The following is a 144,179-nucleotide window of genomic DNA, read 5'->3' as shown; positions in this document are numbered from 1 at the left end:
GACCTTGAGATCAGGCTGAGTCCTTGGTCTTAGTGGAGGAGTGCAGGAGGCAGGAGAGACACCAGGAGGATGGTTGAAGATGGAATGTCTCTATTTCCAGTCCTCTCAGCCCTTAAATACCTCACTATAATTACATCATTACACCATACTAAGTATGTGTGAACTAGAGAACCATTACATCACCACACCAAGTAGTAAGTACTAGAGAACCATCATCTCATTAATCACACTGAGTTAACTCCCTGTTGTATTTTTGCTTCAAGTATACTTTTCTCAGAGTTCCCCAATGTCTGCGGTCCTCTACAATATGAGATTACGTGACTGAATGTGGAGATCATGGAATTATGTTTCATTTGTGTATCCACTTATATACCTATACATCCAGGGTTGGGTAAAAAAATTCTTGGGGGAAAAGGGAGTTGTGAGTGAAAAGTTTAAGAAGCTCTTGTCTAAGATAGTGATGCATGCTGGGAGTGAATAATGGATTTCTACTGGAAAGATATTGACAATAAACCTCAACATGTATGAGTCTTACCTCTTTGTTGCAGTATCTTTTGAAGAAGTAGTATAAGGTTCATGGACCTAAGAAGGTTGTTGGAATATTTGAATTACCAGAAAGAATTATTTTCCTCTGTCCTGTTCTACAAAGTTGGGCAAGTGAGGAATATACAACCATAAGAAGGGAGGGTATCTAAATTTCAGCAAACTTACAATTCTTTCCCTTGATGGCCAAACATAGAATAGACCATACAGGCTCTAAGAGGGCAGGGTTTTCTTTATCCTCTGTATTATAGAGTGTATAACCTTGTATCCTTCTTTTGTATACTTCACTAAAAAAATAAAATATGCTCTAAGACTGATGCTTTGTCTGCATTAGGTTTCATAAACAAATGGTGAAGGCCATTGAGGAAGGAACATTTACTAATATTCCTGGGTCCTTGTACATAGGGAGGAAATGCGTTACAACAGGGATAGCTGTAAGCTGATGCCTGCGTCCTCAAGAAGAAGTAGTACATATTACTGATGTACCCAAATATCATCTGGGTAGAGAAAATAAGCCAGAAATTTGTGGGAGTGCTCCAAAGTGCACCTAGTCTCTTTGACTCAAGAAAGATGTTCTATCTCTTCAAAATCCCATTGTTTTTGGTACAATGAAAACTATTTTGTTCAAAGATCTAATGAAGTATCAGTAGATTTAAAACAGGGAAACATTTACATACTAAATAAAATGCAATAAAAAGTATTTTCTAATGATCTAGAAGATATTATGTAAAATGTTTCTAAATAAAATATTTCCCTGAACTTCTGCAATGCTCTTTTATTATTTTTCTAGTAGATTTATATATTTATTTTAATTTTATTTGTTTACTTATTTTTTGCTGAGGCAATTGGGATTAAATAGCTCACCTAGGGTCACACAGTTAATGGAAGTGTTAAGTGTCTGAGGTCAGATTGGAACTCAGGTCCTACTGACTTCAGGATTGGTGCTCTATCCACTGTGCCACTTAAGTGCTCCAAATTTGTTGATTTTTTTTAATATGCATGGTTTTATTAATCATGTGGGGAGAGAAAAATCAGAGCAAAAGGAAAAAACAAACATGGAACATTAAAAAAAAAAAGTGGACATAGAATGTGTTGATTTACATATATTCTCCTTAGTTCTTTTTCTGGATGTAGTTGACATTTTCTGTCCAAAGTTTATTGGGATTGCTTTGGATCATTGAACCACTGAGAAGAATCAAGTCTTTCATAGATCAATGTATTCCTGCTGTTATTGTGTCCAATATATTTCTGGTTCTGCTTGTTTCGCTCAGCATCAGTTTGTGTAAATCATAGGGTCATTTTAGTGATTGCTTAGGAACCCTGAAACCCCTACCTGAAATCAACAGTAACATAAAAGAGACTGATCTATTAAAGTTTGAAGGAAAAAAACTTATTCTGTCAGTTCCATGTTTAGTCAGTCTATTGAAATTGTCCATAATAGGTATGCACTACAGATGGATCTGAACATAGAAGTGAATAAATTTGAAGCTCAGGATATTGTTCATTGCTTACAATTAGGCTTTTAAAATCCCTTCTCAAACACTGCTTTTTAAATATCGATTTCTAAAGCCTATGCTGTTCTTGAAATATGATGTCAGAAGAAAAAAAGAAAGTAAAGGTACACAATGAACATCAGTAATCTATAACAAGGTAATGAGGACAATTTGCATTTGTCACATAAAGCATTTAGGGGCATATCCAAAAGGAAATGGAGATAGGCTAGTCTTTCAAGGAAGATGTCGATAGATGATAAATTAGTATAATATATGTATGTGTATCCATGTAGGTCACCGATGTCCATGTGGTTTGTTTAAATGCAGCTCATAGGATAGATATTATATTATATTATGGACCACCACTGAGGAAAGCAAAAGATGCAACATGAAGACTGGGAATGAAGGACATAGGGAGGAGGCATAGACAAACATTTGGAGAAATGTCAACATATCAGGTTCTTTCCTCAAGTTTGAATGGAAAAATTGTATTAGAATTCCATCTCTATATCTGTGTATGTATCTATATTTACATAGATTTGCATCTATTTTTCCCCTAAATATTGCTGATTGTGTATGTATGTATGTTTGTGTCTATCTATCATTCTATTTTCCCCTAAATATTGCCGATTTAGGGAATCTTAAAAGGAGTTAGTTGAAATTGGCTTGATGACTGAAAACAAACTGGTTGTACAAAAGATCATTAGTAGCAAATATCAAGCACTCATTTATTGAAGCAAATAACTATGAAAATTAGAGAAATTACACTGATAAAAATATGCTGAAAAATCCATATTTATTATTAAATACCTACTATACATCAGGTACTGGTTTAAGTGCTGGGGATAGAGAAAATAGCAAAATATTACCTTTAATCTGAAAAGGGTCACCATCTAACTTGATATACAAAATCAATAAGCATTGTAGATGGGAGTCAGATGAAATTTCATCTCAGTCAAGAGAAAGGCTCCAATTTCATAAAAGAGGAAATGAGTAAAAATCTCTATGTATAAATAGAGCCAGTTTCATCTGCCTATCTGTTATTTCCAAAGTCTGTATCTTTTTACATGCCTGAATCTAGTCCCCAATAGAATTTGCAACCATGTGTGTCTCTTGAGGAGGAAAAGCAGTGGAATTTTTTCAAAGTTCATATCAACTTCATCCCTCATAAAAACACACTTTCCATCAGCATTCTCCATACTAATCAAATCATCTTTAAATATCAGTATACAATATGTTTCACAGTCAATTGGAAATCTGAAATTTTTTATAATAATCAAAATAGTAAAAGTTTTTATAGCATATTAAATCAATATGCTATTAATGATTAAATCAATGCTGTAAGGAAAATTTATGAAAACAAACTAATATGAATAAGAATCTTAAAAATAGAAATGAATTCTTAATACTACATTTACTGCTACTATTATTGACTGCTACTACTAACTAGTACTACTTCAATTAATCAACCAGATGATTTAAATTATATTGCTTATAATATAGTCATATAATCAGGCGATATAATGGTGAAATTAAATAAAGATTTAAAAAATTCCCTTGTGTATTTGACACTTTCCATTCAGAGTGGTTCACATGGCTTTACTTCTCAAGAAAGAAATTAACAAAGAATGGTGAATAATCTCTCTAGAGGTCCTAGAGATGAGAGCCTTGGAGTCACATGGCATGGATTTCAATCTTAGCCCTGCTAAATTCTTATCTGTAAAATGAAGGGGTGGGCCAAAATGAACTCTAGTCCTTTCTAGTTCTAAATATTGTGTCCTACATGAAGGCTTAGAGGAATTATAATCAGCATTAACAGAAGGTTTACTTATTCTCATGAAACTGTGCATTCGATGAAGTTCCAACAACACAATGACAGTGATCTTAACAATTTAAGCATTTTCTCTCCCTGCTCTAAATAATGTATCCCTTCTATATCTAGGAGTCACAACAATAATTCTTTCTGAATTTCAATTGACATCTGAAATACTTTAGGTTAGGAAAAATATTACATTCACAACACATTTGACCAATTTTATTCTTTCCTGTAAACAGCCACTTTTTTTTCCTTTTAAAAAATACTGATGAAAGAAACTATTTACTTTAGATAATTGTATCATGAAAACCATGTATAATGCAACTAAATATTCAATATAAAAAGAGGCCATGAAAATTTATGTGAAATTTTGTGAAGATATTATATTTAATGATAGCATATATGTAAATGTGATGAGAACAAGAATTCTCTTTTTCCAACTATGTGACACATAAACCATCCTTAGTATTTTTTTCAGCTATTAGAGATTATTTATTTTAAAATGCTTCATTTAAAAGCTGATGTACCAGAGCACTGAAAGATTAAAAAGAATCATTCTAAGAACCATTAAAAATCATTGTTTCAAACAATATGTAATTTCAGTCCACCTTCAGCTTTTTTATGATCTTTTCATTTTGATCCTAAATAGTCCTGTATAGTTAAGGTATGCAATTTAAATTTTGATTTATCATAATGAATAAACATTTCCTCTAACTCATGGAAGGTTCTCTTTGGTGACCAGCTATAAGGCTGACATCCCTTTTAGATACATTATTATCAGTATTTGTGCTACAATTCTTGTTTATGTTCTCTTAGATGAGTTTCCTAGAACATCATTGACACTACCCAGAATTGTAAAATTCCAACATAAGAGCTCAATAACTAGATGTTGACTGATTAAATCAACTATAAGAAAAAGGATATCATATCGAAAGCTTGGATATACATTAGATAAATAGTCTTCATTCTCTTTTCAGATAAAGAAATAGAGTTCAGGCTAATTATCCAAGATCATATAGGTAGTAAATAGCAGAGTTAGAATTTTAACTGGATCTTATAACCAGTGCGATTTTACTCAGTTTCCCTGAACTGTTGTTGTGTAAGGAATGTAATCACAGTAGTTTCCTCAAGAATAAAATGAGAGAATTAGACTGAATAATCTGTGAAGTCTAAATTTCTGATACTTCTCTGACTGATTTTCACTGGAGAGAGTCTTTCATTTTATCAGGTGGAGAGAATGAAGACTTTAGCTCCATTTCAGTATCAAGTTCAGACTCCCTGATAGATCAGTGCACAAGAACCATGAGTTGAAGGCACAGTAAAAGCAAGGTAGAATTGAAGTTTTGAGCTTCTATAGTCTTAAATGGAGCTAAAAATGTAATTTCAGAACTGCTATTGTCTTCTTTTAGCGATTTATTCTTAATGAATACATATAAAGAGCTCTTTTACTATATAAAAAAGCCAGGAATATTGTAGAAAAGTTCTTTTAGCTGTATTTTATAGGGTTTGGAATAAAAACTGGGTCAGGTAAGGCTAATGACATATATTTAATATTACTCTTCACAGTTAAGAGATAAGTTGGCTTGGAGTGGAAATTAGAATATAAAGTGGAGTCATAGAATGAGTTTTGAGATCAAATTCAAGGACAACATCTAAGATCTCAAACTAAACCACATTGAAAAGCATCATTCATGTTCTGAAGAGATAAGTCCAATTACGTCTCCAAAATTTCCAGACCAGATGGATATAGGACCTAATCATAGAGTCTTCATACCCAGTAAAGTCTTGGAGTCTAGGGTCTAAATACTGGAAGAGCGAACCAGCACAGAACAGGGTCTAAAAGATGAGACTAGGAAGTTCACCAGTGTCCACTACAAGAAGGAAAGTTCACACTTTAGCACTATTGGTATGGCTAATGTTTCTGCAACAGGAGCCCTCTGCTCTACAGATAAGCACTATTCTTGTTAACGGAAGATAAAGGGATGATAATGTAGAATGCTTCTCAGAGAAAGGAAGCAAAAAATATTTGGGGTCCCTGGGTTTAGGAACTGTGAGAATGAATCTTCAGGAAAATTACATAAATCCTTAGCAAATTGATAAAAACGTTTGCATCTGAAAGACTGCCTCCATCTTTAAATCTATACTCTGAAAATAGAATTTTTTTTTTCTGGGCAAGAAAGAGGAAAAAATCTTTAATAATATATTCTGACTGTTCTCTAGTGTTCTTAGTAAAATATAAGAATATAAGACTTTTTTTTCTTTTTCTTTTTTTTTTTTTATTTAATAGCCTTTTATTTACAGGATATATACATGGGTAACTTTACAGCATTAACAATTGCCATACCTCTTGTTCCAATTTTTCACCTCTTATCCCCCCACCCCCTCCCCTAGATGGCAGGATGACCAGTAGATGTTAAATATATTAAAATATAAATTAGATACACAATAAGTATACCTGACCAAAACGTTATTTTGCTGTACAAAAAGAATCAGACTCTGAAATATTGTACTATTAGCTTGTGAAGGAAATCAAAAATGCAGGTGTGCATAAATATAGGGATTGGGAAGAATATAAGACTTGAATATAAGACAATATCATTATACCAATGAAGAAAATTATGGCAATTGATCAAGTACCAACTGAAGAAAATATTTCATGAGTATTGGTAAGAGGAACCTCTTTCTATAAAGGCAGTTGGCTAGTGATGTTCTATCTCATTCCTTGACATATGGAAGACTAATGGATTCATATTGCATAAAGAGATTTTTTATAATATGATTTTTGAACATAATGAATGTACTAGAAGTATTTCAAGATAAAATAGATAGAAGGCAAACCATCCTTTTCAAATAATCATTTTAAATGATTTCCAGGCAATAATTATTGAAAAATCACTTCCAGGAGATATTTCTGTTCTATGCCCAAGTCTAATTATCCTTTTTAGAGTTCATAAAATGTTGGCATTTAGCCAACTTACTAAAATAATTCTATAATATTTTTCTTTGTTTCTTTCTATAAAAAGAACTTAAAATAATCTCATTTTTCTTAGGAAATAATTTCAATTTAATTTATTAAGCTGTCTCAAAAGTCACTACTATAACTAAATTTGGAAACTTAATTTTAAATTGCTTGCTAAGAAAAATGATATGATTAGCAAAACATGAAATTAGTAAATGTTGCAATATTGGTATTGTCTATGCCTAGATATTTTATATTTCCATTTAAATTAAGGTTTGTATTTCTATGAATAATGGAAAGAAGTACACAATGAAATTTAAATTCAGTGTTACCAAGAGTAAAATGAATCTTCTCCAATTCATTAGATAAGTGATGTCTTCCTTGTTCTTTTCATGGGCGATTATACATCTATGTAACACAAGAATCAATCTTTCAGGTAAAAACCATATTTGTCCATAATACTATATGACTATCATAGTTTTCACAATTATTCAAATTAACTATTTTAGATGAAAGATATTGTAGTGCCTTATAATCACCAAGACATCTTTCTATCCTGCCTTTGGCAATTATTAGGGGTATAGCCACCAATTTGAACTCCTAGTAATCCAAAGCTCTATGACTTTAAATTAGAAATGTATGTCTGTAAGCATAAAGAAAACTTTTGCACTGAGAGTTTCTTGAATAGATCTGATTATAGATTCAGACTAAAAGTACTAGAAAACAAAATAAGATGACATTGATCTGAGGATTATGTTATGAGGATTATAAAAGAAAACACTGAGTAGGAAAATTTCAATTTATTGTTGGTGACCATTCCAAGATGATATATAAGTACAGATATCACTTTCCCCTGCCCTTGTACTCTGAAGAAATAGGACTATATGTGTTTTAGGCAAATGGTTTGATTTATTTGTAATAAATACCATAAATAAATAATTTATTTCAAAGATATTTTAAGCATATCGAAATTTCTTTAAGGACCATTTATTCTTTTTCAATATAGTGAAATGCAATAGTAAAATATGGTCTTCTCTCTACATTATTATTGATTCATGATGAAATGTAAATAAAATATTTAGAATAAAACTATTTTTGTTTATGCAATTTAAAACAGAGGTGAAAACTATCATACTTTTATCATTACTCAATTCAAGCTCCCATGCTTTCAATAGAGGTTTACATCTCTAAGTAGATGGTGTAATGATTTGCTATAGTGAAAAAAAAAAAAGAAATAATACAATGACCAATTAAGAGTTATCATTCTGATTAATGAGCCAACATTGCAACCAGTGATTATTTTAGTTTAGCAAAGGAAAAATAAAGTTTTTCATAATTTTTGTAAGTCTCTGTTTTTCTTTCAAATTAGAGAAATAACTTGTTCAGGAGAAAATTGAATTCTTGAAATAGATAGAAATATATATGGACCTTGAATGGAATGAGACTAGATGAAACATAGCATATATAGTGCTTCGATAACTCCAGTAGGGTTGGAGGAATTTCTTAAGAATGCAAAAAAAAAAAAAAACCCTCTAATTTCTTCTTGCTACTAATTCATGTTTTTTTCCTCTTTACTACATTTGTTAGATCTTCACCTGAAGTCTTCTGCAGATACTTATTTTCTGAGTTTTTTTTTTTTGCAGATTAAAAACAACAACAACAACAAAAAAAGCAAAGCAAACAAAAATAACTGCATTTAGAATTTTTAGAGACCCGTTTCCCCTAGTTTTTGCCATCATCCAAACTGCTACTATGCATATTTTGTTATATATGGAACTTTCTTTTTTCATTGAACCCTTCTGGTAATAGTAATATTAATGGATATATATATATATATATATATATATATATATATATATATATATATACATATACATATATATATGTGTGTGTATATATATGTAAATTTTACAATATGTTAGGCATGTACATACAGACATGTACTAACCGGCTCTTATATCTATCTCTGTCTGTATCTCTTTCACTGTGTTCCTCTGTATATATGTCTCTAAATCTATCTCTTTCTTTGACTGTCTCTGTGTTGCTGTCTCTATCTTTCTCTGTATAATGGCATCTCATTTCATTTTTACATCAATTAAATAAGTTGAATGTCACTATTATCACTACCAATTATAGAAGAGAGAAAAAACAAGAATTAAGAAAGTTATCGTTTGTGCATGGGCACAAAACTAGCAACCATTAGAGTTAAAATGAAAAAATATTACAACCTATGTCTTTCCAACAACAGGACCATCCACTATGTGGCCCCTTAGCAATAGGGTTTCTGAGTAATAGCTTAGTGATTTTTTTTTTAATACAAGTATGTAGAGAAACATGGGGAGAGTTTTATGAACTGATGCAATATGAAGTACATAGAATTAAAACAAAGTACCCAATGGCTTGAATAATGTAAATAAAAACAATATATGGAAGAAGTCAATCTCTGAATAAGTATAAAGGCCAATTTTATCCTTTAAGAAATGATGATGAAATCTTTTTTCTTCCTCTTCCTTTTGGCAGAAAGAACAGGCGTATTTATGGAAATGAAATGTAAAGACTGTCAGATACTAAAAATGTCTTGATTTTTTTTTTCTTGCGAGAAAGTTTTCAATGCGGAAATACATATGAAGAAATCAAACAAGGATTATGATATAAAATGAAATAAATCAATAACACAAAATATACCTTTTCAATGTTCCATTATTGATAAGGTAGTAGGCAAAGTCATATTTAAAAACTGGTTTTAACCCAACTTATTCAAGCCCCGTACATATTCTTTGTGAAATTTTCTATGACTGAAATAAATGATACATTTCAGAAAAATGATCTGTTGAATATGAAAGTAGCTTATGAGATTTTACTTTATCACTTGGAGGTGGATCAGTCAAATCACAGAAAAGCAAAGTCATTCCCAAGTCAGATCTAAAAACTCAATCAATGATTAAGAAAAAATGGCACTACTGTTATACTTCATTTAATATTTCTATTAAATTAACAAATCAACACTTATTAAGTATCAACTATATGGCTGAAATTTTGTTAGCAACTACATTATGCTAAGAATGAAAATAATTTTAAAAGGCATCGTACTGTGATGATTTTGAGTGATGACTTAGAGAATAGAAGTTGCCTATCATCTTCAGGGTGAAAAGGGCTGGTCCGAGATAAATTTTGGGAATCTCTTGACCTGTAACCACTTGTAATGTTTTTTTTTTCTTTCTTAAAAACTATAAACAATCACCTGCACCGAGTAACCGTAAGTCTACTCCCGGTTATCTGGTCATTGATTCAATAGCTTACTTACTCTGCCAAGAAAAGAGGAAATTTCTTCTCCATACCATGGTCTCTGGTTTTATAAGCCTAGATATTTCCTCTTTATAGGGCTCAATTCCCAGAGTCTGGAGCAGGACTAAACTTACAATTGGGAAGTAAAAAGAAAAAAAAAAAAAAAAACTATGGATGAAGGAATGAAATGGCAGAAAATCCACCTAATTGTCAAAAGTATAAAACAATAGAATGACGCAAGTTATTTGGAGTCTATAGAGCTGGTGTTTTTATTTTAATCTACGATGTATCATTTCTGATTTACTTTTTCCTTTAATAAAGTTATAAGTGCTGTAGTAAGATAAATATTAGTAGTAATAAACATTTCTACTAATAAATTTAAAAAGTTATCTAAAAATATAAAACCATAAATTTCAGTTGATTATTATATATACACCAATTAAAAAGTTATATGAAATTAGAAAAATGAATGCAATGTGTAAAATGGAAGGATGTTTAAAGCTATAAGGATCCATTATTTGTGATGATATAATATTGTGCTGTGTGGCAACATCAAGTATTGCACTTTCTTTTATGAGTATAACAAAGATGGAATTCATTATTAAAAATGAATTAATAAATCTTTAAAATGATAGATCCATTTTCAGGTGAAATAGAAATTTCTAATTAAACAAGGGAAGTCAGTTTTCCAGTTCTAGATAATTTGTTCCTCAAGAGAACAATTTCTCTGCAGCCACACATAGGCAGATGGGCACGAGCATATTCCCAGGCACTTGCAAGAAGACATATATTAGTTACTCTAATGCTCTATATGATAACAACATACAGAAATGGATGAGTTCCTCAAGAATTGAGGCTGTGTTTAAAAGTCAATGAGGCAAAAAGCATACTTAAAATGCATTTTGAAGAGTCTAGTCCAAAAATAATTTTGAATTCAAAATATATTCTTCCCCCCCAGCGGTAAAAATTTGAAGAATAGAAAAACCATTTTTATTTAGTAATGTTTATTAGAAAAGAAGGAAAACCAAATCAAAGGGCAATGATTTCTAAATACAATTTCAGAGGCCATATATTGAAAATCACTATTCATTAATTTGGGGGATTTATATTCAAGTTAAAGTTGCCTGTGGGCTGAGCTAATCTACAGTGATAGAAGCTACAATAAAGATAGGGGAAGACACACAGACATTAACCAGTGCAACAATGAAAAATGTTGTTTTCTAACAAATAAACTGTTAAACTGTAATGTTCAAATGTGTCTCCAGTGATTTAGTTACACAGAACTTCCTTCAGGCATCTATTTCTTTTGCTTCTATCCCACTCTGAATGAATGTATATTCATTAAGGATGCTTGAATTCATCGAAAAAAAGTAATTCCCCGTGAACTTTTAACACATCAAGAGAATCAAATGAAACTGAAAATGTTCTTTGGGGTTCTGAAATATTCAGTGAAATGCAAGTTCCATAAACGTATATTCAAATTCAGGATTAAACATAGAAATAAAGAACTAGTGTGCAAGCAGAATAGATGACACAACAGTGAGGAGACTGTGAGGTGGTTAGGAAGATCATGAAATATAGTTTCATTCTTTAAGAGCATAAATGATTTTCAAGGATCACAGTAAAATCTGCAGAACTCACTCAAATGTTTATAACAATGCTTTCAGAATGTGTCTCAATATATCTAAATTTTCGCAAAATTTTAGCAGACATAGCCATTAGCATAAAGAGTATAAGCTGCTGTTTTCAGCAGCAGGCAAGGAGACAGGATAGTGACAGGCTGGCAAAGCACAGGAAGCAGAAGGAGCAACAACTTGAAATCTTGAGTTCTTGTTCATATTACAATTATTTTTCAGCTCTCTAGAATTTTGATTAGTTCAGTTCTGTAATCTGTATCACACTTATGTTCCTCTGATAGAACCAGAATTAAGAATTTTTGTCTATTTTCTTATTCAATGGCAAAGGATGAAGTACTCTCCAAGTTTTACTAAGGATCTTGTCCTTGATTCTTTTATTATTATTATTATTATTATTATTATTATTATTATTATTATTATTATTATTATTTTGCTGAGGCAATTGGGGTTAAATGACTTGCCCAAGGTCACACAGCTAGTAAGTGTTAAGTATCTGAGGTCAGATTTGAACTCAAGTCCTCATGACTTCAGGGCTGGTGCTCTATCCATTGTGCAACTTGCCCATCTTTGATTCTTTAACTGAGACATTTCATTTTTCCTAAGTCAATGAATGAAATCAAAAACTAATATGGTTAACTATGGAGTCTGAAGACTAGTTGTTTAAATGTATCATTTCCACTATACTCATGCCCCCAAGATTAAAGTAATCCATTGGAGTTAAATAGAGTAATTATGGGGCAGGTAGGTTGCTCAGTGGATTGAGCACCAGCCTTGAATTCAGGAGGACCTCAGTTCAAATCTGGGTCTCAGGCACCTAACACTTCCTAGCTGTGTGACCCTGGGCAAGTCACTTAACCCCAATTGCCTTAGCAAATAAACAAATAAATAAATAAAAACAGAAGACTTATGATAACTAATCAACTTAGGGGGAAAAAAAGCCCCCACTAGACGACTTACTGAGCAGAACATATGAACAGAATGGCAAATTTTGGTGAACATGTATACGAAATAAAATAATTTCGAAGTTTGACTGGAACAGGGATCATCTACCCCAATTGCATAAAAATTACTACCATTTCTTAAAACTTTCAACAATAATGAACAAAATGTTTCTTTCAATACTCTGTTACACTGCTGGATATTTCTAGTTGCTAGGAAGGTTTCTCCTGGTATCTAGCCTTTTTCCAAGTACTGTAAGCCATGACAGTCACCATAGTCACATGATTTGACCCAGCAATTCTCCTCTTCTCTAAGAGAAACATTTCCAGTTCTTTCAATGGATCCTCAAATAGCATAAATCAAGACCTTTTGCCATTTTGATTGCCCTCTCAAGATGATCTTCAATTTAATAAAGCACTTCCTAAAATGTGATTCCCATATCAGTATACGATATTTTAGTTTGGTCTGACCAGGTCAAAGAATAATAGAACTAAGACCTTCATAATCCAAGACACTATGACACTCTCAACGTAGCATAGAATCACATTGACTTTCTCATATTACAAAATAGTACTGAGTCCATTGTCCAATAAGACTCCAAGTGTCTTTCTTTTTCTTCACATAACAAGCTGTCTAGTTAAAGCTTCCAAATCTTTCATTTAAAAAGTTGTCTTTTACATGCAAGGGTAGAACTTGGATTCATTTCTCTTTAGTTTTATATGAATAGATTTGGTGTAGTCTTCTAATTTTTCAATATCTTTCTGAGTCCTACCTATGAAATAATGTTATTTTAATCTATTTTCTTATCTGAAAATTTAGATGATCATAGCTTTTATGACTTTATTCCTAATTACTGATAAATAAAGAAAGAAACTGTACAGGGTCAACTATGACATCAAAGAGTAACTAAGGCACACAAATCAATGGAAGATTATGGCTTGAAACTATTCCATCTTTGGGAATAGTGGCACAGATTGGGAGTAGCACAGATTGGGAGTATCATTTTAAGACTTGTATGGACAGTAGGACATTGTAGGATCTTATTTTCTTTTGATTTCCAGGCTTGCATGAGATGTTTGAGATTTATTTTTATAAAAATAACTTCCTGTTATACTGTGGTGAACATGCTTACAAAATTGCTCCAACATGCTTAAATGTCAGAGGAGGGAAATATAGAACTAAATTTTTTATTTTTGCATTGTAGCCTGAAAAAAAATAAAATAATCCCAAGTCTGCTGTGATATGGGTAGTACTTAATAGTTTCATTTTTTCTTTGAAATGGGACAAAAAGCTCTATCCACAAAGCAACAAAACAATTAGAAACTGAAAGGTTAAAAAAAATGCATTCATAGGCCATTCACAATAGCCTTTTCCCCATCAGAAGAGACTATTATGAAACAAAGAAATCAGATTAACACGAGTCAAATTCAACTTGCTATTTTAAACAAGGCCCATAGAAAGAATTATAGAAAATATATGAAAAAAAACACCTTTCCCCTATTCTATCATCAGCATATTCTTTTCCTTTGTTGTTTATGTGTATTTGTAACAATAAAAATCTTCATATCCTAGGACTTAGAGGATGGTGGAATTATTTTCCATCCTTTATATTGTACCCTATTCATTTTTTATCTCATATTCCATAGTAAATGGAATCTATGCACACAAGCATACACAAACAAGTACACACACACACACACACACACACACACACACACACATATATATAAAAATTATGAGGGAAGAAGGGGGGGGAATTCTTTTTTGCCTGCTTTCCTATTCTCTCCATTCCTCTGAGAGATCAATGACTCCTGAATGGCATCTGATATTATCCTAGATGAGCTTAAGTATGAAGACAAAGAAGTTCCTGCTACTATAGTGGAAAGTGTGTCATGTATGACCAACCAAGCGATTCCTACCCATTCCTCTCTGATGTTTCATTTAGTAAGCTCTGTGCCTCCCTGCTCTACTGCAGAGCAAGTAATCCAACCTCAATCACCAGTAGAATTCTTGTACAATCCCCAAACTGAGTCTGATGCTCAATTTTAATCTCTATGAGACGAGGCTGCATCAGCATTGTGATAACAGACCTAGCACCTACTTCAGTGCTTGGCACATAGCACAACCTGATTGGTGTTGAATTGAATAGAACACCACATTAAATCACATTACCATTTATTCTCACAAAGCAGTTACTCAATGGATGGCCACAATATCCCTCAGTATATACTTCATTATTACCAGTTAACAACATTAAATGCATTTGGATAAATGTAAAGTTATCTTTCTCCCGGGCCACTTGAGAATTCTATTCAAAAATTTCTTCCTGCTTTTTTTTTTCTTTTTGACAAGTTATGGCAAGTAAAGTTAAACACTAGAGAACAATAGACAAGATTTGAGTCAGCAAGCACTTGGGTAATTTTAGCTTGAAAAAGGTAATTCACCAAATCTTAAAATCATCAGATACATTTTATTCAGTGTTTTTTCCCCTTAACACAAATTGTATCCTCAAAATAAAAGATAAAAATCTGATTGAACCCCTAAATTCTTATATTATGTTATTATCAATAATGGAATTATTGATGCCAATGAAACTTTGCATATATGTGTTAATTGGAGTTAAATGACTTGTCTACCTACTACCACTAAGTATTAAATGTCTGAGATTGGGTTTGGACTCAGGTCCTCCTGGCTTCAGGGCAGGTATTCTATCCACTGTACCATCTAGCTGTACCAATACAAAGATATTTTAACATTTAATTGATTTCATTGTGGTTTTTTTTGGGGGGGGGATTTCATTTCTGTTACTTGATTTAGGGAAATAAAAGTCCAAAATTTCCATCCCAGGTGCAGTCAAGCTACTTGTTTAGATCTTGTTGACTTAGAGTTTATTGGGGTCACTGGAGCTTATGTGTCAGATGTTTCAGAAATATAAGCTTTGTGACTTGAAGATCATTACTTTAATTATTATTTAATGCTGTTTTGTATATGTTAATGTATAGCACATGAAATAGCTATTCTTTAATTCATGAGATAATTTTTATACCTAAAGATGAGGGAAAATAACTTGAATTGCATGTAAAAATATTTGTAACCCTTTTTGTAGTGACAAAGAACTGGAAACTGAGTGGATGCCCATCAGTTGGGGAATGGCTGAATAATTTATGATATGTAAATGCTATAGAATATTATTGTTCCATAAGAAATGATCAGTAGAATAACTTCAGAGATGCCTGGAGAGACTTACATGAAGTGATGCTGAGTGAAGTGAACAGAAACAAGAAAACATTGTACAAAGCAAAAATATTATGCAATGATCAACTCTGATGACCTGGCTCTTTTCAAAAATGAGGCGATTCAAGCCATTTCCAATAGACTTGTGATATAGACACAGAGAGGATGGCGAGTACTGTATATGAATCAGAACATTGTGATTTTTATTGCTTTTTGCTTGCTTTTTTCTTTCTCATTTTTTTTTCTATTTTGATCCGATTTTTTTCTTGAGCAGCATGGTAATTTTGGAAACATGTTCAGAAGAATTACCCATATTTAACATACATTAAATTATTTGCTGTCTAGGGGAAGAGATAGGGAAAATGGAGGGAGAAAAATTTGGAACACAAGGTTTTGCAAGGATAAATCTTGAAAACTCTCTTTGCATATATTTGGAAACTAAAAATGTTATTTTAAAAAAATCTGCATGTATTAAAATTGTATCAATATTCCCAAGATCCACTAAAATTTGTAATGTCTTCCCCCAATAAAACAATTTGGCAAAGTTTTTCCTTTGTACATATGGATGCAATTCTACATAGTTGAAAACTATTTTTATATCAAAGAACTGAATAAAAAGCATAATTATTCATACACTCCTTTTAAGCCTTCTATTTTCCTTTACATATGATTTCAACAAAGGAACTTTCCAGGCAAAATCCACGTTAATAGATTAATCATGGCACAATCCATTCTCTACTTAAAGCCCTATACTATCATCATGACATAGACCTATCTCGTTCTTTTGAAAAGTAAAACTCCAGCAAGTATTTACCATTACAGAAAAGCTTCAAGTAATTGCCTAGCAATAAACACTCTATTTTTTGAGAACCAGCCTAGACAAGTGTAGAGAGCATCACTACTAGAGTGTCAATTTTTTGATGAATTTTTTGGCCATAACAAATAATGAAGCAAAGAAAAATACAAAATGATATGCAGTCCAGAAAAGTTTCATTTTACTTCCGTAGGGGAAATTGAGACAGAGATAGATTAATAAGGATCACATAAGGTTTTAGATTATTTGTAAACTTTAACTTGCCTGTTGGTACTCTAAATATGAATTTTTTATCTAGTAACTTAACAAAACTCTCCAAAAGAGAAATTGTACTCTAAAAATAAAGATAGTTCCATGGTCTAGTTTACACCAAATATAAGGAAAGTAAAACAAAACAAAATAATAATAGCAAACAAAACAAAATAATAATAGCAAATAAAACAAAACAGAAACTTATACTCTGTGAATTCAATCAGCACTCCTCCTCTGCTGTCAATTCTACTAGTAGTAAGGCTGCACTAGCAGCTCCCAGAATAAGACATTTGGTATGCCACCTCTCTACATCCTCACCCTACCTTTCTTACTAGTGCCTCACAGTTCCAGTTTTAGGCTGTAATTTTTTTTGACTGCTATAGTCACTTTTGCCACAGCCCTTCAAAAGTTAAAATTTGCTAGGCTCTGAAACCTTAGAAAACCAACACAGGTTTCATGGAAACCAACTTCTGCCAAGAGAAGACACTACTGTTGTTAAGGAAAACAGACTCTGCCTTTGCCATGAAAAACAGATTCTGCATAGATGGGACCAGTATACTCTGAACTTGTAATGCTGGGCCAAAGAACTAACCAAAAGAACAATCTTGATAGTTAATGAGGACAGATACTTATGTGTCTAAGCAATGTGAAGCACATAACCAAACCTGAGAGAAGAGCAGAGCATCCATCTGGGGCCAATTCTGACTATGGGGAGGTCATTTGGGCCAGAAACCTAATGAACTACTGTTGTAGGAGGAAGCTTAAATGATTTGAGAGACAGTTCTCAAGGAAACCACAATCAGAAGGGAGGAATCTGAAGTGAGCAATAAAGAAAATAAAGAGAAGGGGGGGAAAGACCAACTGTACTAAAGATTCCAGGAAGATGAAATAATAACAGAAGGAAATACAGCTTTTAAAATGAGTAAATAAATTTAGACATCTATGCATAAATACTGGAAATTGATGGAAAATAATTCAACACTTGACAAGACAGAGGACCCTGTCCTCTGGCAATGTGAAACTACATTATCTTCCTGGATAGTTTTAAAGAGGAATGAGAATTTATGTCCCAAATAGTAAAAATAATGAACAGAATAGGAAAAAAAATGAAAAAAAAAAAAACCTTTAATCTGCAATGGCTAGCTTCACCAAAGAAACAAAGAAGAGAATAATACATTGGAAATATAAATACACAGAAGTGAAAAATAAATCCTAGAAGTGAACCAAAATACAGGAACATTAAAAAAATGTGCTCATTAAATAAACAAAACATATGGATCTTTAAGACAGGATATGTAGAAACAACCCATCACAGGGCTCCTACAAAAACAGAACAATGCTGTTGTAATATGGGAGCTACCTGCCAATGGCTGCTGGAGATTTAACTCAGACCTGTAGAATGGATCTCTTCATGTGAGAGAATGATGATTTATGATTGATGATGATGATTGATATTGATAATTGATATTGATGATGATGATTGATACTGATGATGATCATTGATGATGAAACAAGGAGACTGAGAGACAGTTGCATCCTCTGGACTGAGAGGCAATTGTGTCATCTGACCTCTTTCTTCTTGCCTCCAATTTATAGCATTCCCCATCCACAAGGAACACCTGTGAAGGTTGCTTTGCAGTGCCTTCAAATTTATGATTCATAGCTGTGGAGGCTCTCAGAGAATTGATCTTTCCCTTCATCTGGGCATGGTCCTTAACACAACTGCTCTATACTTCTCTGAACATGGAAAATTAAATTTCAAATGAAAGAATTGACAAATGGACTTCAGGAAAAAAAAATCCAAGATTGCAAACTCTGAAACATATACTAGTGAAATTAAATAGTACAATCCAGAAACAATAAATTCTTGAAGATATCAGGAGAAATTCCTTGAAATTTGAATAACATAAGACTCTTAACACCTACAAAAGAAAAAAGGAAAGGATGAAAGAATGTTTTTTACAGAATGAAATTCCCATGCCTGAATACAATAGTCTTTCCAATAATGCTTAATAATGATTTTTTTCTCTTTACTTATCTCCCATTTATCTTCTTTATATAGTATTTGTACATAGTGCTTGGGATGCTACCTCCCTAACTAAATCATAGGCTCTTTGAAACTAGCCAGTGTTTTGTTTTTAATTTTATTTTTAATTTATGAAATAAAACAAGCTTTTCCATAAAATAGAATAAAAAAATAAATATAATTATACACTAAACTGGAAAACTATCATGTACAAATTGCTATTCCTATTAAATATATAATAAAATTATGATGTAATTGTCTTTTTTGTTCTTTTTTTCTTCCTTCCATACCCTCCAAGGATGTTTATCATTGGACACAAATAGGTGTGTGTGTCTACACATACATACCCACACATGTAAAATAATTCAATATATGCTTCTACTTATCAATTCTGTCGCTTGATGTAATAGAATCTTCTTTCAGACATCCTTCATAGTTAATTTGGATGTTTACAATAGTCAAAATAACTTATTCTGTCAAAGTTGTCCTTTTTAAAAAGATGTTACTGTATACAATATTCTCTTGGTTCTGTTTGCTTTTGTCTTTGCTATTTTATTCATGTCTTTCCATATTTTTCTAAAATCCTTATTTTTTGAATTTCTTATAGTGCAGTAGAATTCTAAGAATATCATTCAGCACAATTTATTCAGTCATTCTGTTATTTAGGGTACTACCATAATTTCCAGTTATTTGACATCACAAATAAAATTGCTGTAAATATTTTTGAATAGATAGGTTATTTTCCTCTTTTTCTAATCATCTCTGGAAACAGATTTACTGTGGGTATTGCCAGATTAAAATGTATAGGAAATTTAATAATTCTTTGAACATCATTTCAGATTATTTTCCAAAATGTTTGGATCAGTTTAGTTCCACCAACAGTAAATTAGTGTCCTCATTTTACTGTATACTCTCCAACATTTGTCATTTTCCCCTTCAAACATTTTAGCCAATATGATAGGTATAAAAAGACATATCAAAGTTGTTTTAATTTGTATTTTTCTGAACAACAATGATTTAAAGCATTTTTATATAACTATAAATATTTTTGATTTATTCATTGAAAAACTGCCTATTAATTTCATTTGACCATTTACCAATTTAGTAATGAATAATATATTATTAATTTGATAAAGTTGTTTATAAATTTGAGGTTTGAGACCTTTATTTGAGAAATTGTTTTAAAATTCCTCCCCCCACCCCCAATTTCTGTTTTTCTTCTAATTCTGGCTACCTTTGTTTGTGGTCTCTCTTTTGTTATTCATAATTTTGCCCTATTCATAAGTCAGGTAATATGTTCAATATTCTTTTTTTTTTTTTTTTTGTATTATCTCTCTGTATAGTTAGGGCATATTACTATTCTTTTAATGAAATCATTGATTGTTTCCATGATTTTTTTCTTTCACTGACTCATTCTTTAAGATTAGATTATTTAATTTCCACTTTATTTTAAATTTATGTTTCCCTGGTCCTTATTAAATAAATTTATTAGTATTATCATATAAAAAGAATACTTTTAATATTTCTGCTTTTTACTATAATAAATTTAAGTCCTAATGTATGGTTAATCTTTATAAAGGTACACTATCCCACTGAGATAAAGATGTATTTCTTTCTATTCCTATTCATTTGTCTCCAGAAAGCTATCACATCCAACTTATTTAAAATTCTATTGACTTCCTTATTCGTGTAGTATTTATTTCTTGGTTTAGTTTTGTCTAGTTCTTCAAGAGGAAAATTAAAGTTCCCCCCTATTAGAGTATTAATATCACCATCTATAATTTATTTAACTTTCTTTAAAAAGTTTAGATGCTATAGTATTAGGAGTTTAAAGGTTTGGTATTGATATTGTTTCCTTGGCTATGGTACCTTTTACCAAAACATTTATTCTGTTTATTTCATTTAATTAAAACTATTTTAATCTTGACTTTTCAATTATAATCATGGTTGTTACCCTTGTCTTTTTTCATCAGATGAAGCTTAACAATTTCTACTCCACCTCCCCATTTTATCTTCCTCTGTATAGTCTTTTCTTAAATGTATTTCTTTTAAAAAACACATTTTGAGGATTCTGATTTTTAATCCACTTTTATTGCCTATTACCATTTTATGAGTGCATTTATCTCATTCATATAAAAAGTTATAATTACTATGTGTAAATTTTCCAACAATCTATTTTTTACTCTGTATTATCCTCCTTAGCCTCTCTTTTTACCTTATTCCTATTCCTTATTCTATCAATCCATTCAACATTTTTTTTTCTCTTATCTTCTCCACCCTCCTAAATCCTAATATACACATCCTTCTAAAAATACCTCCTTTATCCTTTGTCCCAGTCCTCTTATTTCTTCATAAATTTAACAGACTTTTACACACACACACACACACACACACACACATACAATTTTTCTTCTTTAATCCTGAGCAGATGAGAATAAAGTATCTATATTATCTCCTCTCAAGCCCTAGTTGATTTCTCTGTATGTGTTCTTCCTTTGACATTCCATTTGTATGATATAATTGCTCCTATTTACCTTTTCCTACCCAGTTTTATTTTGTAAAATCATGCTATCATACTCACTTTAATCCCAACCTCTTTTTTTAAACTACCCTAATAATGACAAGTTTTTTTTAAGAATACTGAAAATTTTATATTTAAAATTTTAAAAAATGACCTTAATGAGTCTTTTACAATTACTCTATTTTCCTTTTAATTCTTCTGGATCTTAAGATATCAAACTTCCCATTGACTTTTGCTCTTTTTGTCACCAAGACCTGCAAGTCTTTCAGTTTGTTAAATGTCTTCTTTTTCTCCTCTCCTCTATTGTCTTCTCTCCTCATCTCCCTTTCTTTCTTTCTTTTTCTTTTTCTTCTTTCTTTCTTTTTTTCTTTCTTTCTTTCTTTCTTTCTTTTCTTTCTTTCTTTCTTTCTTTCTTTCTTTCTTTCTTTCTTTCTTTCTTTCTTTCTTTCTTTCTTTCTCTTTCTTCTTTTCTTCCTTCCTTCCTTTCTTTCTTTCTCTCTTTTGTTCTCTATCTCATCCTCTCTTTTGTTCTCTGTCTCATCCTCTTTCTTCCTTCCTTTCTTTCTTTCCTTCCTTCCTTCCTTCATTCATTCCTTTCTCCCTCCCTCCCTACCTACTCCCATCTCTCTTCTTTTCTTTCTGCCTCTATTTACTTTTCCTGGATTCCCTTCAAGAATATGCTCAAATACTATCTTGTTATAAAGGTCTTTCCTACTAACCACCCACCTTCTCATCTCTAACCCCATTTCAGTTATTAATGTTTTTCTTGCTGGTTAATCATTATTGTATCTAGAACACTTTTGTCCATTTAAATGTTTATTTCTTAAAGATGTGGATTGTGGTATTTGTTTTGCTTTATTTTGTTATGTTTTGATTTTTGTGGCTTATTTGTTGAGTTTGTGTGTTTTGTTTGACTTTCTTCATAATGCCTATAATTAAGTGCTTTCTATTAAGTAAGTACTTAGTAAATACTTGATTGACTAATTATTTTATGCTTGAATGTAAGTTCTCTAAGGAAAAAAAATTGTCTTATTTTCTTATATTTGTATAGAGGGAGAAAGAAAAGGAGAAACATGGAACTCAAAATCTAGTAAAAATGAATGCTAAATTTTTTTGACATGTAAGTTATGACAATATAAAATATTAAACAAAAGATTCCCCTTCCCAAAGTAGCAGCTACTCATACCTACCTACCTCCTCACACACAAAATATGTACATACAATGCATATATGTGTGTTTCTGTATGTATATGTGTTTGTGTGTGTGTGATATTCTCTTCTTTGGCATGATCTATGAATTAAAGCTTTAATTTTCCTCTTAAATTCGTATTCATGGTTTTTCCCTATGAGCCTAGATAGAATAAGCAAATTCCCTCTTCTACTTTTAAAATACTCAATAAATAAATTGAACTTTGTTACTCAGTATCATATCTTGTACTGAACTAGTATTAAGACCATATTTGATGCATGAAAAAATGAATGATTTGGAACAACCTAGACTTGTAAATATCAGTAAGAATGAAGTCTAGACAAAGAAATAAATAGCAAATAGATGGAGAATTGCTATTATTCTAGAATCATACCCTAAAATAATTAGGATGTTGGGATGAAGCTATAAAATCCTTTTCCTAGGGTCTCCCTTTCTTTTCTTGTCCCCTCTTCCAAAGATGGTAGGTAACTTTTTATAGTTTATATATGTGCTATCATGTCATGTTAGACATTTCCATGTTGGTCACAGTTGTTAAAAAAAAAAGAGAGAGAGAGAAACATAAGAGAAAAAATACATAATAAAGAATAAATTAAAAAAATATGCTTTGATCTATATTCACAGTCCCTCATTTTTTTTTTTAATCTGGATGTGGTTGCCATGTACTTTGTACTTATCTGGGATCATTATGATCCCCAAAGAAGAATTAAGTAACTCTTAGTTGATCATCACACAATTTTTCTGATACAGCACACAAAGTTTGCCTGGTTTTACTGATTTTACTTTGCATAAGTTCAAGCAAGTCCTTCCAGGTATTTCTAAATTCTGCCTATTTATCATTTCTTATTGCACAATACTGTTGAGGGGGATATTTTTAAAGCAGAAGTTGGATAACCACTTGTCATTTTTGCCATATCACAGACTCCTTTTTTGGTTTTTATTATTTTGTATAATTTGACTATCCCTTTTGATTCTATAATAAATGATTCTTTTTTTTCTGTGAATTTTACATTGATAGTTCCAAAGATTTCAATGCTAGTAATTTTTTTTAAATTATCATTAAAGATGGAACTTATTGGAATGTGCTAGGGCAGGAGGCAAAACTGGCATTTTGTACTTTGTGATCAATAAGCCATTGGTCAATTATAACATCTGACTTTTATTATGGCTTACTTTAATAATCTTGATTTTCTATACTGATTATGTGGGCTTTTTTGTAAAGAGTGCTCAAATTTAAATTGTTTCCTTTTTGTGCCTCTATCTAAGCCTCCTTTTTTCTTCTATGCAATGACTACATTGGCTATTGTTATAATTTATGTCTCAGCATCATAATGCAAACTTTTTGACAAGTTAGATCCCAATAGGAGTTTTAAAATAAAACAGGTTATTGACCTGATTGCCTAATACCCCAAAGATTTCTTTTTCTAGGGCTTAGTTCCCACATTATCTTTTGATGTTGCTGCAGAATAGGTGAGCATTTGCTACACCAGCCGCCTAATTAGGAACAATAATGTCACTGGGGATATCTCAGACCTTCTGCATACTGAATCACTGTGTCCTGAAATATAAAGGGTGGGGTAATGCATCTTATAAATGCCAATTTAGTTAGGTTCTAATCACAGATACTTCATCAACTGACAAAAGAAAAACCTCAGTAGGTGCACCACTTCAAAATCTGGGACAACTTACATGTAATTTCAGGAATCAGCAGGGACACACAGCTGGAGAAAAATAAAAAGCTTGCTGTAATTGAAAATTGCCTTGAAGCTTGTTTGTGATTAAAATGAAGTTCAGTTCCTTGAAATCTTGTTTAGCAATTAAATCTGTTTTACTTAGGCAATGAAATATTGTCTATTGTCCGGGAATGATAAAACTAGTACAGACATGCTTTAGTATTTGATGCTAATTGAACATGTGCAGTCAAGGCAAAAAAATAAACAAATAAATAAATTAAAAATTAAAAAAAAATGTCACAGAATCTATAGCCAGAAAGTTGATGGCTTTCCTTCAAAGGAATGATGGGATTGTCTCAATGAAACTATGCAACTCTTTTTAAAGTTCAGAATATACAGACTCATTAATTTACCAAGGAAAATTAACAAAAAACATCTCAGGATTGTATATTTGGAAATATAAACTTCCTGGACCTTCTGATCTATATATACTATTCTCTTTTTCAATAATCCCCCAACTGGGGTTATTATGCCCATGCATTCAAATAAATCTATGGTTAATAAAATATATTATTTTCAACTATCTTTGAAATTTCATTGTTCCATATCTGCTAGAAAGAAGAGCAAAATGAAAGCAATGTGAACCATACCAAGTCTCTGTTTCTTTCTTTTATAAAAACATTTCAAACTCAACAAATAAATATCAAAATGAAATGCAGGTGGTTCACTTTGAAGCTCTGGGAACTATCACTTAACTACTAACTTTTGAGTGCCATGCTTTTTGACATTTTGTTTTAGTTCATCATTGTCATTGTTTTAAGTTTTGTACATTTTCCCTCTATTTTAATGAGTAGAGTTTGTAATAGATTCCATTATTACCTGTTATTACCAAATATTTCTAACCCATTGACATATTTTGTGCTAAAGTTGTTCTAACAGATCTTCAATTTAGCTCATCTTTTTATTATATTTTATCATTATATTCAGTTATATATAAGACAAAATAAATGTTTAACAAATTTCTGCTCTTCTGCACAAATCTTTGTTCAATGAATTTAAACCCAACAATTCTGTACTTCAGAAAAGAAAATTAGACACAGATATTAATGTTCTCCTTACAAAATTGTACTAAGGTTAAGATAAAAATTTCCCCACACACACCTTTCACTTCCAAAAAGGAGAGATTTCCAGCTGATAACAACTGATTACCCTGGCTGATATGTGTGTGATTTTTCTAATCAAGACCATAAGGGTCAATTGCCATTCCTTTTGAATTGTAGCTATCTCTTATATATGGATAATGGGTATGGCTAGCCTTCAAATGCCTAGTCCTTTAATGACCAAGACAAAAATGAGGACATTATGAGACAGGCATTCAGGAATATTTGTTGGTCCTTATGAAATTTGTAAGAATAAAATTACATGAATTTAGAAGTATTTAATTTGAGAGTGAAGAAAACATGTTTTGGAGAGATCCACATTAGACATGAGTAAACTGCAACATATTCAAGATTAAATATAGCTCAAAAAATTGCATAGCCATGATGTATAATGAGAAAGAAAGTGTAATCATCCTAGGCAGCTCATGTCCTTTATTAGAAACCATATAACATCAAGAGAATATATGTATATGATCGTGTGTATGTATGTTCACCGTTCAATGGCAAGAATTAGCAAGATTTTGCAATTGGCTGAGAAGGCAACAATGAGATGAAATATGCATTGTTGAAAGAACTACACATTATTGAGGACATAAATCCATAGAATAACTGCAAAGTTTAAAGCATTATAAAATGGCAATTTTTATATATTATTTTTAAATGCATAGAAAATCAACACTAAAGAACTCAAGGAAAATATTATAGACATTGTGATTCTTAGCACTCTTACACTAAAATATTGACAAAGCAAAAAAGTGAATATTTTGGACATCAGAAAGGAATTTTATATGAATCTGAATGCCTAGGAGAGTAGCAAATTTCCTTATAACAATGTTCCTCCTCCTCTCCCCAACCATTCCATCAAACTAACAAAACACAAATGATTATATAATAGTGTCATCATACCTAATATTCCTACATCCTTCTGGATATGATTTTACAGATGGGTTTACATTCTAAGTTGCTTTTGATTTCTTTCTCATTTTGTCAATATGTCATATGTCTGCTCTCTGAGGTAACAATTTTGTTCTCATGGCTATGACAAATGATATATTTTATTCAAACTTCCATATCAATCATTAGAATTTGTTTCAGTGTCATATCATTTGTATGTTGTTCATTTTCATGATCAATAACATGTTTAATTAGGTGAAGATTGAGTTGTCTTAACTGGAGTATGTATGTTTTCATAACATTCTTTCTTATAAATATACATTCATTCTGATCTTCGTTTTAAAAAGATACTGACATGATTATTTACAGAAAGATAATTCAGATTACCTACATAAAGTAATGAAACTTTTCCTTTAGAAAACAGTGAATAATTGTTTTGGAACTCCTTATTTGTCATTTTTAATATTTAAAGACAACAACTGTGAGTTTAATCATTATGATTGTATATAAGAAGCTTATATAGTGTATTTATCCCTTTTTATTACTAATTATTCATGTATATATTTCTCAATAGTCTCACTTATCCCAACTTTTCATTTAAGTAAAAGTGAATAAATAAATGAAAGAAAAATGTGCTTAATATGTGTAAATTCCCTAAGAAATGGGAGACACAAATAGAAAATAAAGGCAGTTATGCTTCCAGGAAGCTAATGTTCAAATGAAAGAGATAAATATGGAAGGATTCATTTGAAAATTAAATGTTCTTTATACTACAATAGCAATGTGGATGATTATGCTTCTTATTTCATGTTATTTCCACTTGTAAAAATTCATCATTTTCAAATGCTAAAAGTACTTGATAGACTCAAATATTCTGGTGACAATAACATCCTTTCCTGAATCTTCAGTGGTTGTGACTGCAGCAACTGACAGAGCAACTGATAGACTGCTTTTCTATAGGGAATATTTCCCAGTATTATGGCAATGGACCCCACAGAGCATTGTTATTTCAAAAGATCAGGAGCTTTCTCCACCCACCAGGTTCTGAGAAGTAGAGTTTATGGTTTGAGTTATTTAACATCTGTAGTTTGTTCTTTCTCAAAATACCCCACTATTTAAGGTAGGGCTAAAAATCCCAAGTGAGATAATTTGATTTGCAGGATTATATTCCATTCTTAATATAACTTCTCTACTCTTCATTTCTGTAATCTATGTTATTACAAATATTATTGTTATTACTAAATCTGCAAACACATTTGTAGTATTTTTATAAATACCTAACATAAGCCCAGTAGTCAACAATGACAAAATGTCATTTTTGACATTAAAATGTTTTTACTTGCTGCCTTTGAGCATAAATTAAGACCAACTCTGCCAGTGTCTGCCTTTGCTTTTCCAAGTTGCAAATCAGTCTTCCACTTATCTTTAACATATTTCATTATGAATCAATAATGGATATCCCAATATTAGTACCATCAGCTTCTCTAATAGTATATCTATTCATTGGTCATTAGAACAATGAATTTAAGAGTTTCAAGAGCACAATAAGGGTTACAGATAGTCTTAACATAGTGATTCATGGTACTTATATATGAAAACACTGACGTTGCAATAAGCAAGCATTTTAGAGGTATGAGTTGAAATCAAAATAAGTATAAACGCCTAGGAAGACAACTGATAATTTTTTTGAGAATTGTTTTGCACTGTTACCTTCAACCTATCCATTATTTTTTTTTAATCCCCCAAATGCTAAGCATTAAGTGCTATATCTTTGGACTAATATTTAGATACTGCATTTTGATATTCTGTAAAAGGATTCTGTGAAAATATTTAGTAATAGAAAGAAAATAGATAAGTAGTTCTTTATAATGAGATTCTGAGAACAAATTCAAATGTAATTATATGTTGGAAGTGGTTTGTACTTTGTAGGGCTATAACCATGACTAATTAATTTCATTAACAAAAGAATGGTGCTAGTGAAGTCAAAGTCATGAGTTCAGTCCTTATTTAGACCACTTATTGGGCTTCTATTCCATCTTAAAAATGTCTTGCAGATTCATAATCTTGGTCACAAAAAGGATGGCTTAGTTCAAATCTTTCAAAGACATGGGAGATATATTTTGAATGACTTATTCTGCTCATGTGGCGTCAGGATTATCATCTTGATTTATAAAGGGCAAAACCCTATTCTACATATGAAAATAAGTTCATTGCCAATGAAATGCTTCTTCATAATTCGTACTTTTCAGTACAAAGGTTGGTCAGTAAAAGAGAATTATGCAAAATAGTAGAACTTTTAAATGGAAAGGTTAGCCAAGCAATGGATTTTCTTTTTGTATAGCACTAATGCAGCGGGAGGGGAAATAAAGCCACTGATGGTGAGTAATGCTCCATAATTCAAGTCTTTATTGAAAAAGAGTTTCCAGTAACATAGTTTTTTTTTAAATAGGGAAATATGGAGGAATTTAATAATTTAAAGGATGGTTAAAGTCTTTGAATTGAAAAAGCGAAAGTGAATAATAGTGTATAATAAAAGTGTATAATAGGATAGAATAGGAGTGAAAGAACAATAGGAGAAAACAATACACATAGTTTTGGTGTGGCTTTCTTATTTTTTTATCTTAAGAGGAAAAAAAAGAAGAAAATGGTGTTATGTTTAAAAAATAAGTAAAACTGAAACATGTAATTCTGAATATGTTTAATTTATGATAAGGCTGGCAATTAACAATGAATGGGGTCTCTTGATTACTCTTTCATCTAAAAAAGCATAAGGTGTAGTTTAAAAACATTTATACTTTTTGGAAGTACAAAGAATAGCATCATGTGTGGAAAATATCATCATTGGATATAAAGTCTGACTTATAGATGATGGAAAACAATATGATTGGCTAGTTCTTGAGGACTAGCAACAACCCTTCCATTCAGCTACCAGGAAAAAAAAAATTGATTTAAAGAATCCATTTGCCCATACTTCTTGACCCCTACCACTGACATTCTATAAAGCTTGTTAGTAAGACAAGAGGTTTTCCTTACTTGTACATGGGTATGCAAGGTTGTATAGAAATAACATATCTTCAAATTCAGGTGATTTCTAGGAAAACTGTATTTTAAACTAACTCAGAAAGGAAAAACTGAACTTCTGGACTAATGAGCTTATTAACCTAACTCAGAGTCAAAAAAACATGAATTAGAGACTTACAAAATAGAATCAATTATAGAATGGACTCAAATATAAATTACAAAATCCATATTTGATTTTTTTCAATGGCATATGCTAGTGAAGAAGTAAGTAAGGTGACAGTTCAACTTGATATTCTAAATAACTGTAATATATAAGAAAAAAGCATATGCAAACATGAAGAAAATGCTATAAATAGCAGATAAAAGACATATATGGTTTGTGCTAGAAAACATTGTTATCGATATGAAATCATTTGCAGTAGGAAGAAAAAACTCAATCTGAGTTGAGTAGGGATTAGTAACAAGTAAAATTATCTACCTTCAGTGGGGAAATCATGAGGAAGATAATCATAAAACAGAAAAAAGCACAAGAACTTGTTATTGAATATTTGGTAGGGGAACATAAAGAGTAGTAATGCGTAAAATTTAGGCTACTTGTGTTGAGTATTTTGGGTAGAGCTCTATACCTAGATTCAACAAGATTTGAGTTTTAAAATTACCCAAAATCATTTTTAAGTAATTATTATTTCTTAGCATCATTTTCTTAATCCAAAAACAAAGAAAACAATTGTATCTATGGCATAGGGTTGTTTTGAAAAAAAAATGCAATAGCACATGCAAGGCACTTTGTGAACTTTGAATTGCTACACTTTGGAAGCCTTGACTTGCTATATAAAAGTTAGATATTGTTATTATCCTTTGTATAAAGGAAAATAAAGGACAAAGCTGGGGGAAAGGATAAAAGAACAGGATGGAAAGAAACACAAAATTTGCAATAATAACTGTGAACCTGAATAAGATGAATTCACACATAAAATGGTACACAGAGTAGAATGTTAGTAAATATAAACCAAAAGTACACTGTTTCTAGTAAAATGTACTTGAAACAAACAACAACAAAAATCACAGAAACTTTTAGAGGTGGTGTTAAATACATTATACTTCCTATTAACTCTAAGAAAAGAGAAAGCAATAATGAAAAAGACTTCATTAAAAGAAAAAAATAAAACATTGGGCTTAAAGTCATCATAGTTAATATCAAAACTATACACATACACAATCACATATACATATATGCATATATACACCTACTCATGCACACATATACACATATACACATACATGCATATACATGTGGGTCTCTGTGTGCGTGTGTGTGTGTGTGTGTGTGTGTAAAATTTAACTCTAGGTCTTCCACATCTACGTGTCTATCCTTCATCAATAAGTATAAATGTCATATGGAGACGTCCTTGGAAGAGCTAAATAGCTTTGAGAACAAATCTCCACATTCTATAGTGAACATATAAAGTCGAAACTAGATATGCGATCTAAATTTCTTAGTCTTATACTCAATATTTTTTACAAGAAGGAACAGCTCATTAGTACCAAAATTACATTGTTCCCCTGCTTATGCACTATGTTGCCATCAAACTATACTACTTATCATATAGTATGCTACACAATATTTCCAAGATTTTTCAATTTTCATTATATTTTCTTTATCTGATGTGCCTCTCCTTCCCTTAATGCCTCTTGGAATGTTAGTTTCCTCAAGATTAAAATTAAATACCACCTCTTCTTTGAAAACTTCCAAAATTCTCCTAGTCTGAAATTATCCTTTAATAGCATTTTACAACTATATTAGATTCCTTATATTATATTTTGCTGTTTTTGTGTTTATCACATATACTTGCATTATCTAATGAATATCTATTGAACATATCAATGAGTAAATAAATTAAAAAGAAATAATCTATTGCTTAGATTCAGTATTTTTATTGTTTTTATTTAGTTGCTTGTTTGGTTATTCATTTATTGAATTGCCCACTTCACATAATGTTTTAGCTCTTATTGTAGATAGTATGATAAGGTTTTAAAAATGTACTTGGGGACAAAATATCTCGATAAAATCACTATGCTTTTTTTCATGTGAACATGGGCTCTTTAACGAAAATATACTGTATGAGTATATACAATATGCATGACATTTGTATGTCACATCACCTCCTTGCTCCAAAGGTTTTTAAAACTGTTAATATCTAGGTACTTTTCCACACTGCTTTTAAGTAGCATAAACTCTCTTCCTTTCTGTTCCCTTGCAAGCTTTACTTTTCAAAAAATAAATTTTTTTTTAATCTAAGATTGGACTATGTCTCATTTAAGTTTTATTTTGGGGACCGAGGTCTTCCTTTTACAATCATAATAACTATTATCAAACAATTTCAACTTAATCAGTTCAACTGCTTTCTTCCCTTGGAACATACTTTCTTCTCATCTTTATCTCACAGAATCTCTCTCATAATTTTGTGGGCTTTTCTGATCCCTCCCAGCTTCTAGTAGTGGCCCCTTCCTTCATATACCATATAATTTAAATTCTTTTCAAAATAAGTGTTCTATATGCTTTCACATATAAAGCTTGTCTTCTTTCATAGAAAATAATTTCCTTGAGAGAAAGGTCTGCTTCATTTATTTGTTTATTTTTCTGTTAATATATCTGATTTATACCACAGTGTCTGACATAGTAGACATTTAATAAAATGTTTCTTGACTGGCTGTTTAAAACATAAGTATATAGGATCTGAAAGTTGGAAAAACACTCGTCTTAGGAGCAGCTAACTGCCCAGTGAAGAAATCTCAAACAAAACATCATTAAATTGAATTTATGAAGATTTAAACTTTGTCAGCAGGAGGAGGGAGGGAGGGAAGGAAATGGTAGTTGTGGTTGTAAGGGATACAAATGGACTTTCTAATTTAGAACTTAAATTGTGATGAATGGTATTTATAATTATTATAATTGAAATGATAGAAAAGAAGATCCCATCTATTTAATTACAATTTGCATTGGTTTCCTTCTTAAAGAGCAAAAATCTGGCTTTCAGCATGGGCATGATATAGCTTTCTGTGTAGTTATTTTAGATGTTCAATAGTGGTGATTTTTGCAGGAAGTTAAAAGCCCCGAAACAAGAAAGCAGATCAATTTGCTTTAATGATTTCACTGATGACAGTTTTATAGGGCCAAAAAGTATCACTTTTTTTTTCATTCTTTAAGAAAAAACAAGAATGAATGACTTTATCACTGAATGTTAAATATTAAAAACACCTGTTTTGTTTAAAGAAATAACACGTGATGTAAGTACATAATATCAATGTCATTTATCCCAGAATCTCAAGTAGTTTAGAATGATTTTTTAAAATTAATATAACATTTAATTTCAGTAGCAAAGAATATATTTCATTTTTGATATTTAGAATAAAGTCATATTTTCTAATATCATAGCTTTCTTTAGGAAGAAAAAATATTTTGAATCAAATCAGTCTCTTAACTGTTCTGGATTTTTCTACAAATCTAGATATCAATCATCTATTAAAATACATTGCTTGTCATTTAAAGTTAGATTAAAATTGTTTAAATGGAAAGAGCCTTAAATTTAGAAGCTGTAGATTCAAGTATGAGTTCTTATACATACCAGCTTTATAATTAATAATTCCTTGAATTAATAAATTATACACATACATGTGTATATATACAAGTCAGATCACACTTTATATGTGTTTATATTTCTTTATATATATATGTGTGTGTATGTAAAATTTATATGCACTATACCTTACAAGTGTTTTGAGGATTGAATGAAAAGTGTAATTATTAATGGCAAACTTTATGATTTAGCTCTTCATTTGTGTAGCCCATTAGGCAGGCAATCATAATGACCATAAACTGTCTCTATTTTGATTTCTAAATGTTGGAACAATAAGCCACTTTAAAGCAAAACATAGATGCTCCTATGTAATCCATTATAAACAACATTCAAAAGAGTAGAGCACCCCATTAAAGAGGAAAGGAAGGCTATCAGCCAATATATCACCTGGAAGCTCCACAAAATTCTCAAAATGTGTAGTATTTTCCTTAGCCATCTTTATTCAAATCGCAGACACACTTGACACAATTAAGAGTTATAAGGTAAGATTTACTAAACTTTCAAGGATACAATTGTTGAACAGAAGATCAAGCATCCCTTCTGTTAGGCCTGCTGAGTTCCAGCCTTCCCATAATTTCTCCATTCTTTCTCAGAGGAGTAGCTGGTACAGCCCTTGTGTTATGGGGTATGTCATATTGTCAGATCTCAATAGACAAACTCACACTTTGCAAGTGTTTATATATTCATAGGACTACTGAACATTATGTCAATTATTATGAAAAGCTTTCCTGTATTCCTGAAAGTAATGCTAAAGTAGCAGAAATTATTGGGTGATCACATTATTCAATTTCTCATTTTTATGTTCAAAGAGTAAATGTCAAGGAAAGGGTTGAGGAAATGAGAAGTCAGAGCTTTTGGTGAGTTTACAAGTTTTAAAATAGCCACTATAAGAAATGTAATAGGAGTCAATGAGATAAAAATACAAAGAAAAGTGGAAGGAAAAAAAAAAAAAAAACATAGATTGATGATGATGATTACCAAAGGAACTCTATTGTAAAGGAAGGTGACGTGTCAGAAATTAAGATGACTTGAAGCTGTTCAAGATTAGAGAAAATATTACTTTGTTATTCTTTTTCTTGCTATTTTCCTTCCTCCCTCCCTTCCTCTCTTCCTGAGGAAATGCTGTAAACTGAGGCCTTTATAAGAAGATATCTTCACAGAAGGGACATTCCAAGTTTAAGATCTTAGGAGGAGCACAGGTGAACATTAGTAAGAAGTTGCCTGTTTAAAGTATAACTGAAGGATTGTGTGTATATGACATGGCTTATACAGGCATATATTATGTAATATGTAATATATAAATACATATGTGCATTATATTTTAATAGGTTTTTATTTGATGAATTCTCTGTGATATTTACCTAAGGAAAAAATATAAACTCTCACATATTATTTCACACTTGAAAGAGATTATATATCTTTTGAAATCTAAAGCTTAGCCTAAGTTATTCATGAGAAAAATACTATTGTTTCCGTCAATTATTTTATTCTCTTTTAAGTTTGCAAGTGATGTGCTTAATATAAGGTTTTTCACCAAAAGAATTCATAAAGAATAAAGCCACACACCTCAGATTACAATTAATGTTGATGTATTTTAGCTCCATTACAGTAGTATAATGTACTCAGAGTATTTATCCAACATTTCCATTGAGTATCTGAAAGTGTCTTAACAATCATTTTCACATGCTGTTTTCTTATTTGTCAAAGTGCTGAACAGGCAGAGAATAAATTATACAAGGCCTGTAGGGAAACCGAATTTCTTAATGACTGTGCCATATCAATTTAGGGCATTTCATGGGAAGAAATCAGATTTAATGGAAGAGACTTAGCTCTGCTCTGTGTACCTGTATTCTATACTGTCTTTTTGTCAGTTCTGTAGAAATGCTTTTGTCACAGCTTCATTATTAGTGCCATACCCTTGGGCGATATAAACTCATGTAGCTATTTATGGAAAGGCAGTTAAGCTACACCTTTAATAATTGAATACTCAAAGACTCTTTCCCTGACCACCTTAGCTTGGAATGTCTTTGGGATGACATACATCGCTACCTGTCTTAGAGGATATTATTTTTCTTCATTATCCCAAATCTGCTGTCTAATAAATAAAATCACAATATTCCCCCAAAAATGGTTATAAGAATTTTCCTTTGGATACTCTCCCTACCCAATTATGTATCTGTATTTGGATATTAGGATATCTAATCACTTTATAACTTAATATCTTATCATCTAGAAAGAATAAATGAGATAGATGCAAATTTTATCCATTTCAGCTCTACATTTATGATCACAATGTTATGATTCATATGAAAAATAAAATGGAAAAGAATTAAATATTAGCCTGATAAATGCCATTATTATAATTCTATATGAGCTCACATTCAAAGGACTTTTGAGATGGATGGGAAAGAGACTTTTAATACCATGTTTATGTTATGTAATTCAGAGGTACCTGTGTCTCCATTATATATATATATATATATATATATATATATATATATATATACACACACATGTATATGTATATAAACACATCCATGTATACATATATACATGTGTTTTATGTATATGTGTGTGTTCCTAGGAAATGAAGAACCAGACATGTGATTTTAACAGTATAGAAAATTCCCACTATGAAATTCCCTAGTTTCTATACCAATTCAGAGCGGAAATGCTTTCTGAAAGCACGAGAAAGTTAAGCACCTTCTCTGCAGAAACATAGCTTATATATGGCAGAAACTGCACTTGAACTGTGGTTTTTTTGTACTCCTAGGTCAATTTTTTATCTATTTATATTGAATACTGCCTGATTTATTTATTCATTTATCTAGCTATTTAATCTATCTAACTATTCGTCTTTAATTGTGTTGATATAAGCAAATAAATACACATTACAATGTATACTTCCTTTAATCATTCATTTTTTTAAATAAATTAACAAATACACAAACAAATTAAATACCAAAGAAATGACTACCAAGGGATAATTAAACAAACTTTATTAAAAATACTAAGCAGTACCAGAAAAATGAGTTTTAAGACATTAATCTAAGAACCAGAAAGAAACTTACATTTAATCTATTTCAAATCTATGTACTAAAAAGTTCAGAACTTCCCTTGCCCAAAGCTTCCTTAGGTAGTGAAAATAAAATTTTATTAATATTTATTTACATTTGGTTGTGGCTAATGTATAAAAATTCACCCCCCCCCAATACTGATTTTAAGATATTGAAACTAAATGGACTGACAACTTTTATTTAGCAAAAAAAAATAAATGACTAAAAATTATGTATATGTAATGTGCCGACCAATCTTGATTATATCTAAAGGACAGGAGAGGAGAAATAAGAGAATCTAAATGTAAATCCTACATCCCATATCAATTTCCTTATAATGTGGCTTTTCCCTGTTATTCTCAGAGTCTTTCACCTATTGCTTTTCTATCTCTTTTCTGGTTTATTTTTCTTTCTTCTCTCTATCACTTTTATTCATTTATCTTCATTTTCTGTTTTCTCCCATTTCACTTTTCAATTATTTATGCAGTCACATCAAAGAGATTTTTTAATTGTGGAGATGGGAAATATGAATACAGTATCCCATAGAAAGAATATTTAAATGGCAACTAGGTTTTTGATTATCCTATGGAAGTCTCTTTGTTCATTATGATAACCATCAAGGATGTCCCATTTTGCCATATAATAAAATATAGATTATTTAACTTTTTTGCAAACACAATTTATTATCTGATTTAGCATATTCCCAATCTTCTCTAACCATCTCTTATAGTCATACCTATAAAAGATTACCCCATTCAATGTTGGTTTTGATGACATTTTTAATATATTTTAATCAAAGTCTATATTAAAGTTTTGAAAGTGTTATAGCATTGTTTATTCTTTTCTTTAGAGAATTTTTATTTATCTTTCCTTTCCCTATTAATAAGTTATTTGTGCCATTTTCACCATTTAGCCTATTGTGTTTCTTTAAATATTATTTTCTTCAGTTGTGCTTCCTATCAATCTGTTGACTCTTCCTTCCCTTCATGATTTTCTTGTATCATTGCCTCCAATTTTTTTCTCTACCTCTCTTACTTAATTTTCAAAATCCTTTTTCAGTTCATTTATATCATTTGACCAATTCTTATATATACATATATCTATATCTATCTATATATGTCACAGATATATATAGATAGATATAGATATATGTATATGTGATATCTATATATATATATATATATCTGATTGTATGTTTTGATCTTCCTTATCACCACAGTAGCTTTTATAGTCAGAATTTTTTTCTGTTGTTTACTCAGCTTTCCAGCCTATTGACTTACCTTCTTTGATAAAGTGGGGCTCTGCTCCAGAGTATAGGGTAAAGTGTTTCACACTTCAGGAGTTTTGTGCAGCTGTTTTCAGAGATAATTCTAGGCAGTAGCAAATTTTCATTTCTTTCAATGTGATATGGTCTAAGAAGAAGTGTTTACTGCTCTCTTTGACTCTCTCAAAGATTTTGATTGACCACAAGTCTTATTTTTTTTTTTGTTCTGAAATTGTGACCAGAGTCTCTCTTTCCCTACATCCAAAAGCTTTCCAATATAATTGGTTTTCCTCACTCTGGGATATTAGCAAAGCAAATGAACAGTTTTTTGACTCCATATTTGTGAGTGGAGAGCTCTAAAACCGCTGGCTGCTGCTGCTGACTGAACATTTTCTGATGTCTGCTCCTAGTTTCCTAGGGCCAATCTCTGCTGATGTGAACACACTCACCCAGTTATAATACACCTTTCTTGCCCACTTGCTAAGTTGTCTGGGGCTGAACAAAATATTTCACATTGTCCTTTTTGTAGATGCTGCTGCTCCAGGTATTGTGTAATTACATTATTTAAAAGTGTTCAGAGGAGTTTGGCAGAGAGTTCAGGTGAGTCTTTTCCACTATCATATTGGACCTACTGCTGATATAACATTGTTTGCCCTATCATTGCTAGGCAACATTTATGACATCCCTATCATGGAATAAGCTGTTCTGTGGATCATACTCAAGTATTGTATTTTTGTTGTTGTTTCTTTATAGTGGCGGGCTTTTTCTTTCATTTTTCATGGAACATGTTGAGGTTATTACATATATTATACATACCTACTATATTCTACATACTAATAAAACAGGACTATTTAGTTATTTTTATTTTCCTGATGTTATCCTGGACTTAAGGATCTTAGCATCCTATGTGGAAAATTTATTCTCCTCTTTTTTCTCTCCCAAATCTGTCTATTAACATTTTTTCCACCCTTTATGGCTGACTAATGAAGGAGCCATCTTACATAAAACTTACCTTGTTTCTCTTAACTAGAAGTGATGTTTTCCTCTTCATTCTTTTTTTCCCTTTGTATCTCTCCTACACACTTGTCACATTTTACCATGCTTAATAGTTATTTATATACCATATTAGATTGTAAGTTCCATAGGGGAAAAAGCTTATTTATTCATCATCTTTTTATCTTTTTACAGAAAAGACCTATGTCATTGTTTTATTGTGCAATGCAAATGCCCCTAGAGATTAATGAAACTGACAGTTTTTCCCATGCAGTAAATACTTTAAGAATGATCCTAAGGATCATACTATGGTAATTTTCAGAATATAGATAAATACCCTTTGCCTACATGATAGCAGAAATTTCACCAGATGGATGTCTTATAGTCCATTTCATTGTCATGACTATTAATATCTGTGTCTCAGTTCACCACTTGGACTATCAGACTAGGAAAGAACGAATCAAGAGGCCTGTATTTTATTCTTGGCTTTGCCATTTTCTAACCCTGATTAAGTAACTTCTCTCTGCCCAGTTTCATCTTTTATAAAATTAGATGATTTATATGGTTCCTTCTAATTAAAAAGTTCTGAAACATACCTATGATTTGCATTGGATGCAGACACATCTTACCTGTATATTTGCATCAAATTGTTAATATTCCTCCATTAATATTTAATTAGAGATGTAGCTGCTGTCTTCTAATTATTAATAACTAGGACATGTTTCCAAAGAACACGACATCAAAAATGCCATCATTACTTTAAAAAAAAAAGTAACTTCACAGCACACACATAGACATAGTTGAAGATTTCCTATTGCTAAAATAATTTGTGTCTTATGTCATTAGAGGATTATATTATCTAAAAGTTACTGATCTAGTAGCAATTATTTTACCAAGGTTATGACTCCAACTTGTTTCCTAATAATGTATTGGGAAGACTGGGAAGATAGAAAGTAATATAAACATTTGAGAAATAACAGTACCATAGACCCATACATCACATATATTTATTTGGAATAGATAATAACTTGCCTTGACTGGGAATGGAGAAATCAATGGGTTTGAAGTTATTTGAAGTTTGGAAAACTGGATTTTTTTTTTGCAGACGGATTAATCATAAGGTTAATATACATCAGTCCAATGTTCCCATGTGTATTGGCTACATTTCTTAAGTAAAAAAGGAAAGAGAAGGTTTCTTTCTGTGCTGTCAGTAATATTTTCTACCATTTTCAAGAAATGCACTATTACTAATTTGTATGATCTGTGAAACAAAAGACCTATGTAGTCCTATGAGCCCACTGTTGTATAACATCTTCCTTGCAACTCAATACCTTTCAGTTTTTGCTGATAATACAACTTGAAAACAGGATAGAAGTAATTTTCTAGATCTGTGACAAAAATATATTGAAAAAGCAGGACATAATTGTAATTATATAAAAGTTGAGAATTCTTATTAAGGAAGATTCTTATTATATTTTTATGCCTGGGAAGAATAGAAATATGTAGATGCTTTTCATTGTGAAAGGGAAAATAAATCTAATTTTGTAACATTAATTTGTGATTACTTGTATGTTTTTTTCCATTGTCATTATTTCAGGCATGTTGACCACAGTTTACTTTTCATTTACTTCAATTTACATTTATGTCTTTTGTGGATTCTCTATATTTGTGATTTTTGGCATTTCTAACAACATCATGATATTTCCTTACATTAATATGCCAAAATTGGTTGCACTATTCTAAATCAATGGACATCTACTTTATTTCTAGTTCCTTACCACCACTGTAAAAACCACTAAAAATATTTTACTGTACTGTAGGGAACCTTTTTTTTTTCATTACTCTTATTGGGAGGTATGCCTATCTAACAGTTTAGCCGTCTCACTTGCACAATCCCAATTGTTTTCTTGAATAGCTTTATTAATCCATTGCTCCATCAACGATGTAACAGTAATTCCATAAAAAAAGTATTAAAGCAAATTTTCTTATTCTCCTATTTATGAGAAAATTGGTATTCATAAAACCCAGTCACACAGCTAGTTACATGTCAGAGGTGGGATTTCTATCCTTGTCTTCCTGGCTTCGTGTCTTACATCCTAGACCATTACTTTTTAACCAGTCAGAAATATTTAAGATTTTAATTGTATACTTTGGAATAAGATAAAACTGTCAGAGAAATATAAGTTATACTTCATATAGTAATTTTCAAAGAGCTAACTTTTGGTTCTTTCTTTGGGGGGAAAGTGATCTTTCTTGGAAAGTGGGATGGTGAATCTCCCTAGGCTACCTCCTATCACAAAGTTCCAAGAAATTCTACTTTCTAATATTCTGTCGGGGGTGGGAGGGATATTTCTCTGCCAGGTACTTTGGTATTAAAATGTTTATTTTGTTTTACAGAAATTCTTCTTGAGCTGATCTGTGTCAACAACTTAGTAAGAGTGTTCTATCAAATTTCACACTTGAGTAGATGTGACTCCTTAAAAAAAAAAAAAAAGTTTGATTAAAAATAACATAGGTAATGCAAGAAAAAAAGAATAAATTACAAAGTCCAGGAAAAATAAAAGATCAAAGAAGAGGTATTGATAAAAAATATTTGATTTAACTACTTTTCACTCTTTATAAAGTTTTCAATAATGTATTTGACTTCTTTTTCTTTTCCCATTTCTTCTTCCTTTTCTTCTTGATTTTCTATTCATTTCTATTGAATCTTAAATTAGTTTGGTCAATAAGCATATATTAAGGGCGTATCACAGTGATAATAAATTCTGGGTATATAAAGAAAGGCAAATATTATATTTCAAGAGTTAGTCATTCATATAAGTTGATTTTAGGGGAAAAAATGGACAGATTTGCGTGAATTTATGAAGAGTGAAATAAGCACAACCCAGAGAACTTTGTATAGACAGCAATATTTCTTGAGTACTATGTGTGAATGATTAAATCATTAAACTATTCTAAATATTCTAAGTTTTAGAATTCATTCAAATGAACTGACTAGGTCCTATGAAGGAAAAAGCTATCTGCCTCCAGAGAACTTTAAATAGAAGTGTACATAGTAAGATCTTAAATAAACATATCATACACACATGCACACAAATATATCTATGTGACATGGTAATTTTCCTTACTGCAAGATAGAGACAAAGACAGTTCAGAACTTAAAATTTAATAAAAAATAAATTAAACTGAAAAAATTTAAATAACCTGGGTATCCATTGCTATTTAAATTATTTTAATTTTAAAATAAACATTATTAATTAATGTAATTTAATCTTATTTAATATTTTGATAACATTGTTTATACTTATTAATTAAATATATATTTTAATAATTCTTTCATTAAATTAAATTACTTTTGTTTTCAAATTGTACAGCCACCAGTTATAGTCATCATTAGCCTCTTCTCCCACACCTTAGTGTGTTTGTACTGATGTCATGAAACGGAATGAAAACTTTTGGGTAAAAAATTTGCATGGATTGGATTGATGATTCTTGCAGCACCGAACAATCAGCTTGAAAGATTCAGGGTCAAGATTGGTAGAATCAAACTAATCCCTTCACTACCACTGTCAAGAAAAGAAGGAAAATTAATTGTAAGAGGGAATGCAAATGCTTTTGATGATTTGCCCGTGTTGTAAGAATGATGACAATAACAAAGATAAAGGCAAAGATTGCCTTCATATTTATTTAACAGTTAGTATTTTACAATACATTTACCTTAAACACATTTTATTTGATATGTACTTCAAGTCTTATTTCAAGCATCAATCCTAGGAGTTATTTTCAACATTCATGCATCCATTGTTAGCATTACTTAAAAAAAATAAAGATTTTTTTTTTAAAATGTATTTATATCAAAGAGAAGCCCATTGTTAAATTCTAAACTTTGTAGTCATAAAATCTTTAACTTAAGAATTTTTCAGCTTGGAAAAAAGTAGGTGCCTAAAGGGTGAGATTTAATATTTTGTAATGGATTTATCATAAAATAATGAATTATTTTGTCAAACATATGTTGAGACAGCTGGGCGACCCAGAGGATAGAGCCGAGGGCCTGGAGTTAGGTAAACTTGAGCTCAAGTGCTGTTCTTGGACATTTAGTAGTTGTGCGACTGTGAACAAATCATTTGACTCTGTTTGCTTCAGTATCCTCATTTGTCAAATGAACTAGAGAAGTAAATGGTAAATTTCTCTAATATCTTTGCCAAGAAAACCCCAAAATGGTATCATAAAAAGTTGAAAACAGCTGAAATGGCTGAACAACAATAGATATGTTTTTTTTGCTTTTCAAAGGGCTTGGTGGAAATGAATGAAATTAGTGAAGTTCTGATTTTCTAAGGTGCCAGGTGTTTTACCAACAATGAATTTCCTGTAACTTTCATGGTTTTTGTTTCCTTAGTACCAACAAGAGGAAACAAATACTACAAATCAAATACTAAATATCCTTATTAATCTATTGTAAAAATTATAAAGAATTCAACTTAGATATAAGCATATGGCCATGATAGCCATGTACTTTAAAAGAAGTCTTAAAACATGAACTTTTCGAACTACTATTCACAATTAGGTGGCTGCAAGATTATATCTTTTATGGTATTTCAAGTATTTCTGTTTTTATGTATATGTGTTTGTGTCCATGTGTATGTTTATTTCTTTCCAGTTTTCCTTTCATAAGACAAATTTGTGGATGAATTTATAATAGAAAGTTAGAAAGTATCATGCATATGTTAAGGTAGGAGTACAATTTAATTTTCTATGTTGTTGTGAGGAAACCTTCATATAACATAAGCTTTCAATTTGGAATACAAAGAGACACCTAAGGATTATATTAATAATGCTTTTACATAACATCAAAAGAATTGGGTTGGGGAGATTGATGAAGCAAATGTTTTTGCTGATTCACATAAGTCTGCACTAATGAATGGGGAAACTTCATGGCATGGTGAAGAGAGAGCCAGACCTGGAAGCAGGAAAACCTGAGTTCAAATCCAGTTTTAGATACTTACTAGGTATATGACCCTGGCCAAGTCAACTAACTCTGTTTGTCTCACTTTCCTAATCTGTAAAATGAACTAGAGAAGGAAATGACTACTTTAGTATCTGTGCCAAGAATGCCAGTCACAAATGGAGTCACAAAAAGTGGGACATGACTGAAACCACAGAATAACAAAATATGTATATACCCATCTGTTTCTACTTATAGTTGGAGATATAAAGTAAATATAGATAGATATAAATAAGAAATAGTCTCAAAAGTCTTGGTGCAGTTTTAAACTAATAACTGTACAAATATTAATGCTAGAAACTTATTAAAACATTTGAAAGGTTAATAATTTAAAAATTTTAAATATTGATCCAATTGTTACTAAAATTCAAAATAACCACTATCTTGCAATCTCATATTTTTGAACTTTGGAAAAACTTTCATCATCTAGTTGCTCAGTCACTGAAAATGTTGTGTTTACAATCTTATAATCATGCAATGAGTAAAGATTTGTAATGTACATGTAAATTCTGATGTGCCTCATTAATATTTTTCTAATTGAGATATTTCACATAATTGATGTGATCCGGCAAGGATTTTTCTATCAGTCAAGATGAATGAGAAAGTGGAAATTCTGCATCATTCTGAATGGCCATTCTGAAATTTTGCACAGAAAATGCACAATGATAGGATGTTCCATTTTCTTAAAAGTAAATTAAAAACATTCAAAATTCACAAAACTAAATAAGTATAAGAGCAAATTATATAATTAAATTTACAAATGCTTAATTTGCAAATTAGTTATATTTGTATTTCTAAAGACATTATACTTTAAATCAGCATCATGACTTTTGGGACATCTTGCACACATGTGTGCACACAAGTACATAGTATTAATCAATTTAAGACCTACATGAAACTAGAAATCCAGGTAATGTTATCTTATTTTGGGGATGATTACTCTGAGAATCAGTGTTTAAGTGATGTCTCCAAGTTTACAGAACTCTCCATAATTCATCAACGCCTTATTAAAACCTAAAGCAATTAAAAGCTTATTCCCTTGACTTGAAATCCTTTGCTTTTTAAAATATACCACAAGTTTTATAGACAAATTAAATTAATAAAACTAAAATGCATGTGTTTAAAATTAATTAGAAAAATAAAATAAGCATGTTTGTTATTTAAGAGCAGAAAGGATAGGACATTCAATGTATTTAAACTCATTTTGCAGATATGGATTATTTGCTATCATTTTTACAGTTGGGATAAAGTAGAAATTTAACTATAGGGGCAAATTATCAATCAATCAATCAATATTATGATATTTCAACTATAAAAAGTTACCATTTCCTAGTAGCTATAACTAACATGTTTCTTACTTACAGATATTTTTATTTTTAATAAATAAATAATCTTGTGCCATGATTTCATCTTTATTGGTAATTCCCACTGTAAGAACTTCATCAAAACAAGTAAAATCTCACCTGTAATTTTCAATGATAATGGAACATTTGTGACATTAGGAAAATTAATGACTTGTCTATAGTCAGCTAGCAAGTATGAGTCAAAAAGAGAACCCCATCTCAATTCCTCCTGATTCTAACTTGGCTGTCTATCCACTATACTGTCTTTAATTGTTGAGTTTAATCCCACATTTTACATGAAATTTATTATTATGTAAAATCAAATATGATCTCTTAAATGATTTAAATTGTTTAAATAGAAATACATTGTAGGTAGTTGAGAATATATTTTGTTACTCTATTTCTTGTAATTCTTATAATGACTCACATTTCCTTCAGATATTTAATTCTTTTTATTCATAATTCTCCCAAACTTTCATAAGGTATTTGTTTTTCAGTCCCATAGCAGATGTGTTTGTCTAATTATTTCTTATCTTTTCTTCTGATTCATAATTTTGTTCACATTTACTGTGGAGATTTTAGAAATCATCTAGATTGTTTAGTACAGGAAGGAAATCAACCCTGTCTGCCTAATTACTTTCACTTTAATTTTTTGGATGCTGGTTCACATTGAGATCTGTGAGGTTTTGTTTTGTTTTTTAACCCATTCTATGTTCAGTTGATTCATTTTCATCATTAAGCCTTTATTCAATAGTAACATTTTTATTAAAATCTGGATATGACTATCTGTGTTTGAGGAAAAAATGCATGCTTGACTCAACTGGAACTTTTGGTTAAATCTACTGTGAAAGACATCAGTTCATTAATTACTGAAACTAATTTTTCAAGAGGTAGATATTTGATTTATAATAATATACATATTTAAATTCCCAAGGTGCTGATTTAAATACCTACTATGTCCAAAATTTTCCTCGAGACATGAGGGATGCTAACATGAAAAACCAAGTGATTTCTTGTCCTCAAAAATAATGCAATTTGATAGCAAAAGATCTGCCTTTTGTATTGGAGGGGATATCCCCTCCAATGTTGGAGATCAAAAACTATCAACAATTTTTCCCATTGTGAAATTCTTGTTAATATCCCATACATAAATATCCCATACATGAAACATCCCATACACGGAAAATGTTCTAACATTATAGTTGGCCATTCATTGATTAGATCAGAACCCTTTAGGCCTTTTGAGGATTTGTATCTTTTCTTTGCTGTTTGTTTCCCTAGAAATTGTTATCCTGCCTTTATGGCTTATCTATTAATTCACAAGCATTTTACTGGGTTTCTCTTAATCTATTCCTTTTGTCATTTCCTAAGGTTCAATCCAGATGTCATACTTTGTTTAACTACTCTTCAATTAATGGAAACATCTCTAGTTTCTATTTCTTTTTTTCAAGAACTATAGTAAAGATTACATATTATAGGGTTTAAATTATTTATGTACAATAATGATATTTTATCATTTTATTCTTTTTGTTTCTGTGAATACAATTCAATAAATATTTCTTAAGCACTTTCTCTGTGCCAGGCACTGTGCTAAGCAGACATAGATAAGAAAAAGGACAGTTTTAGCTCTCTGTACACACACAATCTAATTGAGGTACATAATACATGGACAAAGGCAGAAATCGTGGGTGGAAAATATTAGGGGATATTTTGTGCAGAGGCATCTTGTTCAGTAAAATGGAAACCAAGCAGAGCAGCAGATGTAAGGTGGCATGAACTGAAAATCCAACTTCTGCTCTTTGTACAGAATGATTTTGGGAAAAATTTAGTATTCTGTTATCTAATCGGAGAGGAGAAGACACTGAGGGAAATGGCTTTGGTCAAGACTTGAGTCAGAAATATGGCAAGGAGATCATAAGTGATGAGCTTCTCCTGGAAGATATATCTTGTTCAATGAAACTAAATCCAGACAGAACAGCAGATGTAGTTCACAGTTGAGTGAGACGATGTGCAATGACAAAATTATACATTAAGAAAAACCAAAACCCCCCAAAAAAGTGATCCATAAATGCTTCTACACTCAGTGATATTTAAAGTATTTTATTATTTTCCTTTCTTTCTCCTCAATTCCTTTTGCAAATTTTTAAACAATAAAATTATCTGGATATTTGGAGTATTCCCTTAGGTATTGGGGAATTGGGTTTTATTTCAAATTTATCTTCAGAGTGTGTGTGTGTGTATGTGTGTGTTCTTTATTCCAGGGCTAAGCAATTTTATAATGCATACCTCCATAATCTTCCAGTTAGGCATATCTCCAAGTATAAATTCCTTTCTCTGCTTCAGTGCTCATACTTCTTTCATTAATCATCTAAATACCTAAGGTTCTTGTTGCCATCTTTTAAATTACATATAAAGACTATAGTTTAAGACTAGACAGACTTGGGTGCTTCTTTTTGCTTTTAAATATTTTGGGGGGGAAAAATCAAATGTCTTGTAACCATCAAAATGAAGTTCTGATAAAAGTCATTGTTAGGTGATCTACATTTTAAATGCCATTTGGGCCTACATATTCCACAGACAATTTTTAGTTAACAAAGCAAACTGTATCTGTGACCTGAGCCACTAATCCTAGTTCAAATAGATAATGTGTATTATCAGAAATCTGATATTTTATGCTTAATTGGTAGGATTAATAACAGATTATATAGAAAATTGGCTCATCTATATCTGAGATCCCAGAATTACCTCTAGAAAATGCATTACTTTTATAAGGTTTTTCTAAGCTATTCATTTGGCCATTTATTTTTTTCAACCAAGTCTTCTTAGTATTTCTGCATGGCAAAAGACCAGATAAATGGTGAACATGGAGTCTGAAAGAAAATGTGATGGGGTTTGTCACTTGGTACTTTGCAGCATTTACAAGGTTATTAAATACCTCATTAGCTAAGCATGAATGGCTTCTGTCTGGTGATAATCCTTTCGAATTTTCTCTCACTAATTACCCAGGGAAAGTATTAACCTGGAGAGGACAAACGCCTTAGTTTTGAATTTTATCAGGACATAAGTAGTCAGTTTTGCATCACTTAGAGACTTTTATAAGGATATTTTTATTTCTGTGTATTTTTGCAATCTTGTCATCCTTTTGCAAGTTTCACTGCTATAATAGATATTAACATATTCCTGTGCAGATATTTAAGTATTTAGTGCATTGTAGAAAAAGAATGTAGCAAAAAATAAATGAAAGTTAACTATTTAAAATGATTTGTGTTTGTTGGTACTATTTATTGATTTCACCAACATAGAGAGCAAGTTTTCTATTCTTTATTCTGTGATAGTTTTATCTGAATTTTCTTAAAATTTTCACAAAGGGAAGATTGTTGGCTCTCTGGGGACCGTCTCCCTGTTCTGTTAAAAGGGATATCCATAAGCCAGTAACATTGTTAATTTCTTATCTCTTATTTATATCATTCTTCTCTGATTACAAATGTCCTTGATTTTTTTTTTTGGGAGGGGGGGTTATTTTTACTTTTGACTATCTTCATTGATACCTATATGTGGGTTGTTTCTACATGTTTTTCATCTTTCTAATACATTTTATTTGTCATTTTAGGTTATTTGACATATCATTATTATATGGTTTGTACCTATATGCCAAAGGCAGCTAGGTGCATTAATAAATAGAATACTGGGCCTGTCTGTAATCAGACATATCTGAGTTCAAATCTTGTCTTGAACACTTCAAAAATACTCAGACATGACTGAACAACTGAAAACAATAAACTGAATGCTAACATCAAGAGACTTTAATAGATAGGTTCTTATACCAATGTGCACTTTGAAATCATTGAAAACACTTTGCAACTGTCCAATTATAGATTTATTCAATCTTCTCAATACATAGGTAGATTATTTTCTATCTATATCAATTTTTCAGTCAGGGGAGACACTGAATCAGTGAAATTTAGTCAATCAATCAGTAAGCATATATTAACTATCAGGCACTGTGCTAAGCATTTAGAATACAAAAAGAGGGAAGAAATCTCAAGATTCTAACAGTTCATAAATAATAAAGCACTTGGACATTCAATCAGCAAACCTACCTAGGAGAGAGTCAAATTCTATCTTAGCTGGTTGGATGACTCTCCACAAGTCACTTCATTCAGACTCAGTTTCTTTTTCTGTAAAAATGGAGGAAGCCAGCTGGATGGTTTGATGAGTAGAATATCTGGCCTGGAGTTTAAAAAAAACATGAACAAAACTAACATTATGGCATTCAATTCTATTCTTTCTTACTTACTAGGTATTAGACTTTGTGGAAGTCATTTAACTTGCTTTTTTTGCTTCATTTTCTTCATTAATGAGGAATGAGCTGGAGAAGGATATGGCAAACTACTCCAGTATCTCTTCCAAATAAAAAAAAAACAAATGAGAATAGCAAGAATTGGATGTGACTGAAAAAAAGACTAAACAAACAAAAAAAAAATGGGTAAAGTTTAAAATCCATATCCTATAAGATGATTTCAAACTTTCCCTCTATGATTCTGATTCACACTTATATAAACAGAAAGTTTATAGAAGATCATCCTTAGGGTTAGGAAAACCTGAATTTAAATGTTACTTATGAAACATACTGTAACCATGGATAGATCATGCAGCCTTTAAGTCCTCAAGGTAATTCTAAAGTGCTGCTTAGTATTGTCATAAGGGTCCTTCTACTGAAGAAATCAAAGGATTAAGAAAAAAAAAACATAGGTTATTTGAAATATTTTTCCAATGCTAAGGAATAGATATTCTTGTTTGGATGTCCACAATGCCTTTTTACTCTAATTTGCCATTCATTTTGGGAAGGTCTGCTTCCCTATGAGTCTATGCTTAAGACAATCATGATTTTAGAGAGGCCTGGAGAGACTTACATGAACTGATGCTATGTGAAATGAGCAGAATTAGGAGATCAATGTACAAGGCAATAGCAAGATTATAAGACGATCAATTCCAATGGACATGACACTTTCCAACAATGAGATTATTGAGATCTGTTCCAATGATCTTGTGATAAAGAGAGCCATCTACACCCACAGAGAGGATTGGGGGAACTAAGTGTAGATCATAACAACATTCTCACTCTTTTTGTTGTTCTTTGCTTGCATTTTTTTTCTTTCTCATTTTCTTCCCTTTTTATGTGATTTTTTATGCAGCAAGATAATTGTATAATTACATATATTATATTTAACATATATTTTAACATGTATATCATATATTAGATTGCTTGCCATCTAGAGGAGGGGGTGGGGGAAGGATTGGGAAATGTGGAACACAAATCTATGCAAGGGTCAATGTTGAAAAATTATCCACGCATATGTTTTAAAAATAAAAAAGTTTTAATAAAAAAAAACACCTGCTCTTAATTTAACTGCATGATGATTAGATTACTTTTTAATTTCCTTAATTTGAATTTATTTTAGGGTATTACCACTTTGAAGGTTTATTCTAAGATTACAGATTTTATGAACAGTTAAAAAATCAGATTCAAGGAAATTAGAGTTACTTTCTAATAAGATCATTAATTTCATCATCAGATGATTGAAACAACTCCAGAAATATTCTTTTGCCCTCATTATGGCTATCCATAAATCTATATCTCCAAGGCTTGTCCTGATAATGGGAAATAATAATCAAGGAAATAAGTATCTTTGCCTTGGATCTTTAGACTCTTTAGATACTGTTTAGCACTCAGAAAATCATTATTTTAGCACATATAAGAATTTCTAAAAAAAAAAAAAAAAAGGAGAAATCATGCAATAATGATATCTTTCCCCTTCTGGTAGTCTCATTCAAAAGCAAGATTGGAATATAAGCTTCAAGATAGTATATGTGTTTTTGAATACTATTCCTGGAACAAGTAGGTGAATTTAGTGCCTGAAGCAAGCATGAATAAAGTATTTTAAAACCATAATCAACTTTTTTCTCATAAAGAAAGGCAGTGTGGAAAGCAAGAAAGAGATTTCTGAAACTAGACTATGGAAATGGAAAAGGAGCAGAAATAGGTAAATGAGAAAATCCATCATTTCACAGATGAATTTGAACCAGCAAAATAGCCTGAAGGAACTCATCAAACGTTTCCAGTAGGAGTTACATTTTGATTAATTGAAATTGTTCTCAAATGGGCTTTTAAAAGCATTTGCTGAAATATATTGTTCTGAAAGATGTGAATTCATACAAGGATAAACATAGAGCTAGAAGTGATAATTAGGCATTATCTAGTCTAACTTTACTTTCCAGATAAGAGTACTAATGGCTAGAGAATCTATAGAGAGTCTACATGGTTTGTCCAACGTTGCATAGAAAAATACCAAGATTCTCTTTCTCTAAAACCAGCCCTTTTCCTACTAAACTACAGTACTTCATCATAATTAAGCAAACTTTTTTTGTCATTTCCCCCTTCTCTTCCATTGCCTCCATTGTGAAATGGTACTGTTCACAATCTTAGATAATATTTTGCAACTGAGCTAGGCCAGTGTTTTACTTACTGTCCCAAAGTCATTATGCCAAAGAAATTAAGAATATACTTCTGAGGCTATTTTTGACTCTTTTGACTTCCTCATTATAACTATTTTTATAATTAAAATATTTAAAAAGTTTATTGATTTTAACATCTTTATTTTATCAAATTCTCATTTTCAAAAAAAAAAGGATTTATTCAAATAGGGTAAGATACTGCTGTTGTCTTTTCCTATACTGTCTTTGGACACTTAATTTCTTATTTAAAGCCAATTTTAAACTTTACTTAACTAATCAATTATTTGGATTACTCTCTGTGTGTGTGAGTGTGTTTAATTTTGTTCCTAATGTACACAGCATGCTTTCTATTCCTTTCCAACTCTTGCCTTGAAGAAACAGTTGATGGTAATCAGCTATAAGTTATGATATTTTTATAGTTTCTTTCATGGAATCCTGTGATCTCTTTAAGAAATGTCATTGGTTTCCTTCTAAATCTGAGCCCTGGTAATTAATCTTCCAATCAACAATAGAAATCAAAGATCAAGATGAAGAAGACGGTAGTTTTTGTTTGTTTTTGTCTCATTCAATGAGACTAAGTTGTTCTTGTGTAAAAAAGTGCTATTAGTACATTCTATTAAACAAAATTAAAGAAAAAATCATTTCCAACATAATTTTACTTTCACCCCTTTAGTCAAGTTTATTTTACTTAATAATAGCTATGTGATCTAATTCAATAAGCATTTATTGAACATTAATATGTGACACATACTTTTCTGGATTCTGAGGAATAAAAAGAAAAAAGATACATGCTACCTAACTAGACAGATTTTGTTTTTCTAAAGAAAGAGGAGATTTGAGTTAACTGAATAATTAATTATCCTCCCTATTTATTTTTTTAATATTGTTTATTCTTTTGTACATAAAGACTTGATGTATCATAAAAAATTGTTTAAACAAAATGATCAATTAAAAAAAGCTTTAAAAATCACGAAAGACTAAGATTAAGAGCTTTTTTCCCCTTTTAATGACTTCATTTTCTTATTTTAAATAAATACCTTTGTAATTACCATAGTATAATATATGTTTTTTAGTGAGAAAAGAAAATTTGACTGGGCAAGAGAAAGGCTTTTCTTAATTTATTTCATCAGTCATTTATATATTACAAGAAATGACATTTATATTTCATTACCCAAGTTTTGGTCAAAGTAAACCAAAATGTACAATCTGTCCTGTGTCAGATTTCTGAAGTCAGAAACGCAAAAACATTTTAGGGAATTGCAATCTCTTCAACACATATCAGGGTTCTTACAAGGCCAATGATAGAGCAATTGTGGTTAATCTTTGTGAAGCCAGGATGGCACATATTTTCTTTTTAGTACAAGAATCACTGTGAAATAGTGTTGATATAGAAGCTCACTTAGAAGCTCACAGAAAACTTGTCTTTGTCGTGAATTGGGCTCTAAACTATAAACTCCCCTGCCATTAGGCTCCTTTACTTTGGCAAACCACTTGATGCTGATTCACTAGCTGCTAAGATTTACAAGGTGGGTTTCCACTGCATATACAAAAGCTGATTGACTATTTCCTGATTATATGACAAGAGAAGTTTATGGCCCAGGAGTTCAAGGATCCCTCCATTATCCATCTCTATAAAAATAAAGGGAATATTCCAATTGTCCTGTGACAAGCACATGGTGGGGTTGCCACTCTCCTAATAAATGTTGGCAAGATTCTTGTAAGAATCCTCCTTAATAAGCTGATCCTATACATGGAAGAAGCTCATCCACATGAGAGCTAACATGGCTTCAGAGGGAGTCAAGGAAGCATTGACATGATGACTGCTGCCCAATAACTCCAGGAGAAATGCCAAAAGTAGAAGAGAGGACTGTATAAAATTTGTAGACTGGATCAACGCATTTGATAATTTCAGTCGTGAGGGATTATGGAAAATTATGTCAAAGTCTGGTTGCCCAGAAGAGTTTATCACTATTGTACATCAATTTCATGATGGCAGGCTTATCCAAATCTTGGACAGTGACCAGTGCTCTTGTGCTTTCCCAGTCATCAATGGAGTGAAACAAGACTGTGTGCTTGCTCTCGTGCTTTTTAGCTTGATGTTTTCAGCCATGCTGTCAAACACTTTAATAAGATCAAACATGGCATCAAGCTAACATACTGCACTGATGGTAAATTCTTCAACTTGACAAGGCTACAACCAAAACTAAAACGGAGGGAGCATTGCTGCATGCTTTTTCATTTGTTTGTTTTGTTCTCAGATGTTTGTGTGCTCAATGAACCCTCTGAAGCTGAGGTGCAACAAAGTGTAGATGGATTCTCTGTTGTTTGCTTTAAAATTGGTTAACAATTAACGCCAAGACAGCACAGTCACTCCATCACTCACATGTGGAACCATTGGTTGTAGGAAATAGAGAAGTTTTGAATGTTGTGGGTAAGTTCACTTTCCTTACCTTGAAAGTATACTTTCCAGGGATGTCCATATTGATGAGGGAATGATAGGCATTGTTAGAATTAACTCAGCGTTTGGGAATCTCTGAAGAAAGTGTGGGAGAGAAAAGATATCGGACTGACTACCAGACTGAAGATCTACATACTCATTGTGCCGATCTCATTGCTGTATACCTGGGAAACTTCAACAATGCACCAATGCCCTGCTTCCATTTGAATTGTCTAGCAGGATAATACCAGACGTTGAAGTCCCTCCTGTCTCAAACTAAACTGCCAAGCATTCCAACGTACTTCAGAGAGCACAACTCTATTGGGTTGGTCACCTTGCTTAAATGCCAAATGTACACTAGCCACAAAGACTATTTTATAGAGAATTTACAAAGGGCAAGCACTCAGATAGTGGTCAGAAAAGGCAATCCAAAGAGCCTCTCAAAGTATCTCTTAAGAACGTTAAAATTGACTGTATGACATGGAGAACACTGGCACAGGAACATCTCAAGATCATATGCCTTCATCAGAGAAAATGCTGTGTTCTATCTTCACAGCTGACTTGAATTAGAACAAATATAAGAAAATTTTAGAAAAGTTAGAGAAACCAAATGTCTGTAGGGATTGTTTGTGCCGTCATGACCTATGTGACAGAGCTTGTGTTGGTCTGAGCAGCCGCAGTTGGACACACTGATTTGATTCTAACAGGGTGATGTCATTTTGTTTCTCTTAGAGAACACAGCACACCAGCCAAAGTATAAACCAAAGTATGTCCATCGAAAATACTATTCCAATATCCTTTACTACCAAGTACATAATTGTTGTGTTACGGGAGCCATCTGCCAATGGCTGCTGGAGGTCTAACTCAGACCTGTAGAATAGTTCTCTTTATGCAAGAGGAGGAGGAGGAGCAGAAGGAGGAGGATGCAAGGAGACTGAGAGGCAGTTGCATTCTCTGACCTCTCTCTTCTCCCCTCTTGCCTCCAAAATCATCCACAAGGAACACTGTGTTAGTAAAGTCTGCTTTGCAACTCCTTGAAGTGTTATGATTCACAGCTGGGGAGGGTCTCGGAGAACTAACCTGCCCCTTCAGTTAGGTGTGGTCCTTAACACATAATTCCTAAGTGTCATTACTAAGCACACATGATTCTAGATTTCTCATAGTAGTAAACGAACAGTTATGGAAAAGGATTCTAGAAACAATACTTCAGAGAGAACAGGCAAAGTACTTCTTAGCTACATCTCCTATACATGTCTTATAAAGGGACAATCACAAAATGTTTTCTCCTATTATACAGCACATTAGTGAAAAAAAACAGTGATATTTTCTCAATAATAAAGAATAAACTGAATGCAGAAAATTTTCCATGGATATCAATACCAGCTCAAGAATGAAGAAATAAGAGCAAAAGTAAATATACTGGAAACAGGGTGATTTCCTTTGCAGAAAAGGGAAGTAGTCAATGAAAAACCAGTTAATATGAAGCATACTAATAATGTCTGAGAAAAGAAGTGAAACAATGACTAATCAATGAAAAAAAAAAGAAAAATAGCAAATTGAACAGAAAAGATGGGAGAAATAGGTTTAAAATAAAAAAGGACTTCTTTTGCTATAAAGTATGGTTCTCTGAGGTAAAGAAAGGAGACACAGAAAAATTTTATAAAATATAAAAAAAAACTAAGCTCATTTTAACAAATAAAATATTCAATCTTTTCAATATATATTAGACAAATATAGCACTTTAGTTTAAATTTATCAGATTTTTTTCCTGAGGCAATTGGGGTTCAGTGATTTTCCCAGGGTCATTGTCAGGAAGCATTAAATGTCTGAGATCACATTTGAACTCAAGTCCTCCTGATTTCAGGGCTGCTTCTCTACTCACTCACTGCATTACCTAACTGCCCCTGAATTTAGCAGATTTTAAAATAACTTAAACAATGTATTTACATTAGACAAAATGAAAATAACATTCTTTGAAACGTGATTATATTAGTGAGACTAGATACTCACAGATGTTTTGTGTGAGTATGATGTAAAAATCAGTAACAGATTCCATTTATACACATATTTTTTTCTTATATATAAGATGTTTATGTGGCATAGAGGATAGAACATTGAACTTTAAATGAGGAAGACTGGAATTTTAATGCTGACACAGATATATTCTGGTTGTATGACCCTACACAGGTTACTGAACTGCTATCATCTTCATCTTCCTCATGTATAAAATAGGGATGAGAACAGCTACTTCAAATCTTGTTAGGATCACATAAGATAACATACAATAAACTTTTGAGTTCTCCAATGGACCTTGGGATAGAGGTCATTTTCCTGAGAAAGTTATCACTTTATTGGGTAAGAGTCAATCTCTTTTTGCCATGTATTTCAAGATAACAAAAATTATTATCTAGAAATTAGATTCTCTCAGAAGCTTTCATAACATAGCATGGTAAATTCAAAATCAATGAATTACCAAACAAATCTGTCAAAATTATTACTAAATAATTTACTGTTATAATTGTGAAGATTAAACTAGAAAAATAAACACATTTTCGATCTTTTTCCAATTTTATTGTTAAATTACCTTTGCCATTAACTACTCTATTTCACATTTGTGTTTCATATACTTTTTCTTTTAATGAATATTTCCAGATCCTTTTTTTAAGTTATTTTTTTTCCTCTTATGCAATGAGGTACACTGAAGTAGCTGAAGAATGTTGGGTAGTGCAGAAATTAAGAGCAATGTGCTGTCTCTTCTGAACTTCATGACTATGATTAATTTGTTCCCTTTCTTCTTCTGGACAAGGTAATAGTGGTGGGCATGATGGCAGTAATCTTATACTGCATGAGTAAGCAAGATTAAATCACGAGAACAGGACACTGAGGACGTGCAAAGAGACCATGTATTCATGTCTGACATCCCTGGGACACATAATCTTTGATATGTACCAGCTTGAGATATGTGTAACAGTGGAAAAACCAAAATAATGTCTCTAGCCTTCGGCAGTGGGTCATTTTCTGTTCTTGTACACATGTGATATGTATCAAGTTCCTGGTTAGTCCCATGTTTCTCTTTGCACACTTGTCCTTCTTGCAAATGCAGCTATGGTGTCTGAGAATCATTCGTTTAAATTTAAATGGAAAAGGGAAAAGTGAATTTACCAAACAGGTGTTCGCTCTTTCATCAGCCAATTTTTTTTCTTCTTTTAACTTTATACAATACACACAGTGTTGTAAAGAGTGACAGAGATTAATGGAATCAAAAGTTATCTCTCATTCAGGCAGGTGCAAGCTGGATTCCAAATTATTCAGTCATTTACTTTGTTCTAGGGGGACCTGCTTCTTCAGCCTACTATTTTACTTTCTATGGTAATTGAGCTTTCCAGAAGCAAACTGCCTCTTCTATTATGTTTCCCTGTGTGAAATTTCCATTGAATTTATTAAGGACTCTATTGCTTTAAAAACCTAAACACAAACCTATTTTTTCCTGTGATATACAGTGGAAGAGTAAAATAAATTGAGCCTATAAAAGTATTTTTATATTTAATTCTGATATCTGAGGTAAAAAATTGGGCAGCCTGTGATTTCCTAAATATTTCCCCTTATTCTTAGCAAAGTAGCATAGAAATGACGCCAAGGCAGATTTTTAGGAAATATATACACGAATATACAATTATATGTATATGTAGGAATGGAGGAATTATACATCTAATGTATAATTTCCTCTGTATAGAGAACTCCTACTTAAGGAAAATATCTCTATAAATTCAGATTATCACATTTTTGGGTAATTTATAGCTTTAGAAAGCTGCCCAGAGAACTAAGAAATTAGGTGAATTACCCAGACTGTGTCAGAGAGATGACATAATTATATCTCAACTTTTCCATGACCTCCTACCTAAGTCTTCCTCCCCAAGGAACAAGACAAATTAGGCCAGAATAAACATAATTTGCTTTAGTCTTTGTAGATGTTCACCAAAGATAGTTAGACTTTAGGGATTTATTTTTGTTGTTGTTCTGTATAGACATGTGATTTCTGCCAGGGTAGGAAAATAAAAACTACCTTCCTGAATACAAATCAAAAAATCTATACCATTATTAAATGGTTACCTAAAGTTTGTAAGGTTAAATAATATGTAACCTTTATATGGTGATTAATTGCAAACTATAAATACTATCTTATTTTATCCTTAGTAACAAAAACTCTGGAAGGCGGAAAACAGATGGAGAAACTAAGGCAGATGGTGATTAAGTGACTTACCCAGCTTAACAAATTCTAAAACATAATTTGAACTCTGCTCTTCTTGAGTCTAGATTAAGCATTTTATTCACTTTACTACTATGGGAACATATAGCTGCCATATGTCAAAGTTATGTCTTGACCCCAGGGCCAGCTTTCTATCAACCAAACAATTTTTTTCCTAGATGTTTAATTTAACAGATCAAAAAAAGGTACGAATATGACAGTAACAGAAACATGAAACATTCATTTGGGACATTGTTCCTTATTGTAAAGCTTAGTTTCTTTGTGAAATTTGAATTGATCATTTAAAAGCATTCAGTCATGCAGGGCTGGTTCAATATTAGGAAAACTATCAATATAATTGGCCATGTTAATAACCAAATTAACAAAAACCATATGATCATCTCAATAGATGCAGAAAAAGCATTTGATAAAATCCAACATCCATTCCTATTAAAAACACTTGAGAGTATAGGAATGAATGGGCTTTTCCTTAAAATAATCAGCAGCATCTATTTAAAACCATCAGTAAGCATCATATGTAATGGAGACAAACTGCAACCATTCCCAATAAGATCTGGAGTGAAACAAGGTTGCCCACTATCACCGTTACTATTTAATATTGTATTAGAAACGCTAGCTATAGCAATAAGAGCTGAGAAAGAGATTAAAGGAATAAGAATAGGCAATGAGGAAGCCAAATTATCACTCTTTGCCGATGACATGATGGTATACTTAGAGAACCCCAGAGATTCTGCTAAAAAGTTATTAGAAATAATCCACAACTTTAGCAAAGTTGCTGGTTATAAAATAAACCCACATAAGTTATCAGCATTCTTATATATCACTAACAAAATCCAACAGTCAGAGTTACAAAGAGAAATTCCATTTAAAGTAACTACTGATAATATAAAATATTTAGGAATCTATCTGCCAAGGGAAAATCAGAAACTTTATGAGCAAAATTATAGACCACTTTTCATACAAATTAAGTCTGATCTAACCAATTGGAAAAATATTAAATACTCTTGGATAGGGTGAGCAAATATAATAAAGATGACAATATTACCTAAACTAATCTATTTATTTAGCGCTATACCAATCAGACTCCCAAAAAAATATTTTAATGACCTAGAAAAAATAACAACAAAGTTCATATGGAAAAATAAAAGGTCAAGAATTTCAAGGGAATTAATGAAAAAAAAATCAAATGATGGTGGCTTAGCTGTACCAGATCTAAAATTATATTATAGAGCAGCAGTTACCAAAACTATTTGGTATTGGCTAAGGAATAGATTAGTTGATCAGTGGAATAGATTAGGTTCAAGGGATAAAACAGTCAATAAATATAGCAACCTAGTCTTTGACAAACCCAAAGATCCCAGCTTTTGGGATAAGAACTTACTGTTTGATAAAAATTGCTGGGAAAATTGGAAACTAATATGGCAGAAACTAAGCACTGATCCATACTTAACGCTGTACACCAAGATAAGGTCAAAATGGGTTCATGACCTAGGCATAAAGAATGAAATTATTAATAAATTAGAGGAACATAGGATAGTTTACCTCTCAGACCTGTGGAAGGGGAAGGTCTTATGACCAAAGCAGAACTAGAGATCATTACTGATCACAAAATAGAAAATTTTGATTATACCAAACTGAAAAGTTTTTGTACAAACAAAACTAATGCAGACAAGATTAGAAGGGAAGCAATAAACTGTGAAAATATTTTTACACTCAAAGGTTCTGATAAAGGCCTCATTTCCAAAATATATAGAGAATTAACTCTAATTTATAAAAAATCAAGCCATTCTCCAATTGAAAAATGGTCAAAGGATATGAACAGACAATTCTCAGATGAAGAAATTGAAACTATTTCTAGCCATATGAAAAAATGCTCCAAGTCATTATTAATCAGAGAAATGCAAATTAAGACAACTCTAAGATACCACTACACACCTATCAGATTGGCTAAGATGACAGGAAAAAATAATGATGATGTGGGAAAACTGGGACATTGATGCATTGTTGGTGGAGTTGTGAACGAATCCAACCATTTTGGAGAGTAGTTTGGAACTATGCTCAAAAAGTTATCAAACTGTGCATACCCTTTGATCCAGCAGTGTTACTACTGGGATTATATCCCAAAGAGATTATAAAGAAGGAAAGGGACCTGTATGTGCACGAATGTTTGTGGCAGCCCTTTTGTAGTGGCTAAAACTGGAAACTGAATGGATGTCCATCAGTGGGAGAATGGCTGAATAAATTGTGGTATATGAATATTATGGAATATTACTGTTCTGTAAGAAATGACCAACAGGATAATTTCAGAAAGGCCTGGAGAGACTTACATGAACTGATGCTGAGTGAAATGAGCAGGACCAGGAGATCATTATATACTTCAACAACAATACTATATGATGACCAGTTCTGATGGACCAGGCCATCCTCAGCAACGAGATCAACCAAATCATTTCTAATGGAGCAGTAATGATCTGAACTACCTACGCCCAGAAAAAGAACTCTGGGAGATGACTAAAAACCATTACATTGAATTCCCAAAACCTATATTTATGCACACCTGCATTTTTGATTTCCTTCACAAGCTAATTGTACAATATTTCAGAGTCTGATTCTTTTTCTACAGCAAAATAATGTTTTGGTCAGGTATACTTATTGTGTATCTAATTTATATTTTAATATATTTAACATCTACTGGTCATCCTGCCATCTAGGGAGGGGTTGGGGGGGGTAAGAGGTGAAAAATTGGAACAAGAGGTTTGGCAATTGTTAATGCTATAAAGTTACCTATGTATATATCCTGTAAATAAAAGGCTATTAAATAAAAAAAAAAATAAAATAAAAGCATTCAGTCAACATCAATATCATTTAGAGTTCACTCTCATCACATATATAGTCCAAATACGATCTCAACAGATATCTTCATAATCAGTAATGTTAGAGGTATTTAAAATAATGTCATATCTTGTGACCAGGAGTTTAGCAACTTTGTCCCTTTTATCTCTTGAAGATCCTTTCCCAAAGACTATGAATCCCCTTGCAGTTTTTAGCCATAAATTTCAATGCTGAATGACTCAAACACTTTGGGTATTACAATACAATTCCCTTATTGGGCATTTGGAAGAATAATTTTATGACTTGGTGAACATTTAAAAGGCAGTAGTAGAGGCCATAGGTTCCTCTTCTTCTCCTTAGTAGAGAATGAATACCTTCAATTTGAGCCTCTTGTTGAGAGGTAGAAATGAGTAATTGTTCCTCTTTCCATTAATCGCATTGGCAGTTGTTCTGATAAAAAAAAAAACTAGTTTTCAGGGACTCACCAAGGTAAGCTTGAGCCTGGGCCTCTGGCTACTTTTGCTTTATGGTTTTTCTTTGGCCAATTCAGTTGACTGATCCTTGATCTCAAGCTGAACTTATATCGTGTTGGAGGCCATTTTGTAAATTAAAGAGTCCCAGAATTACTAAATAGTCTTTAATCTGTGCTGGCTACTATTTTAGGGTTCTTGAATATAATTGTTGGCCAGAGAATGAAAACAATCTTTCGCGGAAACAACTGGAAATTATCTAGCTGGGAGGTGGAGGGTGAGAAGAAGGAAAATGTAATTATGGTATTAGGCAGTCCTACAATATTCTTCAAGTTCTTTTGGCTGAAGTCTCATCTGTCCCTCAAGGTATTAAAAGTAATTCATTTATTAAGATTGTGTTTCTTATGTTTTTTGTTGAGTCATTGAAATTGAGTATTTCTTTAGTATATAGGAAATTAATAACTGTCCCAAATCTTAATTACATTGTACAGTATCTTCCTATTTCCTATGTTAAAGTAACCACTCAGAGGCAAACATAAGCTTTAAGGAATTTTTCTTCAGGGAAGCAGAGTGAAGGTGAATCTAGCCAAAGATTGTAAAAAAGGAGCCTAATTATCTCACTGGAGACCTGGGTCCCTCCAGGAGGGGATCAAGTCCAATCCTGTCCTTGAGTCCAGAGAAGATGGACTGCAAGAGCAAAGCATGTGGTCAGTGTTTTTTAGTATTAGACACATGACCTCTCTGAGACTATATTTCCTGGCTTTTTAAAAGAAAATGAGGCTGTTAACTAGATATGTGAGGTCTCTTTCGGCTGAAAAATATATAATACAACAAAGTATCTTATTTAAGTTTATTTCTCTCTTAGTACTTATTATGGTGCTCTATGAAAAATGGAGGATTAATAAATACTTGTTGAATAAATGGGAGTGAATGGTAATAACATTTTAAAGATCTACAATCTAGAAACAAGAAACATAATAAGTCTATTGTATAAAAATTATATGTTTACTGTCATTGAAAGCAATGGCAAAAAGATCATCTGCTTTTGTATTCCAGCCTCCCTCCCTCTACCATCTCATCTCTTTTTCTCATAGGAATCTCTCTAATGTCTGTGATTCAGGGAACTAGGCTAAATGGTTTCGAGGCTGAATGTTATTTTATATTAGTCACAAATGTGCTTGTACTTTAATTTTTGTAATTATAAATGGCTTCTCCTTGGATTTTTTTTTCTTTAAAAAACATCTGAAACAAACAAAAAATAATTAGTAAACAGAGTCTCAGGCTGCACTAAGCAATTACCTGAATTAAAGGAAATTACTAGTGGATGCTTGATGTACTGCAGGGAATCTATGGATGAAGAAATATAACTGCTAGTCACACCTGGGCTGATTTGCACTGTTGAATTGAAATTATCATGAGTAAATATAATTACTTATCAAATTTAATAAATGCTGCTAGAATTCTGAAAATACCACTTGGATCTCCAAATTACACAGTGATAAATGTGGCTGCACACATTCAATGTTGTACTTCTAAAATACAATTTACACACTGCTTGGGTATTTACTAGGATGATTATTGGGTGGCTAAAGGCAGTTGTAAATTAATGCACAAAATAGATACCAAACTACATCTTAATTAACTACCTTTCCTCTCCAGCTCTTCTCTTGCTTATTTAATTTTGTGAAAGAAAATGCTATTTCCAGTCTCTCCATTATCCTTTGGAGATGTACACTTGGGCTAGCCTCCTGAGTTCTAAACAAGTTTTTGATGGGGGAGAATTAGCAAATATTTGGTAACACTTGAGATGAAGTGCTCTAAATAAGCATTTAATTAACAAATAAAACAGTTATTGCTCTCAAGCTCTAATGATTGGCAATAATTGCCTAACAGGATTTAATAGTTATGAAATTAACATAAACAGAGATAACTAATAAAAAGAAGAAATTAAGTTATGTTTTTTCTAGTCACTGTAATTTGTATGCTCTTAAGAATCATAAAAATGATTGGCTTTTTAATTAAGTGCATATAAAAACACATTTCTCAATGTTAGTCTTATCTTTAGCAATATCTACTGACCCATGAAGCCATTATCAATAATAAACCTATAAAGGCATATTTTAAAAATTACTAAGGGACATTTTATTCTAAAATTTTAAATTTATTTGCTATGTTTACATGTTTCTAATTTAACTTAAAGAGTATGATTTCTCTCGGTGACTCTGGTTAAGTCACTTAACTCCAATTGCCTCAGAAAAAGAAAATGATTTTTGATCTGATATTAAATATAACCAAATGCACCACTTTTTTAGTCATCAAAATTTAATGGTGATACATTAATGTCTTAAGTCTGAGTTTTCTTGGGCTATGTAAAACCTACTTAAATCAGTGTAGTCATTAATGACAATACATGAAAGAGGAAAGACTTTAATTGGAGAACATGGCTCATTCTGGGTGGTAGGAAGAATCGGCCATATTGTGCAAAAGACCCATGGTTTTGTAAATGTAAGAAACTCCTGATTTTCTTCTATAATCCACGAGTCTGGATAATTAAGGAATTATTAGGTGAGGCCTACAACATTACCTAAAGAATGAGGAACTTAGGTGACTTGACCAGAGTAACTCATCTAATTAATGTCAGAAATGGGATTTGAATCCAGATCAGTTCTGATTCAAAGCTTGCTATTCTGTTCATTTACATGTACTGCCTGTATACCTTAATTCTGAAAAGTGTAATAATGAAAGATCAAACCATAAAGTCTTTTCCTTAAAAGATGTGTCCACAATATTCCAAATTGTTACTATTAATCTTTTTAGGGAGGGGCTTTTAGAGAACTGTATGGATTGGGATTTAGGAGAATAGGGAACATAATGGGGGACTTTTAAATAGATATTTGAATGAAGATTTTTGAGATTGAGGTAATTGAAGTAGGGTTTGGGAGAGTAGAAGGAGAAAATAAAGTAATAGGGGTAGGGTGAAGTGAGAAAGAAAATAGTGAGTCAAAATAAGATGGAAGAAAATTCACAAACAGTAATAACTTTAAAGGTGAATGGGATTTTTAAAGCGCACTCTTTCTGACAGGAAGAACTGTCAATTGCAGGATCCCTATGGCTTGGACAATGGCCGAATGGGTTGTAGTGTATGGTTTTGATGGAATGCTACTGTACTATGATCTTAAAAAGGGATAGAAAGACTTGCATGAAATGCAAAGAGTGAAGTGAGCAAAAGCAAAACCAAGAGAACCTTCTATATAGTAATAGCAATATTGTTTTAAGGACAATTTTGAGCAAATAAGTCAATTTGACAACTGTACATTCACAAATTCAAAACAAAGGACATGTAAAGAGGGACATTATCTATCCAGGGAAAGAACAGATAAATAGAAAAGTATGTATAGAATATTATATATACACATATACAAAAAACATACATATATATATAAACATACATGCACTCATACAGATACATATATTCTGTGTGTGTGTGACTAACCATCTCTTGGGTGGGGAGAAGGGAAGAGAAAAAAGGGAAAATAAATTTACATACCTTTATTTTTTATATTTGGAGGCAATAGCAAGTTGTGCATGATAGATTTATAGTTTCAAGGACAATTATCTTTTTTTATTTTACTGTTATGGAAATGCTGATTTTATTCCATGAATTGAAAACATAATAAAGTTTAAAAAGAGAACAATAAAGTTTTTTTGAAAAATAAAAAAGTAATATTTAACATAAACCAACACAGGTAGCTTACAGATAACATTGGGACATATTCATTAAACTATTTTCTTTCAAATCTCTTAAAATTCCACTGATGAATAGAATTGTAGTGCAGTCTGTGGAAGGAATAGATGAGGGGGATTTTCTTTGGAGTAAGAAGATTTGGGATCGTATCTACTATTTACAACTTTTTATGTGTTGGACAAATAACCAAGTCTCAGTTTTTTTTTGTTTTTTTTTTTTTGTAAAATGAGATGGATGAACTAGATGACTTCAAAAGGACATTCCAATGATATCTTTTTCTATTTCATTGTTCCATAAGACAAAAAAATAATGTTGTCCCTATATGTCAATTTTATTAAAAAGAATTTTTTCATTTTTATAATCAAAGGTTCTTATAAAGGCCTCCTTTCCAAAATATATGGAGAATTGACTCTAATTTATAAGAAATCAAGCCATTCTCTAATTGATAAATGGTCAAAAGATTTGAACAGACAATTTTCAGACGAAGAAATTGAAACTATTTCTAGCCATATGAAAAGATGCTCCAAGTCATTATTAATCAGAGAAATGCAAATTAAGACAACTCTGAGATTCCACTACATACCTGTCAGATTGGCTACAATAACAGGGAAAGATAATGAGGAATGTTGGAGGGGATGTGGGAAAACAGGGACACTGATACATTGTTGGTGGAATTGTGAATACATCCAACCATTCTGGAGAGTAGTTTGGAACTATGCTCAAAAAGTTATCAAACTGTGCATACCCTTTGACCCAGCAGTGTTATTACAGCTTATATCCCAAAGAGATCATAAAGAAGGAAAAGGGGCCTGTATGTGCAAGAATGTTTGTGGCAGCCCTTTGTGTAGTGGCTAGAAACTGGAAACTGCCCATCAATTGGAGAATGGCTGAATAAATTGTGGTATATGAATGTTATGGAATATTATTGTTCTGTAAGAAATGACCAGCAGGATGATTTCAGAAAGGCCTGGAGAGACTTACAGGAACTGATGCTGAATGAAATGAGCAGGACCAGGAGGTCATTATATACTTCAACAACAATACTATATAATGATCAATTCTGATGGACCTGGCCATCCTCAGCAATGAGATGAACCAAATCAGTACCAATAGAGCAGTAATGAACTGAACCAGCTACGCCCAGCAAAAGAACTCTGGGGAATGAGTGTGAACCACTACATAGAATTCCCAATCCCTCTATTTTTGTCTGCCTGCATTTTTGATTTCCTTCACAGGCTAATAGTACACTATTTCAAAGTCTGATTTTTCTTGTGCAGCAAAATAACTGTATGAACATGTATACATATATTCTATTTAACTTATACTTTAACATATTTAACATGTATTGATCTACCTGCCATCTGGGGGAAGGGATGGGGGAAAGGAGGGGAAAAATTGGAACAAAAAGTTTTGCAATTGTCAATGCTGAAAAATTACCCATGCATATATCTTGTAAATAAAAAGCTATTTAAAAAAATCTTCCCGTTCCAAATGTTGATCACACTGATTTCATGATTATATTTTTCATAAGGAATATATGGAAATTATTTTTTAAAAGCTGCTTTCCTAAGTTTTTTAAAAGGACTTCTTATTAGATAATAGTAATAGTTATAGAAAAAATTATGCTTATTAGCAATATAATGTATATAAATAAATACATGCATAAATAATAGAACAATTCCTTGATTAAATATAGTGTCAGTATTTTTTTTTCATTTTAAACACTCCAAGTTTAATTCACTCCTCTAATGTCTAAGAACTAGTTTGATGACTTTCCCCCTCTCCTGACTGGACTATCTGATTGGATTCACAATACATGGCATAAGTTAGCTCCATTTACAAGATGTCTCATTTTGAGGGAACCTACAATTCATTTCTCTTTTCAAATGATCTACTACTTAAGATCACAGAAAACAGCTTTTCTGAGTTGTGAGCATTTAGGCTAACTCTAAAATAAGATTTAGGAAAACTTCCAATTCATTCTTTAGTATACTTCATAAAGGCCCTTTCTTAGAGAAATCAGTTTGCATTTTTGTATTAAAAAAAGTTTCTGTATATTCTTACTCCCATATTCACACCTTTTTAAATCACTTCCTTGCAGACTCTTTCTGGGCAAGATCAAGAAGCAACATGTTAAAATGTTCTTTACTGTCCCTATCCTTTCTTAAATGATAAAGTATTAGTTCCCCACATATTGTCGTTCATGTTTCTTTTGTTAGCTATGTAATAAAGTGAAATGAGAGGAATAATCCATAAAAATCTACATAAATAAATGTATTAAGGGAAAAATCATAAATATTAAGTGTAATTATGTCATAATTTACAACACAGAGAACCCAAAATTTAATGCATTTGGTGATATTTACAATAAAATATATGGTTTCATGTTAGAATCCTTACAAAGTGTTAAGTCATTAGAGTTGATAGAAACAATGCTTGTGTTTACACCTTTAAGAGTTTACACATTAGAGGTCACACATGAGAGCTCACACATTAGAGTTCACAAGTAAGGGAGATACACAAAGCTAACTTTGCAATTTTGTGAATTCACACCTCCCATAATCCCACTCTCGGAGGAGGAGTCAACCTTTGAGTTTAGACCTCTAAAAGAGCATAAAAAGAGCTGATCTCAGTCAGGAGAGGTCAGTTGAAAAAGATTGAAAGCTAGAAGTCAGTGCGTTAAGGAGATTGAGAAACTAATCTGCAGTCAGGCAGAATCTAGATTCAGAGAGAGCTGGAGGCTGAAGCTAGCAACAAGAGCTCTGGGAACCAAAAAAGCTAACTGGGCTATTTTGGAAGAGACAATAAAAGACTGTACTTAAATCCCTGGCTGCGTTTCAGGTGATTATTACTCTGAACTGAAACTAAGGCTAACTCCAGAAAACCTCCCCAAGAAACCTGCTCCCAAAGAACCATCATATACTATACAAAAGAAGAGAACACCACAATTTCAAATGAGAAGATGGTAGCAAGTACTGATTACATTTCCATAATGAAAATATTAGCTATGTAAAAATGTTCATGGCAAGATTTACATATTTACAGACACACACACACACACACACACATATATATATATATATATATATATATATATATATATATATATAATTATTTAAGTCATTTCCAGTTCTTATCTTGGCATTTTTCCCTCCAACTTATTTTCCTGATTAATCAAAGAGAGCTAGTGTGTAGGGTTTCTTTGCTTGCTTGTGTTTTTGTTTGTTTGTTTTTGGTTTGTGTGAAGCAAGAAAATACAATATCTTCAGTTAATTCAGCCAACTGAGCATAGCAACAACCACCAGTAAAAATAACAAGAATACAACCTGGATATTTGTCATACTGCGGACAAAATAGACAAGTTTTTAACTAAAATTTTCATTTTTAATTGCTGTAGTGCTGTTATGAACACCTAGAATGTTTTCCTTTTCCAAATAATCCATATATAAAATGATTTAAATATTTAAAAATGTTAAAGGACTAAAGTATGATTTTACCAGAAAAAAATGGTTAATAAGGTTTTTTGATACTTTCTGAAAAATATATATATACACATATATACACATATGATATCTATATGTATATATATGCATGTATACATCTATCTATATGTGTATGTGTGTATATATATGTATGATTATTATTATAAGTTTGATTATTGTTTAATATTGATGAAAGTACAACTATTTCCCACAGTGGAGAAATTTACATGAATGTAAGGAAGCTACTGAGAAGAGAAGGTATAAAAGAGAATTCATTGCCTTCATACAATTGCATGGAAAACTTTAACAAAGATGCCTTGAAAAATTCTTGTAAAAGCTTTTCCTTTTCATAATATTAAATGATATTTTAATATTTTTCTCACTCTAGATTTCACAAAGAATTTAATGAATTTCACATTTTGTATTTGACTATAATTTTTATTTTAAAATCATTATGAAAGCAATTTAAATTCCAGAGGGGAAAAATGATTACAATTTTATTCATTAATATTTAAAATGACAGACATAGTCTTTAACTTTCATTTTGTTTTCCACATTAGATTGCCAGTTCCTCACGGGGAAGAATTGTTTCTTCCTTTGAACTTGCAAAGCAAAAATTGAACTGTGATAGTATCAATGTTAGCATTTCCTCTAAAGATATAGATTGTGACCCACACATACCTTCTTATTACAGTCAAAATAATGGATTAACCATTGAGAATAGAGTCAAGAGTGGTAAGAAAGAGCTGACATAAAAGGTAGATGTTGTTGACAAAATTTTGTTGACAAAATATTACGTTATATAGCCTCTTTGCTTCTCTTGACTGGGGACTCATTCCTGCCACATTTTTCTTCCATTAACATTTCCTGTTATTAGATCTCAATTCTTTTAGATTGTGACTTTGTGTCCTTTAATGGTTAATTACTTAGATGAAAAATCAATTTATACTGAAGGGTTAATGGCAGAGAACTGTAGGGACTATTGTAAGTGATTTTTAAAAAATTTCTAGGAGGACCTTTCTAAAGATCATATGTAGATTTCTGCTATCAAAACCATTACTATCTTATATGATGAGAATTCAAAGCCAGGAGAGACTGATAACACAGTTTCATGAAATGCAATTTTGTTTCTTTACTAATATCTTGAAATGTTCTTTACACTGGAAAAAATATTTTCTTTGCATATGATTCTGTTCTAAAGACAACCAAAATAACTGGTATGTTTTTGATCAATTTTCCCCTCTCAGAAACTCGATATTATTACTTTACAGGAGAATGCTATGTTTGATTTAATAGGTTAATGATGGATTGTTCAGTAATATATATATATATATATATATATATATATATATATATATATACATGTGCAGAAACACACATATACATATATGAGTTTTATATATATATATATATATATATATATATATATATGTATGTTTGTATGTGAATATGTATCTTCATTTTATGCAACATTTAAGGAAATGGAAAAAGTTCCTAAAGATTGAATATGAATAAGAGGATTTAAGAAGATTGGGTCACATATGTGTACATATGTAGCTACATACATAAATATACACACTCACACACATATACTCACACATACACACATCCCCTTCATATACACACAAGCCTTTGCTATCCCTCCTGACTCTTTTATTAAATTCTAATTCATAACTTGAGTTGTTTTTACATTGCCTCCCACCACCCAAGGATTCCTCCCTTGCCTCCTTCCCTCACCCTTTGTTCCCTGTCTGCCCTTCACTCCCCCTTATTTCTTTATAGTTTTTGGAGGGTGTTATAACTTTCAGGGTATATGGATGAGATGATTTATTATGATTTCTATAATTTATTTAAGAACATATTCATGCTATGTGGACTTCAGAGAAGTCTTTGATTATTTTACTTTTCCTTTCCTTATAATGAAAATTTTTTCTAATGCATTTTCCCTTCCTTCTATGAGCCAAAATTTGCTATGAAGACACTGAGTATTGTTGATTAAAATTGAGGAGTCTCAGTGAGCTCTGCATATTTTCTCAAAATTCTCATTTTCCTTGAGATTCTAACATTTGAGACTATCACATTCATTGTAGTACTTATGCTTACAATCCTCATTAGAAGTCAAGATGATTGTGTGTCACTTTTTTATTGCTTTCTGGATTACTCATTAATTCAATTCAGCTAAATTCTTTAACTACTAATCCAAGGAAACCTTATAAGTCACCTTTATATTGATCTGTAACTTCTTTCTATCTTGCAATTTAATTTAATTATTAATTATAATGATTAAATATTTTAAAATCAATTAAAATGAATTATTTAATTTGATTTATTTAATGCAAATTTATTTAAAACAAAAGTGACAATATGGATATGGTTTACTAGCTAGTTGGGGGACTGGGCCATTAGATAAAAAGCTCACATGTAGTTGAATTTGTCTACAGTAAATTAATGTCATAGATAGTTAAAAAAAAAAATTGTAAATCTTTCCACATGCTTTGCCTTTTGTGCCACTTCACAAAGCATATAGATGAATATGGAGGAGACTGATAGAATTTATCTTTTGGGCCAAGGTTGAAAAAGTCAGAAAAATTTAATGACATACTAAGGGTTAATCAGTAACTTCAGGAAAAGATATAATAAAATGCCTGAAAGGTGCAAGCTCAGTTTAGGTGATGTTGAGGCAAATTCTTTTGTGCAAAATAGGAATTCTCTTCTCTGAATTCCTTTGCATAATAAGATGTAATAATTTAATTTGATTTAATAATAATTTATATTTCATTTAATAACAATTCCTTTTAATTCAAATCAATTTAGGTACATAAATATATCACTTCCAAATCTATTACTATTCAAAGAGGATTGGGTCAGATATATTAAACTGTTTTTTTTTTCACCTCAAAAATAAAAACAGAGAAAGCGAATGGAATAAAAAAGGTAAAATTATCAATGATTTTTTTCAGTAATTACCAAGCATGCTATCCTTAAAAATAAATAAAGAATGCAAATTTAATTTTATGTCACATCTTTAAAATGACTTATTTATATTGAAATAATAGTTAATTGGTCAGATACTGATTTAATCTTTTCTTTTATAACTCAACTTGAAAGTAAAAACATTTATTTTCTCTATCATTTCTTGTTATTTTAAAATTTACTGTATTCTTTAAAGCTTTTACTCCCATTATATGATACTGAGTTTTAAGTGTTTTCTCAACAATTGTATTTTCAAAGGATGATGTGAATGTGTGAATTTTAAAAAAGATGATTTTAAAGTCCATTCATCATTAAATATAATCTTTAGATATGGGGATAACAAATATTTATGGGTATACATAGAGATAGTGCTATATAAGTTGGATAGATAATTTTTATAGCTCCCCATCTATTCCCTTCATAGTGTCTTCCACAAAGAGGGTAATTAATAGACATTCACTGTATTAAATTAAATAATCTTCACTTATCTATTTTGTCTATGAAAATAGTTTGGCATTTTATCCAAAGCATATGCAGCATTGGTCAGTATTATTTAGAAATATATTTTATTTAGAGTATATAACCCAGAACTTATCCTTAGAATGTCTTCTATTTTGTCTCATCTAATAAATCTTATTATTTAAACCTTGAAAAAAATCTCCTAATTAAATAAAATCTTATGCTCAAAAATATATTGGGTTAAGGAGTTTTGAAATGAGCAATATTTGAAAATTCCTCCAAAGTCATGATCTATGCTAAGAAGACCTTTTTAATTCCTTCCCAATAAGATATAAAATTTGATTTTGGTACACTCTGTGTTTATTACAATCCATCGTTAATTTGTTGAAACCTGAAGTCTCTAAACATTCCAAGCATGATACCTCTGATTTTTCTCATTAGTGGGTTTAAAACGTTTTCTATTGAAACCCAAGAGGCCTTATCAGTACTAATCTACTATTCCTCCTTTGATGTTACCAGTCTATTGAAAACTTCTAATTTCCACTAATTAACCTCTTGAGGATGGCATTTCCCAGCTAACCTGCAGAGTTTGCTGCATTCACCCAGACACATCTAACCCAATTCAAGCTTGCCTCTTCACAGGCAGAGACTTTTTGAGTGTGATTAGGGGCTTGATAACAAAGCATAAGATTCCTATAAGTGAGGTTTCTTAAATTAAAAGTAAAAATATTTTTGACAACCATATGGGGAAAAAACTGCATTCTGGTCTAGGGAAAGAGTACTAGACTTGACATCAAAAGACCTGAGTTGAAGTCCCCATCTCCACTACATGCTAACGGCATGACCTTGAACAAGCCAATTAACCTCTGGATCTCAGGAGACTATTCCTAGAATTAAAGGAAATAATGTACATAAAAGGCCTTGTAACTATAATATGCAACACACATTAGTCTACTATCACCAATATTAAGATGAAAATTAAAAAAGAAGAATCCATATCTAAGTATTGCGACAATTTATGAAGTGGGGATTCCTTTGAAGAAAAGGGTAGAAAATGCAATTTTCTAGCCTCCTCTGAGTGCACTTTATTATCTAACTTAAAGTAAAGGAAAATAAATATTAAGTCCCATGAAAGAGAAAATGCAGGTAGCTAGGTTGTGCTGGGAATAGGGCTATTGATCCTAAGGCAGAAGGACCGGAATTCAAATCTTATCTCACCTATTAATTGTGGGAAAATCACTAAAACACAATGCTGACAGTTTCCTCATTTCTAAAACTAAGTGGGGAAGAAAATGGCAAAAACAATTCAATATCTTTGCCAAGAAAACCTCAAATGGGGTCACATGAAGTGACTAAAAAAAAGAAAAACCAAGAAAAAAAAATTTAAGAAACATTCAGATCTACTTTTGTTTTACTCACCCCAGATGATGCAGCTGATTGATCTTTAAAATATATAACCATTTTCATGAAATAACTAATTTTAATGAAATGGAAAGTTTAATGAAACGTAAAAGTATTTTAATGAAAAAAAATTCTGAATAAAAATCCAAACAAAACTAATCATCTAGTGCAATCCCTAAAAAAACAAAAAACAAAAAAACAAAAAAAAAAAAAACTTTAAAAATTGTTTACAGAAATATCTTTTAATTTTGACAGTAGGCTAACAGCCAGAGCTTTCTATTTTAGTATTTTTAGTTTTACTAAAGTGCTATTTTACCAGTATTATTAGCAATAGTATTTGCTAAATAGCAATATTATTTTTAGCATTATATCTGTGTGTGCATTTAATGTTGCTTTCTTTAGTCTATGCTATTTCACATAAAGCTTCCTGTTTTTCTCTAAATTTTTCATATTAACATTAATATGATGAAAAGTATGACAGGAAGGAAAAAGCATTTATCATAGTACCCAGCTTATAAAATACATAAAAATATTTTTCCCTTTTCCCTTCACATTGTACACATAGATTATAATTTTTCAGTCATTCCCTGGCTTTTTATCACAAACAATTCTGCTAATTTTTCTCTGTATTTTCTGATCTTTTCCAGGTCTATGAAATTCGAGGCAACATAAATAATAGCATGATGGTGGCCAAGTCTAAAAACCATAACATCTACAATTTCTCAAGCATCAAAGAAATGGGATCAAGTAGTACAAAAATGGCATAAAAAATTCCAGGTGACAAAAATACATATATAGAACTAATCCAAAAATTTTGAGACCATATGCTTTGCTAAGGAATATAACAAGAAGGACTTGGAGAAAACATAAACCAACAATGTCAAAGCCCTGATTGCCTGAGTGGAATACTTCAAAGCTCTAGTGACCAAAGTCCTCAAGTCCAACTCCCCCCCTCCCCCCCAGGATTAAGATCACCAAACTTATAAACCCTTGGACCACTACAAGACACAACCTTCGTTAAAAGAAGCCCCAGTGTTTTATGCATATTTGCAAATACATATAAAATATTATTTTTAAAAATAATTTTAATAATAATGATCGCATTTTTTATTTAGTTTGTTCTTCCCGGTTTTAAATTCTTTTTTACATTATCTCATTTCACTCTAGGGACAATATACCATACTGAGAAAGATTAAATAGATGCCCAGAGGCCCCAAGATTACCAGGTCAAAAATTCTTAAGGCAGGCAGACAAAGAAAACAGAAGCAAAGTTCTGAACCAAGAATAATAATACTAGGCCATACCTTCATACACACATACACACACCATCCCGATGGTGATCCATCTATTTATCTGTCCATCCATCCATCAGCATATGAATACACACATAATAGTACTATTATTCTTGGTCCAGAAAATTTGTTTTTGTATATAAAAATGCACACACGTGTATTTATGTATGCATGCATATGTACACGTGTTGCATATACACACATGCAATATTGGTTTATAATTACATGTTACAAGGATACATAAGACTGAATAATATATGTCTATATAAAGTATATACATACACCCATTTATATGCACATACACCAAAATGTGTATACATACATGTACATATGCATTATATATGTGTGTGTGTGCGTGTGTGTGTGTATATATATATATATATATATATATATATATATATATACACACAGATAAAAATCTTGACTTACTACCAGAGGATACCAGAGGATAAGTTTTGAGTAACTGATAGGAGTTACTCAATTATTTAGTAATTTAGTGATTATTTCGTAAATTATTAGTAAATAAAAACTTCCAATTAGTTTTCATGGTTAAAAACCATATCTAAAAGTAAAATCAAAGTAGTATCATACTTTGTTATGAAAGTGTAGTCTATCAGCCTAAAAGTTTATCAAACAATCTATTATTAATTTTCACAGTGTATTATATGGTAGGAATGTAGCAAGTTTTATTATTCCTGTTTTGTACTTGGGGAGAGAATAAACAACGTGGCTTTCTGAATTGTCAATCACAAAATAACAGAAATACATATAAAAGGCAATTGAGTATAAGTCAAAGCTAAGGAATGAATGGAGTGAGCAAAGGGAAAAGAGATCATCTGTCTCACAATCTAAAATCTATAGACCTTTGTTGGGACTAGGAAAGGAGGAGAAAATCAGAGAATCCAAAAATTAAGGCATGGATAAATTCTCTGATAATAAAGGGAAAAAGGAAAAGAGCCATGCTAATTTTTCAGCTTTAATCAACTAAGCTTCAGTCTTTAATCTCACTTCACAAAAATTTCAATCAGGAATTTATCTTGGTGCTTCATAAACATCCTAAATTAGAAATGAGATGAATGTATAGCCCAGAACAAAATAATACATCATTTTACTCAGTGAGTTTATACAATATCAAAGAACAGATGTTTTGGTTCTTCCAAACTGTAGTTGACAAATTTCTTACTAGTGGGAGTGGAAAATTAGTTTTCACTTTTAGAAATTATTTGCTACCATTTACAGACCTTTCCTATTTATCAAACTGATTAAAAGTTGTCATTTGGAACATTTATAGTCTTCAAGTACATGTCAAAACTGTTTCTAGCCAATTCAAATGATCTCCTGAAAAGGCATATGAAATGAAAGCAGAATTTATATCTCGTCTTTTGTTAAGCCATACATCACAACATTGCTGCATGTTGCCTATTTCTATAGCACTGAAAAGGTGCATTGATTAAATTTAGAAAGATACTTATCTTTCACCTAACACATGGAACTATCTTTGTAACTGAAAGATAAATGGGCAAAGGTATGAAAACCTGGATGCTAAGGGCTTGATGAAATCACTATGATTTCCATAAAAGCAACAGAAACTCCACTTTATCCCCTCAAGACTGATCTTCATCTCAAATAGAAACAGGTCAATTCATTGGAATATGTGAATTGTTCACAGAAGTAAACTGAGTTTTCCATCTAGGCCATTCAATTATTCACTGATACAACGAAAAAGATCTCAGGAAAACTCAGTATATTCCAGTTTTTTAGAAGTAGTATTAATTTATATCATATTATTTTTCTTTGTTTTGAAGTTAGAATAAGTGAGAATCTCATATTTATTCATGGATTATTTTGATTTATTACAGAACTCTCCATTTTCAAAAATAATGTCTATAACTGAAAATGTATATACTTGACTGTCCAAATATTTTATTTTGTAAATATTCATATTTTGACTAATTTTAAATTTTTGAGAATAAAAGAGGTAATTAAAGAGGACTCACACATAGACAAAGGAAGATAAAGTAAAGGGAAAAAATCAGTTCTGAGACACAAAAGGCAAAATAAAAAGATGAGGCATGAGGAAAAGTGAAGCATGAGGATATGCTTTTCATCATGAATTAAATTTGTTCTGGATTTCTTAGTTCTTGTCACAACAAATGGCTAAGTTGAATGAAATGGTCTTTTCAAAGAAATTTTCTTTTCCTCCCATTTGTCTTTTCTTACTAGTCTTTTTTATACTTTGAAATTTTTCTATTTGTCACGTCCTCTTAAAGGTATTGACTAAAGTTCAGTTATTTCTATTTCCAATTACTTGGTCAGAAAGACAAATAGGACCTAAGTAACTCTGACCTTGTTCTCTCATTTTAGTTCATTAAAAACGTGTGACTCTTAGTACTGACTAAGGAAAGAAGGCAAATAAAATGTTACAATTGCCTTTGCAAAGTGAAATATTAAAAATAGAAACTATATTATAAGTGATATTTTGGTTGGAAATGCTTTTCAACCCCTGTCTAAAGAGTAATAAAAAAAACAACATTTAAAAGTTCCTCATTAAATACTGCATTTAAGAACTGCATTTGAATTCAGTAATTTATAAACATTTTATATTAGGTTTATAGTATTATTCACTAGTATTGATCAATGGCACCTGGACTTCCCTTTAAATCCTTCTCATATTTCCCCTTTGGCTATGACCCATAACTCCTTTCTTTTGAAAGGTAGGTGTGAGGAGAACTACTTATTCCAGAAGATTCCATCTGCTAGCTGTGAATTTACCTTCAAGGAACATTGTGTCAGCAGGCATATGGTAGCCTTCCCAAGACACCAGCCATGGCAACTCCATAATTTGCTCAGCGTCTAGATAGAGAAAAAACAATGTCTCTATCTAAAGATACAATTTCTGTTTCCCTTTGTAATCATATTTATATTAAGCCTTTTTTTTCCTTCAAGGTCAATTTATTTTTTTTAATTATAGCTTTTTATTTACAAAATATATGCATGGATAATTTTTCAACACTGACTCTTGCAAAAACTTCTATTCCAACTTTTCCCTTCCTTCCCTCCACCCTCTCCCCTAGATGGCAGATAGTCCCATACATATTATATACGTTAAAGTATATGCTAAATATAATATATGTATATACATATTTATACAGCTATCTTGAGGCACAAGAAAAATTGGATTTAGAAAGAAGGTAAAAATAACCTGGCAAGAAAAACAAAAACACAAGGAAACAACACAGAAGGAGTATAAATGCTATGTAGGCATTTATATGGATCGGTAATGTAGGTATACATTCCAAACTTGGGAATTGAAATTCCCAAACTTCCTCATTTATCCAATCCTTACCTCTATCCTTGAAATACTTTGTCTCCTATGTACTATCTGTGTGATCTTGGGTGGTCATCTATATTCTCTGGGCTTCAATATTCTCTAAAACAAGGGAATTGGACAAAATTATATTTAAGATATTTTCTAGATCTAGTTTTGTGATTCTTCATACTTTGAAGAAAAAATTTCCAGACGTCTTCCTAGTTATTTTAATATCATAAGAACAGCAGTGTGGCTTTTTGATTGTCCATCTTCTATTATTCATATTATATAATATTTTCAGTCACACATATCAGACATTCATAGAATCAGAGATCTTGTATTGAAAGGAACCTGAAAAGCCATGCAAAATATTTTTTTTAATTTTAATAGTGGGGAAATTTATGCCCAGAAATGGTAAATGACTTGCTTAATATCTCTCTGAGAACAAGGGGTTGAATTGAGATTTGAACCCAGGTCAGCTAGAGCTGCTATTAAAAATAGCACTATGTTAGTGTTATTCAGGTGTCCCTGACTCTAAATGATCCCAAATTATTTGGGTATTTTCTTGGCAAAGATACAGGAGGGTTTGCTATTTCCTTCTCCAGCTCATTTTACAGATGAGAAAATTGAGGCAAACAAGGTTAAATGACTGGTTTAGGGTATAAAAGACAAGTAGCTGAGGCCAAAATTTGAATTCAGGATGAATCTTCTTGAATCCAGGCATTCTATTCACTGCCCTATCTAGTTACTCCACAACAATACTATGAACAGTCTGGAAAAGAGAGTGGGGAAAGAAGAGAGATGAGATCAATTTAGCATGAACTTACTCAAAGTTTACATGAAGAAAAAGTTAAGATCACTCATAGCAAGGGTAAAGTTAAAAGTAGTTAAGTGGAGTTGAATTGAGAATTAGAAAAGAGCACTATAAGGGAAAAAAAAGAAAACAAATCTGATCAAATACCACATGTTACAAATTAAAGCTGATAACAGGATACACAGATCAATCTAATGTAAGAATTGAGAGATATTGAGGCTGAAATTTTACAGAAGAAATAATCTGAAATTGAAAAATACATGGGTGGATTCTATTCTTGTTCTGACTCCCATCACCACCTTTTTAAAAGTATCCAAATTGGTTCCCTGTTTCCAATCTATTACCTCATTGATCTCTTCTCTAACACAATTAACATATTTTGGTAATGGATGACTAATAATTTCACTCCCTTCCTTTAAATCTTTGATTGTCTTTGTTACAAAACACAAACTATTCAGATTGGCCCTGAATAACTTTGTCAATTGGACTCACTTTTCTAAATTATTTCTTATTGCCCTTCTTCATTTTTCCAGGAAGACTAATACATTAGCTGTTTCTAGCTCTTGGTATTACATCTCCTACATATGTGTCTTTGTACACACAATTACCTGTGTCTGAAAGGTATTCTTCTCATAATTTCCTATTTCAGAATCCAATTTTCTTTCAAATGTTAGTTCAAGTATCACCTCATCCATGAGTTTTCCAGGACTGCCCATGTCACTAAAATGCCCTCTTTTTCTCAAATTATTTTTGCATTATTATTTCTAAGTATAATTGTACAAACACAGGTTCATATATTTAAATACATAAAAAATCCTAGAAATCATTGCATATGACTCGCACATTTTACAAATGAAGAAAATGAGACAAAAATAATTTAAGTGACTTCTACAGAGTCAATTATTTAGTAAATATATGAAGCAGGATTTGAAAATGGCTCTTCCTGAATCTAAATATTCTACCTAAGTTATACTTTTATCAGCGTGATCTTCACTCCTTAAAGGACTTTGTTCATTTCCTTTCATGGCTATATTTTTTTTCTGCTTTTTTATCTATAGTGTACTGAGTTGTTAATTCTCTAAGTGTTTTCTCCAAATCTTTTGATTATTTTCCTATGTTTTCCACTAGAGAATTTTTTTCATTTATATGATGAATTTAACTTTTTTTTTTTTTTACAAACTATTGCTCATATTTCTGGACATCTGATCTCATATCTAAGTTATGGTTCTCTTCATCAATGTTTTATTTATAGTCCTTTTAGTGTCATTTTCTTTTTCTGAATTTATGCATTGTGTATTTGTAGCATTATAAAAATCTATCTTTCACTTTGCTTTTTTGGTTTTATTTACCCATTCTTCCAACTTTACTTCTCTGAGATATTGGAATAGGATCAGAATGTACACACTTTTGGCAGGATTGTTATAGTCTTATGTCCTAGCCTATCTTAAATGGAAGTCTTTCCATGATGTTATACATGTTGTGTTCTCTAAGAATTACATGATCAGCTTGGGCTAGAAATCTATACATTTTCAGTGAAGCCTGTATGATCTGATTAAGAATAGAGTGTGATTTTATGTATTTCTAGGATTTGAAAGCGCCAGGCTCCAGTTTGGACCTAACCAATACAGCTGCAAATTTGACCCAGAATGGAGCTTAAGTAGATTGTTATTTAATCTTAATTTCTGTCATCTGACTAGAAGAGTCTACAGATCCAGAAAAAAAGAACATTGCCTACATTGCTAGTTCTATATCAAGGACTTGAATGTGTGATCCAGCTAGGAGGTCAAAGATAAAGTATAGCCAATACTGACCCTCTGTATTCAAAGTCAAGGAGTTAACTCCTTGATCATGTTCTGGAGTCAGAAAGAAAATTCTGTCATCCTTTCCAGTCAAAGCTAAAACTATGATCCTTTTGATGGGTCAGAGAGATAATGTTCTGGATCTGTTCTGAGTCTAGATTTTGGGTCTGTGATGCTCTGCTCACTTTCCTCTGGTTGTCATCTGTGATCTTATGCTGAAAAGACCATTTACTGTTGTTGTTGTTTGTTTGTTTTTCGTTAGATTAGTTCTTGACCTGGCATTCTTATTATATCTTTGTTAAAATAACTAATATTTTGTTGGCTATGTTACTTTTTAAAGTTAATAATATTTACCATTAACATGTAAATATAATTTTCTACATTCATCATTATATGATTTTTGAGTTCCAGATTTTTTTCTCTTCTTCCTTGGCTCTCTCCACCCCCCCAAAACAGCAAACAAACTGATATATACACATGTACAATCATGCAAAAACCATTTTTACACTCATCATATTGCGAAAAAAAGACAAATTCTTTTCTACCACAAGCAGAATTGCTATAAATTAGTTTTCTACTTGTGGGCCTTTCTTCCCCATTTTTAAAGATATAGAATTAGTAGTGATAGTTTATGCCTATTTTCAAATGAATATAATCATAATCACTTAATTTTAGCTACCCAATAAGGAAAGAAGGCCAGAAGGTGCTCTCTCCTCTCTATTTTTATCTATTTTCCTCTCATGTGTCCATCTTTTTCTCAGATTCAAAATTCAAGAAAGCATATCTAAACCACTCTGCAAGTCTTTAAGAAGCTTGCTTACTTTTTGCTTAGGAATTTAAGATACATTAATCAACAAAATTTTTTATTAATGATTCATTAAATTCCTATTATTTTGCTAGGAAATTCGGTAAGTATTGCTGATATAAGTACAAAGAACCAGTCTCTCATAGGCGATTGACATTGTGTTGGCAGAGAAACACATTTATAAAAGTAGATAACATTAAAATATATGGAATAAATCTCAATTTATACAAAGAAGTTAGATACAAAGTACTTTGGGACTGGGAGCACTATCAATTGGGGACTAAGAAAAGACCTCATAGTTCTTTAGGAAAGGAAGAGAGGACTCTATGTAATCTGATTGTGTAAGATAGTCAGCATTAAGACAGAATGGATTAGAGAGGAGAGGGTATATATTAAGTGAGGAAAAGGAGAGGTAGGTTAGATAGATTGCAGAATATGGATCAGAGAGTAATACATTAATGCTGACAAACATTCATAATATCCTGTAATATAAAATGTTGTTAAAGATGTTTAAATCATATAATTCAGGTTTTTTTTCAAAGCAAGTATACAATTCTGAAAATCAAATTAATGATCTGAAACCCAGTAAGAAAAATAAAGGTAATTGTGATGACTAATCCTCCATTAAATTTTTTTCTTTTATATTTCCCTCCATATTCCTATTTATGTTACATGGGGAGGTAATTGCAGAAAGAGAATGAGAATAGTAAGAAACAAAAAGATATGTGACTAGCAAAAAGTACAAGGAAAGAAGGGGCAAAATTGCAGAGAGAATAAGATGGAAAAGGCAAGAGAAGTGAAAAGAATAAAAATCATGAGGCAGATAAAATACAGAACTTGAAGTCATGAAGCCCTGGGTTCATATTTTGCCTCCTATATTACCAGATGTATCACCATGAACAAGTCATGTAAGTGCCCAGAACCTGTTTCCTCATCTCTAAAAATGAGGGAATTAGACAACCATCTAGGGTCCCTTCTAGCCTGAATCTATCCTTTAAATTAGGTATAAGGATTCATGTTATACCCCATGCAATATATATATTCAAATTAATATACATATATATATATATATATATATATATATATATACACAACAAAGCTTTGTCTTAAACCTATATAGCTATTAAATGAAGAAAGGGATAACAAAGCACAACTAGGAAACAGTATTGTCAAGTTTTTACATGACTTTTTGTGCAAAGCGCAAGAGAAGGAAGAAGAAGAGAAAGAGAAGAAGGAGGGGGAGCAGGAAGAAGAGGTGAAGGATGAGGAGGAGTATGAGGAGGAAGAAGAATGAGAAGAAGACAGAAGAGAAAAAAGGAATGAGGAAGAAGAAAAGGAGAACAACAAGAGGCAGAAAAATCTAAAACTATCTTTATATAGATTATTCAGAATAAATATATTTATCAATACAATTGCATATCAATAACTGTTTTCCATCTCTCTACCTACCTATCAGCTTATCTATTTATCTATCTATCCATCCATCCATCTATCTATCCTTCTATCCATCTCTCTCTCTCTTCTCTGTCCCTCTGTCTGTGTATCTATTTATCTACCTATCTCTATCTATCATTTAACTAATCTATTTATCTACCCTTCATGTTTCTCTTTGCCTTGAAGGGCATTATGTGTAGCTATCACATTTCATTTTCAGGATATGAAACCCTCTTCATTCAAAGCAGGAAATGTCAAATTGCCAGTAGACACATTATCACGATATTTTCAATTTTAGAAGAGATGTTCAGAAAGGATAAAAAAAGTTAAATTGTCAAAGGAATTCTGGCTCTTTTCCCCTCAATGTTTCCCCCATTATGATTCAAAGACTCACTCAAGTTTTAAAATTATGATTCATATTGTTTCTACAGTTGAGTCACTCCACACTATTTTGTTTAGAAATTACAATGTCAGCAGCACAAAGGAATCAGAACCAGATAATTCTGAATCCTCAACTGTCATTTGGAGGACAAAGTCACTACAAATAAGTTCTTCTCTTAGGACTCATTTATTTTCCTTCACTGTTTTGGAACTAGCAGTTTGCTATGAGTAGGAGGTGACAAATTTACAAAGAAAAGAGAGAAGGGAAGAAATGAGAACCTGACAAAATCTGACATAATTTTGCCAAAGATAAGAGCCTTCCTTAGGTTTTTGGAGAAAGACACCTTTGATAATCTCTGTTCTTTTGGCAGCCTTGTAGCAAACAGAATGCCTAGCCAGTGTCTTATGAAGGCATTTAATTTAAATATATTAGAAGTTAATTTTGGTTCTGTAAAATGAGAAGGAAATAGAATGCTTCCTTGATAGACTTCTTTTTTTTAAGTTTAGATTTAATTTACATTTTAAAAGTTAAATATAATTATTCCAATCCTCAGCAGTTTTATTTTTATTCAACCTTCCCCTCTTCTCTTCTTTTTTAGGAAGAGAAGAAATGATACAGTTGTATGGGACCATTAAACAATAGTTATTCACTGAAGATAATGGTTATAGTATTTTAATGAACTTTTCATAGAACTTTTTGGACCCAAGTCAGTATATTAAATATTATAAAAATAACAAGATTGTGCTAAAAATAACAATAACAAAAACAGCAAAGTGATTTATATCACTTCTTATAATGTATTTTTGTTTTCAAATTTGTCTCTGCAGTACAGTATTATTGGACATGGTTAAAAAGTAATTAATTGCAGCTGTATATATACACACACACGTGTATATATATATATATATATATATATATATATATATATAAATATAGATCCACTTTCAAACACACACAGACATACACACCCACACATAGATAGTATAGGTTAGTGGTGGGCATATACCTGCAAGAAACACAATTGTGTCTTTAGAAATTTCATGTTTTATCTTAGTAGTACTTAAAGTGAATGGCCACCTGGGAGGTGATAATCTTGAGGAGTTAACATGATTCAATCAGAAATTAGAATTAAGCGTAATGACTATGGAAATGTGTTTAGAAGATAATCATGTTTAACCTGTATTGGATTGCTTGCTATCTTGTGGGGAGATAAGGGGAAGGTCAGGAAGAAAAATTTGGAACATAAGGTTTTGCAAAGGTGAATGTTGAAAGCTATCTTTGAATGTATTTGGAAAACCAAAAATATTGTTAAAAAGGACTTGGAATTGAAGCATCTAGATTATTATGGAAAAAAAAAAACTCTAGAAAAGTATTCTAGATATCTGCTAAATATTTTAAATTAGTGATTGAGATGATACAGATTTGTGAATAGTAGTTAATTACATCTCCTAGTTGATTTAGAATTTTTTTTTTTATTTCACAGATTATTGGGTCAAATAAAATAAAGTTGTAATAAAAAGGATAATTATAGTAAGATACTCTGATTTAAAAATGTCTTATCTACAAGTGTGTGTAGAAAATATTTGTAGTGTTTATAAAAGTGCAAACTAAATGGAAATTAACAGAGTGAAATGAGGGGGGAAAAAGATTGTGAAAGTTTAAGTTATATTAAAAGAGACTTAGTACCCAATTTCAGTAGGTGATCATGCTAATGATTCCCCCAGTCACTGGTTAAAAAAAAATAAAAGAAATACTTGAGTCCTATTTTTGTGTATGCCATATATTTAGAATGATATCATTAAAACTGGAAAATGGTGATTTACATTTTAAAGTGCTTCAAGATTTTATCACATGAGCATCAGATGAAAGGATTGGTGGTGGTTAGCCTGAAAAATGCTTAGAGGACATAATTTACATGTAATTCTTCCCTTTTTTCTACTCTCTCACACTTAAGCAAAATTACACTCTCCTATACACTAATTCCTTTAACCATTTAATTTTTTTTCTCCTTTTTATCCAAAAAAGTATTTTTCTTTTCTTTCCTTAGTTTCCTTTTTGTTCATTCTAGACATGTGTTCTTTTTTATGACCATTATCATTTTTATTCCACAATTAGACTTTTTATTCTTAATGAAAATTAAGATTCTAATGTATTTATTTTGAGTTTCTTCTTCTAAGGTTTCTTTTGTTTCATAACTTCACCCTTAACTTCTACCCCTTTTCATTTCTTAGAAATTCCACTTACTGCAGAAGATAAAAGCAATATTCCATAATAAAAAAAAAATTCCTATCACCCTGGCTGTGCAGTTCATTGCTATCCCCACCTCACACACCCCACCCTTGTTCTTCCAATGATAATTTTCTCTCATTTGTCATGGAATCACTTCTTCTATTTCATGCCCTCCTATGTTTCTGAATGCTATTTTGTCTTGAGTAGCTCCATCTCCCCTTCTCTTTCAGAAGGGTGTTCAAAACAGCATATTTTCTTAGATCAAGTTTTCTCTCTGAGTGCTACAAATTATTCCAATTACAGTTTTTGTCTCTAATTGCTGAGTGAATCCCAGAACAGAAATATATGGATAGATTCCCTTGTGTTGCCTTATTGCAGTAGAGGAAATGGGGAAGTGGTAAAGGACAAGGTGAATGAACCTTTTAGAAATGTTGAGAGACTATCTAGATGTAGTGGGAGACTGTGCTCTATTTAAATTTAGGTCTTTAACAGGTCTCAATTTGACTGAAGCAACACCCATTCAGTGATTAAGCTTGGTAAGAATAGAGACAAAGAATGGCCTCTTTTACCAAGATTAAAAAAAAAAAAATCCATCTGCAAGGGAAAGATCCTCAGTGTTTCTGGACAAAAGAGAAACAATTTCTATTTACATTCATTCTGAGTTAATAAGGGTTCACAAAATGAGCAATTGGGTTGGCTGTGGATTTAGTGTGGATCAATTGAGCCTTATCTAGTCTTCTTGATTTATATTTTGCCTGGCACTGAACCTATATATATTCATATGCTATATTTTGTTTATCAATATCCCAACTTGTGACCTTCTACATTGTTTTAATAATTTGATATGCTGCTACAAATAATTTACTATAGATGGGAATTTTCTTTTTATAAATTATTTTGGACTACACCATGGCTAATAATGGTATGTCTAAATCAATTAATATATTTAGGCATTCCATTTCAAATTCTAAATTGCTTTCAATAATACTTATACTAATTCAGAGCGTCAATTTTTTTTTTCACCAGGGTTCCTCGGTTTTCATAACTCTTCCAACGTGGCATCTCTTCATCTTTTGTTATATTTACCAATGTATGAAATGTCAAGGATGATTTAATTTGCATTTCTGTTTTTAGTACTCGTTTGTAGAATTAGTTCATATGACTGTTAAAAACAAGTTTACATTTCTTCACACACACATATATATCTAAATAAAATATGTATATATACATACACAAATTCATACAGAGTGTGTGTATATGTGTATATATACACATATTATATATACATTTTGGAAATATCCTAAACATTCTCTGAAAAAATTGATATAATTTTTGTCCTATTTGAAAAGTATCCTTTTTAATATTTATACCTTACATTTTTCTGAAAAATTTTTCAAATTTATACAATAAAATATATACATTTATATACAAATACATATATCTATATATTGAGGTATTTTTTGTTTGTTTTTATTGTGACATATAATGTTGAATATGTTTCTAATATTAAATACTCTGGCTGGTATAAATTGAATTTGACTATAGTGAATTATTTTGGGATAAATTGCCAAATAATGTATTGGACAGGATTGTATTTGAAATTATTTAATTGACAATGATTAGGAATATTGAGCTGTAGTCCAACCTCTGTGCTTTATCCCCTCACTGTGCTCTTTTTAGGTAAGAAGATTATATTTCTCTCATTAAAGTCGTCATGTATAGTGGAGTTTTTTTTCATAATTTGAAAATTATTTGTGTATGATAGATAGAAATTGTTCTTTGAAAAACAGAATTGTCCTATGAATTCTTCTCTATTATTTTTTAAAAGCATTTTTAACACCTTAGAGGTTTCTGTGAAACTAATTATATTTCCTTTTTTGAACTTGTATTACATAAAATGTCTGTATAATCTGTTCATTTGGGCATTTTATACATTTTAAATATATTTATTTTTTTACAATATAAGCACATGGTAGTTTCCCATATTTCTTTCTTTTTTTATTTATTTCATAAGGTTTTGTTGCAATTTCTTCTATTTCACTGGTCTTCTGACCCCTTCTTTTTTATTACATTAGCTAATGGGATTTATCAGTTGTTTTTTTTCACAATGATTGGTGTTTTCTAAATAGAATTACTAGAGAGTATATTTGTTTTCACATTAAATGAAACTTTTAAAAAGTTTATATGCTTTTTTGTTTTTCTTTTTCATAAGATTTATTCTAATTTGAGATTCTCAGACTTGATGAGCAATGATTCTATTTGTACAACAAAATAACGGTTTGGTCATGTATACTTATTGTGTATCTCATTTATATTTTAATATATTTAACATCTAGTGGTCATCCTGCCATCTGGGGGAGGGGGTGGGGGGTAAGAGGGGAAAAATTGGAACAAGAGGTTTGGCAATTGTCAATGCTGTAAACTTACCCATACATATAACCTGTAAATAAAAGGCTATTAAATAAAATAAAATAAAAAAAGATATCCCATTTATGTTGGGGGCAGACAATGCTCCTAAATCTGAATGAATTCTTTATAACTAAATTGAACTACACAATGAACTATTTATCTGTACTACTGTGTTTTGCTTAAACAAATACTCATTTCACAAGTTTTATTGTTTCATTATCCACATATATTGCCCTAATAATTAATGCAAAACCTTCATTCATTCCCTGTCCTCTTCAATAACACCAGTCTTTATGGATCATTAACTACATTTTTCTGAATGACTTCTTTCATAACTAAAGCCCTGCTATTTTCTAACACAACCAAATTCTGTAGTGTCAAGGAAAGACTTTGAAAGGATTTTCATTAGGCTTGCTTTTCACACAATTAAAACTATGCATTAAAACATTTTTAACCAAGGAAATTTTATGTTAAATTTACTTCCAAATCTTACACATTTTTAAAGGTTTTAATCATTTAAAATAGCATTCAATGACTTAATTTTTAATGTTCTATAGAGTCAGACAAGTCTATATAATTTATTTCCAAATTCAAGACAATTATACTTATGTTTCCCACTCTGCCTCTATAATTGATTCATTCAAACAACTTTTTAAGCATGTACATCTATAAGACAGCATGGTATTAATCTTTATGTAAGGGAGAATGAGTAGAAACCATGGCTCCTACCAAAAATGAGTCCAACCTTTAGCAAAGAACCTGAGATTTATACAAATTGATTTGTACTTAATATATTATGCCTGTGATTTCATCAGTCTAATAAACTCTCTATTAATTGAGTTCAGCTAGTTACCTTCAACTTAGAAGTTTTCTGTCAATAAGAGCTTAAGAGACTTGTCCTGACTCATATAAATACCTATAATAAAATAGGAAAATATAATTTTGAGTGGCACAAAGTACCATATGATTTGTTTTTATTTAATAGCCTTTTATTTACAGGTTATATGTATGGGTAACTTTACAGCATTGACAATGCCAAACCTCTTGTTCCAATTTTTCCCCTCTTACTTCCCACCCCCTCCCCCAGATGGCAGGATGACCACTAGATGTTAAATATATTAAAATATAAATTAGATAGACAATAAGTATACATGACCAAACTGTTATTTTGCTGTACCAATAGAATCAGACTCTGAAATATTGTACAATTAGCTTGTGAAGGAAATCAAAAATGCAGGTGGGCAAAAATATAGGGATTGAGAATTCAATGTAATGGTTTTTAGTCATCTCCTAGAGTTCTTTCGCTGGGCGTAGCTGGTTCAGTTCATTACTGGTCCATTGGAAATGATTTGGTTGACCTCATTACTGAGGATGGCCAGATCCATCAGAACTGTACCATATGATTTTTGAGACAGAATCACAAATTAAAAGAAGCACAAACATAAAAAACTAAAAAGAGATAACAAGAATAGTTATTCTTCTCGTGATATTTTATCTATTTTATTTTTTACTTTCTAATTTATTAAACTTTCTGAATGTTTTGAAGTAGCATATATAATATGTATATATTGTGATGGATTTTAGACTTGATATGAATCTATTTAATCACAATTTTGATTATTTGAAATGAACATTTATTCTGTTTCAGATGACTTACTAGTTTATCACAAACAAAATTTCAAGGGACATAAGGAAACTTCTCAAAACTATAGCCAATATAACAAATTTCATTTTCTAATCTTCATGTATACAACTTGAAAATGAATAGACAAATAAAATAATGGCATATTACATAAATTAATTTCTCTTTTACTCTCATTCAATGAAGAAAGTCTCTTTTGGTAGGTCTCTAACATTTAGCTATTCCAGGAAAGTAAATTATTCTCAATGGCTATAATAATGATTTACATATATTATTGCACATTAATATTTCCTCATTTTCTGTGCTGTCAGGGAGGAAGCACAAGATCTATTATGGTCATATCACAGATAAAACTGGAAACCAAACAAAGTATCTTGACCAATCTGAATTGATAATAATTTTTCAAGAAAACATCTAATGCCTCTATTAACTCTATTAACTAGTAACACTATTAAGCTTCAGTTTCAGCTTATACTATCATCTACCTATTTGTGTGTATGCCAGGAGACATAATGGAAAGGTTAATTAGACATGGATTATTTATATTAATCTAGATTATGCAATTAAAAATCCAATCTTAGACTTTTAAAAGTTGGTCAAGTAACTTGATTTCTTCCTACCTCAATTTTCTCAAATATAAATGGGGATAATATTAATATTGACTTTCCAGTGGCATAGTGATAATTAAATGAGACGATAACTGTAAGTCACTTAGCATAGTGCCTACACATGGTATGCACTTAATAAATGTTTATTTTTTTTTCTTTTCCTTCATCTAAGCTAACTGCCTATCTCTTATCTATCATTTTTCTTAATAAATATTTTAGTTAGGATTTGGTGAATCTTTGCAATTAAGAAAATCCAAAATGTAACTGGTTGTCTATAATTACTATTACCACAACTTGTGCTTTATAGAGTTTTCTCCTGTTAAATGGTCAAAGCAAGTGTTTCTGATACAATATTGTGGATGAGGCAACTGAGATTGTGAGAAATTGTGAAATTCCCATCATTATTTGATTTGTCAATGGTCAGAGAAAAAAGTATATACATAACATTAGTTACTGGGGATACTAATGAGCCACTGAAAATTGTTTCAGTGGAAGTGTCTTTTAAATAATCTGTTCTACTAGTGGATATAATTACCCCAAAACAAATTTATTCCTTTTTAGTTTTGCCATACATAGAGCTAGATTATAACATATAATCAATTACCTTGTACCTCTCTCTGTCCGGATCTATTAGTGTTTCCATTTTCTTTAATTTCCTTCAATTAATTATGGTCAATTTTATATAATGTATATTACAGAGTCTATGCAAATGAATGTTTATTGTTTATAATCATGCTGAATTACAAAAATAGAACTTAAAAGTATAACATAAAATTGGGGTCATATGGACACATTAAAAATAGACTTTAAATTCAATACCAATGTTTGAAATCTGTTTACTCACATGGATCAAATCAAAAACATGTAATGATCATGATATTATATTTCTTAGATACTTGGTAGAAAAATCTCATTAATAATTAGAGATCCCCCATGAAAATTGAATTACCAGATTGATAACTTTTGTTTCACAACCTATATTAGTCAACAGAAGAGCTAATAGAGAAATGACTCAATAATTGTCATTTTACAATCCTTTCATCACTACTGAAAATAATATCAGTATTTTAAAGGTTAGATTTTCTTGGACTTTCTTCACAAATCAAATTCAGTTAGCCAGAAAAGTGTCAAATCAGTTCCCATAACTGTCAAACTTGTGCATTGTTTTTTTATTAACAAGCTTTCAGTTAGATCTTCAGATAATTCTCAGAAGACTGTATCTGAAATTCTAATCATTTACAGGACAAAAAGAGAATTAAAGAAAAACAAAAACTGTGATTGTGGCTAGACATAATGTGTTCATATATGTTGGACAATTGAATTTTTATTTATCATTGAATTTTCTTGTTTGTTATTGTCACTTAAGATTTGGTTGATCCTTTCAGACAAAATCTATATGAGAGAAATATCCAAATGTGACATAGCTTAAAAATGAAAGAAACCTCTCTAATGTCTCTCATTATCAGGATTTTTAAGGGTAGGTAATGTTCTCTTCAATTTCCAAGATCTTTCTCAATCCTGATGTCAGCAGCTAAGTTGTTCTCAACCCATGATGAGCACATATGTCCAATGCATCAAAGCTGGGACAATTGCCACATTCTAAAACTTTTGTATAGCTCATCTTGTATTTTCCAGCTATGGATTTTTAAAACAGCTTCCTAATTGCAATGTCATTATTCTCATTCATAATTTCTTCTTATGTAAATTAGAAGCTATCCATCTGTCCCTTGAAATGTACTGGATAATTCTGTCATATGCCTTTAATGCCTTTCTCTCTTTTCTTTTTAATCTGAAATTAAATCACTGGAATCATTCTAGTGTTTAGATGAAGTAGATCTTATTCAAGTATTAGATCAAACATCACTTGAAATCAGATATTTGCTGCTTTTGTCTGATATTTGTAATTAGACCTTTTCTTCTGCTTTACCTTTCTTTTTCTTATAAAGCATAGTTCAATGGGTGTGATCAAAATACGTTTTTCAGGAAAAAAAAAAAAGTTGAGTGAACTGTTAGCCAGAGCTGTGTGCCTTGTGCATTCTTGATTAAGTCTGGAATAATTGCTCTTAGCTTCTAGTGGACTGGAACACTCCTGGAGGGGGGGTGTAAAATAATCCTTGCTGATACATGCTATCACATGCCTTTTCAAATCAATAAAAATGTGTTGTTTTCTTGTCTCTATATTCAAGTATGTTCATGGATACTTCCCAGAGCAATAATGTTTGATTTTTTTTCACCCTTGTCACAAAGTTCAATTTTAATTTGTAAATTTGGTTCCTGTTATTCTGTGTGAATGTTCACCAACCTGATCCCCCCAAAAAACTCTGCCTCTACTAGATTTTTTGTGTCTTTTAGCTGAATATCTCAAAATCATAGATTTAGAGCTGGAAGCAAATTTGGACATAATTTAAATTAACTACATGAATTCATCAATGAAGAAAATGCAGTCTTAGAGATGTTGTGATTTGCTTAAAATCACAATTTTTTAAGCTTCAAATTCAATACTTTAATTTCAAATACAGAACCCATTCCACTATACCACAGGTATCATCATAGATTTAAAAAATATTATGACATAAAATTGTTTCCAACAGTCTATTTCCAAACCAAACCCTACCTATCTCTTTCAAGAGGTATCCAATATAATTATCTCAACTTTGCAATTTTCAATGTCCTCATATTCACAAGCTTCTTTCTTGGTGACTACAAATATGCTTAGCTTTCTTCCATCCTTCAAAACCCTGTCACTATACCCTATTATCTCTTGACTACCATGCTATTATTTATTCATATGTATACATACATACATATATATAGTCCTTGATTCATACTTAAATTTTTAAAGCTCTCAATACTCATCTCCATCATCCTCTCACTTGTTACATTAGTATAATTTGGCTTTGATTTCCATCCATCACTAAACCAACTTTCTCTAAAATCACCAATGATCTTTGATAACTAAGTCCAGTGGTGTTTTATTAATCAAATAGTTTTCTAAATCTCTCTGAAGTGTTTTTGATATTGTTAACTATTCGATCCTTTAGAATACTCTCTCCTCCCTAGGAATTCAATGAATGATCATAATCTATTATCTATCTTCTATGTACTGATACAGAGGGGTTGAGACTTTTATTTTTTATATTCTATTTCTGTATAATCTCATTATCTTCCTTGAATTCATTTATCTTCTTTATATCATTCACAAATCTACCAATCTAGGCTCAAATTCTCCTGAGATCCAGTCAAAAATAGGCATCCCCAAACTCCAACTGCTTGTCTAGTTCTGCAAGAATACCTTTTTTTCAGTTGCCTTGATTTACTGCCTAGGATTTATGCCAAAGGGACTGTCAAGACTGAATATGGATCACAGCATAGTGTATTCACATTTTTGTTGTTTGCTTGTTTTGTTTTGTTTATTTGTTTGTTTGTTTGTTTTGTTTTGTTTTGTTTCTCTTTTTTTCTTTTATGATCTGACTTTCTTTATGCAATATGATCAATGTGGAAATATGTTTAGATGAATTGTATGTCTATAACACATATTGAATTACTTGCTGTCTAGGGGAGAGGATAGGAGGAAGGAAGGGAGAAGAATTTGGAATATAAGGCTTTTTAAGGGGAGAATGTTGAAAACTATCTTTGCAAATATTTTCTTATAAAAAGGTATTAATTAAAATATTTTTTACCATTGCTATACATCTCTTTTGAAATATATAATATTTATCACCCCTTATTTATGCCTTTGATAACCCTTTCTATATCCCTTCTAGTTATTATCCTCCTTTCCCTCACTTTCAAAAATTTCATAGAAAGTGGTGCCTACTGTGGTACATGAATTTCTACATTAATCTATCACTTATCAATCACCTGGTATCTAGCTTCCTCCCCTCCTCTTATTCCTCTACTGAGATAATTGCCCTATAATAGATAACCTCTTATGTACAAAATAGAACTATCTTTTCTTTCTTCTCACTTTTCCTAAACTCATTACAATATTAGATACAACATTGAATACTCTTGTAAATCTGCTTCCAAGTCAACTATTTAACCTTATTTCATAATACAATCACTCAAACTAATAAACTTACGACAATTTAGGCTCTACAAATTAGGCTCTACAAACATGGTTCCAGAAGCAAACTCTGTTGCCTCTTTGGCACATTTGTTATCATTATTTTTTATGAATGGAGAACTATCCTTTATTCATGGAACCCTGTTTTTTGAAACTGTGTCTATCCTTCATGATAAAGCTCAAATGCTTACTTCAGTGATAATTTTTTAAGGATTTACCAAAATACACAAACACACATATTCATACATGGTATCTCAAATGTCTTTGAACAATTTTAATCTATTAAAACCTTAGATTGCTTTAAGATTTGGAGAACTCATTTATAATTTGTATCTAAATATTTGTGTCTCTATACATACATACATGTATATATACATATATCTTATTACTGTATTATTACATTTTATTATTGCTTTTCTTATCATTTTATTGTGTTTATTGTATCATATTTATTTATGTCTGTTTTATTTAGTCTGTAGGGTTTAAAATTGTTGTTAGGGCTATATAACTATATAAATGTTGCTTAATAAATGAATATTGAAAACATTATTTAAAGTGTATCTTATATCCCAATTCAAATCCTAGTAGGCAAAATACTAAAATCCCATAAGATTTTCCTCACAAAACAAAATTAAATTGTGATGGTAATGAACACTTCTACGGTATTTTAACTTCTCTAAAGCCTTTTTCACATAGTAGAAAATGGATCCTTATTTCAACCTTATGAAATAAATATTCTACATTTTCTACTTTAATAATAAAACAACATGTTTGGTTGAGATTGAGTAATTTAGCTAGTGTGATAAAACAACACAATGTTGAAATCAGATTTGGATCCCTGCCTTCTTCTAGTATCATTCTATTTAAGCCTATCAAGTAACTGTATTACACTTAAAGGGAAAAATATATGTATGTGTGTGTGTGTGTGTGTGTGTGTGTGTGTGTTTTGGAACCTAAGGCAATTTGGAAATTCCATGATAAAGCTATGGATCTTCTCAATGGATAAGATTTCTATGAGTCCCTTAATTTATTTCCATTAAAAGGAAATTATAAAATATTAAAGGAGGAGGCTGTCTACATTTTTTCTACTTTAAATATAATTCCAACTTGACATTTTACACAAATCCCAGAAAGTTCTCATTTTGAGAGGACCCACAATTTTAGTTCTGATTTAAATTACAGTGCTGCAGAATTGATTTCTTAAAAATTTCCGGCATAAACAACAGATGAATTTTTATTTGCTAATTTCATTCAGAGTAATCTGTTTTCTGATTTTATACTGATTTTTGCTTCTGTCTTTAAAGTTAAAGGAAGGAAAAGTACATAGAGTAATTAGACAGATGGCATAATGTTTACCCCTGTTGCCCTGAAATTCCTAAGAGAGGCTGCATTTCAGAAGCAAAATATCTGATGCCATTGAATCAACATAACTTAGCCCAGTGGGGCCTCAAACTTCAGCATTCTGTACAACTGCCGTATTCATACCAGGTGTGAAAATCAGGTGGTAGTATGTCTCAGGAAGGAATAACACACACCAAAAAGTAATACCAATATGTATTTGTTCCAGAAGTGTTTGTGGCAGAAATTTTGGCTGTTTAAAGGAAATGTTTATTTATTTTACATTTCTAATCCTTGGTTTGAAATCTGATATTCTTCTAAGATTCAATGGGAAATAATTACAGTGTTTAAATAAAGGGTGTTCTTGAGAAACAACCATTTAATTTCTTGCAGCTGCGAGTTGGATTTTCTCTGGTAAAATTCTGTGATTCCTGAGATACTGTACACTTTGGAACTTCCAATTCAGTGGTAACAGATTACTCAGCTTTCTAGACTCACTCTCTAAGAAAGATATCCAAAAAGATTAGCTTAGGAAAAACAGGCAATTATAATAGAAAATATGGCTCTGCAGTAATCAGCTTTAATTTTCAATAAGAAATGATTCTGAATGTGAAGTGTTTCTAGAAAAAGAATTAATTGATCTAAATAAATTCCCTGAGGGAAGGAAAAATGTATCTGTTTTTTCCCTCCTCTGTCCCCAATATTTGGGACAGTGTCTACCAAATAAAATAGATTGAAACAATGTCTATTTACTTGAAAATGAATTCTCATATAATTTTAATATTGCAGAAGGAGCTGTATTTCATGGACTTTTTTTCTTTACAAAAAAAAAAGACATAATGAAATTTATTTCATATACTACCAAAATTGAAAGTCTACAATTAATTAGTTCATAATAAACAAATTCTGAATTTTGCGGTGAAGCAGCCCTTATTAAGAATTTAATTTAAGTGATTATGACCTGTTAGAATCCTAGTGTTAACTCAGTGGAATTGATACAATGCTAATTGGTTCACACATGAGAGCAAATCCTTACAAGGTGTTAAGTCACTAATATTGATAGAAACAATGCTTAAGTTAACACCTTTGAGAGTTCACAATTAGCTCACACATTAGTTCACATGTTTGGAAGATTTCACGGTTCAGTATGAGATATCCAAGTTCACACCTCCTATAATCCCACTCTCAGAGGAGGAGTCAACCTTTGGGTTCACACCTTTAAGTGATCATATATAAGAAGTTCTTAGAGTTTCAGTCAGTCAGTCAGTTGAAAAGATTCAGAGTGGAGGAGCATCAGTTGAAAGATCGAGAAGGGAGTGTCAATTGCAGATTGAGAAGCCATGAGTCAGAGTTGAGCTAGAGGCAGAAGCTGGAAGAGTTAAAAGACAAGCTATAAGAGCTCTTGGAACCAAGGAGTGCGATAGGCAATAAAAGATCTGAACTTTTAACACCTGGCTGCATTTGAGGTGATTATTTACTTTGAATTGAAACTAAGGCTATCTCCAGAAAACCTCCCCGAGAAACCTGCTCTCCCAGAGAACACTACAATGACCTTCAGAAATTTCACACACGGTGCAGATCATTTTGAAAGTTTTATTGAATAAGACATAGGACAAAAAATACAACGTTGACCAAATGTAGTACCTGTGGTTTCAATTCTGGGCTTCTTCTTGCCCCTTTTTATACAGTGTTTCTTGAACATTTCATTAATTCTGAAGGCAGAGCCAAGATAGAGGAATACTGGCAGTAACTCAGATAAATTCTCCTAATATTCCCTCTAAACAGCTTTAAAATCTCAAATAAAACTTTGGAGTGACAGAATCAATTAAAAAAAAAAAGAAGTTGGGTTGAGGATTTTTTTTCACCACAAGACAACTTAAGAATTCAAAATGAAAGATATGCAATATTGGACTGGGAACCAGTCAAGAGTGCATCATGTGTGGTGGAAACAGGAGCAGCAAACCTTGAAGTCACTATTGCAATAATAATAGTAACTGTTTCAGGAGCTTTCAGTGCCAAGATGGTAAGGGCATCAGATAAATGGTCAGAAAGAGAATGGCACTGGATGTTGAAACCTATTGTATTACCCATATCTACTTTCAGGTTATAGTGAGAGAGCAAAGGGAAGCACCAGAGTTTATGACAAGTAAACAAGGTCCCTTCCTGGGTAAAAACTAGGAGATCAGGGACCATCCCTTTCCCTTGGTCACACCAACAAAAATTATAGTTCCCCAGAATTAGTTCTGAAAATAGCAGTACAAAAAAGCTGAAGCTTCAAAAATTGCCCCCTCCATCCTGATAGCAGAATCCAAATTAGATGTCAATTATTAATCAAGAAATAGGCTAGGAAAAAACAAATATAAAGAAGTGCTAATATGGTGATAATGGATATCAAGACAAACTCTGAAGAAGATATTAATGCAAATGTAAAAGAAGCAAAGTATAAAAGTTAAAAGAAATATATATGATTTGGACACAATTCCAATAAGAATTGTTTGAAACCCTCAAAAATATTTGAAATCAAAGAATTGAAGGAAAAAATACAAAAAATAAATGTGTGTAGTGAAGAAATTCTCAAAAGACAGTCAACAGTTTGGCAAAAGACATGCAAATAATACTGAAGAAATTAACACCTTAAAAATCAACATCAATCAAATTGGAAAATAAACACAAAAGTCACTAAAAAGAAAGAATGTCTTAGCATGATAATTGTGTAAATATGAAAAGAAGAATTGTACATGTTTTACATATATGGATTTATTTCCTATCTAAGGGAGAGGTGGGGGAAAGAGAAGGAAAAAAAAATATGTAACACAAGATTTTACAAATGTGAATGTCAGAAATTATTCAAGCAGATGTTTTGAAAATAAAATAAAAAGCTTTAAAAAAAAAGAAAATACCTTAAAAAGCAGAATTGGCAAAATATAAAAATGATAATTAATCTCACTGAAGAAAATAATTCCTTAAAAATAAACATTGAGAAAGTGGTGCTAATGATTCCATGAGGCATCAAGATACACTTAAACAAAATCAAAATAATGGAAAAACAATATGAAATATTTCATTTGAAAAGCAATTTAACTAGAAAATAGATTGAGGAAAAGTGATTTAAGAAAAATGGGCTATATTGCAGACAGAGAGAGAGAGAGAGAGAGAGAGAAAGACAGACACAGAGACAGACAAAGAGAGAACCAGATAGAGAGAGAGAGAGAGAGAGACAGAGAAAGAGAGAGAGAGAGAGAGAGAGAGACAGAGAGAGAGAGAGAGACAGAGACAGAGACAGAGAGAGGCAGAGAGAGAAAAGGGGAGGGATGGGTAGCTTATACCTTATCATTCAAGAATTTATCAAGGATAACTACCATAATATCATAGAACTAGAAGGTAAAATAGAAATGGAAAGAATCCACCAAAGAGATTGCTTGAAGCCTTGGGGTGGGGTGGGAAAAGAAGAAAGGGAGGACAAATTGAAACTCACAATCTTACAAAAATAAATGTTGGAAACTCTCTTTATAGTTAATTAGGAGAAAATTACATTAAGTCCAAAAATATAAAAATACAATTAGTGCACTAAATATCTCCTGAAGGAAACCTATATGAACACAATTACAGAACACTTTCCACACAAATAAGTCATTTGGTACTGGCTAAGAAATAGAGTAATGGATCAGTGTAATTGGTTAGGTGCAGAGGACAAAATAGTCAAAGACTTTAGTAATCTAGTGTTCAACAAACCCAAAGGCTCCAGATTTTGGGATAAAACTATTTGACAAAAACTGCTTGGAAAATTACAAACTACTATCGCAGAAACTAGGCAGTGACACACACCTAACACTTTATACCAGGATATGTTCTTAATGAGTTCATGATTTAGACATAAAGAGTGTTATAAGCAAATTAGAAGAACAATGGATAGTTTACCTCTCAGATCTGTGGAGAATGAAGGAATTTGTGACCAAAGAAGAACTGAAGTATTATTGAATACAAAATTAAGAATGTTGATTATATTAAGTTAAAAAGTTTTTTTGTACAAATAAAACCAATGCAGAAAAGATTAGAAGGGAAACAATAAAAATGTAAAAACATTTTACATTCAAGGGTTCTGCTAAAGACCTGTTTTCTAAAATATAGAGAGAATTGACTCACATTTATAAGAACTCAAGCCATTCTCCAATTGATAAATGGCCAAAACATAAGAAGAGACAATTTTTAAATGAAGAAATTGAAACCATTTCTAGTCATATGAAAAGATGCTCTAAATCACTCTTGATCAGAGAAATGAAAATTAAGACAACTCTGAGTTACCATACATACCTTTCAAATTAACCAAGATGACAGGAAAAGATAATGATGAATGCTGGAGGAAATGAAGAAAACTGGGACACTAATAAATTGTTGGTGGATTTGTGAACTGATTCAACTATTCTGGAGAGCAATTTGTAATTATGCCATTAAGGTACCCTAATACCCTTATATAACTATAGCCCACTGTGCATGTGCTAACTATATACTGTGCATGCGGGACCACATAAACAACTTGCTATTGCATGCAAATGCCTTCTTGCCCCTTAGTGAAAATGATGCTTTAATTAAAACATAGGTTTTCACACACCCCTGACTTCTAGGAAGGCTGGGACACCCCTAGAGGGGATGGGGAGCCAAACCAGACACATCAGCTGGCTCCCTGGCTTGGCTGGATGGTCTTTTAACCTCACTCACAGTTCCCTCACTATGTGTGATATTTACATCTGTTTTCTCTTGTTTTTATTGAAGCAGGTATAATTCAGTGGTTAAATCCATCAGCATAGGAGGAATCAGACAGGCAAGTAGTAATATCATACCGGCAAACAGTAATACCACAAAACAATAGGAATAAACAATATACTATAAAAGACTTCCATGAGTCACAGAAGAAAGGTATGAAAAATAACTAGTAATTCACAACCACATATATACCTCCTTTAACAGCCAAGAGACAGTCTAAAGTCAATCTATTGTCCATCACTTCATGTGTCAGGTAATCCAATGATTCCTACATGTTTTGAAGTCCTGCATAAGTCTAATTAGCAATTATTTTTATGGTCATGGTGATGTTTGTTAGGCAATTATCACACACAGGAGGCTAATAGCCATGCTCTGTCAGTGGTGGACATACTCAAAGATGGAACCACCCAATGTTTCCTGTGTCTTCTCCTTCGATTCAAGGTTTTTCTTTTTCCATCTCTCTGATGGACAGGGTGGATAGGTTATGTCAGCATCCATCAGATTTCATCTATAGAAATACAAGCAAACCCTCTGCCCCAAGTGGTTAGTCTGGGTCATCTTTTTTTCTTGCTGCTACTGCAAAATTAAATCCTGAGAAGGTGTCCATGAGATCATGGATAAAAGATAGATGGCCAAAAGAGTTATAATGGATCACATCCATCTGCCTGATTTTACTGCGTCTCAAACTATGAGGGTTCTTCCTGGAGGGAGCATAGGAACATGGAAAGGGAGAAAAGCTGTACAGCCTTTTACTATACTCCTAGCCTCCTCTTTTGTTATCCCAAACTGCAGAAGTAAAGCTTGTGCAGCCTGATCTTTAGAATGAAATTTTTTGGGCAGCCTGAAATAGGGGAATATTAGCTAACATGATGAGAAGATGATCTGACTTTGAGTTTCCATAAAAAATCAAGTCCTGGAAGACCAGTATGAGAGGGGAATGCAAGAGGTAATACTTACATGTGCGGTTTCTCACTTGCTCCTGAAGTTCCTTAAAAAGCTGAAATATATCAGAGGCTACAAATTGTATTTGGGCCGGGGCAATTCTTTGTACTACACCTAATGAACAGGGCAAATTAGATATTATATTTATATCTCCTGGGTAATAAGCAAGAGCTAGAATGATTGCATACAATTCATTCTGCTGAGGGGACTTAAAGTAAGTTTTGATGACTCTTTTTATAGCTAAGTCAGGAGAATATGCAGCATAAATGTTGTATTTGGACACATTTGTGAAAATGTTAAGTCCTTTAAGACGGATCTTAGAAATCTATTCTTCAAAAAACCAATGACCATGGGTTATGTTATAGGCTGGGCATAAAATTTGGAGCTGTGGCCACTAAAATTTGCCACTCTGGGGTGGTTTTACAGCATACTTTAATTTGTACATTGATATAAAAGATATATATCACGTTAGGTCCTATTCTAGATAATTGCATTACTCCTTTAAGGACCGTTAAGAAGATTCTATCCACAAGCACTGGGTAAGGAAAAGGCTTTGGTCTGGTTGGATTGGGAGGGTCGCCCATTCGATCACGCTGTCAACTTGATGAAGGACTGCTGTAGGTGTCCCTTTTGTGGCAAAAACTGATATTTCCAATGGTTTTGAGTGACTTTTTCAGTCACATCAGATAAAACCAGTTCAATTTCTCTTAGAGCCTCTTGGGCTTCTTTCATAAGTGGGGGGGGGTGAATCTAAAGCAGTGTCTCCAATTGAGATGTCACACAAAGGTTATAATTGATAAGTAGTTAAGCCTAACACTGGACACATCCATTGGATATCTCCCATCAAGTTCTGCAAATCATTTAAAGTATTCAACTTCTCTGTTCTTAAAGAAAGCTTGTATACCATACCTTGGGGTATGTTTCATATCCTAAATATTGAAAATCAGAGTGTCTTTGAATTTTTTCTGGGGCTATATACAATTGATAGTTCCTTAGTGTTTCTATGGTCTTTTATAAGCATGCTTCTAACATTTTTTTCCTCAGGGGCACACCCCAAGATATCATCCATGTAATGTAATAACATAACTTTTGGAAATGCTTTTCTTCCTGGAGTAAGAACAGCTGCCACATACATCTGACACATGTCAGGGCTACTTTTCATTCCCTGTAGCAAAACTGTCCATTTAAATCTTTTATAAGGCTCAGCTAAATTAACACTAGGCACTGAAAGGGCAAATCTTTTCATAACCTCCCTATCCAGAGGGATAGAGTAGAAACAATTTTAATGTCTAACACCCAAAGAGGCTATTCCCTAGGGAACTGGGTAGGAGATGGAATTTCCAGCTGAAAAGTTCCCATTGTTTCCATTTGTTCATTAACTTTTCTCAAATCAGTCAAAATCCTCCATTTTCCAGATTTCCTTTTTATAGTAAATACAAGGGAATTCCAAGGACTTAGAGAAGGTTGTTGGTGTCCTTGGTCAAGTTGCTCTTGTAATATATCTAGTAATGTATGGATTTTTTTTCACTGGATAAGGGCCACTGTTCCACCCACACTAGTGTATTGACTTTTCATTGGATGGGGATAAGTGTTAGGGTTGGCAGACCATCAAAAGCAGCCCTGCCTAAAAAGCTGAAATGCTCAATTGTAATTTCAACTGCTGTAAAATGTCTCTTGCCCACATATTGATGGGGAATTGTTTTTTACTACAAAAGAAGTAACCCTCCCATTTTATCTTCAAATTTCCATCTCAATCCAAACATATTCAGTTTTTCCTCTTTTGCTTTAACTAATGCCTTTTGTTATCAGCACATAGGAAGAGGGTTTGCTGGTCATGCAATAATGTCACTGTCCCTCCCACTCCTCCTTCTCTTGCCCAAAAAGGCAGAGTTGGACCAGAAAGCAGAGGATACCACAAGGGCACATGCTGGGCAGAGGGGGAAATAAAGGGGGGGGGGCTGAGGAACTTAGAAGCAACATGCCCCTCAAATCTCCTGCAGCAGTAACAAACAATATGAATAAACAAGATACTGTAAAAGATTTCCTTAGCTCAGTCCCTCTCCCATGTCCTGTAGCCTCCTGGGCTATGGACACCATCTCCCTGTTATTTTTCTCATCATACTTCCTTTTCTGACACCCCATATTAAAAGCTTTATTCTTAGAGAGCCATGGAGATGTTCACTCTACTATATGCCTTCCTCAAGGGGGAGGCTTTTTTGTTAGCACTTGTCCCATTTTAGCTGAAAAACAAAAGTGACTAGATGAGTCTTTACCAAAATCTTGCCTGTCTTTTGAAATGTACCTGGGTCATGAGGACTCCAGACTCCCAATTTCACATTGTTCTTTTTCAGTTGAGCTGCTGTGTAACCTGCTTTCCAGGTCCCCATGTTGAACACTAAATGTCAGGATGTGCTCACTGGAAGATTTTGGTCCCAACCTGAATCCTGATCATGAGTGAGGAGTGAAGAGGGAGGACTCCGACAGGAGTCTATTTATTCCAAATTCCTTCAACCTTATATACCCTAATACTCATAGCACACTGTACCTGCCAGACCACATAAACAACTTGCTATTGTGTATAGATGTCTCCTTGCCACTTAGTATCACTCTGCTTAAATTACAACCCCCTGACTTCTCAGGAAGGTGGAACTGCCCCCAGGGGGAAAAGAGAGCTGAACCAGGTAAGTCAGCAGGTTCTCTGGCTGGATTGGAAGATTTTATGCCTCACACAGAGTTCCCCCACTATCTGTGATGTTCTACAGCAGCCCTTTTTGTAGTGGCAAGAAACTGGAAACTGAGTGAATGCCCACCAGTTGGACAATGGCTGAATAAGTTATGGTATTGAATGTTATGGAATATTATTGTTCTATAAGAAACGACCAGGATGATTTCAGAAAGTTCTGGAGAGACTTACAGGGACTGATTCTGAGTGGAGTAGAATCAGAAGATTCTACAGAAGATGTACATGGCAACACCAAGATTATGTAATGATAAATTCTGAAAGATGTGGCTCTTTTCAACAGTGAGATGAATCAGGCTAGTTCCAATGGCCTTGTGATAGAGAGAGATATCTGCCCCCAGAGAGAGGACTGGGTGGACTGGGTGTGCATCACTACTTAGTATTTTTACTTTTTGTTGTTGTCTGCTTCACTTATTTTTTCTTTCTCATTTTTTTTTCCTTTTTGATCTCATTTTGTGTGTGTGTGTGTGTGTGTGTGTGTGTGTGCAATATAATTGTAGAAACATATATAGGAGAATTCCAAATGTTTAACCTATATTGTATTACTTGCCATCTAGGGGAGAAGGTGGATGCAAGGATGAAAATATTTGTAACACAAAGTTTTGGAAGGATGAATATTGAAAACTATCTATGCATATATTTTGAAAATAAAAGGCTTTAATAAAAATAATTGAAGAAAAAATAAAATTGTGATAAAATTAGAAAAAAATAATAAATGACAAAACTGATGCACTGCATAAAAGAAATAATGATGAGAATAGGGGAAAAAACTTGTAGCTGTATTGTTGCTTCTCTTTAGAGTTCTGACAGAATAGTTTGTATATACAAATTGGTGAAGTGAAGGATGATATGGGGGAAGAAAAACAAGAGCATTATCCTTAAAGGAACATATTTTTCATACAAACAAAAAAACTAGTTTTGAGGAAACAAGAATTACAGATCTCACAGGAAAACTGCCCTTTCTAGGACTGCTGCTAGTATTGACTAGTACTTTTGATATTGCTGCTACTGCTGACTACAGTTGATTGCTGACTGCTGCTAAATTCCTGTTGTGCTTCCTTTTCAAAGAGATCTAAAATGTCTTCCCTATGTTAGAATAGAATTACAATGTGTCCAACTGTGGTTGATCACAACAATATGAGCTCTGAATGCTCTGTGGTAGGTTGGACACAAATATTCCATATGAACATTTGGAATAATTTCTGTAATTTTGCGTATTTCATATTTCCTTTGGGTTAATTCAATTCCACTTTACTTATGGAACACAACACTTTCTCTGCTGAGGGCATACTATGCTGGGTGGTCCCATACCATGTGATATAATTGATTCTAAATTTCTTAAGAGATACATTGAGAATGTCCTTGTATCACTTTTTCCTCCAACTACCATGTTAGTGCTTGTCCTATGTGAATTCTCTACATTTTTTTTTTGGCAAGCATACATCTGGCATTGGAACAACACGGCCAATGGAGTTGTACACTCTCTGCAGCAGAATTGGAATGCTTGGCAGTTTAGTTTGAGAAAGCACTTCAGTAGCTGGTATCTTATCCTGCCAGGTGATCATTAGATTCTTTTTAAGACAATTCAAATGGAAGAGATTCAGTTTCCTGGCATGACATTGGTATACTGTCCAGGTTTCACAGGCATACAGCAATGCTGCTGACTGCTGCTGACTTTAGCTCACTGTTCCTGCTGCTGCTGACTTTAGCTCACTTTTCTGCTGCTGCTGACTGCTGCTGTTGATTGCTGCTGACTTACTGTTGCTGACTGCTACTATTGATTGCTGCTGACTTACTGTTCCTGACTGCTACTGTTGATTGCTGCTGAATTGCTATTGCTGACTGCTACTGTTGATTGCTGCTGACAACTGTTGGCTGTTGTCTGCTTATTGCTGCTGCTGACTACTGCTACTGCTGCTGAATAAGACCAACTACTGCTGTAAACTGTTGATTATAGTTGACTGCTGCTGACTGTTATTGACTGCTATGGACAACTGCCTCCTGCTACTGCTGACTGTTGCTCACTGCTGCTTTCTGCTGCCTCTTCCTCCTCCTCCTTCTGCTGCTGACTACTGCTATCTGTTACTGCTGTTGACTGTTGACTGCTGCTGCAAAGTAGTACTATTGTTACTGCTACTGATGGTAGTTGACTACTGTTGACTGCTGCTGTTTCCTGACTTCTACTGACTGCTGCTGTTGTCTAGTACTATTGCTACTGGTACTCTCTCTCTGTGTATATGTGTATGTTTGAGTGACATGTGTAGTAACTTTTAATTTCTTAAGTAAAAAATGCTCACACTGGTTATTTAATTATTCTTAGAAGCAATTTTAACTCGTTTCAGTACATCTCTATTTATACTAATTAAAATAAAAGATAAAAAAGAAAAATAGAAGATTTTAAAGATTTTTTAAAAGAAAACAAATGAAATGTAAATTTTAATGATCATATAAAGCATGGAAAGTTATCTTTTTGATATTATAAAATATTTATTTAGAACTAAAATAAAGTATCATGTGAAATGGAGAAAAATTTCAGATTAATTTTCCCTCATGTGAGTAAATTTGTGTGTGAGTGTGTATATATATATATATATATGTATGTATGTGGATCTATATACATGTACATACACATTATGTTAAAGCATACTGCATACATATATAGCTTCTGCTACAAAATGTCCCTTAAGGAAATTAAGATAAACTTAAATAACTAGAGAAGTTTTCAGTGCTCATTTGAGCCCAAGTTGCTAATCTAAAAAAGTAAATAATCATATTGAAATGTTGTTTCTTCTTGCAAATCAACAAAAATGTTGAGGTGGTATATTATCATTAAGTATCTACCTTAAGGAAGTCTTATAATTTTTTATCCTAATTCTATATTTTCTACAAGTTAGTTTTTTAATTCCTTTTATTTGAATAAATATTTGCTAATTACATGTAAAAATGATGACCATTTAAAAATTTTTGATTTCCAAATTCTCTCCCATTTATCCTTAAGAAGGCAAACAATTTGATATTAATTATATCTGTGAAGTCATGCAAATCTTACATTGATATTAAGCCCTCTTATAAAAGAAAACAGACAAAAAATGAAAATAGAGTTCAAAAATAAGTATGCTTTGATATTCATTTATCAGTTATCCTTCCAAAGACAGATGGCTTTTTTCATCATGTATCCTTTGGAATTATCTCTATTGATCAGAATAGCTAACTCTTTACCATTATTCATTCTTATAATATTGCTGTTTCTGTGCAATGCTATCCAGGTGCTTTGTTCACTTCACATTTGAGTTCATGTCAGTCTTTCCAGTTTTTTTCTACTAGCACATAGTTAATCATTTATACAGCTTAAGAGTTTTCCATCACTATAATATATCACAAATTTTTCAAATTAGAAGCACCCTCTTCATTACCATTTCTTGTCACTGTGACCAAAAAAACAAAACAAAACAAACAAACAAACAAACAAAAACCTGCGATATACTTATAGGGATTTTAGAATTATTACCCTTATTCTTTATTACAGAATTCAACTATTTAAAAAAATAAGAATTACCAAATGCACTGTTATTTTGTGATTCTTATTACAGCACCAGGAAGGTAATTAGAGGGACATAGTGACGTAACAGAAATAATGTTAGACTTATTATTAGGGAAACAGATTGAATTCTCCTTCAAAATCTTATTAGACATAAAACCACTGACAAGTCATTTATTTCCTCCTCTGCAAAATAAGGACAGTGATATTCCTACTTTCACAGTAATACTGCAGAAAAGTTCTTTGTCATCTGCTAAATTCACTAAATGTGAATTATTGTTAGTACAAATTTAATAAACAGAATTGATTTAAAAATAAAATCTGAGATCTGAAATCTAACAGATTTGTGGAAATATGAAAATACTTTATTTTGTATTTGTTCCCAACATATTTACAATGAAGTTAGAAATATAGTTTACATGTATACAAATATGCTGAACTATTTATGATTTTTGTTGTTTATTTTTATTTTCTTTTTTCCTGGCACAATATGCACTGTACCCCTATACACCTTTTCTTTAGAGACATAATCCCCTCCTCCCCCCATTGTAAACCTGCCATCTATTTGTAAATCAAGTATCCATTTGGGACAGGACATTGCTTTTTTCCTTTTGAGCTAAGATGATAAGAGGTAAATGTTTTAAATGTTTTTGAGCTTTCAAGAAAGATTAAAAATAGTGAAATCAAGATGGCAGAGTAAAGTTAGGGTGTTGCTTGAGCTCTCCCAATTTTCCTCAAACAACACATGAAACCAACCCTCTGAACAGAGGCTAAAGAAATGAAACCATTCTATAACTCAAGATAGAGAAAAAAAAAAACCTTCAGGAAAGATCAGATTCATTTGGGTGAAAGTGGTGCTCATCAAGCTCAAACAGAGTTTGGGAAAACCAGTGAAAGGGTCTTAATCACAGCAGATCAGCAACTGAAACCCTCAGTTGTGACTCAGTAGGGGAGAAGACAGGTGGGGCAGCCTCCAGTCCCAGCTTAGAAGACAAATTCTAAGGGGGAGGTGGGAGAACGCTGTTTCCTGAAAAGAGCAGGCAAAGCTATGCCCTACAAACACAAGGGATCCCTGAACTCAAAGCCAAGGCTCAGAGCTGCACAGGGAGTTTGGCACAGCTGACCTTTTACCATAGAAGAAGAACTTAACTATAAAAGTAAAAAAAAAAAAAAAAAAAAAAGAAAAAATACAGAAGAAGAAGAAGAGGAGGAAGAGGAGGAGGAAGAGAAGGAAGAAGAGGAGGAGGAGGAGGAGTACATGGAAAAGAACCTTGACCTTATAAAGCTATCATGATAACAGTGAAGACCAAGCATGAATTCAGATGAAAACAAAACGTCTACAGAGAAAACTCAAAAAGTGATATGAATTGATCTCAAGCCAAAATAGATTCCTTATAAGTGTTCATACAAGACTTTAAAAGGCAAATAAGAGAGGTAGAAGAAAAATATGAGGAAAGAAATGAGAGGTATGCATGAAAGAATCAACAGCTTGGAAAAGGAAGGCAATTCCCTAGAAAATACAGTGGTCAAATGGGGAAAAAATATCCACTGAACAAAATACCACTTTAAAAAGTAGAATTAATCAAATGGAAAAAAAAAGAGATACAAAAATTAACTGAAGAATACTATACATTAAAAACTAGAATGGGGCAAATGGAGGCTAATGATTCTATGAAGCATAAAGAATCAGTCAAAGAAACTAAAAATAATGAAAACATGGAAGAAAATGTGAAATACATCATTGGGAAACCAGCCGACCTGGAAAATAGATCCAGAAGAAACAATTTAAAAATATTATTTTACCTTAAATCCATGACCAAAAAATGAGCCTGCATAGCAGTATTCCAGAGATCATCAAAGAAAATTCTACAAATAGAGGGGGAAATACTCATTGAGAGAATCCATTGAAATAAATGACAGAACTTTGTCCAAGGCTGCCATCTTCCGTTTTACAATTTTCTAAAGATTGGAATAATGTGAAGATTGCAAAGCAATCATAAATTCTTGAATGGGACTTTGGAGATTATGAGTGTTCAATAAATTTTAGGTAATAAGGTGGCATAAAAATTTGAAATTTTATCTTGGCATTTGTATTTTTAGAAAATTTTGTTTATTTTTTTCCCATCATTCACATAATGTATTTTGGCATACTTTGAGACTTAAGGCTTTGAAATTCTGTTAGTGTGAGCCCTCCCTCAACTAATATGTAATGGACAGCTTTCTATATTTTTTCTACAATCTTCTTTTGATAATTTACTAATAAAATTAAAATCAATAGTTTTAATGGTCTGAGGAGACTGGCCCATGAGAACCCAAAACCTATTATTCTGCCTGATATAAATCCAAAGGAGGATTGATGGGTTTGCCTCAGGAAAAGCATGTTGGTAAAGTCCTTCCTCTCTCTCATTTTGGCACATGTTCAGCTTTCAAGTGAGCAAGCAGACTCAATGATATAAAACTCTGGGTTGGGGAAATGGCAATGACTTATTTCTTTCTAAATCCTATTCATGAGAGTAGATAGAGTACTGGGTCTGGAATCAGGAAAATATGATTTCAAATCCAGTCTCTGTCCTATTCTAGTTCTGTGATAATAGGCAAATCAATTCATCTCTACTTTCCTCAGGGTCATCTGTAAAATAATGGGGACATTAGCACCAGCCTCTCAGTATTGTGAGAGTAAACTGATATTTGTAAAGCACTTAGCATAGTCCCTGTTATATAATAAGTGCTATATAAATCTTTATAATTATTATTCATTCAAAGTATCATATGGCTTAAAACAATGTGCTCCCTTTCTTTTTATTTATCTTTAATGTATTCTTTCCTGATGCCAGGTAATTGAATATCAGATACAGCAAAGACCTAGTCAGGAACTAGTAAGCTTCAAAAAGTTAGAGGGTCCACCTGAGGTTCAACAAATAAAAGACTTGAAGACTGCCAACAACTGAGAATGCCAGCTCAGAAAGATGCTAGACTTGTAGCATAATCTGGGTGACATAGTCTAGCAGTAATATGACCCAGCAAGCAAAAACCCTGGAAGTCAAGAGCGGCAAAGACTAGACATATTGTCCTGGGAATTACCTACACAGAGATGAGAAACTCATTAATACTCCAAAACAGAATATTTATTGAGAGCAAAAGGGGCTTCACATATCATAGAAGTAGCTCTGACCTTGTGAAAACTATATCCAGGGATTCAAACTCTGGATGGTCCTTTCAAACTGGAAAGGTTTTGAATATGGGCCTGGTATATCTCCAAAGGCCCATCCAATTCTCTTTAAGTTCGAAGAGATTATTACCTATTTATATACATGTTTTTCCCCAAATAGAAGGAAAAGTAAGACAATATCTGGAAGAAAGATGAGAATTGTGTAAGGTATAGGTAAAGGAATGAATGAATAAATCCTAGCTTGGGGGTGTTGATGCTGTTAAAAGCCATTGTATAGCTCTGATAATGGGAGATGTAGTGCTCAGTACATAGAAGAGAAGGAAGGCCAGTTTAAATGCACCATAGAGTGTGAGAAGGGGGTTAATAAGTTCATAATGGACAATATTTGCGATTGTATTGTGATGGGCTTTAAAAGGCAAAAATGAAAGTTTATATTTTACTCTAGAGGCAATAGGCAATGAGTAGCATTTATTGGATAAGGGAGGGAGATGATCTGGTCTACTCTTATGGAAAAAAATTCATTGGCAACTATATGGAAGATGGAGAAGAAAATACTTAAAGAAAGGAGGTCAATTGGTATGTCATTGAAATATTCTAGATGAGAGCTTCTGAGTCACTAGCCTATAATGGTGGATGTGTAGATCAAGAATGTAATTCACAGGTGAGAAACATTATGGACCATGAAACTGGAAAAAAAAAAGATTAACTAATTTGACTTATGTGGTAGGGGAGAATTAAGAATCTAAGGTCACGCCAAATTTGAAAAACTAGGAGACTGGAAGGACAGGGTTGCCTTCAAAAATAATAGGTAATTTGGGAGAGGGGTGAATTTCAGAGTATATAAATGATCTTATTTTGTAAATATTGGATTTGAGAGGTTTGGGGCACATAAAATTAAAAGGTCAAGTAGTCAGTTACTTGTTACTACTAATTCTTTAAGAAACAAACGAAAAAGATTCTAAGCTGCCTAAGGGGAGGGACAAGATCTTATTTAATGGTGTGTATCCCAGCAAAGTACACTGCATTTAGTTGTTGTTTGTCCTTCATGCTTGAAGAGAACCATGACATGAGAGAGGTGATGCCATGACATTCAAGTAATTTGGATTTAAGTAGGGGAAGGTAGTTCAAAGTCACTTGCCTCAGTTTCCCCTCCAAGGGAATCATCACTATGAGATATCAGCCTATGTTTTGTTGGAGACCTTAGCCTCTTTAACTTAAGGTCTTGAATAGGTCTTAATTTGACTGAGTCAAGATCCATTTAATGTTTAAGACTAGGTAAAAAAGGTGGCAGAGAATGATGTCTTTAATCTAGTTAAAATATATATGTGGGGGGGGGGGAAATCCTCAGGATTTCTGGCCAAAACAGAAACAATTGCTATTTACAATCATTTTGACCTAATCATCTAATGATCACTTAATGATCAAATGGGGCTTGGTCTGGGATCTCTTGTTGGCCAATCAATGAGAGCTAGAGTGATTTAGATTTTAAACAGAGGTCTAACATATTTAAAGTTTATTAGTCAGGAACGAATAGAATGGATTGGATTGGAAAGAATCTGAAATCAAAGAATCTAAAAGGAAAAACAATTGCCATTATCCAATTGTCATTATCCTATAATAGAATAACAGATTTAGACTGAGTTAGAAGCTCAGCCCTGCTGCTTATCTGTTTGACTTATGACAATATCTTCAAGTTGACTTGACAGATCATCTTGGGATCTTAGATTTTTTTGTCTGTTTCCTTGTTTTTATTCATTTTAAAAATGTGAGACCTCGACTAAATTAACTCCATTATTCTTTTAAGATTGCTTCCTTAATATCCCTGGGTAATTCAACATGGATTGAGGTGTAGAGATGTAATTCAAAGCAACATAAATTAACAAACAAATACGCAAATTAATGAGTGAATGGGTAAAAGAATAAATAAATAAGTAAACAAATAAACAAATAAATGATTAAGTAAATAAATAAATGTATGTACACAGACACATGTATAAGCACCTGCATGTATACATATAACAATGGCTATATGCAAGACACTGAAATAAACATAAATTGAAGAAATTTAATATATTATGTAGCATCCGGAGGCCCCTTTAAAAAAAATGAACCTTTAGAGATATACCAGAGATTTAAGAAACCAGTAGTTCAGAAACTACAGAAAATCGCTGTTCATAAGCCTTCACATCAATACTTGCTTTTATTAAATCTTCTAAGAAGTTCTGATTTATTCAAAGCAAAAGACACTCAAACATTTTGAATGAATCTATAATTTCCTTGCTTTAAGGTAACTCCTAGACAGGGATCATCCTCTATCAATGTAGTTTAGCTACTGCTATGGAACTTAGCATTTGAGAGTTACCTGAGGCAAAGAGAGATTCACTGTCTGGCCCAAAGTCATATTGTCATTACATATTAGAGATGGGACTTGGCCACATCTTTCTTGCTTTGATGATTGTTCTCTCTCCACTACATAAAGCTGTTTCTCATTTAGTGAAATAATTCAGCAAAGTAAAAGAAAAACATATCCTCTGCTGGGGTTCTCTGTCATGTAAATTACCATGGTCAACTATAGTGGCTAGATAGAGTGCTAAGATGTAGATCAGAAAGCCTCATCTTTCTGTGGTCAAATCTGTCCTCAGACACTTACTAGCTATGTGACTCTGGGCAAGTCACTTAACCCTGTCTGCCTCAGTTTCCTTATGTGTAAAATGAACTGGGGAAGGAAATGACAAACTATTCTATTATCTTTGCCCAGAAAACTCTAATAGGATCATAAAAAGTCAGATACTATTGAAATGACTTTTTCAGGGCAAAAATGCATTCACAAAGAAGACATGTATGAGGAGGAAAAATTTATGGATGATAGGAATGCAAAAGACATGGGAATTCATGAATATAAGAAAACATATATTTGACTTAGGGATATGTATGAAGTCATTGCATGGCCATCTAATGTTTATTTTATTTACCATATATTGGATTCAGAAATCCCCCTCCCAAAACAAATTAATAGGATAGACAATATGTAATTGGATATATCTGGCGCAAATGGAAGATAATTTCAGAGGGATGACATATACAATCAGTAGAGTAAATTGATTAAATTCTTATTTCTAATATTGATGTTGCAGGGCTACTAATGTCTCCTGGTGATGTCATCATGCTACTTTCTAATGGATATCATCTATTTGGCTCAATTTTGATATCTTTGCTTAAAGTTGCATCTCCACTTTCCACAGAATATGTAATCTTTCTTAACCATTTTCTCTGCACTTTAGTTGAAGTATTTACCGAGTTGTATTCCTCTGTTTTCTATACATACAGCTTAGTAAGCCTCCCCATTACAAAGGAGTATTAAGGTCATTTGATGATTATGCTGTACTTACCGGCCATGACAGCTATAGTCAGATAGGTAACCTGTGAAAGGTTCTATAGCTTTTATATATTATTTTTACTGATTTCAGTGACAACCACTTAAATTTCTAGTTTTTGGTCAACCATCAGATTTAAGAATAGGAAAAAAAAATCTTGCCTCTTTTAAGACTTAATTCCATCAAAACTTTCAGAGAACTCCACTCAAGAAAGCTTTGACGGAGTTCTGTGGTACAAGGATTACTAAACGCTGCTTCCATCTTCTCACCTCCCCATAATACTTTGGCCTATCATACAAATCAAGCAGAGGGAAGGAACAAGAAGCCTCACTGGGGCCAGAGTTCTCATAAATTTTTACTATAGAACTGTGTTCCAAATATCTGCCCCTCTCTTATCTACTTTCTAGCCTCCCCCACCCCGAAAAAAAAGTCTCTGATTTTCTTTAGCTTTTTTATTGGCAACAAGCCTCATTGATCTCTTCATATTTTCTGAGAAATAGCCTAAATGACTAATGAAGTCTGAAGGAGACAAAGGAAGTCAAAATGATTTCAAGGTGGTGAGTTTGAGAAGCCAATGATGAGAGAGTCGTGTTTACAAAGAGAATACTGATGAACCTAGCTTTTAAAGAAATATATCATCCAATATAAATTTTACCAATCTTTTTTTAAGATTTAGCCCAAAGCTCAGATCACCTATGAAGTCTTTCCTGACCATTCAAGATGACAGTAATCTCCCATCCTTCTGAACTAATAATAACTCATTTTTATATAGGGATTTAAATTTGAAAATCCCTTTCCAGAAAATCCTTGTGAAGTAGGACATGTATAATTTCAATGATGAGGAATCTGAGGATATGAAAGATTTTGTTGCTTGCCAGTGTTTACAAATCTCCTAAGTATTTTAAAGGAGACTAAATTACGTTTAAAAATCTCTCTACTATGCTATCCTACCACTGGATTCTTATAGAACCTATTGAATGAGCCATATATTTAAATTTTAAATATCTACTATCATGATATTTTGTATTGTTATATTTTTTGATACTTGTAATTCTTATTTTTTAAACTAGATTCAAAACAAACAAGCAGGAAATATATTCAGAGACTTCAGGTTAAGAACTGTGCTCCTTGTGGTACTGTTACACATTTTACCTTAAGCAAAATGGCACAGCTTTGGATGTCACAATCATGCACTGACTTTCTAACTAGATATGCAGATTCAAAGCGCAGTCAAAAATCACCAGACTAAAAGTATGATTGGTAATATTATGATTGGATCAACACACATGGAAATAAATACACAGTGAAAAGAATAGGTGTAGTTTAGCTTGGGAAAGACATACACTTAAAGTAAGTCTTTAAGGTTCCAGCCATCACTAGAAACCAGCTAATTGTATTGTCTGTACTCTTTCTCCCAACTAGAAAGGAGCTGGGGTAGAAATCCACAGATCGTTGCCATTGGAGACTGGCTTGGAGGTAGGGACCTTTTTCCCAAGTCCCTTTTTTTTCCTTTCTATCTCATTCTCCTATAAATGTAGCTACTCATTAGATATATAATTTGCAACAAGAAGGTGGACAAGTTAGATGCTCAGGAGGGATTAGAGAAATAGGAATCAAATAGTAAAATTGTGTTTAGAAAGACAGACAAGCCAGAAGGATAGAATTTTATGAAAAGTAATGGAGGAGGCAATTTCAAGAAGAAAAAAAAATGATAATTCAAATACAATTAAAATATATTTTTAAAGTTGCTAGTATTCTTTAAATATATTTAATTTAAGCCTTATAATATCTCTCAGGAGTGAACTATGAAAATTATTATAGGGATTTTAGACCTAGGGGAATGGAGGCTCAGCCTTATAAAGTGACTAACCCATGGGCACTTCAATGTTCTTGTCAAGAAATATAATTTTCCACTTATGTCATGTGGCTTGTCAATGCTTGTCAATGATGGGATATGCATTTGTTCTCAAAGTAGAGGAGGTGGATTATGAATAGGGAATGGCTGCCCTCAAATACAGGTACTGTATGCTGCATATTTGCTGAAATTTTGTTGTTGTTTTTGGTTTTATTATTGTTAAAATGATGGTTAAAAAAAGAGTTTGATAATGAGAAGATTCCTAAATGAGAAATTTCTGTCAAAACAATCCAAAAAGCATCCACAAACCTTAAAATCAGGGAAATAAATGTCAATTATCACTAAAGAGAAAAGAACTGACAAAAGTTTAATCATCTTAAATATCAATTATTATCATTGTGATTTTTTTTCTTAAAGAGCTTCATGTAGGTAATGGCGGTTTATATTATTTTGTAAGCTTTAGAGCAAGGGTTGAAAATAAATTTTAAATTAAACACCAAGTTATAATCCTCCCACATTAAACTCAAAAGCAAAAGAAATGAGATAGTGCACATGTACCCAAATGGGCTCAAAAGAAGACTAGAATAAAATAATTATCATTAGTATGAAGTCAAATATTAAGATGCAATATTCTCTACTTATATATGCTTTTTAATATGGAGTTTGCTCCACTACTAATCTAGGAATTAATTCACCTGATAAAACTTCTTGCTCTGACACTGATGCCGGCAGACTTGACTTAGTGGTAAGATTTCCTATTACACAGAAGGAGATGATTCAGAAAACAATTACATGGCCTTAATCCCATGAAGCTTTGTAGCCAATTAGAAGCTCTCCTGGGAGTCTTTGATGCATCTGTTGTCCTACACTGTTCCTCTGAAGAAGTTTTCAATTCAAAATTAGAAGGCGGTAAACAAGACTATAACTAGCATATTCTACACCTGGAAATCTCTGAAATTGCCAGCACAATTTCTAAAAAAGAGACTTAAACTTAAAACTTGCTACTTGTTAGTAAATTGATTATATTGACTTTTTTCAAGCTTTCTGAAAAGCTGTAAATATTTCACATGATATCATCTGAAAAAAGGAAATTAATGAGTTTTAAAATTCTTTAATTATAATTTTGTGATAATATAAAAGAAGGTTGAATTTCAGATTCCCTTTGTACAGCAGCTCTACAATTTGTTTATGTTCACAAATCAACTTATAATTTTGAGTTAACTGACAGGCTAATTCTTGCAAATAATGAGTTTTTGATGGTGACTAGGGAGTTATTACTCAGTTTAATGAAAATGACTAATTAAATCAGAAATCTTTAAGCAAAGAGACTGTTATGTGTAAATTGCTCTACTAGATTCTCAGGGAAATAACTAAATTATTGTGACATGATCAATATATAGAGATTATACAAAATATTCCTCTATAATATCAAAATATAATAATGAAAATGTATAATTAAGAATATGAAATTTAAAATGCTATGTAAGATTTATTTATTTGATGTTATTTATTTTTAGTCTCAAATTTTTTCTCTACCTTCTATCTCACCCATTGAGAAGACAAAAACTGTAGTACCAATTATACACACTCTGAGGGATGTAGAAGACCCTTACCCAAAATGATTACTCAGAGATCACTCAGTAGAAGGCAGAAAAGTTGTTTATTGAAAACCTCCGGAGAGATAAGAAAGAGAAAGCTCACGGTAGGAGGGCTAAAGAAGTAGTAAAGATACATAGCTTTTATACAAGAAATTACATCACAAGTAAGAAAGCATTGAGAAGGGGAGGGGGAGGCATTTAATTGGTTGTTGCTATTTGGGGAGATTGGAATGGAAGGTTTCTGTTTCCCCGAAATCTCCTGATTTCAAGGAAACAGAAAGTCAGGCCTTCAGGCTTAATCAAGCAGACAGTGGTCCAGCAAATAGACTAAATATCGATAAATGTCAAATACCAATAAATGTCATCAGCTCAAGTTAAGTAAATATGTTTCTAGCTGGCCAAGGCTCAAGTAGATATGAGCCTGCACATATTATACAGGTCATAGGGGAAACACAGAAATAATGAAAATAAAATACAGAAAAAGAATTCATACATCCCTGTAAGTTCTTCACCTTATCTCTCTCTATTCCATACACATACAAATTCATATAAAACACATTTCTACAATAGTCTTTTCTGAAAAGAAAACAAGAGAAAAGGGGAAAAAACTGGTTTAGTTCATATTCTGATTCATTCAACTCTCCATCTAGAGATGGATAGTTTTTTTCATCATGAGTCTTTTGGAATTATGGTGGGTCATTGTACTATTTAAAATGGAAGCAAACATTTCTGCCTGAGAACAAAGCAAATTTCAATCTAGGAAAAGTCTCTGGGGTTTTCAGGAATTTAAAGTGGATTGAGTTTTGAAAAGATGGAAGAAAGTGGTAAGGGAAGGCATTCTGAGTAAAGTAAGGTCATAAACAAAGCCTAGAGGAAGTTTATAATTAATAGTCTTTAGGAAAAAAATTTGGCTAAATAATATGAAAAAGGCAGATTACAAGATAAGGTATGAAAAAATTCTGTTGTGTTTAAAAATGTGAGTGCACGGAGTTCTTATAAATTCTTCAGTAAGAATTTTAGTAGGTAACATGGACACATTAGATGATTTTGAATTTAAAAGTGGAATGATTGAATCTGTGCACAAGGAAAACTGATTTGGAAGTGGAATGAAGAATATATTAAAATAGGAAAAAATAAAAGGCATAGACAAGTCATAAAATGGTTTCAGTTGTACAGGCAAGTGGTGATGAGGCTCTCTAGGAAGGTAGTGCCAGAGAATTTAAAGATGTTGTATAGGTAAACAGTAGTACTAGATAACATTTTATGGGGAAAGAAAGAATCATATTAGTGATTTAAGAGATTAAGAATTTCCTAGATTTGTGTTGGGAAAAGAATCCATATCTGGACAGCGACAATATTTGCACAGGATGATAAGGTGTAGATAAGGTGGTTAGATTTGTACTACTAGAAGTACCACATTGTTCCATTGATATACGGGGGTGGCGAGGGGATGATTGGTAAATTGCATATGCTTATTTGTCCATATTAAACAAAACTCACAAGCAAAATAATGAGAAAACCAATGACATCAGAAGAGTGATATCTTGACTTACAAGTAAGGTATGCGAAGTCATCAGTCTCATTTTGTCTTGCAGATCTATGTGAGTCCAGTGTCAAGAAAGGACAGAACTGGAGACAGCCCTAGATATAGTGGGAAACCTTGGCTTTCTTAAGGTAAAGCCTTACCTAAGACTCTGTTTGTCTGAAGCAATGCCCATTGGGTAATTAAAGGCTAGATAAGAATTGAAGGAAATGATGTCCTAATCACAATCCTGCCTCCCAAACCCACAGCATGAAGCATAACAAGGATTAGAGAATGAAACTCTTGTTCATTTAAAATTAAAATTTAATTTTTAAAATGCCATAAGATATTTTACAAAAGTTTATGGAAGTAGAAATCAGAAGAAATAAATTTGCTGTTTCACAAAAGGATTACAATAACAAAGCACGGTAGGAGACATAAATTCCAGAAATATCTATTCTTCTATTATTATTAATTTTTAGCATCCATTCATATGGTAGATAATATTCATAATACTTTTAAGAATGATTTTTTTATATTATTTGGTCACTTATCCATTGGACCTTACTTCCCCTTCCCCTCCCTTATCCTTCACAGACTTCTTCCTTCCTTTCTTTCCTTCTCTCTCTTTGTTTCTCTTTCTCTGCCCTGTCTCTCTTTCTTTCTCTTTCTTTCTTTCTTTCTCTCTCTCCTCTGCTTCTCCCTCTCCTTTATTTTCTTTCTCTTTCTCCTTCTTTTTCTTCTCTTCATCCTGCTCCCATTTTTCTTTTTCTTTATTTATGTCTTTCTTTGTCTTTTTGTCTGTCTGCACCTCTCTCTCTCTCTCTCTTTCTCTCTTTCTCCCTCTCTCTCCCTCTCCCTTTCCTTCTCTCTCCCCTATCTCTTTTTGCACTCCTCACAAATGTATATACTACACTTATTGTGGTACATATTATACTTTTGCTTAGTTTTTTTTTTTTTTAACAACTCCTATACAGAAGACCATTGGTGGGAATTAACAAAATACAGTTTTAAAAGTACAAATCCAGTGTATACTCAAATCTAGAATGTGAGAAAGTCTTTTTTCAGGGATTTAATCTGCTATTTAAAAGAAAAGGCACATCCTTAAGTACTATGTGTTTATCCAAATTGATGTTTTCCATGTAGTGCTCTCCAGCTTAAAATCATACAGTGCCATAAGCTCCTGAGTCTGCTGCCTTTATCTAGCATCAGCAGCAAAATTATAGTTGACAAGTTTAGGAATATTATAGAGGGATATATCCTGCAATATGAGTATGTATGTATTCATATATGTATGAATATGAATATGTGTGTGTGATTTTGTTAAGAGATGTTCATTCATGCTTTGCTTGGATACCTCTTTTTGATATAGAAATGACCCTGAATATTTAAAAATTATTTTTAGGGAGCAAACATTCTTTAATATTGAATCTAGTTATCAGTATCAATGTGCCTACAGATAGTTTCTGATTGATTTTATATCTGTCCTTCATAAAACAGAAGGTTAGGCTAATTAGGTTACTTTTCTCAGTGGAAGGAAATGCCACAAAAATAGCAAAACAGCTCAGACTATTTTAGAGACGGTCACACTCAAGGGCTAGGGAGGAAAGAAGTCCAAGTAAAGTGAAAAATTCAAGAGTGATATAGAGTTTTGGTTGCCTAACATCTAAAATCTGATGTCTGGAAATAATTAAGCTAAAGTCAAAAAGGATTAGAACCAGGAGTTTGTCTATCAGGGGATTTTTTTCCCCTCAGCAATTCAGCAGAGAGGATATGTAAGACGTTATGAGTGATCATCTCCTTCACTCAAAAGTCATATCCCCGCTGATGAGGATGAGATCATTGATGTTATTAGGTACTTATATATGCTAATGAATTACTGAATTACTTAAAGAAATCATTTGAATAAATGAATAGTTTAAAGAAATATATACATGCGTCTCTGTGTATATGCATTCCTATTGGTTAAGGACAGATGCACATATATGTGTAATAAAAGGGAAAATGTGATAAATTCAAAGAAGTCTAATAGAATGCTATGAGAATTTCCACATACATCGTTTTTACCTGGAAGGTAAGAGAAGTTCTATGGGTTAGGTTGTACATGAGATGTACATGAGATGAATTTGGAAAGGAAAAAAATCTAGGAAAATTATAGGGATATAAGAGTTCATTGGTTGCTGTCCTTAATTATGGAAGAAGACCAAAATGATATTACTGCTAAGAGTCAAGTTATAGTTTATCTGACTGTGGCTAATCATAACAATTTAAGCTTGGAAGGCTTTGCCACAAATGTGGCACAAATAGTCCAGTTGAAAATTCCAGCTGGATTCTCTGTCTCTGTACATCTCCTGGCTTCTCACAGACCACAGCACCTTCTCTGATGAGGACATGTTATGATGAGTGGTCTCATGTCATCCAATCAACTTTAAAATTTTTAAGAGGGAACATGAGCTAGCCCTTTTTTTCTGACTACCATGGAGCGCTTGCCCAGTGTGGCATATACTCTTTGCAGGAGAGTTTGAATATGGGGCAATTTAGTTAGAAAATGAACAACAATTGATGACAGAAAATTCTGAATTGTTTGAATTTAACGTGGTAGGATGAGACAAAGGCTTTATAATTAGCTTGGAGGCAGATTGTAGAAGAAGTTTATATTTATTTGATTGAAAAGGATGAGTCACTTGATGTAGAAGAGTGATGTTATCTGAACAGTATATGAGTAAAACCGCTCAATATTATAAAGGATGGATGGGAAAGAGGATATGATGTTGGCAGGAAGAAAATTGTAATATTTCATAGGATTTCATAGGATTACTGATCTAGAGTTAAAAAGATGCCATTCGTACTGAGTTCCTTCATTTTAAGAAACATGCCTGATTTTACAAGTCCAGTTTAGAGGGCTGAAACTCTGAATCAGATAAGAGAGTACCTGAGTCTATGGATTCCATATGAGACAATGGCTCTATTAGCATAAATTTGAATGATGGCTCTCCTCACCATTGGTGCATGCTGGATGTTTGGTGTTGAGATAATCGTAGGCAACGGTTGGAGGATGAAGGGAGAAAAGCCAGAATCATTTGGCTGGAGGACAAGGAGGAGAGAGGCTGGAGACTCTGGATTCTCTCTCTGGAGAATCCAGGATACAGGATACATCTTTGGCAAGCCATGTGGCAGCTTGCCACTTCTCCCCCTAAAGACCAAGGACTTTGATTTATCCTGACTCTGGCTGACTCTGAGGCCCTCCAGGGAACTAACCTATACTTTACAATCCAGTATACAAATATCCCAGGTTGCATTTGAAACCAGATCTTGCTGATAAATCCAACACTCTATACAATTATGTTACACTACTTCTCAGTTGAGTAGTAATAAAGCCCTAAATGAGCATTATTTCATTGTGAATAGAAAAAAAGGAGTTGTGAATCCTTTCAGTATTTGATTGGATTTGAGGATCAAAGGAAAGGAAAGAGTTAAAGATAACACTAAGTACATATGATTAGGCAGCTGAAGGGATGTGAGCACCATCAACAGGTGAAAAAAAAAAGATGTGAGGAAAGACAACTATAACATAGAATATAAAAAAAAAATGTCTTATTATGCATGTGGAGTTTGTATTGACAGGATGTTTAGCGAGGAGACAGAAATGGTGTCTGAGAAATAAAGTATAGTGAAATTAGTGAAAATATAGATTATGAGTGTTTTGTAAGTCATCTACATAGAAGAGTACATCAAACTCCTATAAATGAGTAACAATAGACCATAAAGAGAACAGTGAATGGCACCTGTTAGTAACTAACTTACACCCTATTATTCCAATGGAATTCTGTTCTTATCAAGGTGACTACTTCCTTCAATAGTGCTTATAGCAATTCATCAAAGTATGCCAGTTCTTTTAACTCTTTTCCATGTACTTCCACAAATTTACTATAGGATAAACACCTTAATCTTTCCTCCTTCTCTCCTTTCCTCCCTCCTTTTCTTCCTTCCATCTTTCTTACCTGCCTGTTTTCCTTCCTTTCTGCCTTCTCTGTCTCTGATTCTCTTTTTTTCTCTGTCCCTCCTTTTCTTCCTTCTTTTCCCCCTCCCTTTCTCCCTCTCTTTTCTCTTTCCCTCTTTTTCTTCATTTTCCACAACCCTTGGTTATCAAAAAGTAATCAGGCAACATCCTGACCTTCACTCTCACTATCTAATCAGTCAATTTCTTTTTCCAATCATATTTTTGCAGATACCATCTGTTTTATTACTCGATATAGTTAAATAAATCAGTTCATATAATGAACCACATAAGTTAATTTATACAATCTAAATGACCAATATAGAAGGAACAGAGTAAGGTAGATTCTACCTAAAACTATTTTATTCTTTTCATACCATCATGGGGAAAAGTAATCATAAATAATGTGGCTTTTCTTCAAAAGATAAATGATATACAAAGACAAAAATATGAAAAGAAATAGTAGGAAATGTAAAATGTCAACTGTAACCTGTACTAACCATTTAATGATTGACTTTATTCAGTTCCTTACTAGATCAGAGTCACAGACTTCAACTCCCTATCAATCCTCTGATGAAGCAGTAAAATTAAGCAATAAATATAGATTTGTAAGTTTTATACTTTAATCTTGAAATGCTTTAAAAAAAAATGAAGCCCTCTTGAAATCAAAACAGACAATACTCTGGATGAAGAACTATAAATAAGATCAAAACAAATCAACAATTAGCTAATTGTTAGTAACCTAATGAGTATTTCCTTTTAAGAAGGAAACATGAAATCACAAATATGAGATTAACCTTTATATAAAGAATGGTATTTAAATGCTATTAAATCATTAACTTTGGTAAATAGGCATTTAACCTTTGTCAAAAGTTGACAGTGTTTAAACTCTGTGTTTAAAATAGTACTTTTATGAGGCTCTGCTTGAATATCTTCCCTTCAAATAGGAAGTAAGCTGCCTCTTGAGTTGAAATCTCAATTGATACCGAAGCATCCCTTGTAGGAGGTTAAACCAAAGTTTGACAAACTTTATTTTAAACCAGCAGTTTTCAGATCTGCAGACCTCGGCACATCCTGCTTCCTGCAGGGAGGGGAAGGTTCCAAAATACTGCAATGAAAAGCTGTTGCTGTGGTATTTGCAGCCTTTTTGGAAGCAGGAAGCAGAGCAAATTCTCTAGAGAAAATCTGTTATAACAGTATTTCCAGCCAAATTTTGCAAACTCAGGAGATTCAGATTAGCATTTGTACTTTCTCATGCTTACGGGAAAGGAAAATCCAAATATCTTATAGTTTGCCCACTGTTAATTTACACTTGTGCAGGAAAGCTAGAAGATGATTTACCTATGCTGAGCATACCTATGGTGAACAGAGTGTTGTTTTCAAAAGGGGAAAGCTGATCCTCTTCAGCTATTTTCATCAGTCATTCTTGGTGATCTGTAGATACCTTTCAAGTAATTTTCCCATCTAATTAGAGCACACAGTCTCTGTCTTCTGGGTTTCTACACCAGATGCGATATTTGCCAGAATCTCAGGGGAAGTTATATTTCCAGAAAGATGCTTACCCACACAACAGAAAGGTTTGGGGCCTCTTCTGCAAAACAAAACTCAATTACACAACTTTATAAAAAAAAAAAAAAAAAAAGAGGATTAATGAGAACAGATAACTGGATTGTCCTCTCTTTAATTGTGATCCTCTTCTTTTTGTTGCACAGGACTATGAATAAATAGTAATAGATGGAGAAAAAGCAGTATTCATCATCTTCAGATTCAGATCATCATCATCAGAAAGGGTCCTAAATATTTTAAGGAGGAAACAATAACATTATTTAAGAATCGAACATAAGGGGGCAAGTAGGTGATGCAGTGGATAGAGCACCAACCCTAAAGTCAGGAGAACCTGAGTTTAAATCTGCCCTCAGAATTTAACACTCCCTAGCTGCGTGACCCTGAGCAAGTCATTTAGCCCCAATTGCCTTGGCCCCCCCAAAAAAAATCAAAAAGAATCTAACATAAAATTATATATATATTGTTTTGGAAATGAGACTAGTCACCCTGTTGTACTACTAGGGCATATTCTCCAAGAATAATCAAATCTAGAACAAAATGTGTAAAAGGGGACTAGCCTCTGTGTGTGTGTGTGTGTGTGTGTGTGTGTGTGTGTGTGTGTGTATGATTTGTTGTGACCAAGAAGTTCAAAGTGTTCAGGTTTTTCTGATGATAAGCAATAAGCATTTAGGATTTTAATTAGTCTGATCTTAAAGCAAAAAAACACACTGCCTTATATTTAAGGGTCTGGTAGGTTGCTAAGAATCTACTAGACTTTGATTATGTTGGAGGGGGCTTGAAGAAATCCAGGACCTCTCCATACTTCTATGATGTACTGAAAAAGACTTTAATGAAGAAACAGAACATTAAAAAAAAATATTTGTAATATTCCTGTTACTTCTTTAAAGAAAAATATGGCTTAATTATTATTACAAATCCATTTTAAAGATGTTACCAAACAAATTGTTCCAAGTAATCTAGGAGTTAAAAGTATATATATTTTTTCAGCTACAATGGCTATACAATTAATATTGATATAATATTTTAATTTCCAAGGAATGCATTTACATTTATCTGTCCAATCTGGAGTAAAAAACTTTGAAATTCTAATCATCAACAATTAAATATATTAAATATTCACTGAAGTGAGTAGTGTATCCTATTGCACCAGGATGAAAAAAAAAATTATCAAGGCTCTCCACCTCTTTAATCTAATCATACAAATCTAATGGGAATAGAAATAGAAAAAAAAGTGAGAATAAGATGAAATGAATTTAAGTAAGTCATAAGCAATAAGATTTCTTAAGTGAAAGTCACATTTAAAAGTGAGTTAGCGACTTTAAAATATCTTTAGGTCGGTGATATTAATAGGGAGGTTTAAAAAAAAAAAAACAATCTGTCCAATACTTTCTTCACATTGCTTAAAATTCTTCTTTTATTTTGCTTTACTGCCTACATCTCCACCAAAAAGAAATTTAGATGTGTTATATTGCACCTGAAATACAAAATCACATAGTATTAGGGAAAGTTAAGGGACTAACACTCATACCTGGGAACCATTATTTATATCTGTAAGGCCATCTGAATCAGGGGAAAGAACATGGAATTTGGCTAGGGAGTGATCTGTCTTGGATTTGATGCCTCCGTTCATCACTCAATGATTTCAAATTCTTTATATGCAAAATGGGCATAATGACACCATCTTGAAGTCACAATGGATAGATTTCTGGGCTTGGAGTCAGGAATACTTATCTCCCTGAATTCAAATCTGACCATAGACATTTACTAGTGCTCTAATCCTGAGCAAGTCACAAACCTCTTTGCCTGTTTCTTCATGTATAAAATGATCTAGAGAAGGAAATGGTAAGCTATTTTAGTATCTTTGCTAAGAACATTCCAGATAGAGTTAGGAAGAATTAGATGTGATTAAAATGACTGAACAGCAACAAGGAAATGTACAAGGTATTAAGTATTAACGTCTATACGCTATCATGTAATCCATCACAGGAATAGAAGTAGAGATACAAAAATTAGAATGTACCTAAAATTAGATGATCTGTAGATATCTTATATATAATATGCCCCACAATGAATTCATTATTTTCCTTTGAAAGCCCTCCCCACTTTAACCTTTCTTATTATTACCGAGGATACCACCAGTTTTCCAATCCTGCTAGGCTCAAAACTTAGCCATCGTCCTCAACTTCTAATTATTTTTACCTGCACATCCAATTGTCAAGACTTGATTTGATTTTTATTTTTCTAGTACCTGTCATATGTACATCCTTCTCTGTCATATTCCTGGGGTAGACCCTCACCTCTTTTTGTGGAAGAATGCAACTACTCATTGGTTGGTCCACAAGTCTCTCATTATTACAGAATATCTACCATTGAGCCACCAAAAATATTTTTATGTAATTTTAATAAATATTTTATTATATAATAATATTCTACTATATTATTATATTCCATATATAATAATATGCTATAATATATAATGTAATATCATAATAATAAACTTTAAGATATTAATATACATTGGTGTAAATATAAATACTGATTATTTACTATATATAATTAAATATTATATTTATTTATAAAAATAATTTTTCAATAGCATAGATTTGACCATGTCAATACATTACAGTGGTTTCCTAAGATCTTTATGATCAAATATAAAATCCTGTGATTTTCAAAACTCTCATTTCTCTTCCTTCCTTTCCAGTTTTCTTTTGCCTTATAATAGCTTCACCATTCCCACTTTTCTGGGCATATTTACCTGCTATTTCTTGATATCAGGAATGTTCTTGCTCCTTCTTATTTGTCTCCTGACTTTCCTGGTTTGCTCTAAGTATCACCTAAAATGTTACCTTATAGAAATTTTTCCCCAATTTTTATTAATTCTAGTACATTTCTTCTGTTGATAATTTCTTTAGTTTATCCTGTATAAAGTTTTTTTTTCTTTACATAGCTGTTTGCATGTTGTCATACCCGTATTAGATTATTGATAACTTAAAGTTAGAGACTGTCTTTTGCCTTTCTTTGTACCATCAGAATTTAGAATGATGCCTGATGCAAAATAACTAATTGACAAATACTTATACCCTGCCTGTACAATATTCATAACACCATGTTTTTAAATAAACTTTTATTTTTCTTTTTTAAGTCTTTCCATTTTTATTGAATATTTTCAAATTATTGCAGAGGGAGAGACTCAATTAAGTAATTTCCTTAACATCATTTAGATTCCCCCATTTCCCCCCCCACCCCTGCCACCCATATGTAACGGATCTCCCTTTTTAAAGAATCTATTCCATAGTATAGAAATGTGTAGGGAGTGTACAAAACAAAACAAACAAAAAAAAAAATTGGCAATCACACAGAGCAGAGACAGGTGACCTTACTACTTTTAGTAGAAATGTTTAAAACTAGTAACAAGGAATATTTAAACCATGACTCCAAAGTAGTCAAATCAGAATAGTTTCCTGTTATGCTGAACATTCTTCGAGATTCACACAGTAAGCTGCCAACTGGCAGGCTTATAACGTTTGTAGGCTCAATTAGCTTTGGGAAAGCATCTAACAGTTGGTATATTTTTTAAGATTTCTATAAGCCTTTTCAGTAAAATTCAGGCCAAAAACTCAAATTTAAAAGCTTCCTCAGAGAATGGAAAGTCACTTTTCCTTTTCATTGATGAGGAGACTCAGCTATCATTTTATTAATATATTGTAATACTTGATGATTAACTGAGTGAATGAATAATAACAAAGCATATTTTTGACCTTACAAAGAAAACTCTTCATTCCTCTGATCCAGGGTCATATACCTTAAATTTAGCAATCTGATTCATAATAAATTTTTATATTCTGAAAAAATTCAGTTTTGAATTTTGTCATGACTATACCTTTTGAGAATCATTATTAGTATTTATCCATGTCATATGTGATAGTAGGGCAATTATAGACAGAGGGTCTCAGAAAAAGAATCTCGATTGCTAGAAAGGATGTGGAAGATATTGTCATGTCCATTTTATAACTTTTTACAAATGACTACACTATCAATACAATTTGATTGATACTATTACATATATAAGTGGGAGTATAGGATATCTACATCCAGAGTAAAAAGAACTATACATTTAAAGCTACATCTATTGAATACAAAACAAATTACAACCACATAGATGTCCAACAGGGAATTGTTGCACAAATTGTGCACAAATAAATATTTGAATATATACGTGTAGTAATGAAATAAAGGAATTCTGGCAGTGTGGAAACCAATCAGTGGTTTTGCCTTAGATTAGGAAGAAATGCTTAGATAAGAAAAGATTTCAAGGTGCATAATAATTGCCTTCAAATATTTGAAAGAATTTCATTTGCATGAGGAATTTAGCTCCATTCATGATGTCATAGATGGTATGATTGTGGCAAATTTGTAGAACACATGGAGATTTAAAGATATGATTATACCTTTTAAACAATTTCTGCCAAAGTGTTATACACGCTGTTGGGAGACTAATGATATTTTACTGACTGAGAAGTTAGATGAGTTAATTTCCAGGAAGCACTAATGGTTATAATTTTTGCTCACAGTAAATTGAAATCTGCCTTCTATCTTCCATTCACTGGCATTTGTTTTCCCCTTTGCATAACAAGCAAAAAAAAATTACCATTATCCTTCACTATTCTACATGCTTATGAAGACAAATCTTCTGTCTTCCACATATTTTATTACAGGTTAAAATCTCTAGTTACTTCAAGGAATTCTCATTTGAGTTGATTTCCAGTCTCCTCACGATATCCAGTCACTTTTTATAGACACTCATCAGTTTGCAATGTCCTTTCAAAACTACAAGTTAACAGATCATTGAAAGAAAAACATGGCTCCATGGCTCACAAGTACAAATAATAATAGTTCTTTTTAATGATTAAGTATCTATCCCACAACTGGAGAATGTTTAAATGAACTATATAGATGACATGGAATATTGTGGTATGTAAAAAATAACAAAAGGTCTAGTTTTAGATAACTTGCAGGAAGTGATAAAAATGAAATGAGCAGAAGACCAATGAAGACAAATTTATGTAATGTTTTCTCTTAGTTGCAAGAGAGTTTGAGAGTGCACCTTCTTTTGTTCCCTCAAAAAAGAGAAAATAAAATATAATTTCAAGAAACATGGACATATCTTTTAGGATCAATAAAAAGTAAAACATGGGGGGGGGCTTTCCCCTTTTTTATGGTATCTCTGATATACAGTTCCAGTGTTGGGTCAAAGGGAATGTAGTTTGGTTGTCTTTTGGGCATACTTCCCAATTACTCGCCACAAGGGTTGGATCAGTTCACAACCCCACCAATAGTGCATTAGAGTCCCAATTTTCCAACATCCTCTCCAACAATTACCACTTTCCTTTTTTTTTTTTTTTTTTTTTGTCATATTAGTCAATATGCTTAGTATGAGGTGATAACCTCAGAGTTGTTTTTATTAGTACTTCTCTAATCAGAAGTGATTTTGAGAGCTTCTTAATATGCCTATAGAAATCTGACTGTTCATACCCTTTGTCCTCGTATCTATTGGGGAATGGCTTGTGTTTTTATAAATTTGACTCAATGTTCTCTATTTTTGAGAAATGAGGCATTTATCAGAGACACTTGCTACAAGGAATGTTTCCGAATTGTCTGCTTTCCTTCTGATCTTGTTTACATTAATTTTGCTTTTACAAAAACTTTTTATTTTGATATCATTAAAATAATCTATTTTGTTTGGTCAGGATCCTGTCACTCACTTCAATTTGGATGCTATGCTGCTTGCTTCATTATCTATTATACCTTTAGCATGATATAGTTTCCTTCCTTACTTGTTTTAATTAGATCTATTTTTGTTTTTGCTTTGTCTGAGATCAGAATTGCTAATGCTGATTTTTTTTTGTTTGTTTCATTATTTTCCTGCAGTTGAAGTATAATAGATTCTGCCCCAGCTTCATATCTTTAATCTCCATATGTCTCTCTGCTTCAGTCCTGTTTTTTGTAAACAACATATTGTAGGGTTATGGCTTTTGAACTACTCTGCTCTCTGCTTCTGTTTTATGGGACAGTTCATACTATGCACATATGCAGTTATGATTACTACCTGTGTATTTTCCTCCATCCTGTTTTTTGTTCTGTTTGTTCTCTCTCTCCTTTTACTCTTTTACTCCTTACCAGTGGTTTGCTTCTATCATCTTCCCTGGCCTACTCTGTCTTCTGTTAGTTCCCTTCCTTCTTGATTTAATCTCCTCCCTCCTGTTGGGTAATATACATGTCTTTCTATACAAATGATTGTGTATATGATTCTCTCTTTGAGACAGTATTGATGAAATTAAGATTCAAGCTTTGTGAATTGTCCATCCTCCCATTTTCTTCTCCACTTTTGTACCTCTTTTTATCAATCTATCCCATTCTACTTCTCCCTTCCTGCTATATACAGTGTACCCCTCTTATTATTTTTTTTTGGCCCATTCCCTCAAATTCACCTTATACTCACACCATCCATCTGTCTATTTACCAATCTATCTGTTCCTTCTAGCTGTACTGTTAATGGCACAATTTTAAAGAATTACAAGTATCATCTTCCCAGTAGGAATGTAAACAGTTCAGCTCCATTGAACCCCTTATGATTTTTTCCTTTTTTCCTTTTGGGCTTTTCTTGGTTCTTTGTGATGATCACGTTAGCATCCAGGATACCTTAGAATCAGTCAGAGTCAGGACAGGCAAAAATCCTTAGTCTTTATTCTTGGTCTTTAGAGGTAGGAGTGAAGGGTATGGAAGCAGAATCTCCACAACCTCCTTCTTCCTCATCCACTGCAAAAGTGATCCTGGCTAATCTTACTCCATCCCCTAGTCCCTCCTACAATTCTCTGTAATTACCAATCATTAAGCTAGCACAGGATACTGGGAAAGGTCATTTTCCAAGCATATGCCCATAAAGTATTGTCCAATCAGTAATTATCCTCAAGTGCTCGGTTGTCCTGATTTCACTGTATTGACTCAGCCCTCTACAATTCTTCATATTGGAGATCATTTGTTGTTATTTTGCTCAATTCTGCTCTTCTTATTAAAGTTTGAAATTATTCTACGTCATTGTCTAATCTATAATCCCTCCTGGATGTATTATACTTAATTTCAACAGGTGATTCTAGGTTACATTGTTAACCCCTTTGTCTTCCAGGATATGTTTCTTTTTTTTTTCTTTTTTTTTTTTTTTTTTATAGTTCAACTCCAATTTTATTTTATTTTTTTAATAGCTTTTTATTTACAGGATATATGCATGGGTAACTTTACAGCATTAACAATTGCCAAACCTCTTGTTCCAATTTTTCACCTCTTACCCCCCCCCCTCCCCTAGATGGCAGGATGACCAGTAGATGTTAAATATGTTAAAATATAAATTAGATACACAATAAGTATACATGACCAAAACGTTATTTTGCTGTACAAAAAGAATCAGACTCTGAAATAATGTACAATTAGCTTGTGAAGGAAATCAAAAATGCAGGTGTGCATAAATATAGGGATTGGGAATTCAATGTAATGGTTTTTAGTCATCTCCCAGAGTTCTTTTTCTGGGCATAGCTGGTTCAGTTCATTACTGCTCCTTTGGAAATGATTTGGTTGATCTCATTGCTGAGGATGGCCTGGTCCATCAGAGCTGGTCATCATATAGTATTGTTGTTGAAGTATATAATGATCTCCTGGTCCTGCTCATTTCACTCAGGATATGTTTCAATGAGCCCTGGTTTTTTAATATTGCAGCTACAAAGTCCTGTGGCATCCTGATTATGGCTTCCAATAGCTGAATCCTTTCTGTCCAGCCACATGCAGTATTTTTTTTTCCTTGATCTGATAAGCTTCAATGTTCCTTGGAAGTTTTACTTTGGGATTTCTTTCCATAGTTGATTGGTGGATTCCTTCAACGACTATTTTGCCCTCTGGTTCCAGGCTTTCAGGTTAATCTGCCTGGATAATTTCTTGAAAAATGTTGTCCATAATGTTGTCTATGGAACTCCTTTTGATTATGGCTTTCAGAAAGTCCAACAAATCTGACATTGTCTCTCCTCGATCTATTTTCCAGGTAAGTTTTTTCCCTTGTTTTATTTTACATTTTTTTCTTTTTTTTTTTTTATTTTAATGTGGTTGATTTATTCTTGATGTCTTATAGAATTATTAGCTTCTGCTTGCCCAATTCCAATTTTAAGGCATTGTTTTCTCCAATTAACTTTTGTAATTTATTTTCCAGTTGATCAATTGTACTTTTAGGTCATTTTCAGCTAAGTAAGGAGCATTTTGCATCATTAAATTTACTTTTTTAAGCATTTGTTTTCTTTTACCAAACTGGTGGCTCTCCGTGCCTCCCAGTAATCCTTTGGCACCACTCTTATTTTTTCTACTTCTCTTATATGATTTTTATTTGTTTGTTTGTATCTTTTAAAGTAAATTTGAGCTCTGCTCCTGGATTAGAAGGGATACTTCAGGTTTCATATGCCAGGGGACCTCATATCTGGTACTGTGCTGAGATGGTAGGTTAGGGATAGGGGGTATTTAGCACTGCTGGAGGTCAGATCCAGGATCTTAGTGCTAGTATCAAGGGGCACTGAGGGTATTTCTGCATTTCCTTGGGCTACACTGAAGTACTTTGGGATCTGGCTGCTTTTGCCCTGGGATACATTGAATTATGTGGAAGTTTGGCTGCTGGAAGTTGCCCATTTACCCAGGGTAGGCAATTCTAGGAGTTGGAGTCTTGTATTATTGTTCCTGTTACCACAGACACTGTTGCTATTCTTGTTCTGATACTCCAAACCATAGAAAAAGTGAATGGTCTTTTTCTTGTCCTTAGTACCCATTAGTCTTAAGTAATTTTGTCCTGTTGACTTGACAGTTGATGATATCCTTTAAAACAATTTGATCATAGTTCATATTGCTATTATGTTTTTTTTTTACAATGTCATTGTTATTTTATAGATTCGCCTTCTGGTTCTGCTCACTTCATTTTACATCAATTTATAAAAGTCCTCAAAATTGCTCATTTAAAAAAAAATCTGTTGCAGTAAAAATTGATTAAGATTTGCTCACTTTTACTCAGAGTTCCTATGAGTCTTTTTTTACTTTGAAGTATGTTTCCTCGTTTCTTAGAGCATTACAATATTCCAGTATATTCACACCCCACAATTTGTCCAATCTTTCCACTATTGTTGGATATTCCTTCAATTAGCAGTTTTTTGGTCACTTCAAAAAAAACACTATAAATATTTTCATAAATATAAAACTTGTTGTCACTGGTGTTGTTCCATAGGACTGACAATGAAGCATGCTCTCAAGGTCCTGACAGAAAGGTGAAGGATAGGTTTAAGATGCAGAATGAGACATGGTTGTATATACGGAAATGTCCAATGAGGATATTTGTTTTGCTTTACCATGAAAAAAAAAAGCATTCTTAGCTGCTCAATGAGTTTGTTATACTTCCACATCCTTCTTTTTTGTTAGCTTTTCTTATTTTTACAATAGTGTCTTTATATTTTTCAAAATTTCACTCTTCAGAATTTTTCTTCCCCCCTGATATGTTGCAGTTTCAATGCCCCCTTTGCCTGAAATGTATAAACCAAACAGAAATATAATTCAACAAAAGCACTTTTATTTATTTTCACTTGATATTAGAAGCAAACAAGCCTGCAGAGTATCAATTTACATCAGTGGTTTGTTTATATAAACCCTCATTTATAATCTATTCCTTAGTTGAATCCATGTTGCTCTTTTCCAGCTTTTTGAAGTTATAATCATTAGAGCTCGTGAAGTAGACAATATATTATTTTACAATGTGTATGCATGATGGTTTAATTTAACAATTTGTAATGAAGGGACATAGTAGAGAAAGAGGAAGGATTAGTGTTTTTAGACCATATACTGCAATAACATGAAATGTACCATTTGCATCAATCTATAGTTGTCACATTCCCTGTCCTTGGATTTCTTCTCATTAGGCATTACATTTCTAAACTCTCTATCCATGTCCTCCTTATACTCTTTACTGTACAAGGACACTATGACAAATGAAATAAACTAGTAATCAAGGCACTTAATTGATAGTTTATATCACTGCAAAGTAAGGAAGAATACACTCATAATAGGCTAGAACAATCTCACCCCACTGTGTATTACTTTAGCTTCCATTTATTTCCAGGATGGCAGTTTTTAATTTAAAAAAATAATATTTATTTGTATTTTTGCATATTGATGATCTCAACTTTTTGAGGCACTGGTCTCTATTTCCCAATATAATCATTTCCTCTGGTCCAATGTGAAACATTATAAGGCTTCATAAGCAGGGATTGCTTTAGAAATGAGCTATGTTACTACCCAATGAACTGATTTTCAGATGACATTTGAAATAAGCACAGTGCCATTGTACTTTTTTTTACTAAGCTCACATACAATTTGTGTTAACTCCTTTGGACCTGGTAAATTTTGACAGTTATAACCTTGCTGAGTACATTCAAATAATATATAATTGTGATATTGTGATATTGTCTTATAACTGCTGAGATCAAATAAGAGTAGTTGTGGAAACATTACATTTAAGTAGAAAAAATGTTAATGTTAATATCATATGTTGATATAACAATTATTTTGAGTTTGTTTATATAATGAAAGTATTGATTGAATATGCAAATTGAAAAATACATTCACTAATGCTATTTCTATATCCTGCTGACCATTTCACTAAGTGTTTGGCCTTCTATCATATTCCATGTACTTCTAAGATATGTGGTCATCATGTTAGTAAAATAATATTTTTTGAAAGAAAACCTTGATTTCAATGGAAATGGTGATTATTGTTGAAGTTACAGACATATCTATTTTGGGTATAAAACACTGACAGTCAAAGAAGAACTAAAGGGAACATCAGAAAAAAAAAAAAGATGAAAAATGAAGATCTGGCAAAGATTTACAGTTGGGATTTAATAAGTATCAGAATTTTTGCCAAACATTATGGGTACTTAAGAGTTACTGGAAAAAAAACTGAAACTGGGACCAAGACTATCTATAGGCATCCTTGTGACAAGTTAGAATAAATATTATGTATGGGAAAATATCAGTGAGAGATAAAATTCAGTAATCAAGTATCTTGGAAGAAAGCAAAACTTGTTAAACCTAAGGACCTCTTAAAAACAGAAACTATCAAAGATCAGAGATGAGCAGAGCAAAAAAATATTTCCAAAGTAAATAAAACAAAAGTAGAGGGAAAGAGTAAGTGCAGGAGGAACAAAAGCAGTAGCATTTAGTAATCAAAAGTCAAAACCACCGAGAAGCTGAACAAATGGCTATATTAATCTAGGTCTTGGTGAAAACAAGTTATCAAATAACAATAAATAGAATAGGTCCATCAGTGGCCTATTTTTATTTTTTTTTATATTTAATATATTTCCCCAGGAGCATGTAAAACACTTTTTGACATTTGTTTTCAAAACTTTGAGTTCCAGATTTTCTCTCTTTCTCCTGCCCCCTATTGAGCAGGCACATATAAAATTATGCAAAACATTTCCATAAAAGTCATGTTGCAAAATAAAATATATATCACCCTCCCAAAAAAAGTCCTCAAGAAAAATAAAGTTTAAAAAAAAGACATACTTAAATCAGTATTCATACACAATCTGTTCTTTCTCTGGGTATGAGTAGCATTTTTTATCAGAAGGCCTTCAGAATAGCCTTAGATCATTGTATTGCTGAGAATAGCCAAGTCATTCCCCCAACAAGCCCTTTCTTCTACCACCCTGCCCATCTTCTCATTTTCCCTTTCCTTCCTATGTTCAGGGTAAGATCCACTTCTATAGCCATATTGAATGTGTTCTTTCCCTTTTGAGCCAGTTAGGATGAGATTAAGGTAGACTCATTCACCCTCCATGTCCCACCAATATAAAACCACCTTCCTGCCTCTTTTATTGCAGATAATTATGTCTTTCCATTTCTCTTTACCATTTCCCGAGTACATTTCTTTCTCACCCATTAATTTTATTTTTTAGATAGCATTTCTTAACATTCAATTCATACCTCTTATCACTGAAGAAACGAACCATTAATTGCCCTCTGTCTATATACATCCTCCTTCCAACTGCTCTAATAATGAGAAAGTTCTTATGAGTTACAAGTATCATCCTCTTATGCCAGTCCTATGTTTGATAATCAAATTTTCCATTCAGCTCTGATCTTTTCATCACAAATGTTTAAAAATCCTCTATTTCATTGAATATCCACATTTTCCCTTAAAGATTAAGCTCAGTTTTCCTCAGTAGATAATTCTTGGTTGTTATCTTAGATCCATTGTTCTTTGTAATATCATAATCCATACTCTCCAGTTTTTTTAGTGTAGAAAATGGTAAATTTTGTGATACGCTGAGTGTGGTTCCACTATATTTGAATTGTTTCTTTAGGGATGTTTGCAATATTTTCTCCTTGCCCTGGGAGTTCCAGAATACAGCTATAACATTTCTAGGTTTCCTCTTGGGATCTGTTTCAAAAGGTAATCAATTGATTTTTTAAATTTCTATTTCAACTTCTGCTTCTAGAATATTAGGACAGTTTTTCTAAATAATTTCTTGAAAAATTATGTCTAGGCTTTTTATTTTATCATGGTTTTTTGGTAGACCAATATTTTTTTCAATTATTTATCTTGGATCTATTTTCCAGGTCAGTTGGTTTTCCAAAGAGATATTTTATGCCTTTTTCTATTGTTTTTCATTATTTTGGCACTGTTGTACCATTTCTTGATTTCTCATAATCATTAACTTCTTTTGTTTAATTCTAAATTTTAAGGAATTTTTTTCAGTGACCTTTTGTATATCCTTTCCCATTTGCCCATTTTTCTCCTCATTAGTTTATGTTATCTCCATCATAGTATTTTCTGGATAACAGATTTTTATACCTGAAAGTGAAGTAGAAATGGGAAATATTGTTATTATTTATAACTTATGCCACTTATTCTTCTCCTCATTAGCTTTTTGCATTTCTGTTTGCATTGTTCTAGTTTCTCTTTCCAGTTTTTCCTATACCTCTCCTACTTACATTTCAAAATCCCTTTTGAGTTCTGTTAGGGCCTAATACCAATTTATATTTTATTGGAAGCTTTAAATGTAGGAGATCTGACTTTGTTTTCTTCTTCTGAGTATGTATTTTTTCTTCTTTGTCACCATAGTTAACTTTCTACAGTAAAATATGTTTTCTATTCTTTGCTCATTTACCCAACCTATTACTTGACTTTTAACTTTTTTGTTAAAGTAAGGATTTGTTTCTAGGATGGATGATATAAGTTCTTAAAATTCTTGTTGCTAGGGTGCATGGTATAAGGTTGCAAGTTTTAGGAGGTTTGTTCAGCTCCTTTCATAGATTATTCTAGGATCATGTAAGTTTCTAGTTCTTCCAAGTTGTTATGTCCTAGGGAGACAAACCTTTCCTGCTGACAAGTGCCATTGTACTCAACCCAACTCAGACCATGTTTGGAATGTTGTATTCAGCCCTGGAAGATAACATGTTGGGGTTGTGGTCCTTTACTCTGATTGCATAGATCTTCTAAGAACCTTCATGTAAGAAGAATATCTGGCAATCTCTTTATTCCCCATATGGCTGCCTCCTCCACGTTTCCATCAAGTCTTATAGAATATTTTTCCACACCTCCATTTATCAGCCTCTTTTTTTGTTTTGTCTTCCCCCATTGGAGTATAATCTCATTGAGAGTAGATTTTGTCTTTCTTTCAACTTGGCTTTGTGTTCTTAGCTCTTTACACAGTGTTTGGTACACTAGTAATAGCTCAATAAAATCTTGTCAAATTGAAAAAGAGAGAGAGAGAGAGAGAGAGAGAGAGAGAGAGAGAGAGAGTTGACTTTCCAAGTCATCTTTGGTGTCTATAAACTGAAAGGTATAGAAACTTCACGGATCATTACTGAAGAAATTTGAATGGGATTGGGGAAGAGCTAGTGTGAATCCCTACCATTTTCCACCATTTTCTTCTCTTTTTTTCCAACAGAACATTTTATTATGGACTTTCAAAGTATCTTTAAGGAATTTCCATGTAGAAAGCTAGAGTTTGGGTATAAGCTATTCTAGGCTGGGAAATATGACATAATTGAATTAAAAAATTGAATGAAAATTGAATTGAAAAAAATTGAATTTTGTTGGATTAGTGGTAGAGATATACTTTATGACAATTCCTCATTTCTCAGTGACAGTTTTACTTGTAAATTCATGTACAAAATCAAAGACCATAACAAAAAGAAATGTTTATACCTGATCTCGACAGGTCATTATTAGGGAAATAGATTAGAAATAGGTAATCAGTTCAATGTTGTTTGGGAGAAATTATGCCAAGATTTTGTGAGTTGGAATTCCCAGTGGCAAACACTAAGTGAGAAAACCTATCTTGTACTAAGAAGGCTCATCCAGAAGGATTATATATTGTCCACACAATTATCTCTTATAAGAAATTAGGTAACAGAACAAAGAGAAGAGAAAGAAAATTATTTCCCCACTATTTTTTGTTCTCTTTAGGCAAGTCTTTTTCATTCGTTCTCTTTCTCATTTTCTCTTTCTTCAGCCACCAGAACAAATTTCCCGAGTTTCCACTTTTAGAACTAATACGTTCAGTTCTTGAGAACAGGAAGACATCAAAATCATGACCCTTACATTCAACAAAAAAGGAAATACACTTATGTGACAGGAAGCCAAACACACCTCAAATATCACACACACAAAAGCTAGTTTTGTTTGATTTCCAGCCTAGTTCTGAAAGGGGTTCAGAGAGCGCAGAGACTAATTGATGTTTCTCTGACCCAAATGGCTGATCATATGGACAGTTGCCCTGCCCAGATCATTGTGGTATAGCCAGTCCTGTGATGCCATTGTGTGAGTGTCCTATGACAATGGTTGCACTGGGTCATAGCCTCGTTTTGATAGTAACAACCATTAATTCTTCTGAAGACAAGATTTGTCTCAGATAACATTCTGACATTGATGTACAGATAAAGAATTGCTTTAAAGAGCAGCCACATTTTTCCCCCCACTATTCATACTGGCCAATCTAACCTAGCCTATATCTTAACCAGTAGTACATGTGGAGAATTCTAAAATCAGACTATAATTTTAAGTTGATAATCAGATGGCAAAAAAAAAAATCAGAAAAATAAATTTTAATTTCAGAAATATTTTAGAAATAATAATACAATAATTACCATTCTTCCCCCCCCAAAAAAAGTTGTGTTCTTGGTATCTTTTCTTTTTTAACAACAGTACAAAGGAAGCATATATCTTATATATTATATATATATGCATATCTTATACATAAGTGTGAATTCAGAGAACCACAAGCTTTGATAACCTGAAAGGCCTTCAAAAATTAATCAGAGCTAAGTAGGAGTTCCTGTATAGCCCAGCTTCTTAAAATGTTTTTCATGATCTTTTATGAATATTGGATCATGATTTATGATTTATAATCAGTAAATATTTGATTTATATACCTATCTACCTGAGTAGATGAAAAGGGTTTATGAGTGGGAAAAGTTTAAGAAGTCCTGCTCTATGGTACCCATGATGAAGGATCAATCTAGTCAGATTTTATTAATGTTAGCTATATGTGACTTGAGTTCTCTATTTCCCCTCAGTGTGTGATCTCCTGGACTTTTACCCAAGGTTTTTAATCATGGTTATTGCTTTCTCTAGGACAATTAGGTACTGCACTATAGGATGCAGCAGACCTTCTTCTCCATACCAATGTACTTTTCACGTCACTCCAAAAAAATGTATGTCTCATTTATTTACTTATACTATTTGTCCTGACTCTGATACTCTCTTATTTCTCTAATTATCTAAGTCTTATACTTCCTTTTAAGTCTGTTATTATTCCACCTCATCTGAGAATTTTATTTATTATGCCAATCCACTTTTCTCTTCCTTCTCATATGTGACATACTGTTCACTGTACTGCATGTTTTTAGTCAATCTACATTAAGTGATTGGTCACAATGAGAAAGTGTCTGAGGCCAGATTTGAACTCACATTCCTCTGACTCAAGGATTAGCTCTCTATTCACTTTACCACTTAGGTTCCCTTTTCTATTCTGTATATAATGGAAAGAGTCCGTGTCTTGGGCTGTTTGTTCTCTGAATTCATTCTACATTTTTCTGTTTTGGTCCTTTGATCTCCTGGATCACTCTAATGCAAAACATAATCTTAATAGACACTGTCCTATTGATGATACCTTTTTGAAGTAGACTTTAAAACCTCAACACATGATCATGGTCATTTTTACTTCTGTTGTTAAATGACTTCACATTGTCTCCATGATTTCTATGTTAGCAAAGTGACTGTGCAGTATTGATAAATATTTGTGAATCACCATATTAAGACAATGAATCTTCAATTAACATATAAGGTTAAAAGTTATTCTATTGAAGCTATTAATTCCCTAATGGCCTTCCTATGTATAAGCTCTTGGCAGTTGTACATGTTTAAGACATTTCCTCATCTGTAAAGGTTCCTATATTTATAGGATCAGAGATTTAGAAAAAGAAGGGCCACAAAAATCATTTCATCTAATCCTCTAATTTTACAGATGAAGAAATTGTCGCTCAGAACTCAGAATATATAAGATTAAAGGCCATTCCTTTCAAGCTATTTATTACCTAGCAACATTCCTATGTATTAAGCTTTTAGTGGTTGTAAATCATCTCCAAGATATCTCCTCACTTGTAAAGGGTAAACATATTTGTATCTAGAAAAATAATGTCTATAAAAATAATTTCATTTAATCCCCTAATTTTATAGATGAAGAAACTGTGACTCAGAACTCCGATCTCTGTTAAATACCAATAAAAACCATAACTTTGTAAATTGAGTCTTTTGTAACAGTAGTGAGAGGATGACAATCTTCCACTAGGTATATACCTTAGGAAAAAGCTTCCTTTTCCTTCTCATTTTCTATCTATTCTCCAACATCAAAAGAACTCATTTAACCAGTGCATTCTCCCCTCTTGCATGGAGGTAGGGAGGTGGAGTTTATCTTCTCAATATGTTCCCTAACATTATTAAAGACTTCTTTTGCTACAAAAACTCCAGAAAGGCTGATTATTATCTCTTAGATGATACTCTGCCTGAGGGAGAAAGTATGATTTGATTTCTAGTTCCTGACAATTTTTTGTGCTCATTAAGTTGTTGTAAATGGGTAGATGGGTAAATGTGTAATGAGAAAACCATAGCCAGGATCCAGCACCAGGGACTTTTTAGTAGCAAAAATGAGGGGCAGAGAAGGTGTGCTGACTACAATATTGAGTGAGAGTAGGATAAAACAAGCAACACTGAGCATCAAGAGGAACCGAGTGCTAAGAACCATATCCTAAACTTCTTTGGCTCTAGAGGCCATATTACAAATTACTGAGATTGTGTATGTTTCCTAGGCATGGGCTATTTTGTTATTTTTTATTAAATATGGGTATAAATCTTATCTGTTTCCATTAATTTGTAAGCAAAATTATTCATGTTTTAAGTCTTAAGAATCTGTATTATATGATGTATACCTTTGAGGTGGGAGATGGAGAAGTGTTAAAAATCTGGGAGTTTCTAGTAAAAGCAACAAATAGAGAATTGAGTATTCACTACAGTTTCAGCAGACTTTCAGAATATGGAAGAATATCATATAAAATATTATCACTATTTAATTACATTGCATAGTATACAAACTGACTGAATAATTATATGATTATTGAATAATATTATTTAGTTGTTCTTCATGAGATTTTTCACCCAGAAATGACGTTGATCTAAAGACAAAAGGCCTCATAAACTATTTTTAAAACAAACAAAAAAAGATAATATTCACAGGCCACATGAAATATAAACCCATACTACAAAAATAGAAATAAAAGTTCTAAAAATGTTTTAATCAACGAGACTTTACACAGACATTTTTAAAACTTTAAAATATTATTTTATTTTATCCTTATAATAACCTTGGGAGGTATAATTCTACTGTGCTATAAGAAATGCTGAGCTCAGTGATCTTAGAAAATTTTGGAAAGATTTGCATAAAATAATTAAGAGCAAAATGAGCAGAACCAAGAGAACATTATATATAATTATGGTAATACTGTTTAAATAATGACTTTGAGCAAGTAAGTCATGTTGATTATTATCGATAAACAGACTTTTGAAAGAAATAGATCTATATTAATATCTTTGAGACAGACTTCTTATAAACAATTATGAAAAGAAGTTTTGTACTTATTTCCTTGGCTGTTTTAGTTTACTTAGCACAAGTAAAAATCATAAGATGATGGTTTACATACAACTGTTGAAGAAAACCAGTATAACATGAAACTGGTATTTTCTTTTTACATCTCTAAGAATATATGTCTGGAAAGGAACTGCAAAGTAAATATATATTTAATTTTTTTCCTTGACCAAGAAAGTTTGATACTTTGCTCAAAACACACCTTTTCTTATACTCTATGATCTATTAAGTACACTCCATCTCCAATCTTTATATTTTTCTTCTATTCTTTCATAAATGGCTAGAATTCCTTTTCTTCTTATGCATATTACCAAGAACTCTTCCTTTTAAATGTGGCTTAGGTACTATATTTCATAAGAAACTTTTCCTGAGGGGTAACTAGATGGTGCAGTGGATGGAGCACCAACCCTAAATTCAGGAGGACCTTAGTTCAAATCTGGTCTCAGACACTTAACACTTCCTACCTGTGTGACACTGGGCAAGTCACTTAACCCCAATGGTGTTAGCAAAAGAAAAACTTTTCTTTTTTCCCTACAAGTTAGTATCTTCACAAATAATTTATAGTTATTAAGTACATTAAACTCTATAACAACTCTCCAGATAGTGTATATATGTGCATTTATTCACATAATATTTGTGCCTAGTTTCTGTTCCAGCCACAAACTCCTTTCCCAGATTGATTCTTGTGTGAAGTCAAACTAGGTTATTTTTACCTCAATTCTTTTCTAGCCTTTAATTGTTGATGGGTGTTGCCTCAGATAAACAGATCTGGGAAAGACTTATTTCAAAAGGCCAAGCTGCTTTTGGAGCCATTTTCAGTCAACTCAACTTATGTCTTGCTCCTGAATTTTGGAGAGAAATAAAGCTGATAATCTTGCATAGTTTTTCCCCACTTAAATCCAATTTGCTAGCAAGTCAACTACTCTTAATGTTATTGGTCCTCTTTGAGAATGAAGGACAAAAAAAAAATCAAAATGTACCTTTATTTGCTTACATTTTTCTTTTTGCTACCCATTAGGATATAAGAGCCTTGAAATCATGAATTGATTCATTCTTTGTAGTTATGTCTCCATCATCTAACACATGGTCTGGCTTAAAGTAGGTATCTAAAAATGTAGGCTACTCCACCAAGGTAATCTTGTCCCCATTATATAGCTTTATATTGCATTTGACTATTTTCTTATATTTAAATTAATTTCAATATTTCATCATAATATTTAATGCAAATATAATCTCTAAACTCCATTTGAAAAATAATTTTTATACTCACAAAGTAAGTAATTATGTTTTCTCACAAAGACAGTTTTGGGTGGAATTATGAAAGGTAACTTGGATATTTAATTTAAAAATCCC

At 32.3% G+C, this 144,179-nt stretch overlaps 1 long non-coding RNA gene across 2 annotated transcripts; it reads right to left on the bottom strand.

Moving 5' to 3' along the window:
• Positions 1 to 40,797: 40,797 nt before the first annotated feature.
• LOC116419953 lies at positions 40,798 to 126,161 on the bottom strand. Of its 2 annotated transcripts, none has more exons than XR_004230278.1 (6): positions 126,071 to 126,161; positions 124,333 to 124,567; positions 77,991 to 78,074; positions 77,417 to 77,497; positions 48,871 to 49,000; positions 40,798 to 40,901 (listed from the first exon to the last, which is right to left on the bottom strand). It is a non-coding gene; the product is annotated as an uncharacterized LOC116419953 (long non-coding RNA). The 2 variants fall into 2 exon arrangements; XR_004230279.1 differs by lacking the exon at positions 40,798 to 40,901 and adding an exon at positions 41,790 to 41,991.
• Positions 126,162 to 144,179: the final 18,018 nt, after the last annotated feature.

This window comes from Sarcophilus harrisii, chromosome 6 (genome assembly GCF_902635505.1).
Source record: "Sarcophilus harrisii chromosome 6, mSarHar1.11, whole genome shotgun sequence".
NCBI classification, from domain to species: Eukaryota; Metazoa; Chordata; class Mammalia; order Dasyuromorphia; family Dasyuridae; genus Sarcophilus; species Sarcophilus harrisii.
Note: the sequence above shows the minus strand (reverse complement) of the source record. Positions and strands in the feature narration are given on the sequence as shown.